General features: G+C 52.7%; 3 protein-coding genes and 1 long non-coding RNA gene across 8 annotated transcripts in view; 1 reads left to right on the forward strand and 3 right to left on the reverse strand.

Moving 5' to 3' along the window:
* Positions 1–32,286: 32,286 nt before the first annotated feature.
* Positions 32,287–40,222, reverse strand: NPM3 (nucleophosmin/nucleoplasmin 3). The gene is made up of 6 exons (XM_073354582.1): positions 40,052–40,222; positions 36,555–36,640; positions 34,919–35,038; positions 34,179–34,272; positions 33,555–33,665; positions 32,287–33,218 (listed from the first exon to the last, which is right to left on the reverse strand). Exons 1-5 carry the CDS (start codon positions 40,143–40,145, stop codon positions 33,562–33,564), a joined length of 498 nt encoding a protein of 165 aa, XP_073210683.1. The 5' UTR covers positions 40,146–40,222; the 3' UTR covers positions 32,287–33,218; positions 33,555–33,561.
* Positions 40,223–47,554: 7,332 nt separating this feature from the next.
* Positions 47,555–98,854, reverse strand: OGA (O-GlcNAcase). Of its 4 annotated transcripts, XM_073354576.1 has the most exons (17): positions 98,296–98,383; positions 96,477–96,582; positions 92,720–92,771; positions 92,280–92,377; positions 90,501–90,631; positions 89,288–89,459; positions 78,713–78,811; positions 78,271–78,555; positions 77,656–77,814; positions 75,286–75,896; positions 74,723–74,897; positions 71,027–71,112; positions 70,047–70,151; positions 67,729–67,814; positions 65,801–65,993; positions 60,376–60,535; positions 47,555–59,568 (listed from the first exon to the last, which is right to left on the reverse strand). In XM_073354576.1, exons 2-17 carry the CDS (start codon positions 96,520–96,522, stop codon positions 59,432–59,434), a joined length of 2,595 nt encoding a protein of 864 aa, XP_073210677.1. In that variant the 5' UTR covers positions 96,523–96,582; positions 98,296–98,383; the 3' UTR covers positions 47,555–59,431. The 4 variants fall into 4 exon arrangements, with proteins under 4 accessions (XP_073210677.1, XP_073210676.1, XP_073210678.1 ...); XM_073354575.1 differs by lacking the exon at positions 96,477–96,582 and having other exon boundaries at positions 98,296–98,854; XM_073354577.1 differs by lacking the exons at positions 96,477–96,582; positions 98,296–98,383 and adding an exon at positions 97,754–98,284.
* On the forward strand, positions 97,706–104,280 carry LOC140915097 (uncharacterized). The gene is made up of 2 exons (XR_012160096.1): positions 97,706–98,882; positions 99,372–104,280. It is a non-coding gene; the product is annotated as an uncharacterized lncRNA (long non-coding RNA).
* Positions 104,281–108,706: 4,426 nt separating this feature from the next.
* Positions 108,707–141,510, reverse strand: part of KCNIP2 (potassium voltage-gated channel interacting protein 2) — a 134,573-nt gene continuing 101,769 nt past the window's right edge. The window contains exons 2-8 of one of the 2 annotated variants that reach the window (XM_073354581.1): positions 121,543–121,666; positions 120,324–120,427; positions 119,344–119,414; positions 114,987–115,094; positions 114,335–114,439; positions 112,934–112,996; positions 108,707–112,361 (exon numbers count right to left, since the gene is read on the reverse strand). In XM_073354581.1, coding sequence (XP_073210682.1) covers positions 112,314–112,361; positions 112,934–112,996; positions 114,335–114,439; positions 114,987–115,094; positions 119,344–119,414; positions 120,324–120,427; positions 121,543–121,666 — 623 coding nt within the window. In that variant the 3' untranslated portion in view covers positions 108,707–112,313. The remainder of the gene's footprint in view (positions 112,362–112,933; positions 112,997–114,334; positions 114,440–114,986; positions 115,095–119,343; positions 119,415–120,323; positions 120,428–121,542; positions 121,667–141,510) is intronic. The other variant, XM_073354579.1, reaches the window with a different exon arrangement.

Here is a 141,510-nt window from a genome sequence, read left to right on the forward strand (position 1 = left end):
GAGTCCAGGAGAGCTGGCTGTATTTTAAAGAAGCCTTATTGAGAGCGCAGGAACAAACCACCCCAATGTGCAGAAAGAAGAGCAAATATGGCAGGCGACCAGCTTGGCTTAACAGTGAAATCTTCAGTGAGCTTAAACACTAAAAGGAAGCTTACAAGAAGTGGAAACTTGGACAGATGACTAGGGAGGAGTATAAAAATACTGCTCAGGCATGAAGGAGTGAAATCAGGAAGGCCAAAGCACAGTCGGAGTTGCAGCTAGCAGGGGATGTGAAGGGTAACAAGAAGGGTTTCTACAGGTATGTTAGCAACAAGAAGGAGGTCAGAGAAAGTGTGGGCCCCTTACTGAATAGGGGAGGCAACATAGTGACAGAGGATGTGGAAAAAGCTGAAGTACTCAAGGCTTTTTTTGCCTCGGTCTTCACAGACCAGGGCAGCTGCCGGACGGTTGCACTCGGCAGCACAGTATGGGGCAGAGGTGAGCAGTCCACTGTGGTGAAAGAACAGGTTAAGGACTATGTAGAAAAGCTGGACATGCACAAGTCCATGGGTCCAGATCTAATGCATCCAAGGGTGCTGAGGGAGTTGGCTGATGTGATTGCAGAGCCATTGGCCATTTTCTTTGAAAATTCATGGCGATCGGGGGAGGTCCCAGATTAATGGAAAAAGGCAAATATAGTGCCCATCTTTAAAAAAGGGAAGAAGGAGAATCTGGGAAACTTCAGACCCGTCAGCCTCACTTCAGTCCCCAGCAAAATCATGACCAACCTGATTGCCTTCTGTGATGAGATAACTGGCTCTGTGGATATGGGGAAAGCAGTGGATGTGATATATCTTGACTTTAGGAAAACTTTTGATATGGTCTCCCACAGTATTCTTGCCAGCAAGTTAAAAAAGTATGGATTGAATGAATGGACTATAAGGTAGATAGAAAGCTGGCTAGATCATTGGGTTCAACGGGTAGTGATCAATGGCTCGATGTCTCTTGGTCCTGGGGCTGGTTTTGTTCAATATCTTCATTAATGATCTGGAGGATGGCGTGGACTGCACCCTCAGCAAGTTCACCGACAACACTAAGCTAGGGGGAGAGGTAGATACACTTGAGGGTAGGGATAGGGTCCAGAGTGACCTAGACAAATTGGAGGATTGGGCCAAAAGCAATCTGATGAGGTCCAACAAGGACAAGTGCAGAGTCCTGCACTTAGGCCAGAAGAATCCCATGCACCGCTACAGGCTGGGGCCTGACTGGCTAAGTGGCCGTTCTGCGGAAAAGGACCTGGGGATGACAGTGGACGAGAAGCTGGCTATGAGTCAGCAGTGTGCCCTTGTTGCCAAGAAGGCTAATGGCATATGGGGCTGCATTAGTAGGAGCATTACCAGCAACTCGAGGGACGTGATTATTCCCCTCTATTTGGCACTGGTGAGGCCACATCTGGAGTGTTGCATCCAGTTTTGTGCCCCCCACTACAAAAAGGATGTGGACAAATTGGAGAGAGTCCAGCGGGGGGCAATGAAAATGATTAGGGGGCTGGGGCACATGATTTATAAGGAGAGGCTGAGGGAACTGGGCTTATTTAGTCCGCAGAAGAGAAGAGTGAGGGGGGATTTGATAGCAGCCTTCAACTACCAGAAGAGGGATTCCAAAGAGGATGGATCTAGGCTGTTCTCAGTGGTGGCAGATGACAGAACAAGGAGCAATGGTCTCAAGTTGCAGTGGGGGAGGTCTAGGTTGAATATTAGGAAACACTATTTCACTAGGAGAGTGGTGAAGCACTGGAATGGGTTACCTAGTGAGATGGTGGAATCTCCATCCTTAGAGGTTTTTAAGGGTCGGCTTGACAAAGCCCTGACTGGGATGATTTAATTGGGGTTGGTCCTGCTTTGAGCAGGGGGTTGGAGTAGATGACCTCCTGAGGTCCCTTCCAACCCTAATCTTCTATGATTCTATGTGCCGGGGGGAGGGAGAATGCGGGAAGGGAACTAGTGAGGGTGGTGTGCTCATGGGGGACTGACAGACGTGCACACGTGTGACGTGCAAGAACCGTGCATGCATTACACCGATCCTCACCAATAAAATGCTGATCCCCTCCCATGGAGGCAGTGTGGTCTAGTGCTGGGAACTGGGGCCTAGGAAGGCCTGGGTTCTAATCCCAGTCCTGCAGCTGACTTGCTGTGTGGCCTACAGGTAGGCTGCTTCCTCTCTCTATGCACACCCCTCTCAGCTATGCAAAATGGGGCTGCATGGCCTCGCTGGGCTGTGAGCTGGGGTTGGAGTGCGCCAGGAAATCAAGGCGAACTGGGTGCCCAATGTGCACATGGCTCTGTGGGTTAGGCTTCAGCAGGCCAGGGCATCAGCACGGCCCCATGGGGCATCCAGAGCCAATGCCTCTGCCTGTTCCTCCCCGCAAGCTGCTAAGGGAGAGAGTCCCTTCCCCCTCCACGGCTGCCTCCCAGGAGAGAAGTGATGGGAATTCCCAAGCGTGTGTGTCACAGTGGGCCTGGCTAGGTGCTGAGAGGAGAGCAAACCTGGGGGCAGCCCCCAAGGGATGGCCACAAGGAGCCAACATGCATGGATCGCAGACTCAGGGCTCTTAGCTTGTCGGTCTGCAGGGGAAGGCGAAGAGGTTCCAGGGAGGCTGCTGTGGATCTGCCCCAGCCTGCCAAGGGTTTGGGAAACTCCGTCCCTCTGGTTGCTGCTCACGCCAGAGATAGCTGCAAATCTCAGGCCACAGGGCTGGAGCCATGTCCAGGCCCTGGGAATTGGCTTATAGTTACCATGAGCCGACTGGATGTTCCTAAATGCTGGTCAAGGCGAACCCCGGGGGTGGGGAAGGAGCCCACCCGGAGCTGTAACTCTAGCCTCGTTTGTTTGCTTCCAGCCTGAACGCCCATGTGTGTCAGGACCCCCGGCCCTGCAGCAGCTGAATGCTGACCCCAGGAGTTTGCAAAACACCAGGGTTATGCCCCTTGTGACATCCCGGCCCCCGGGACAGACAGCTCCCCCCAACCTCAGCCCAGGAATGCCAACTGCAGGGCGCCCCTCGTGGCGTTCGGGGGGAGGGGGGCAGCAAAGGAGAGCCAGTCCCTGGCGGGGGTGTTAAATGGAGGGACACAGTCACCCCATGGCGCTGAGCCCAGCCCCCCTCAGAACTGCCAAGCCTGCTCTTTGGGAAGCTGGGGGGTGGCCACACAGCACACAGACACATTCCCTCCACGCTGCCCCTTGCTGACCCGCCTGACCCTGGGTCATGAGGGGAGTCCATCCAGGGGGCAACACCCCATGCCCATCCAGCCTTGGACCTCTCCTCTATGATGCCAGGACCCCCGTCCCCTGGGTGGAGGAACCCCCCATCCCCAAACACAACTCATTTCACAAAGAAGCTCCAGCTATCCTTGGCCAACCTTCCTTGTTCCAGCCCCGTGTTGTGCAGGGTGCCATGGGCTGATCAGCAGCAGCTCCCCACCCCAGAGGTGGCTGCATGTCAGAGGTGCTTTCAGCACATCTAAGGAACTTTTATGGGCCCCACCACCGCTGTCTCTGAGTGCCTCCCAGTCTCAATGGAGGCAATCCCCACCAACCAGATGGGCACCTGGGGTATGAAATTGAACCTGCTCTTGCCAGGCTAGTGCTCCAACCACTGGACCGTCCTACCTCACGCACAGCCAGCCGGTGAAGCGGCTTGGGCCCCATCAGAGTAAAGGCCCACTGGAAAAGGAGCAATGCTATAAAGTCTGCAGGACCAAAGAAGAATCATTCAGTGCCTCTGCCTGGTTCCTGCTCAGGACGAGGAGTCCGACGTGGCGCCTAGGCCCAGCCATGCAGCAGGCAGAGCAGAACACGGGCTCCAGCCACCCCCAGGTGGGCGTGGGAGAAATACTCCCCAAACCACTCAGCTTGGGGCCCAGCTAGCGAAGGATGGCAGAGACCCCGGTGTGGGGCGGAGCGTACCTCTCCAGGGGTGTCCGGCACCTCTGTGGACTGACGGCCTCACAGCAAATTTGGGAGCAAGTTTGAATCTTAGACCATGGTTCAAACTAGACGCAAAAGCGTTGGGCTGATCGCTTTTCTTCTCCTTTATCTCCTGCTGTCTCGGACTCCTGGGTTCCAGCTGGGCTTGGCAGCAGAAACTCTGGAATCTGTGGCTCTTGGGGCAATCCAGGCTTCACCCCACCCCGCTATGTGTCAGCTTCTCTCCTTTTGTTTCCTGCTCATATTTTCAGTCGCTTTAGATCAGAACCTTGTCTTCGCTTCTCCGGAAGACATAACCTGCAGCTGCACCCACCACCCAGCTGGGTTATCGGGGCCGTGCCGACTCCCAGGGGGTGTGTCCCTCCAGCCCCCTACTGAGAAACTCACCCCCCTCCCAGCAGCTACAGCGCCTTGTAGCTGCACACTGGGGCCACCACGGACGCAGCAGGGAGAGTGCCCCCTGCTGAGCCCTGTGCCCTGGTCCCTGTAGCACAGCACCCCCGAGTGCCACCGTGGGGCATGGGGTCAGGGCTAACAGAGTGGATCTCTGTTGCATCTCACTGTTCCAGGGCACTGGAAATTCAGTCCTCTCTCAGCTCTCTGCTTTATGGGCTTCTGCTGGTTTCTCTGGCTAAACGCTTGCTTTGATGCAGCATCACGATTATTTTATAGGGCCCGTGAACATACCGAGGGCTTCAGAGGAAACACAAAGTTGGTCCCCTGGCCCAAGCAACTTGCAAACTGAACAGAGGGCTGGGCAGACAGGTGAGAATGGAGCAAACTGCAGGGAGGGGAAGGCGCCAGCTGCTAGAAAGGGACCCGACCCGTACTGCTGTTAGGCAACGCGGGTCTCTGGGCGGTTCAGAATTTTCCTTTGCTGCTCTTTTTTCCGTGGGCGACCCTGTGGGAAGGAGCATCCAAGCGAGATTGGAGCAAGGTGGGGATTGAGGCCCAGCAAGTTGATTTCAAGCGGGCAGGCCGTGCCACCAGCCACTGCCACGAAAGAGGCACAGGGATGCCTGCGGGCAGGTGAGGGGGCATTGAGGCCGCTGGTGCTGGTCAGGTGTGGGAGGGGTCACAAAAAAGGAGGCCAGAGGCTGCATGATGGCTGGCATGAGAACGAGAACAGGGAGGGAACTGGGGGGAGCCAGAGAAGAGTCTCAAACAGGGACTGATGGGTCGGGGTGATGGATTTTGGCAGCAGTGTTTCGGGGGGCAGCAGGCCAGGGATGAGGAAACCCAGATTTCAGTGGACTCCTCTGTCAGAAGCTGACATGCCCCCCTTTAAGAACACTGCCCCTGGCCAGTCGCCTCTAGACCCCCAGCTCGGAGTCAGCACATGTTTCAGCAGCTTGTCTGAAATGAGTTGGACCCGTTCTCAGCCCAGTTCCTGGTTCACGCCTCCAAGAAACCAGGATTCATTTCGGCCTCTGGTCAAGAGTCTCAGCAGAGAAGCCAAAATCTGAATGGGCCACAGAGACCAACCTCCCACCTGTCCCTTGTCAGCATGACGGGACAATGGGCGCAGAGGGACCTGGCACTGCCAGGTCGTACCCACTGTGCAGGTAGAGGGCATACATCTCTAGAGCTGCCAAGACAGCTGCACCCACCGAGACTAAATCACCTTTTGAGAGGGGGCGAGGGAGAACCAGCATGGGACCGCCCCAGAACTGCTGCAGCCTTGCGCAGACCCTCGCCTTGTCCCGAGGAGGAATACCTGGGCAATCCCAGATGGAGCGTGTCACGCAGGTGAAGGATGATGAACTGGCGGGCCAGGGAGTTGCCATCAGAAAACAAATATCATTTTAGCTTTAAAGAAGGAAAAAAAGACAAGCCTGGACGTCTGGAACAGAGACACCGAAAACCATTTTAAAAGTGCACAGGAGAAAGCAACGGCTAAAGCAAAGGCCAGGCGCCCCCACGATGACTTTAGCAGCCGCATTCCCCCGGCACGTCCCAGCTCAGCTCTTTGAAAAACCCCTCTCTTTCAAGTGACGGCCTTCTTGTTTCCCTTGTTACTAGCGCTGCGGTCAGATGCCCCCCACTCTGGAAAGGCACTTAAAGATGCAGGGATGTTTGCATTTCAATGCCAAGGAGTTCAGACGGGATCGGGATACCGAGCCCACCCTCAGCTCTTTCTCCCCCACTTTGGTGCAGGGCCAGAAGGCAGCTGTGTATTCTTTCTGTGCTTGTGTCTTCAATTAATACCAGGATCATAATCAGGGTATCTGAGGGGAGTGAGGAGGAGGTTTATGGACTAGCCCCACCGCTCCTGCTGTGAACTCCGGCTGAGACAAGAGCCCGGGACCAATGCTTTCGAGATGCTTTCAAAACTTCCTGGAGGGGAGAGGCAAGAGGCAAGCAACGGCACATTGCTTTGCATTTACCCAGCCCCTTCCGCCCAGGCCCTCAGCAGTACCTCCCATCTCAGTTTCTCCTTCAAAACTGGCCAACATCCAACTGACGAAGTCTCACCTCCGAGAAACATGGAGGAACGTGCCCTGCATGTCGTCTGGGTACTCTCGGCACCTTTGATACCATCCGGAAATAAGGAGTTGAGCTGCCCACCCTGGACCGACAGATCACCTTCCCCAAATATGGGCAGAGCAAAAACTCAGTGCTCAGATTACAAAACCCAAGGAGCTAAATGGAACCCTTCCCCAGTGAACACGGCATCACAAGGACCGTTATAAATGTAACCCAAGGCACACAAGCAGAATGGAAGGTAAGCGAACAGCAGGGACCAGATTGAGCGGCGAACATGGAGAGGCCATCGCTACACCGAGATGGAGTACAGGAGTACAGGAGCTGCAGCATCATGCATGCAGATCAAAGCAATCACTTTGCAAAAGTTGGATCACTCTGCGTAGCATAAACCGCAAAGAAATGCAAAAGCGAAACACGCCAGGCCAGGCCCAAAACCTTAGCGCTAATTTCTGAGCCAAAAGAATTAACCTGGACATAGCTGCAAAAGCCGTATACCAGGAAACTCTGAAAGTTACCCTCACTGCTAGTTGGAGAGAATACTAGATTCGGCATTGCCCACCCTTGTAGTATTTGGTGTTTTTCTTAAAGACCCAGCGCCTGGAGCCAGGTGATTTTGGGAGGCTCTCAGTTTTCATTAAAAGAAGGAAGTCGGGAAGAAAAGCACGGACCTGTGACCCACATGCAAGGTAAATCAAAGGAACCCACGGTGTACTGATTTGCTTTTAAATTTCATGTTTGGGGGCAGGGACAAGACAGACTCATGGGTTTTGGACACTTGAGACTGGTATCACTTAGAGTCCGAAGAGATGGTGGTCGGTCACTTGCCAGGGCAACAGTTATACCATCCACCCTCGGGTCACAGGTCCTAGCAAGCTTGGGGAGACACAGCGACGCCTAAACCAAGCCAAGGAAGAAACTGGCTGTTTCTCGAGAGTGCCCAGACAGCAGCTGACTGTGCTCTGTGCCCGGCCCCCAAACACACAAAGTCAAAGAAGCACCAATGAACCGAGACAGCCCCACCCAGCAGGCGCCTGGTGCATAGCGAGAGGGGATGGAAATACCATGGCAAAGAGCCCTTTAGAAAGGCATAGGCTGCCAGAGCCGTCAATGGGAAGGGTTTCTAAGGTGTCCAAGCCCAGCACGAGCTGAGGACCATGCAACCATGAGAACCAACATGGAGTGCATCCTAAGTAGAGATGGTCTCATAGCCTCCTTCGTTGCAGGTGTGGGGGGTTGATTTTTTTGGGAACGGGAGATTGCTGTTCCTTCTGTTTCCTCCCCTCCTATCTCTCCAGCTGTGAGTTGGTCATCGAGAAATCGATGATTTCAACAACAACAACGAGATTTTTTGTATTTAAATCAGATTTTTTCTATTGTTTATCAATCACAGTAAGTTATTATTTTTTAAAATAATCCTGTTTAAAAACAAAATCTGAATTTAATACAAAATATGTGAAGGTCTAAATGTCTTATAATCTCTCAATTAAAAAATAACACTGCCATGAGCCTCTACCAAAACCTCTGAGTTCAAGGCAGCTTTACTAGATAACAAAAGAATCGGGATAACAACGTCAAACTGTCTCAATATGGCACAATAGGTCCTGTGCTGTATTAAGGGCTTGATCCTCTTGGGAATGCAGGGGCTGTGTTATTGGGTGCTAGATACTGGCAAAGTCAACCTAGGCGCTGGGACCCAGCCTCTGACTCCAGGAGACACCGTCACGCATCTCATTCAGACCAGCCACTGAGCCCACGTGGGTGGTCTCATATGCCTACGTTATAGTTACTCCCTCTCTGAGCGCCGATTTGCTCAGTTCTCAAAATTATGAATATTTATGACCCCTCCCCTTCAGCAGGGAAACTGACTTACTCCAGACAAACATAAGCAAAACATTGAAGGCTGTGATGTTTAACCAAAATACTTTGTGTGTGTTTAATTAAATTCCAGTTACCATCCTAATGCAGCTTGACACAAACCATGAGCAAAAAGTTAATTATCCAGTAAATAAGCAATAGATCACTCACCATTTCCTAATGCACTAAAAATGTACAAGTAATAAGAATCTGAAAATATTAAGCTATATAAATTGCTTACATAAATATCCAGTTCTTTTCCTAGCTAAAAGATGTACCAAATCTAATGTAAAGGGTCTTTTTAGTTATAAATCAACATGTTTTAATGGTTATGTCAGCTACAAAAAAGAGAACACACCTTTCTATAGAAAATAAGGGAAGTACAAATGGAAAAGTTGATTAAAACGGATGATTTAAATTGAGGCTTTCCATTTAAATCGGTGATTTAACTCACCTTGATTTAACTCAGTCCATTCTGCTGAGATGTTTCAGAGGAACAGCCGTGTTAGTCTGTATTCGCAAAAAGAAAAGGAGTACTTGTGGCACCTTAGAGACTAACCAATTTATTTGAGCATGAGCTTTCGTGAGCTACAGCTCACTTCATCAGATGTTTACCGTGGAAACTGCAGCAGACTTCATATACACACAGAAATCATGAAACAATACCTCCTCCCACCCCACTGTCCTGCTGGTAATAGCTTATCTAAAGTGATCAACAGGTGGGCCATTTCCAGCACAAATCCAAACCTGGATTTGTGCTGGAAATGGCCCACCTGTTGATCACTTTAGATAAGCTATTACCAGCAGGACAGTGGGGTGGGAGGAGGTATTGTTTCATGATTTCTGTGTGTATATAAAGTCTGCTGCAGTTTCCACGGTAAACATCTGATGAAGTGAGCTGTAGCTCACGAAAGCTCATGCTCAAATAAATTGGTTAGTCTCTAAGGTGCCACAAGTACTCCTTTTCTTTCTGCTGAGATGTTTTCACTGTGGGGACGTGGGAGAGAGAGAACAGAGAGGGTCCCATGTCCCTTCTCCAGCTCAGCCTCTGGGCCACAGTCCAATCTGGAGGGGGCAGAGTAGCTCCCATTTAGACAGGTACCTCCCCAAACCTACTTGGAATTCCACATGGCGGAGGCCTCGCCTATCACTGGCAGGCCAGCGTGGGAACGAGCGTGAGCCGGCGTGAGGGGAACGACTGGAGTAGCCAGCGAGACACCAATGATGCCAGCTGCGGGGGGCTTGTTCAGATCAGCGCTCTGAGCCTGGCTGCCAGGCCCACTGTTCTGCAGACCTTGTGGTCAGTGACTGGGCTGGAAATCTGATGGGAACATGATCTCTTGGGTCATAGCTGGCTCACAGCTGCCGGGGGGAACCTGGGTGGGGTGCAGAGGAAAGCATGGAAAAGGTGCCAGGAGGGGAGAGGAATTGTGGGGCCAGGCCAGGCTTGCACCAAGTTTCAGAGGATGTTTTTTGGGGGAGAGGGGCTGTTGAGGGTTGTTATTTTACCCAGGCTGGTTTGCCCGCTGCCCAGGCATTCAGGGAGAATGGCATATCACACCCAGACCTCCTGCTGCAAGGGGCCAGGGAGCAGTGGCCAGTGGACTTGGAACCTGCTCAGCCAGGCGGTCCCGTCAGCTTCCAGGATCCTGGAGTCCTGAGACGAGAGCTGGGAGGAAAATCATCACCGGGAGAGTTTTCTAGGGAAAAACACAATTTTGGTCCAGCAAAACATTTAGATTTAGACACGTCGATTTCAGTTAAAATTCGACAGGAAAATTTCAACCCGATTCCAAATGGAGCTCGAATGTGGCTTCCCAGCTCCCGCAGCTCACGGTTTTGGCTCAAAGAAGTAAAAAATACATAACCAACCTTTCCTTGTGTTCTGTCTGCGTCTATTATCGTCACCGGCTGGTGGGGCTACTATGCTTTCACCATCACCAAAATGAAACATTTCAACCAAGTCGTTGCAAAGCGTCTGAATTGAAATGTTCCCGACTCAGGGCGAAAACAAATGTCCAATTCCCAGCATTTCCCACAGGCTGGAAACGCCGTTTTCTGACCAGCTTAAGACACCTTTAAAAATGCCCAGAGCAACCTTCCTCCCGCCCACCCACCAAACCCCCTCACAGGCCTCACCCCAGAGCTGCCTTCCTCCCACCTGCCAGACTCACCCCAGAGCCACCCGCTCTCCACAGGGCCCATCCTCAGCCTTCTCCTGCCTCAGTGTCCCCTCTCCTGAGAACCTGCCCTCCGCAGCCCCTCACTCTCCACAGCCCCATGCCTCAGTGCCCCCCACCCTTTCCCTCCTCACCTCCTGCCATAGCCCCCACCTTCCACAGCCCCCCACCATCCACAGCACCCCCACCTGTCCCCCTTCACCTCCTCCCATAACCCCTACCCTTCACTTCCCCACCTCCTCTCATAGCCCACCCCCTCCACAGCCCCCCCACTCTCCACAGCACCTGCCTCAGAGCCTCCCACCCCCCCCATAGCCCCTACCCTCTGCAGCCCCCCCACCTGAGCCCCCCACCCTTCACGTCACCACCCCTCCCATAGCCCCTTACCCTCCACAGCCCCCCACCTCTGAGCCCCCCACCCTTCACCTCCTCCCTCCCTCCCATAGCCCCCTATGTTCCACAGCATCCTCCCCCACTTTAAAGCCAGCCTAACCCTCCACAGCCCCCCACCCTCTGCAGCCCCCCCTCCACAGGCCCCCACCTTAGAGCCCCCCACCCTCCACAGCCCCTGCCCTCCACACACCCCCACCTCAGGGCCCAGCCTAACCCTCCACAGCCCCCTACCTTCTGCAGCCCCCCCATCTTCTGCAGCCCCCCCCAGCCCAGCCTGCCCCTCCCCCTCCCTGGCCAGGTGGCCTCAGCGGTCGGTCGTTAGCTCTGTGTAAACAAGACCTCCACCTTCAAACAGAGGGGCCCTGGGACCTGTTAGCCAGGGGGCCTCCCTGAACCGCCGCTAATGGAAACTCCAGCAGGGCTGGCTCCCCCGACGGGGAGGCGGGTGTGACGGGCACCCACTCCTCACCCCCCACCCACACCATCCCCCAGCCATACCCCCTCCAAACACTCCGCCCCTCCCTCCCCATCAGGCCGTCCTGCCCAGCCCCCCAGTACCCACCCCCCCACACACACCCCGGGCACCAGAGAGCAACGTCCTCCAGCGTCTAACAGGGACCCTAGAGAGCCCCCCAGCAGCATCCGTCCCCGCCGTGGGCAGCCCCTCTCTCTGCCCCCCCCATCCCCCGTGCACACGAAGAGCCCAGCTGTGAACCCGGAGCAGGAGGAGGACCGAGGCCAAAGCCGAGGGGGGCTGCGGCCTGGTGACCTGAGCTCCGCGGGGGGCTGCAGCCCTCTGGGGGCTGCTGTGCTTATAAATCTCCTGCCCTCACCTTGCCGTGCCAGGGGGCGAAGGGGAGCAGGGAAGAGAAACCGTAAATGAATTTCCCAGACGCCAGGGAGGAGCCCTGGGCCTGGAGCAGAGCGGAGCCGCGGAGAAGGCGAAACAGCTGGGCAGACGGGCTCCCACTGGAGTCCTTGGGCGGCTCCCCTCCCCGGGGAAAGGGCCGGCCATGGCTCCCCTGGCCAGAGAACAAGGACCGCCCGACAGCTCGCCCACGCCCCGGATAACGAGATGGCGGGGGCTGCAGCAGAGGATGGGGGGAGAGGGGAAACCAGGGAGGGATCGAGAGAAGGGGAGACCCCACCAGCCCCCTCAGCCCAGTGCCGGGCTGGGGGCCTCTCGGCCAGCCGCCCATGGGTGGGGGGAGCATGCCAGATTCGCCTCCCTCCCATGAGCTCTCAACTGTGCTGACCCAGGCCCCCCAAGCTTTGCCCATGTCATTACACAGGCTCTTAACCCCTTGGCGGCACCGGGCTTCCATGCCCCCCTGCAGCGGGAAGTGGTGCAGGCTGACCTCCATTTGCAGCAGCCTGCCGTCCCCTGCGTGCTATGCTTGCAGCCCTTCGGTTCAGCCCATCCCTCCTGAGCAGCCTCACAATGCCCGCGAGAGGCAGCCGTCCTGCACCGGGCGACCCCAGAGCCCTCCGCCCCCCAGCCACGAGCACAGGAGCCCCCGGGCTGCAGGTAAGTACCAGGCCGAGCTAGGAACACAGACGCGTGGGTAACCAGCTGCAGGTTGCTCACCGCAACCTCTTTGTTTGCGGATTGAGAAACCGAGGCATGGAGCAGCTACGGTGATGGGCTCAAGAGAGGGGCTTGGACCGGTAACGTGACAGAGAGTTGGCCCCAGGGCCTAGAACGGAACCGAGGCTCAGACCCGCAGAACCATCCTTCCTCAGCTTCCTCCCCAGCGCCAAGCACCCACCTGGGGGCACCATGGCCCAGCTCCTTCCAGCTGATCAGATTCAGCTGGGCTGGGGGCATGGGCACCTCCCCACCAGCTCCCGGCATCTGGGGCTTTGGCTTCTCAGACAGGTGGGAGGCAGAAGGGGCCTTTACAAGGGACCTGTGCTGCTCGGACGTCCTCTCCCTGTTCTCCCACCCCCAGCACCGGCTGGGGAAAGGATCACACGGGCTGCTGAGACCAGCCGGCCCCAGGCTGCTGCTCCAAGTGTTGCTGACTCCGAAGCTTTCTCTTGCCTGCTGCCTCACCTCTCGTGGAATGGGCCCTGCCGACAGGATCAGCCACTGGGGGGAGGGAGGGAGCAGTGACCAGGGCTGGGGGGGTCCAGCGATGGCCCAGGCTTCCCCTCCAAGGCCCATATGGGGATGGCTCTTTGCCCGGCCCATACTCCCCTGCAAGCCGCCAGGGGTCTCAGGGCCAGAACATCTGAGCCCATCTACACTGCAGCCCAGAGCGCTGACATGGCACGGCGAAGCAACTCACCCACGGGCACGCGGCAGAGCCAGGTCTCCTGAGTCCCAGGCCAGTGCCCGATCCGGTACAGCCACCCGACTCCCCCATTCCAATCTGCCCAAACACCTGCCCTCACCCCCCACCCACACTGCCCCACAGCACAGCGAGCACGCAGGGAGGAGCTGGGAAGCACCAAGGCGACGCAGCTAGCCAGGCAGCCCCTGCCCTTTCATCTCGCCGCACGGGGTCCCCCTTACATGGGCTGGCTCAGTACCTGGCCTCGCAGTGTCTCTCTGCTTCCGGGCCCCCCAGAGGCCATCGCACCGCCAGGATTGCTAGAAGGCCCAGTGCGGCGACAGACTCCAGCATGCATGTCCCCGGGGCGCAGCCTGGGGATTAAGCATCTTTCAAACATTGCCACGGTATAAGGTACACGGCCGCTGCTGGAAGGCAGCCACCTCTGGGGTGGCAGCATCCCCATCTGTACTCGCCCAGAATGCCAACCTCGCTGCCCTTGCCACTCTGCCCCCGTGCTGGCCCCCACTCACACATGGAAATGCCTCCCCAGGCCAGCTCGCCAGCCCCAACCCGCCCCACCCCACCTGAAGGCTTCCGCAAGGGCCCCAGACACTCACCCGCAGCAATGACGTGCCCTCTCCTCTCCGTCCGCTGCGACCGTCGCTCCCCGCGCTGTCTCTGGCGTGCGCCTCGCAGGGCTCTGGCCCAGCACTGACGGGGCCTTGAGCTCAGCACCCAGGGACTGAGGCTTTCACAGCCCCCGCTGGTCTCTGCAGCACCAGCCTCAAGACAGGCCCCGCGGCCGTGAGAAGAAAGAAAGCATCGTCCATCCATTCTAGGGGCCAGCGTGGCCCCACTGAAGGCAATGCCGGTCTTGTCCTCTCCCAACCCAGGAGCCCGGCCCCCCAGTCATCTGCAGATTGGCTTCACTGGCAGAGTTTTGGGGGTTCGGCTCAGTTACGTCTCCTGGGGCACTTGCCTTTCAAGCTTGCCTCCATAACGCTGGGCTGATCCTTTAAAGGGACGTGGGCGCCGTCCCACCTGTGCCCAGTCGTCTGCCTCCCAGGGGCCGTGGCCCGGCTTGGACCAGCGGTTGGGTTGGGTGATCAGGTGTCACGTGACTGCAGTGCAGTGGGGCGGGGAGGTTCCTATAAGAAGGAGCTGGCTTTGTCAGGGAAGGTCCAGAGCGGGCCAGGCAGAGTAACCTGGGGGGGCCTGCTGCAAGGATAAAGAGGCACCTGCAGGGAGTCCAAAGGGGGCTCAGGGCAGAGGGGCCCAAGGAAGAAGCTCTCCCTACCAGCCAGAGGGAAAAGTCTGGCTAGAGCTGCTACAGCAAGGGACACAAGCAAAATCTTCCAGAGGGACGCAGGGGCCCGGGAAGGGCACAATGGTCTGGTGAGCCTGGCGTCAAAGGCTGGGAGATTCTGGCTTTGAGTTAAACTGTTATGTCAGGCTAATGAACCAGACCCCAGAAGCACCCGCAGTGGTGGTTGGTTGGGCTGAAGGAGGAGGGGAACCAAAGGAGAAGCAGGATCCAACACAGGGCAGAAGTTCGATCCCGCTACAGCTAGAAACTTAAATAAAAGCCGAGATTCCCACCTGGCCATGTGAATCCTGGAGCTGGGGCTTTAAGAAAAGCACCGAATATCACCAGACCTGCCGTAACCTTGCAGGAGTCAGCAACCCCGGGAGCCCAGCCTGCCAGGAATAACCCTGCGAAGCGTGTTCTGTATGCCAGGGATAAAGGAGAGGGGATGCTGGCCGAGTCCCACGCTGGGGGTGAGTGAGCAGGGTTCTCAGCCAGCCACACCAGCTCCTTACCCACAGACTCACCCTTGGCTGGAAGGCAGACAAAACCCCGGCTGCACCCAAACACAGCTGATGTGTTTAATTAACAGGGGGAAATCGGTTATAAAGGTGCAGGCCACCCAACCAGAGCACAGAAGCACTATCACGTGATGCTGCATCACAGAGAGGTGGAACCTGACAACAGTGCTCGGAGCTCATGGTAGCCCCCTGCCCAGCTGCCAGGCGAGGCCGGAAGCAACTCTGCAGCCAGGAGTCAGCTGCAGAAGCTACATGCAGAATGATCTCGCGCGCGCCAAACCGGCCGGCCAGAATCCGTGGCAGCCCACAAACAGGAAAGGAAGAAAAAGGCTCAGTTCTAATCAGCAGCTCACGGGGGTTGGACAAAATAGCCCAGCCCTTGGACCTGGGCATCTCCAGCTCGCCACATTGCTGCAGGGATCCCAGTCCTTGCTGACGGGGTGGATTCCTGACAGCCAGGCTCCTGGGCCCCATGGCTAAGTGCACTCCTTCCTGCTCTCCTCCCTATTTTCCTTCCTGTCCATCAGCCTCTTTATCTGTCTCCCCGGCACGGGACACCAGGCTCTGCTTTGCTAATCACCACTGGTGGTGACAGAGCCGCAAACTTCTGTCTTTGGACACCGATAACCTCCCTGCTGCAGTTCCATGTGCTCTGGCTCAGGGAGCGATTCCCCGCCCAGGCAGCCTCCGCGGAGAAGGTGGATGGGCCGGGAGCTCTCCCTGATCGATTGGAAACACAGCAGAGGGATCAGAAAAGACAGGAGCGTAGAGCCAGAATCCCAGGGTCGGTCCTTTCTGGCATGTCAATGGAAGCGGGAAGATATGAATGCAGATGCCCCCTGCTGTACTTGTGCCAAGGATAAAACAGAGGATGATTTTCAGTCTCCAGCATTGACGAAGCAGCAGGTTTCGCTGGGATTAAATTCAGTTGCAATGGAAAGAATGCAGAGTGGCCAGGCTGGAGCCAGCCTCGTCCAAGCTTCCTAGATCTCGCTCAAGGACGCTCTCCGTTCCAGGGAAGCAAAGAACTAAGCGATTATCCCCTCCCAGAACTCAGACCAGGCACCGATAGCCTCACAGTCTCAGGCTTGTCTTTCAAGTGTGAACCTGACAAAGCAAAGGAAAGGTCAAGCCTTTGGCCAAGGACATAGGGGCAAATGCCATCGCTTCATGGATAGGGCCATGGGATCGTTACCTGGTTTCACTACCTCAGCGACAGGCATTATGGGAAACGCTAAAGGAGATGGATGTGTCGATCAAAGAGGACTTTGGGGGTCGTGCAGGAGCTGGAATGAACTACCCAGGACCCTCTTAGGAGTCACTTCTCAAGGGATTTTCCCTCCTGTGACTCAGCCCCCGCTGCTGTCCCCTCTGAACCACATGGGGTCGATTATTAACCCCCCCCCCCCCCGAGAGGGCAGCCGGATGCCCCATTGGCCTTTAAGAAAGTGTAGCAGGATGGATTGACTGCGGGAGCGTCCCTGCGTGGCTAGCCACGGCGTAGCAGCTCTGTTCCACTGTGCCCCCTGGCACCGGTCACTCCGGCCTGGTGGCGGCCCACACCATCTCGTGACTCGGCCCTCCAGCCAGGGCAGGGTTTAGTCCCATGCTCCTTTCGGGGATCTGCAGCCCCAAGTCCATATAAAACAATACCCAGCGTTCCAGTCTCTCCAGCCACTGTGCCTCGGGGTTACCCAGACGAAATCTCAGCCCCAGGATTTCTAGTCCCAGTTCAGCTCCCCGTGCCTTACTGAACCCTCGCAGGCTTGCTACGGCGAGAACCTGCGTCACCAGCTGTCTGGCTATTGCCCGGGTCCCAGCTCCAAATGGAACCTGCTTCCAGGCTTGCTGCCGGAAAAATCACCATCTCTTGTCGCCTTCACTCTTTCACTGTTCATGCTGAGGGTTTTCCCTGGCTCAAGCAGCCTGTTCCCTGGCACCCTCAGCTTCCCGGTCTTCCTTCCCAGGTCCTCCACCCTCTTTCCTCCAGGCTGCTCATGGGGGCTTAGCCTAATGCCTGCCAAGTTCCTTCTGGCTCTTGTTTCCAGGTGCCACCACCCAGGAACCTCCCATGGGAGTCTGTCCCTTCCTGCAGCTCCTCTCCGCCATCCCCCAAACTTCACCCTTCGGCTCTCCCCTTCCTGCCTCCACAGCCTCCAGCTTCCTCCTCTCTCGTTCTGGTTCCACGCTTCAGGGCCCCCTGGTGTCTCTGGGCCACCAGCCCCAGAGAGGAACCTCCTAGCTACCTCCCTGGCCTTCCTTCCCACTGCCGTGGGCTCCTTCCTTTACAAAGGCCCAGCTCTTCCTCTGCTGGGTGCGAGGCCCAGTTATGCGTGATGCAGGTGCCAGCCGTGGCCCAACGGGGCTCAGGTCCCTGTTAGCCCTGGATTAAGCCGTGTGGGGTTTATAGCCCCCATCACAGCAAGTGGAGGAGGCAGAGGGAGAAGTGCAGGCCGCAGAAGTTACTTGGGCTCACTGCAGGAAGGGGGGGGGGGTCCTCCGGCCTGCGTTCGGCAGGAGGTCAGACTAGATGGCCATTACATAGATTCATAGATTCATAGATATTTAGGTCAGAAGGGACCATTATGATCATCTAGTCTGACCTCCTGCACAATGCAGGCCACAGAACTTCACCCACCACTCCTAAAAAAGACCTCACACCTATATCTGTGCTATTGAAGTCCTCAAATTGTAGTTTGAAGACCTCAAGGAGCAGAGAATCCTCCAGCAAGTGACCCGTGCCCCATGCTACAGAGGAAGGCGAAAAACCTCCAGGGCCTTCCAATCTGCCCTGGAGGAAAATTCCTTCCCGACCCCAAATATGGCGATCAGCTAAACCCTGAGCATATGGGCAAGATTCATCAGCCAGATACTACAGAAAATTCTTTCCCGGGTAACTTGGATCTTACCCCATCTAAAAACCCATCACAGGCCATTGGGCCTATTTACCATGAATATTTAATTACCAAAACCATGTTATCCCATCATACCATCTCCTCCATAAACTTATCGAGTTTAATCTTAAAGCAAGATAGATCTTTTGCCCCCACCACTTCCCTCGGAAGGCTATTCCAAAACTTCACTCCTCTGATGGTTAGAAACCTTCGTCTAATTTCTAATCTAAATTTCCTAGTGGCCAGTTTATATCCATTTGTTCTTGTGTCCACATTGGTACTGAGTTTAAATAATTCCTCTCCCTCTCTGGTATTTATCCCTCTGATATATTTATAGAGAGCAATCATATCTCCCCTCAACCTTCTTTTAGTTAGGCTAAACAAGCCAAGCTCCCTGAGTCTCCTTTCATAAGACAAGTTTTCCATTCCTCGGATCATCCTAGTAGCCCTTCTCTGTACCTGTTACATCTGGCTATGAGAAATGCAGCTGTAACGACCCCACCCCTCGGCTCTGAGCCTGTAACCACCAACGCTAAAGCCGCAGCCTCTGCCACGTCAGCTAATGGAGCAGCTCCCTTGGCTAGCAGTTGTAGTAGACTCTTCTCCTCTCCCGTGGACCGGCCACCAGCAGGACAGAGACTCACAGTTGACTAGCAGGGACTAGGCAGCCGCAACAACCAAGTCCAGGGTCATCCAGCTGGAGTCCTGCCATCACCGGAGAGCACAAGATGCTGGCGCTCCCCTGATCGGTGGGGAGGGGCGGGTTTTGACCTTAAGGACTCAGGGCTGTCAGTCAGGTGGCTCCTTTGGCAGGTATATTCCTGGGTCCAGGCACCTGTCGGGATTGCCCCCTGCTGGCTGCTCCGGGCTTTGCGAGAGGAGCTAAAGAGAATAACCCATTGCGATAGGCCAGACTTCTCCGGAGAGCGCGGCTGGGCACTCAGCTCTTCGGAGCGTTGGGCCTCGAGGGTCAGTGCTGAGCCGGTCCACATCCCCTAAGCCTGCTGCACATGTCCAGTGCCGCCTCCCCTTGCTGCTTCCCTTAGCCGGGAAGTCAAGCCACATGCCCCTCTGCGATTTGCTTCCGAAGCAGCTAATTGAGGCTCCCAGGCTGTTCCCCATCCGACGGGGGCCACAGCTGTTCTTCCAGTCGGCAGCCCCAGCGTTCATGCAAGCACATGAGCAGGCCCGTGCCTAGCCCTGGGCGGCTGGTGCGGCTGTGTGTGTCTGGGCTGCGTACGCCCGCTCAGCTGTGTGCATGTGTGGCTGTGTGGTACGTGTGTGATTTGTGCATTGATGCCACTGTGTGTTCGTCCGTGGGGGTCTATGTACCAGTACGTTCGGGCCTCTGAGCAGGGCCCAGTGGGCGTGGTCCAGTTCCATCTCCGCTGGGAATCCCTGAAACCCATTCTCCATCTCTCGCCAGTTCACCTGTTTTCCCAGAGCTTCCTAAACAGAAGGGGGGGGGGGGGCTCTTCTGGAGACTCAGCCTAGGAACCAGAATAAGCCGTTTTACTCCCCCTCATGGAGACAACACACCACGCACAGCCCGGCCTCGTGGGGGGGCGTGTTTAACTGCGCTTTTAGCCAGGGCAGCTCGTCACCTTGGGCGTCTCGTGGCCGACAGGGCAGCGTGCCCAGGGCACGAGGCGCACCCGCAGTGGAGCCCCTTCAGGCACTAAGGACCAGAACTCTCCACGCGCCTGAGCCCTCGGGCCCATTCTGAGCACCAAACGCCAGGCCGGAGAAGGCAGCACTGTGGCCCCTGGTTCTGCTCAGCCACCGGGCCGTCTCCGCGCGTCCCCCCACTGGCTGGCATCTCTCTCCGCCCAACACCAGATTTACAGTGACGATGCCCCAAACCTGCAGGAACCCCAAGCAATGGCATCCCTTGCCCCGTCCTATCCGAGCCTGGGTCACAGGCGGGGCCTGGGGTCGGCAGCCAGGAGCCCAGGGGGTCCCGAGGGACTGGGGCTGAGCCAGGGGACCTGTCACCAGCCCCCACGTGGCACCCAATGGTTACTCCCACGGGCTGGCTGGCGGTAGCCTGCACAGAACGAGGGAAACAGCCTCAGTCCATTTCCTGGGAGAAAAACGTCCTAATGCAAATTGGCCTCTGAGCCCCTCTTGTGCCAGACAGGGTCTCTCCAGGGCAGGGGGGAAAACGTGCAGGTAGCCGGGCGAGGGGGAACCTTGGGCTGGGTCTAAACACAGAACTCCAGCCAACAGCACCGTCAGGCCAGCACACGAACCTGTCGCAAGGTTACTTAACTAGCCAGCCCCTCGGCCGGTGCCCTTTCATAATGGGACCTGGCTGCCTGACTTCACAAGTCTCCTTGGGAAATCCCAGCCTGGATCATCACAATCAAACATGGGGCGAGGGGAGCGGGGGGACCCAGTGAGACTTCAGCACGAGCACAGCACGCGGCACAGTGCCACCCACGGAGGTCCAGCAGTATCTGTATTCCGGTAGCGCCTAGCTAAGATCCGAGCCCCATTGTGCGAGGTGCTGTAAAAACACAGAAGCAGCTCCCGCCCCAAACAGCTTGCCATGTGAACAGGGAAAGGAAATACCATCACTATTCTACTGCTGGGGAAACTGAGGCAGGCAGGGGAAGGTCACGGGGCAGTGGCAGGAATAGAATTCAGACCGAGTGCTTTAACCACACGGCCAAGCTACCACGCTGCCCAGCCAACCCGTCCCACCTCACTGCTTGCTGCAGCCCCGCCCGTGCCAGAAACGGCACCTATCGGCAGAGCGCTGGAGCATACCGGGGATGTGAACGGGGTGGGCGCCGCATCAGAGCGAAATCCCTGAGGAAAGAGAGTGGCCTACAATGGAGGAACTCTCTGCCCACGCGCTGGAAGGCTCCATCCTCTGGCTACAGCGGCCAAAAGGTCGCGCTGGGGTCAGGAGGAACATCACCGATCCCCTGAGATGGCCTCAGCCCAGCCTGCCAGGCTAATGGCTTTCCAGGGGCAGCTGCGCTCACTCTGGTTTTTGCAGGTAGATGCGGCATCTCCCCCGAATCACACGCCCGCCAGGGCCTGGTTCAACCCAGCAGCAGGAGCCTGGCCCAAACCTTAGCTCTAGAGAACAGGATGCCTGCAGGCTCCCGGGTGCCAGGGTCAGAGTGCACCCTGAGGAAGGTGGTGGGTGACCGAAGTCCCCCTGGGTGCGAGGAGCACCAGCAACAGGCGATTCAGGGGAATCACTCCAGATATTTATGTTGTGCCCATCCTTGTGGTGTCTGATCCATCGCCTCCCCGCCTGGTGCCGAGAAGCCGGGATATGGCGACGTTGCCAGCACGAGTGATCTTCCTGGAGATTCTTCCCCAGCCCAGTGGAAGCAGGAGGGAGGAGAAGACGGATGCCCTGAGCTGCCCTTTGGTGGGCTGGCGGGAGAGAGGGGAAGGTCTCAGCTACGCAGATCAGAGAGCAAAGGGAATGGCAGCAGAATCGCTCCAGATAGCACCACGCAGTTGCAAACTCAGACCTCCAAGGTGGAGCACCCACTGGGAGAGAAACTAGCCTGCCCTGTCCCAGTGTGGGACGGACAGATGGACGGACGGACAGACACCCAGCCATCCTGGATCTACCCAATGTTGCCAAGCAAGCAGTGACTGCAGGAGAACCCATGGGCCGACTGACTGCACCGTAACAAGGAATGGGACCACCAAAGCCAGCCAGACACGCTATGCCACCTGGGCCTTTAATCCACTGGTTAAACTGAAAAGCTCGGCAAAACACCACGATATAGGAGCTCCTCTGCCCATCACAGGCTCCGGTTCCCAAAGGTTCCCCCACGGCTCAGCCCTCCGGGGTCTTTGCCCTGTCCAGGGATCCCCGCAGGAGCCTTCCTGCACCATGCACGTCTCTAGCTCTCCTGAGCTCTCGCAAGGCGATCGCCTGCGTCCTAGTCCCACAGCCACAGCTGGAGGCTGCTGATCAGTCATGGGGGGAGCTGGGCCCGTCACCCTGTGACCCCGCTTGGAGGAAGCCAGGAATCGGGGGGGAAACATGAAAACCCCGTGGCGTGGCAGGGGGCCGCTGGGAATCCTGAAGGCGCCTGCAATCCAAGCAGTGTGTGAGAAGGACGAACGCAGGGGACGAGCCAGAGACAAGGTGCACACAGCCTATTTCAATCGAGCCCCGGCTGGGGCCGGTTTGATTGCTGGGCCGGGTCCCCACCGGGCAGTGGCCCAGTCCAAGGTCTGACGGCCTGAAGCGAGCGGGACAGGAAGGCTCAGCAGAACGCCAGCCCTTGTACAGGACCAGAGAGGCCGATTCAGCTACTCCTGCCAGCCCTGCACATGAACCAGGCTGCCTCGGCTTGATCCAGACTATTTAAGCCATTAACTCCACGGCCCTTTTGTTGGCCTTAAAATGTAAGATGTGCCTAATCTCTTAAACCTAGACGTTCTCCATGAGCCCCAGGCTCCGCCGGCCCCCCGCCCGACAATTAAAACAATGGACTGCAGAGGCGGGCGGCAAAACCCCCGAGGAGCCAGCGAGAGCATTCTGCTTAGGCCCGTTCATCTCCACCTGGCCGTGGAACCAGACCCACGGGCACCTGGCCAAGCGAGCAGTCACGGGGCTCCAAGTGTGGCATGGACACAATCCTCCTGCAATCACAATAGGCCCGTTCCTATGACCCTGACTGCTATATTGTGTCTTTCAGCAGTGCCCAGAGAGCCCAGCCGCACTCAGAACACCAGCAGAAAATGGTTTTTGAGTGCCTGGATTTTACAAAAGCATTGGCTAGTGTCCACGGAGAAGCCCTCGGGAAGGTCCGATACGCTACAGCATTCCAGCGAAGATTGTTCCTCTGATAAACGCTTTGCCTGACGACGCTGTGGCTGCATCGGGACGGCGCGCGGAGACAGGGACTGGTTCCAGATTGCTACGGGCATACGGCAAGGTTGTATACTGTCCTCACTGCTCTTCAGCGAGGTCATCAGAGGAGAAGAGCTGCTGCTGAGGACAAGGTATTTTCTGGGCAAGAGCTAAGCTGTGAGCCTTCCATTTTGCAGATGACATGGTCCTCCTAGATACCAAGTTGGATGGAAGGAAAAGGCTCTTTAGGAGCATAAAAGCAGAAGTGGCCAAAGTGGGACTCCACATCGGCACACAGAAAACCCAGATCGTGGAGGGAGGAGAGAATGCTGTCAACACTGGCAGATGGGCACTTGATGGAGAGGCATAGGACAGAGTAGATGACTTTGTCTGTCTTGGAAGTACAATAGCTGCGAACGGCAGCTCACTGAGGAGGTGAAGGCAAGAACTGGCAAAGCCACAGTATCATTTTCCTGTTTGTCAACCAGCTGTAAGAGTGAGAAGATACAGCGAACACCCTCAAATGAGATCATACAACGCGATTGCCCTCCCAACGCGAGCGTACGCCACAGAAACGCGGCAGACGGTGGAAGGTCACACCAGGACACTGAATGGGCCCCCGGTGTAGGTTAAGAGGAATCTGGGGAATTCCTTGGCGAGCGAACGTAACCGATGTGGAAGCATTGTGCCGCACAATGCGGTGCCTAAGTCTAAGCAGGCTGGGATCTGGGCCCTCCTGTGCCAGGCGCTGCAGAAACACACAGAAAGAGACAGCCCCAGCCCCAGCCCCAAAGAGCTTCCAGTGCACGCAGACGAGAGGTGTGGGAAAGGACGGGTCATGCCCATCTTACAGGTGGGCATCTGAGGTACAGGGCAACGATAGACCATGTTGCCAAGTGCTCCACTCCCCAGGCACCGGCACATGCTGCTGTACAGACCCAGCTCAAACCGTCAGCCGCCTCTCAGCACCTTCCCCCGTCGCCCCCAGACACCTCCAGTGCAACGGGAGATCCCTGGGCAGACCCCTCCTCTGGAGTTAGCTACCAAATTGCCTCACAGCCACCACCGGGTTAGCTCTCTCCCCATCAGATTCAATCAACCTGCAGATCCCACCCTGGGCCCCAAGAGACCCAGGCACATAGCTACGGAAGGGGAAGGCGAGCTCGGTCCGCAATCTGGGGCTGGCCCCTGTCTGGGGCGGCGAGGCCCCTGGCCCGCTCCAGGAGCCGGAAGCAAGCCAGCTTTCCAGCCTGTTCTGGAGTGCCACGGACATGGGTGGGTCGTTCGTTCCGGCTCATTTCACTGCATCTGAAATATGCAGACATCCACGGTGAGAAACACCCTTTGCTCTCAGCCCGGTTTTCCCCATCCCCTCCCCACCCACCACAGGTACCAAACCCCCCTGGCCCCAGAGGAGCTCACTTGCTCTCATACAGCTCTGTTTGTTTGCCCAAGGGATCTGAAGTCAGGGGAACCTGTTCTGATACCATCAACTGCAGAGAGGAAGCAGCTAACCTGCCCTGACCCCTCTAATCCCATTCTTCCCCATTACACTCTGTGTGTGTATACAGTGAACTGATTGCAATCTGAACGATTAGCCTTTAATCCAGGGCGGGTGGGGGGATTCCCCTCTGCAGAAGGAAATGGCACCCATCAAGCCAGGTGCAGGCCAAGTAGAGCCCCAGAACGCGCTGACGGGGTGGACACAGCAATTGTGATTCCCCAGAACTCGTCATTGAAAGTCCCCGATAAACGGGGACACACACTGTGAGATGCCCTGCCCAGCAGAGTGGCCTGATGCTGCAGGGGTTGACGGGCAAAGCCCCGGAGGAGCTGGTTGAGGGAAGGAGCCAGAAGTTTGAATTCCAGTCATCTTGGGTTGGAAGAATCAGGCTAGGAAATTGAGGAGGTTTTGGCCAGAGCGAGGCCAGGCAGAGGGAGCCAGGGAAGGCGGGTGCGATGGGGAACATTCGCTGAACTGTTTTAGAGGTTGAAAGAAATGGCTGGATTCCAGTCTTGAGGCAAGCGTTCAGGTCAGTTACCTTCCGCCCCAGATCCAAGCCAGGGCCCCCGGCCGGTCCGTCCAGCCCTCATGGGACTGACTCTGGACTTTCAGCGTCAGGGCCGGTTTCAGCCCACGGGAGCGGCATTGCCTCACTTCCCGTAGGATCCCCTGTGGGCATCAAAGCAGGGCTCGCCCATGGCTCACCCGCCCACCAGGACTTCCTGCTGTCGCCCTGAAAGCTCTCCTCTGCTGGGCCACCTGCCCAAAATTCAGCAGCAGGTGCAAACTTCAGCCCCCTTGTGGTTCCGCGCACTCCCCAGCTGGCCGCCAGCCGCTGGAGGTCAGCCCTGCCCGGGGCACAGCGCGCGGCTCGTTTAGGTGTCCGTGCTTCCCCCAGCAGCTTGGAGCCTGGGCCTGGAGGTGCCACACGCCCCTTGTGAGCCCTGCTGCCACTGAGGGTCTGGGGACCCCAAAGTTGCAGTGCTCCAAGGGTCCCGCTAGCACTGGGTCTGCATCTGCCCCAGGACAAGGCGGCGTTAGCCCAAAGGGCCCGGGGACGAGTAGCCGCCCCCCACCGCCACCCCCGCATCTCTGATTCCCTGAAGCTTCCGCAGGGGCAGGCTCTGGCCATCTCTCCCATGCCTGCTTTTTTATTACTTCACCTGATTACCGCTCCTGTTAATTGGAGAGGCCAGCTCAACAGCCCCAGAGGCAGCTCCCCCCTGCACTCCCCTCCTCCCGCTTTCCAGTAGGGTCTTATTAAAAATGATCTACAGCATCTTATCTGCCTTGACCCAGGCTGCTCCTACGAGGAGCGGGGAGAAGAGCCGTGGCCGTTAATCTTGGGCCAGGAGGCCCAGCAGATAAACGAGCCCTGCTGCCTTTCAAGTGCCTCATTGCTCCGTAACTCTAGCTGGAGCCCAATTAGCTGGGGAATTTGGGAACCCGGGGATCAATCTTGCCTGCTGAAGGGAGGGTGCGGGCAAGGCCGAGAGCCGGGCGTCGTATGTCAAGGTGAAAAGGAGAGAGGCAGCGTCAGCCGGGGGCTGCTCCCCGTGGGATGGGGCCGGGGAAGAGAAGGCCTCGCCTCGCCTCCCCTCCCCTCAGGGTTTCACCTGGACATGCAGGTGTAGGTGGCTTTGTGGCAGTAGAGGTAGATTGTCCCTTCTCTGTGGGGCTCTGGCTGCTTCTGCTTCCCTCTCAGCGTGTCTGGCTGGCCCCCCGCCATTTCCACTGGTCAAACCCTCCTGCCACCCTCCAGCAGCTCCTGCTCCCTCTGGGTCAGCCGGGACCATCCAGCCGGCTGCCTGCCACTGCCCAGTTCGAAGGAGCCATCACCTGACATCTCCTCTTAGCAGCCCACCTGGCAAGGAGATCTCTGGTTCCCACCTGCTCAGCAGGAAGCTCCTCAGAATAGCCCAGCTGAGGCCCTATGTACCTCTAAGCCCTGGAGGAGCTTCCCTCCGGACCTTCCCCAGATCCCGTCCAAAGCTGCCAAGGGGCACGTCTGCTGTGGGATGTGCTGGTCCCGGTGAGGCATCCCCAGAGTCAGCCAAAGGGAATGGATCCCAATGCTCACCCAGGCCCAGGGAAACGGCCGCATCACGGTGGGGATGGAGGGAGGGGAGTTGGGGACCCCTATCAAAGTCTCTCATCAGCCCCTTCCCCAGGGAATGGGGGGTAGGATCCTGCCCAAGACAATCACAGCTCCTAGGCCTCTGCTCTCGAGACCAATCCCCTCCACAGTAAAAGTTAGCTGCGGGGTCTCCCAGCACCTCACAGCGACCCACTCCAGGGACAAGACAAAAGATTCTATGCCCCATTTCTAACACATGGACTGCCTGACATCACAATCTGCAATCCACCTGAGGAACTCCCTGCTTCAGGACACTGAGGCCACCAGCTAAGGAGAGCACCAACCAGAGTTCTTAGACACTTGTCTCGATAACGGGAGAGCACCCTCACATGCGGTGAGATATACAAAGAACCAAGCGCCTAGACCTCCTCTAAAGGTACAAGCCTCCCGCTACCTGACAGATTACAGCACAACTCCGCAGGGGCAGGTTATCCCATCAGTGTCCTTAAGGAAGTTTCTTTCACCTTCTTCTGCAGAAGGAAATCTGCAGGGCCAGATAATTTGCATCCAACAGTTTTAAAAGAGCTGGCTGAGGAGCTCGCTGGACTGTCAAAGCTAAATTTCAATCAGCCTTGGAGCACAGGGGAAGTTCCTGAAGACTGGAAAAAAGTTCGTGGTCTGCCAATTTTTAAAAAGGGTAAATGGAAGAACCTGGGTTATAAAAGGCCTGTCAGCCTGAGATCAATCCCAAACAAGATAATGGAGCAGCTGATATGGGATGCAATCAATAAAGAATTAAAGGAGGGTAATGTAATGAATGCAAATCAACATGGGTTTATGGAAAATAGATCCTGCCAAATTAACCTGATTTTCTAATGAGATTACAGGATTGATAAAGGTAATAGTGTTGATGTAATAGACTTAGACTCCTATAAGGTGTTTGACTTGGTACCACACGCCATTTTGATTAAAAAACTAAAATGATATAAAATTAACATGGCCCACATGAAATGGATTAAAAAGTGGCTAAGTGATAGGTCTCAAACTGTAATTGTAAACAGGGACTTGTCACTGAGCAGGTGTGTTTCTGGTGGGGCTCTGCAGGGATCGGTTCTTAATGTTTTTAAACATTTTTATCAATGACCTGGGAGAAAACATAAAATCATCATTGATATAGTTTGCAGATGACATAAAACTCGGGGGAGTGGTGAACAATGAAGAGGACAGGTCACTGATTCTGGGTCTCTTGGTTAACTGGATGGAAGCAAACAACATAAGTTTAAATATGGCTAAATATAACTGTGTACACCTTGGACCAAAGGAGGCTGGCCATTCTTACAGGACGGGGGACTCTATCCTGGGAGCAGGGACTCTGAAAAAGACTCGGGGGTTTGGTGGAGAATCAGCTGAACGTGAGATCCCAGGATGATGCTGTGGCCAAAAGAGCCAATGAGACCGTGGGCTGCATCAACAGGGGAAATTGCAAGAGGGAGTAAAGAGGTTATTTTATCTCTGTTTTTGTCACTTGTGCGACCGCTGCTGGGATCCTGTGTCCAGTTCTGGTGCCCACAGTTCAAGCAAGACGTTGATCAGTTGGAGAGGAGTGAGAGAAGAGCCACAAGAAGGATTAAAGGATTGGAAAACCTGCCTTCCAGCAATAGACTCAAGGAGCTCGATCTATTTAGCTGAACAAAGAGAAGGTGAAGGGGTGACTTGATCCCAGTCTGTAAGTACCTGCCTGGAGAACAAATATCTAATTATGGGCTCTTCAGTCCAGCAGAGAAAGGTCTAATGGCTGACCTGAACCATCCAGTGGCTGGAAGTTGAAGCCAGACAAATTCAGACGGGAAATAAGGGGCACATTCTGAACGGTGAGCTCAATTAACCTTGCGTCAAGGGTCGTGGTAGATTCTCCATCAACGACTGTTTTTAAATCAAGGTTGGCTGTTTTTCGAACAGATCTGCCCTAGGGATTATTTTGGGGAAGTCCTGACCCCCTGGATGACACAGATCACAGGCTAGATGAGCTCAGTGGTCCCCTCTGGCCTGGACTGTAGGAGTCCACGTGGCTATGGTGCAAGTGGTATTCAGGGGCGGTGAGTTATATCTCCCCCGGCCCCGCCTGCCGCCCCGCCCCCCACACCTCCCCCCGAGTGTCCCCCACTTGCTGCCCCTGCTCACCTCCCCCGCCCCAGAGCCTGCAGCTCCCCGCATCAACTGCTGCCGCAGGGTCCTAGTGCCCCCAATTCACTAACGGCAGGGCAGGCTGCCCTTCCCCTGCCCTTCCGCCCTAGCCCTCTCCAACGCCCCAAACCCCTCATCCCCCCGCACCCTAATCCTCTGCCCCAGCCCCGAGCCCCATCCCACACCCCAAACCTCTCATCTTCAGCCCCACAGCCCTCACCCCTGCACCCCCTCCTATCCCCAAACTTCCTCCCAGAGCCTGCACCTTCACCCCCTGCTACACCCCCACCCCAGCCCAGAGTCTGCACCCAAACTCCCTCCCAGAGCCTGCACCCTAGACCTCCGCCCCCAACCCAAACTCCCTCCCAGAGCCTTAGGCAGGTGGGGGGGCGGAGTTTGGGGGGGGAGCGGGTTCTTGGCACCACCAAAATTTCTACAAACCTGTCACCCTGGTGGTGGTGGAGAAAGAGGGGCTGGTTTCACATCTGATCTCCTGGGTGAGACACAGCGCTCAGGAGTGCAAGCCAGGCCAGTCCACTGCTGGCCAAACACAGGCCTCGAAGACCTCTCCCCTACAGCCCTGCCAGCCACATCTCACTGCTAATGAGACGCTAGCTCCCTTCAGAGCCGTGGTGCTGGGCTGGCTGGGGGCACCTGTGATTTTCTCTGAGCTCTGCCAGAAATTGCCTGTCTCGGCTGATGCCCTCGGAGCTGGCCACAAACAGCCTCCGCATTCGCCCTCTTGTCCAAGGTCAATTTCATCCCCCCTTCCCTGCTTCACTCTCCAGCCTTTAAAGCCTGCAGGAGTCCCCCAGATCAGCTCCGCTGTGGGGTGCATCTGCCACAGGGGCCAGTCCCAGATACTGGCGAGGGGTGTGAGGACACCCACCGTGGTGGAGACAACGGATGCAGAGACAGGCCCCAGCTGCAGAACACGGATGCAGGTTTCAAGTGCCCCAGAGACCACATGGGGGGGCTGGATCCCAGGGTTTGAATCGGCCCATTTGGGGGCGGGGAACCAGCTGCAAACTTTGGATGCAGACTGCGGTTTCTCTTCCAAGCACCCATACAGTTCAGGGTGCTTGGGCCCAGGGGATGGGGGTCGGGTCTCAGCTCCAACCCTGACCAACTTCCAGGTAACTTGCTGCAGACACCTCCCCCGCCACCTGAGGGGGAAGGTACAAGGGAGCGAGACAAGGAGCCCGTGGCCCCAGGCTGAGGCGAGGCCCGTGGGCCCCACCGTGGAGCAGCCTCAGTCGGGCAAGACGCCCCAGAAACAGGTGCCCCCTTCCCACGAGCTGGGACCAGCTCAGAGCCCTGGGTGGCCATGGCGCTGCCAGGCTGCCCCCTGGTGGCTACCTGCAGGAACTACAAGCCGGACTGGCCTGCACGGGACAGCGCCGCTGGGGGAGCAGATTGCCCTTTGCAGCCCCCCAGCCCGCACAGAAGGGGCAGCCCAGGGGCTGCAGAAGCCCCAGAGAACTTCGCTCCCGCTCAGGGCATGAAGGTAACCGAGGAGTCCACAAAAAGAAAAGGAGGACTTGTGGCACCGTAGAGACTAACACATTTATTTGAGCATCAGCTTTCGTGAGCCGCAGCCCACTTCATCGGGAGGAATCCACGTTACGAGCCTGGATGGGAGTCGGGTTCCACGCAGAATCCCGCCCCTGAAAACAGCCACTCACAGCCAGGTCCCTTGGTCTCCCCCCTCCCTCCGCTCTGTCTCTGTGACTTCACGGGCTCGTGCCTCAGTTTCCCCCTGTACAATGGTGATAACACCCACTTCTCTGCATTCTTCTGCCCAGCTGCAGGGTTAGAGCTAGCTGTGATTCCTGCTCTCTCTCTCACCCAAGAGACAGCAGGGTACTAGGACAGGAGTCATTGACCATGTGAGCCCAGGTTTCCTTACACACCCAGCTGAGTTAATACACTTCAGTCCTGCCTTGCAGCACCCCCTTCTTTCCAGTGCCCCCGTCCCCTGGAGCAGCCCCTGCAGCTGATCCCGTCCTGGCTGGTGCAGCAGATTTATCAGAGATCGGTTGCACGACTTCCCTAGGGGACAGCCCGTCCCACGCAACCACCCAGGAGACCTCTCGCGTCACTGCTGCAAAGATCATTCTCCTATCCCACCGCATCACCCCTCTGAGTCCCTCCAGGGCTCCCCCTTCTCTATTGCACCAACCACAAACTGCTTGTCGGGCCCCTCACCACCTTCCCCCTGCCCCCGGGTCTGTCCTCTCTTGTTCACTATCACCATGTGGTTTCCCACCTCCCACGGGCCTGTGACACCAGCCTCACTTCTCACGTTTCCAAACATGCCCCTTTGTGCTTTTGCCCCTGCTCCCCATAAACGCCCACAAAGCCACCTCGTTATCCCTCCCCTGCCTGATCAGCTGCTGGGGAGCGGAGACCACGGCCTGCCATGCTGACCAACAGCCTCTGCACTACAGCAATGCAAACCGTAACAGTGGGCTGCTGAGAGCCCCAGGCACCTGGCCCACCCCAGGGGAGGATCGGGGCACACAGAGATCGCGGCAGCCTCTTGGAAGGATCAAGTGGTTTTACTATCCCACTAGCCCTGTACCAATAGGTCAGCCCCAGCCAGAGACAGCCCCTGGCTGCTACTAGAAGCAGAGTGGGCAGCGTGGAGGATACCCGGGGATCCTGGCCTTTCTCCTGGGGGGAGGGGACGGCTGGAGCAAGTCCTAATTCCTTGCACACATCCCCTGCCACTGGGGTGTTACTGGTCCTGCCTCCCTTTGATCCAAGGGCTGTACCCCGCCGAACCCATTCCCCATGTCTGCTGAGGCACAGCATCTGCCGGCAGGGAAGGCACCATTTCTACCCCCTGCCGCTTCTCCATGTTTCCTCTTTAGGCCCAGCCAGGCCAGGGCTGGGCTCTGGAGTCTCCCTCCCTTTTGGAAACCCTGAGCAAAGTCTGTTCGGTTGTTTGAGTTTAGCCGGGAGAGGGGCCATGACTCAGGCACACAGAACGCACCAGGGGAGGCGAGGGCTCTGCGGGAGCAAAGGGGCACTTCCAGCCATCGGCCCCCAGGACGGAAAAGCAAAGGAACGTTCAACGACGGTGAAAGGCAACGTTCTAAACCGGGAAGCGGAAATTGAAGACAATTAGCCTGTGGAATTCCCTGCCACAAGATGCCATGGCTGTCAAGAGCGTAGAAGGATTCAGAGAAAGGGCAGGACGTCCCTAAGGACAAGGAGCAGCCGAATACAGCGGGAGGACAAGAGGCACAAACGCTCCTGCTTCACCGCAAAAGCCAACCACCAAGTGCGAGGGGGAGGGAAGGGTGCTCGGAAAGTAATTCCCACATTGTCCACTAGGGGGTGTCCCGCCCCTTCCTCTGCTCCAGCTGGCCCCACGGCCGTAAACCGCAGCCGGCCCCAGCACACCGCTAGGCTGGGAGCTGGGGAAAGGCAGAGGGGCAAGGCCCCCCTGCCCACACATACACCTGGAGCCAGAGGGGTTTCCCAGCAAAGCGCAGTCCGAACTCTGAACCTGCTGCTCTCCCCGGCAGAGCTTACCTCTCCGCCACGCCCGGCCGCAGGTCTTGGAGGCTGCGGGCACAGGCCATGCCTGGAGGAAGGACACGGGACCCTGCGGGGAGCCCCGGGGCCAAGCCAGGAGCAGCCTGGCGTCTCCACTGAGCGAGGACACGACAAGCAGGTGTCGGGAAAGCCAAGCATGTGGCTCTGCCAGGGCAGACCCTGCAGCAGGCGGGGGAGGGAAGGGGCGGAGCGTCACGGCGAGATAGCCAATCCCAGCCCACACCAACGGCGCAGTTGACACCCAATCGGAAACGTTTATTGCAAGGTGTAAATATCCCTTTACAGAGATGGGGTTTGGCTGGGGAACGAACCACTGTCCAGCGGGGGCAAGAGGGGACTCAAAGGCAGCCCAGACCCAGCACGACCCGGTGACACCCGGACGAGGCCCCAGCACCAGAGCCGGATCTCGGATGCCAAGGTCAAAGGTGCCATGTACACACCCTGCTCACCCGGGGTATTGCACTGGGGAAAGGAGCCCTGGATTTTGGGGGGTGGTGACGAGGTTCTCTCTAAAACTTCCATGTGTAAAGGCAGCAAATATTAAAAAAAGGGCTTAACCCTCCCCCCTCAATGAATAGAAACGGGGGGGAGAGATGCCACCGCCCCACTCAGCACCAGGCCCCCGCCAGCACCGCAGGGCCAGCGCCCCAGAACTGCAAGGCAAAACGGACCAGAATCAGCCTGTGAAACCCAGCACTCCAGCTGCTCTCTCCCAGCCCAGGCCTAACGTCCCTTGGCAGACAGCAGCCTGGCATCTCAGAGGCTGCAACAGAGCAGGGGCCCAGACGGACCAACCAAAGGGCTGGTTCGCACAGTGTACGGAAATAGGGAACAAGCCCCAGAAACTCCCTCTGCTGAGCAACAGAGCTGGGGCGCAGGGTTGGCAGAGCATCGGACACCAACGGCTTTGCAGGCTCGCCTCCAGGCGCTGGGGATCTCAGTGCCCAGAGCAGAGCACCCCCAGCACACTCAGGGCCCCATGCATCTCCCCAGTATCAGCCCTCCATGGCCCTGTGCGGGGGCAGGGCTCACCCCAGTGCATCCCCTTAATGGGAGGGAGCCCCCCAAAAACCCGACAGGAACAAACAGCGAATTGACACGTAAACCAGAGAGGTCCCAGGAGAACAGCCGTCTGGGGAGGGCTCCAGTCGGGGGCAGGGCAGCGCCTGGGGACAAAGACAGAGGTGAGACCGGCAGCTGCTGCCCCCTTCACCCCCACCACGCAGGGCCATTCAGGGCAGGGGGCTCTTGGGGCCTTGAACCAGAGCTCAGCCAGAGCTCACCCAACTGCAACCCCTCAGTGGAAGGGGCTGAAAGGTTCCCCCTCCTCACCCCCCAAATGAGCTCTTCCATCGGGTCTCTGGGAGCAGCCCAACCCCTGCCGGAAGCCGCTTCCCAGGCCAGGAACATGGGGGCCTCACAAGGCCACCCACGCTGCACAGCTCCCCCAGCAGCTAGGTGCAGGGTCCCCCCCATCCCAGCCAGGCCCCCATCCCCTGTACCTCTCAGCTACTGTCTCCTTTGCTGCTTCTTGGCTGGCATGACGGGGGCGAGCTCTTCCTCCTCCTCCTCCTCCTCACTCTCCTCTTCCTCAGACAGTGCCCTCCTGTGCACTGGGACACACAGACAGGCCCCTTCCTTGTCACGCTCTCTATGCGCTGGGCCTTTCCCACACCGGGGCACCCTCTCCCCTCCCCATTCTCCCGGCTCTGCTACCCCCGACCTCCTTGCTGCCAACAGCGGAGACGCACCCACGGGGTGGGAAGTGAGGGGCCAGGGCCAGCTGCCAATGACACCATGCAACCAGCCCAAGCCCCTGAGTGCTCAGTGGGCAGCCCAGGGGGCAGCTCTGGGGCACGGTTATGGGGCCAGCCGCTCAACTGACCCACGCGCCCAGCCAGGCGGAGCGGGAGCTGGTTGGGGCAGATAACAGCACTCGGGCATCAGACTCTCCTCTGCAGACGCAGCCCTACTCGGGCAGTGACCTCTCCGCAGGCAGCAGATTCCTCCCTCTCTCCGCCCCCCGGCCTCTCCCGAAGGAACCAGCCACCTGGACAGAGCCCCCAGTCGGCATTTCCTCCTGGGCCGCGTCCTCTTCCGCGCCCAGCACCCCCCCAGCTCCTTACTGATCTGGTGCCGCCCGGTGAGGTGCACGGGGCCGGAGCCGGATTTCAGGTGGAAGGTCACAGGTGGCTGGAGCTGGAAGTTGTCCAGGCTCAGCTGCGAAGAGACAGCAAGAAGCAGCGGAGTCAGCGGCAGGGCCTGAGCCTGGGGCTCCCCCACTGCAAGGAAGGGCTCTGGGCTGGCCCCGAACCACGTGGTGCTTCCTGCCCAGGCTCCCGCAGCGCCTGAGGGGGCAGCGCAGCCAGTCAGGGCGGGCACCCTGCAGCCACGGCATTAAGGGCGGGATGAATTTCAGTGAGCGAGGAACCACGGTGCAGGGAAAGAACACTGAAGTCAGGCAAGTTCCCACACGCACAGCCCTACCGGTGCCTCTCAATCCCAGCCGCCAGCCCCCTGCTAACCCAGCCCTGGGCTCCCCACTCCCCAGCTCGGTCCTGGGTCAAGCTCTCCTCTGATGCAGACAGGCAGCCCAGCCACCAGCTAAACCAGGGCTTGGGGCTGCAAAACCACCCTGCTGCCCCACTGGAGGGGAAGGGGATTCCCACCCGCTGCAGCAGCATTTGGGTTTATCTCCTCTGTGGGGTCATACACAAACAGCTGAGCAGGTCCGATTCTGTAAAGCAGAGGGCCACAGTGAGCACAACCAGGCATGCTGGGTAAAAGGCCAGAGAACACACCCAAGGCTTACACAAATCCCCACATCCCCAGCCCCGGCAGGGATCGCCCCAGGGGGCCCTCTTACCACGGGCTGGCACGACAGCTTCAGATTGGCCACCGGCACAGCAATCTCCTGGTTCTGACGGTTACGCCCCACAACTTCCACCACGTTGCATTCGTCCTTTGCGCCGCCCGTAAGGCAGACCTGGAAGGGACCAGAGCGAGGGGTTAATGGGGTGGCCACCTCAGGGGGAGACGGGGCATCCAACCAGGGTCTGACTGCAAAGGACGGCTTGTGCCTGAATCAACTTATCACAACCTGCAAATCAGGGTCCAGCCCCAGGATCAGACCAGTGCATGGATGGTGCAAGCAGCCACCATGACAGTGGATAGGCTTGTCTCTGGGACACCGAACCCTGCTGCACCAGGGCACGAGCCCACCACTGACTGCGTTAGCTAGGGACTTCCCTCAGCGGCAGTTATTCCCTCACAGTCCACTAAGGGCTTCGTGCACCTTCTCCTGAAGAAGCTGGTGCTGACATCTGTCGACAGACAGGACGCTGGAGCAGAGACGCTGCCAGCCTGGCAATTCCTCGGCGACGTGACTTGCCCAAGGGCGGACAGGAACATACAGGCAGAGCTCAGAACAGAACCCAGGCGCTGAGCTTGCTCTAACCACGAGCACATGCCCCAGGGGGGTTGAAACATGCCCTAGGAACGAGGGGCGCAGATAAATCAAGCAGACTGCTCCCCCCAGCTCCCTAGAGCAGAGGTGGGCAAACTACGGCCTGCGGGACCGTCCTGCCCAGCCCCTGAGCTCCCGGCCAGGGAGGCTCGCCCCCGGCCCCTCCCCTGCTGTCCCCTCTCCCCCACAGCATCAGCTCATCGCTGGCCGCCAGTCCTGCCACTCTGAGTGGCATGGTAAAGGTGCCGGGGGTGGAAGGGGGGGGTTGGATAAGGGTCAGGAACTCCAGGGGGGGCAGTCAGGGAAAGGGGAACAGGGGCGGCTGGATAGGGCGTGGGAGTCCCGGAGGGCCTGTCAGGGAGCGAGGATGTGGATAGGGTGCGGGACAGCTGGGGGGGTTGGGGCAGTGGGTCTGGGAGGGGGTGGTCAGGGGACAAGGAGCAGGGGGGTTGGATGGGTCGGGGGTTCTGGGGGGGGGAGGACAGTCAACGGGGGGGTTGGATGGGGGTGGGGTACTGGGGGGCGGTTAGGGGACAAGGAGCTGGGGGGGTTGGATGGGTCAGGGGTTCTGAGGGGGACAGTCGGGGTGGGAAGTGGCAGATAGGGGGCAGGGGCCAGGCTGTTTGGGGGGGGCACAGCCTTCCCTACCTGGCCCTCCATACAGTTTCGCACCCTGCTGTGGCCCTCAGACCAAAAAGTTTGCCCACCCCTGCCCTAGAGTGACATGGTTTCCCCGCTTGCACCGCTCTCTCCGGACCGCCGGCACTCTGCAGGATCCGGTGTAAGGGGAAGAAGATGCCGTGAGCTGCCCGTGGCGGCCCGCTCTGGCTGAGCGGCAGCCCTCCTCTGCTGTACAAGAGGCAGGGCCTGAACGTGAGCTGCGTTCGTCCCACGTCCTGCCTCCACCAGAAGCCGCGGCTGCATGCTGCCGAGCCCGAGCGGGACCCGGGCCGGGGAGAGGGAAGGACAGCACAGAAGCCAGCCAGAGAAGGTAAGCGACATGAGCCCTGTCCTCAGAGCCAGGGTTCCCTCTTACCATAGACAGGGCCAGGATGTGCTCAGAGTCGTCATCTTCATCCACCTTAAAGGTGTAGGATCTGGTGCTGCCCGTCAACTCGCAGCCTGGGGAATCCACGTGAGGAGTCAATAAAACCGAAGGAGCTGGGTACTTCCCCCTAAAGATCCATGGGGAGACACTAGGGCCGCGCTGAATCCCCAGCTCTGGCCGCCCTACATTCCCTCCTGCGGCTCTAGCTGGAGGCTGGCTGTGAGTCACCCCAGAGCCAGCTGCATTCCAGTGGTCTGAGAAGGAGCCCCAGCCCGTCGGCACAGCTGGGAAGGGTGGCACTGGGCCTCCTTTAGGCGACGAGAGCTGCCGCAATGCACTGCACCCAGTGCTCTGCGTGGCTCTGGGCCAGCAGCACCCCAGTGCCAGGCTCCTGCTCCAAATAGCTCCCAGCAGGTTCGCCATGTGGGGCACCTCCAGAGCCCCTCCCCAGCGCTTGGCTGCAATGAGATAACGGGCCAGTGGGCTGCGGGGAGCCCCCCCAGCTATCGGGGAGGGAGCGAACAACCATCGTGGGGCCGGGAGCAGCTGGAGAAAGGCACCACCCGGTACCTGAGCTCTCATAGCTAAGGGCAAGCGTACCGGCAGGGCAGCCTGGCCCCCCAGTTCCTCCATCTCAGCTGGATCCCTCCCCTGCCCCGTGGGGCCCATCACAGCGTGTCCCCAGCCAGGCCTCCCTCTATACCCCAGCCTCCACGAACCCCCAGTCCTCCCTGCCCCCAGACACTCCCCCCTTCCCCACCCTGACCTGCTGCCTTCCCTGCCCCACCCTAAATACACCACCCCCACCTAAATTGCCTGTAAGCTGTGTAGCCTATTTACGCAGTGCAGGGGCCCAGGGAACCCACCGGGGGACCGGCCAAGGCCAGAGGAGGGGGCATCCTGCCCCCGGCCCCCAGCTTGCCACAGCGACGCAGCGTGGCCCGGCCCCACGTGCAGCCCTCCCCCAGCTCGGACCCCCACACCTCTGCCCCTCATCCCCGGCCCCACCCCAGAGCCTGCACCTCCAGCTGGAGCCCTCACACCCCAACCCTCTGCCCCTGCCCTCAGCCCCCTCCCACACTGCGAACCCCTCAGCCCCACCCCCACCACATGGATTTTGTTAGGTGCAGTGAGGTGCCCCACCTCATCTCCTTATTAGCGCACATCAAATTAATTCCACACATGGGTGGGAAAAGTTTGAGGGAAAACTGCCCCAACTCCTCCCCGCCCCCCAACTCCGATTCCCTGCCTCCCCCGAAACACACAGAGACCCAGAGCTTCTCCCCCGACACCTGGGCTCCCAGCCTCAGGCCAACTCCCCACGTCTGCCCCCCCCCCCCCCGCGTGTGCGCTCCCCACCCCCCCTCCTAGCGGCCCCAGCCCCCCACGTGTGCGCTCCCCGCCCCCCTCCTAGCGGCCCCAGCCCCCCACGTGTGCGCTCCCGAGCCTCGGCTCCCCACTTGTGCGCTCCCCGACCCCCTCCCAGCGGCCCCTGCCCCCCACGTGTGCGCTCCCCGACCCCCTCCCAGCGGCCCCAGCCCCCCGCGTGTGCGCTCCCCGACCCCCTCCCAGCGGCCCCAGCCCCCCGCGTGTGCGCTCCCCCGCCCCCCCCCAGCGGCCCCTGCCCCCCGCGTGTGCGCTCCCCGCCCCCCTCCCAGCGGCCCCAGCCCCCCGCGTGTGCGCTCCCCACCCCCCTTCTAGCGGCCCCAGCCCCCCGCGTGTGCGCTCCCCGCCCCCCCCCCAGCGGCCCCAGCCCCCCCGCGTGTGCGCTCCCCGCCCCCCCCCAGCGGCCCCAGCCCCCCGCGTGTGCGCTCCCCGCCCCCCCCCAGCGGCCCCAGCCCCCCGCGTGTGCGCTCCCCGCCCCCCCCAGCGGCCCCAGCCCCCCGCGTGTGCGCTCCCCGCCCCCCCCAGCGGCCCCAGCCCCCCGCGTGTGCGCTCCCCGCCCCCCCTCCTAGCGGCCCCAGCCCCCCGCGTGTGCGCTCCCCGCCCCCCCCCAGCGGCCCCAGCCCCCCGCGTGTGCGCTCCCCACCCCCCTCCTAGCGGCCCCAGCCCCCCGCGTGTGCGCTCCCCACCCCCCCCCAGCGGCCCCAGCCCCCCACGTGTGCGCTCCCCACCCCCCTTCTAGCGGCCCCAGCCCCCCGCGTGTGCGCTCCCCACCCCCCTTCTAGCGGCCCCAGCCCCCCGCGTGTGCGCTCCCCGCCCCCCCCCCCCAGCGGCCCCAGCCCCCCCGCGTGTGCGCTCCCCGCCCCCCCCCAGCGGCCCCAGCCCCCCGCGTGTGCGCTCCCCGCCCCCCCCCAGCGGCCCCAGCCCCCCGCGTGTGCGCTCCCCGCCCCCCCCAGCGGCCCCAGCCCCCCGCGTGTGCGCTCCCCGCCCCCCTCCTAGCGGCCCCAGCCCCCCGCGTGTGCGCTCCCCGCCCCCCCCCAGCGGCCCCAGCCCCCCGCGTGTGCGCTCCCCACCCCCCTCCTAGCGGCCCCAGCCCCCCGCGTGTGCGCTCCCCACCCCCCCCAGCGGCCCCAGCCCCCCACGTGTGCGCTCCCCACCCCCCTTCTAGCGGCCCCAGCCCCCCGCGTGTGCGCTCCCCACCCCCCTTCTAGCGGCCCCAGCCCCCCGCGTGTGCGCTCCCCGCCCCCCCCCAGCGGCCCCAGCCCCCCGCGTGTGCGCTCCCCACCCCCCCCAGCGGCCCCAGCCCCCCACGTGTGCGCTCCCCACCCCCCTTCTAGCGGCCCCAGCCCCCCGCGTGTGCGCTCCCCACCCCCCTTCTAGCGGCCCCAGCCCCCCGCGTGTGCGCTCCCCGCCCCCCCCCAGCGGCCCCAGCCCCCCGCGTGTGCGCTCCCCACCCCCCCCAGCGGCCCCAGCCCCCCGCGTGTGCGCTCCCCACCCCCCCCAGCGGCCCCAGCCCCCCGCGTGTGCGCTCCCCACCCCCCTTCTAGCGGCCCCAGCCCCCCGCGTGTGCGCTCCCCACCCCCCTTCTAGCGGCCCCAGCCCCCCGCGTGTGCGCTCCCCACCCCCCTTCTAGCGGCCCCAGCCCCCCGCGTGTGCGCTCCCCGCCCCCCCCCAGCGGCCCCAGCCCCCCGCGTGTGCGCTCCCCACCCCCCTTCTAGCGGCCCCAGCCCCCCGCGTGTGCGCTCCCCACCCCCCCCAGCGGCCCCAGCCCCCCACGTGTGCGCTCCCCGCCCCCCCCCAGCGGCCCCAGCCCCCCGCGTGTGCGCTCCCCACCCCCCCCAGCGGCCCCAGCCCCCCACGTGTGCGCTCCCCGCCCCCCCCCAGCGGCCCCAGCCCCCCGCGTGTGCGCTCCCCACCCCCCCCAGCGGCCCCAGCCCCCCACGTGTGCGCTCCCCACCCCCCTTCTAGCGGCCCCAGCCCCCCGCGTGTGCGCTCCCCACCCCCCTTCTAGCGGCCCCAGCCCCCCGCGTGTGCGCTCCCCCACCCCCCTTCTAGCGGCCCCAGCCCCCCGCGTGTGCGCTCCCCAGCCCGGCCCGGCTCACCGAAGACGAAGTTGCCGAGACAGAGCCCGGCCCCGGCCCCGGCCCCGGCCCCGGCCCCGGCCGCCCGGCTCTCCGGCTCCAGGAAGGCGGCCATGGCTGCAGTGGAAGGCCGGGCTGGGGAAGGGACGGGTGCGGAAGGCGGGGCGGGGCGGATCGGCCCTGCCCAGAGCCCGAGGAGCCGCCCGCTTCCTCCCTGTGCCCTGGCCCGCCCCGCGCCGAGCCGGGGAGGCCCCCCGGTGCCGCCGCCGCCTCCTCCGGGGAGGGCGCCTGCCCGCCCCCAGCACAAAGCAGCCAGGGCGCCGTTCTCCGGGGGACCCCGAGCCAGCCAGCCGGGGGGGTCTCAGCCCTCGCCGCGCCGGCAGCCACCCACAGCTGCAGCGGGGGGCCAAACAGGGGCGAGGCAGGAGCAGCGCCAGGTCCCAGCGAGCCCAGCCCTGGGGGCGCCTCCCAAGGCCCAGCTCGCCGAGCCGGGCTCGGCAGGGACCTGGGCTGTTTCCTCCCCGTTTCGCTCGGGCCCCAGGGAAGGCGGCTGGGTTTACCGCCCGGCCACGGCACAAGACACTTATGCTAAACATCGGTCACAGGCCCCAGACCTCACGAGGGAGGCATTTTAGCTTTCGCCCCAAGCCCTTTCGCCCCATCTTCACAAACGTCCAACACGTTCAGCCTTTGGGCTGAAAGTTTCCCGCTTTGGCTCCGGCCCAGCAGGAATGTATGTGTAGCCGTTCATGGGGGACAGGCCAGATCCAACACCCAGATTGTCCAGCACATCCCACCTTACACAGCTCCGGGCCAGGTGCCTGGAGGGTCTGAGAGCCCCTCAGGAGCAAATTTGCCCCCCAGCGTCTCAACATTAGACCTCATCCTGACCTCTACTAGTTAAAGATTGGCTTAAAATGCGTACAGAGTTTCATAGGGGAGAGTGCGTTCTGTTTGATAAGACACATTCAAATGTGATTGATAGCTACAAACATAAATATCAAAATAGATGTTGCCATTCTCCATATAAATGCCCCATTTGAATGTGCTCTGTGCCTCAGAGTCCCCACCTTAAAGACTTAGGTGGTGGAATCTCCTTCCTTTGAAGTTTTTAAGGTCAGGCTTGACAAAGCTCTTGCTGGGATGATTTAGTCGGGGTTGGTCCTGCTTTGGGCAGGGGGCTGGACTAGATGACCTCCTGAGGCTCCTTCCAACAGGGATGTTCAATGATTCTGTGAATTATTCAGAGTTTGAAATTTGGCCTGGACAGAGTCTCTTTTCCTGGGGTAGGGGATCAAAGTTCAAAAGGAAGTTCTGAGGGGTTGAAAAGTCACTTTTTGAGCACGGCTGGTACAGACGCAGGAGACAGATGAGGAGAGGGAACTCACAGAACACACACATGCAGCTAAATGCAAACAAAGGAAAACAGGCTTGGCCTCAGAACAAGGGGAAAGGTCCGGAGGGAAAAGTGTGCTTCGTGCAGGTTTAAATGGGTTTTCAGTCCTTGGTGCATGGTGCGTGCAGCAGTGTTTCCGTGCAGTATGCTGTCCAACCACTCCATGGCACAGCGTGGTGCACAGTTCTAGGCAAGGGGTTGTCCCTGGTAAACAAAGCAGAGACTCAAGCTGCGGGGAAGCGTGTCACTATTTTCTTGAATAAACTCCTATTTAAGATGGACAGAGGCCATAGATCACGACACTGAAAACAGTAATAATATCTAGCTCTTACAGAGTGCTTTTCATCTGTAGATCTCAAAGCACTTTGAAGGTAAGCATCGTTATTCCCATTTTACAGGTGGGGAAATTGAGGCACCAGATGGTTAAGTGACTTGCCCACGATCACCCCAGTGGCCAACCCAAGAATAGAAGCTGGGTCTCCCAAGTGTCAGTCATAGAATCATAGAATATCAGGGTTGGAAGGGACCCCAGAAGGTCATCTAGTCCAACCCCCTGCTCGAAGCAGGACCAATTCCCAGTCCAAAACCTCTGTCTACCAGGCCATATTGTTTTCCCTTGCTTCCCTGTAGAGCTCGCACCAAGCTCCTGCCACAGCTCCCCATCACCTCTCTCTCTCTGTACAGAGTTAAAGAAACACTATAAAACCTTCTATTTATTCTGTATACTGGCTGAGCACGTCCCGTTTCAATTGCAGGTCTACTCGACAGCATAGCTTAAGACACACTATTAATATAAAAGGAGGACTTGTGGCACCTCAGAGACTAACCAATTTATTTGAGCATAAGCTTCCGTGAGCTACAGCTCACTTCGGGGATCGGTCCTGCTTTGAGCAGGGGGTTGGACTAGATGACCTCCTGAGGTCCCTTCCAACCCTGATAGTCTATGATTCTATGGCTGCTACTCTGAAACCTACGATTAATATAGTTGTACTAACAGTATGCGTGAGGCACAGAAGTATCCAGGCAGCAGCTTGCTCTGGTCAGATTCTGCATTGGGGAACTGCCTTCCTAAGATTCATTTGGATAATGTTGTCGGTACTTCCTACACTAAACCTTTCACCAGGAAGGACACAATTGAGTTGGTCTAAAAAACAGTCCTATGTACTAATCCTGGTTCTGCCACAGATTCCATGAGCAGCCTCAGATGGACCATAACATTGGTCCATGCCTAAGTTTCTCCAGGTGTAAAGCGGAGGTATAACTCACCTATTACACCAGAGTGGTGGTGAAGCTTTTCGTTTTACAAACCTGCAGCTGAGCAGCTCTATATAAGAACGTAGGACTTGCCAGACTGGAACAGACCCAAGCTCCATCTAGCCCAGTAACCAGTTTTCAATAGGGGGCAGTACCTGATATTTCAGAGAAAGGGACAGAAACCCCACAGTAGCAGATGTAAGTTAATCTGGCCCAGAACCCCATTAAAGTCTCATCTGAATGCTTGAAAGCGTGAGGTTTTCTATCCCTGCCAAAACTTCCCCCTCCTGTTAGCATTGACTGTTATAACGCTGGATACTCTTGTTATCCATATAAGCATCCCACTTCAAAGCTAAATTCTTGGCCTCAACAACGTCCAGTGGCCTTGAGTTCCAAAGTCTAAATACACATCATGTCAAAAGTATTTCCTTTTGGCAGTTGAGTTTGCCACCTTTCAATTTCCCGGAACATCCCCCAGGGTATTATTACTGATGCTGTTAAAACAGCTGCTGTGTTCTGCCACAGAAGTGGCTGGAAGGCTGGACCTCAGTGATAAATACAGTAATTACTGTATATACAGAGCCTGATCCTGGCAAAACCTGCATGCAGGACTCCAGCAGAAGTTTCCAGGAATAGGGTGGGGTTGGGTGGGAGGAGCGGGTGAAGGTTTCTATATTCAGGTCAACAGTTTGTAGCTAGTAAAGATGCTAGCCAGTAGCAAAGCCTGTAAAGGACTTTAAGACCCATCCAGGCAGTGCTCTAGGAATCCAGGGTGATGAGTATTACTCACCTGTCTCAGCTCCATAGGATGCAGGAGTCTTAACTTTACTGCCAGAGTGGATCTGCAGCCAGTTGCCAACCTAGCGCTGATCACAGGCCTTGGCTGCCTGTGGAGAGCTAGATCCATGTAAGAATGCACCCCAGGAACGTAACGGCTTTGCTGCTAGCTGGTGATTTAAAAACCAAACAGCCACACAGCGCAGTTCACCTCCTCGCTCGTGCCTCGGGGCACCCTGCTGGCTTCACAAAGGAAAAAGGTCCTTTCTAGGTGGACTCACTTGATTTAGCAGCTGTGTTGGGGCAGGAGGGGGTATCTGGTGAAACATCATATTTATAGTATTTTATTTCCTCTCAATAAAACCCAAAGAGTTATTACCCCGCTGGGACCCTAATGAGTTTTCCTGGTAACTGGCCTCTTCTGTCCGAGGTTGAAGGAGAAGAGACGGGGGAGCGGTGAGGGGAAGGAGGAAACCTCAGACTGCTGGGAATGGTGAGTGAGGGGAGTAGCCAAACAGCCACCCACAAGATGGAAGACTTTGCTGGGTCAGTCTCTTCCTGCCCTCGGTGTATGGCCAGAGCTAGAGCTTCTGGAGACTCGTATCTTTAGCTACTCCGGAGATCAATCCAGACAATGACGGCACCACGGTTTCTGCGTTGTCCTGGCTCTGTACGCCATGCTGTCCAGGCCCCAGCAGCCGCCAAACCCATCTGCCTGCTGTCTCCATCTCAGCCTAGCGGGATTGCTGTTTCACCCGTCACCATGGTAGATGAGCAGTGTAGCATGCAGATGTCTGTCAGGATGCACAGTATCAAGGATGATACTTCACTCCAGCCACCGTCCCCTAATGCCAGGTCTTTGACCCCGTGAGAAAGGAACCTGCAGGGGCAAGGCAGACCAAGGGAAGAACCAGCCAAGGCAGATGGATGATCAGAAAGCTGAGGGGTGGGAGGGGTCTCTGTTGGTTAAGGGAAGGTAGTAGGCACTGCCCCTCCATCCATGTCAGTGAAGTGAAGGGAGCTGCTGGACTTGGCTCCTCTCTGTTCCTTTAGTAAATAGGACTGGCACCTTTAGGGAGAAGGGTGGCCTTGAGTCTAAAGAAAAGGGACTGGGGAATCTGGGTTCTCCTTCTGGCTCTGTCACTTCATCGCTGTCTGAGCTAGGACAAAAGGCCGGGCCTCAGTTTCCCCACCTGTAAAACACCCTGGTCTCTCACACAGGAGCGTTATGGGGCTAACGTCACCATAGCAGGGAGAGCATGTTGCGAGCCCTGGATGGCTGGAACTGTGGCAATGCAAAGTAGTGTTCTTACTGATCACAGCAGTGCCCATAGGTAAGGGGGCCCAGCAAGACTGAGGCAGATGAGAAGACACTACCTGGTTCTTCTGGAGGCGCTGGCTGGGATAGGGTGAATCCGTGCAGCAGCAATGAGCTCACACCACATTCTGTTCGGCTATCACACTCCCGCTGGAGGAGAAAGCCGCCGTTTGTGCCATTCCAGCTGGAGTCCATTCAACGAAGACATAACTAAGAGGGATGAGGAGCCAAGCCCAGCCACAGAAAGAGGCCGTAGTTCACTGGCTGATGGTTATACCAAGGGGGTTTATGATACTTGCAAACATATTGGATTTCTAGTAGCTGCTTCCCTCTGCCATCTGGCTAATCTGGAGGGGTCATGCACAGGCGCTCTGTGGCCACGCACCCCAGTGCACTGGGGATGAAAACGCCAAGTTTTGCTTTATGATCCCTTAAAGGGACACTGTCAAGCTGTTTGGCAGCCACAAATTTTGACCTCCCCCAGCTGGGTTTTGGATTGTGGTGAGTTTACATGGTGCTTCCCCACTGCAACTCGTCTCCCTCGCCCCCATGACCCTGTCTGCTGTATATGTGGGACCTGCCAGAGCATGGGAAGTTTTCATAAGGATCCTGAGAACAGGAATCAGCACAGAACAGCACACAGGGTAGAGAGACCCTCGTAAATTTCCACAGACTGGCTGATCTCAGGAAAGGAGTAAGCAGAAGTATGCTCACACTTGCAGGCATGGAGCCCTTCACTATGTTTTTGTAGGGACACCTGGGAACGCTTTATATAACCAATCTTATGGATTATGACAACTCTTAAAGACATATAAAGTAAACATTATGCTTCTGACTTCAGATGTTTAAATTATTTAATAGCAGGATTTCTTTAAAGCACCATTCAACCATTAGGGCTACTAAAGTACCGTACAAATTGATATAAAGGTTACAGATTAAGAACTATTTGCCCATCACTGAAATTCACCCACCTCTGGACTGGTATGTGGCAGCTGTTTAACTGCATATTGCAAAATTGGAGTGTAGAACAATGCAGAAGAATCTTATACCCAAATGAAATGGCAGAGACACAGAGTACAACTAAAGTTGGAATTTGACCAGGAGAGCAACATTAATGCTGCTAATGCTTGCAAAAGCTCTGTGGGATTTTAACACTCAACCCAACCTGCATGGCATTAGGGAGCTCTGTGTAGCCACAACCACACTGCTGTGTGGTGCGATCATACAGATGAGATGCAAAACCACGGTCCTGCCAATCCCTAATATATTTACAACATTGATCAACTGACATTTCCTTCTCTGTATCATAGAACCTTGAGGAACATAGGAACAGCTAGACAGGATCAGACCAGGGGACTCGTTAGCCCAGTAGCCTGTCTCTGTCAGTGGCCAGTACCAGATGCTACAAAAGTGCAGGAAACTACTAGGGATTGGATGGTTAAGAATTTGGCTTGAGCCCTGCAGCATGGGATTTAATATCCCCTTCCAAAGTTTAACATTAACTCTGGATAATCTTTTTACCTGTATAAATATCCAATCCCTTTTAAAATCTTGCTAAGTTTTGGGTCTCAGTGACATCCTGAGTCACTGAGTTGCACCGTTTGATCACACCTGTGGTGCTGAGCCAATCAGAACTGCCCCTTGGTTTTTTTAAACCCTGCCTCATGGACTGTCTCACTCAACTCCCCTCCCCACTCATCTAGCACCACTGCAGTTTTACCAGCATCTGAGCAGGAACCTTCTTCTCTGCAGCTTGTACCACCTGCGAGAGCCTTGCTACCTTTCTTGCTTCGGTCTCTTTTTTTCTGCAGTGTGTCATTTCTCTCTGTAAAGCATTTTGAGACCCTATGCAAAATAAAGTTGTATTACATTTCCATATCAATTCACCTCTAATTTATACAAAGGCCATTCCCCAAAACCATTGCCTCGCTCTGCAAGCTTTGACTCTAATAATAAACCTCCACCAGATACATTCTTTTGACCACAAACTAAACCAGGCTTTGACCTAAGACCATATTTTTTATTTCTTTTTATTCTTGACTGTTGGCCCCCATAAACTCCAACTCCTCCGCTGCTCAGAAAGAAAGACCTGGAACATAAAGAATTATTCCCCAGGAAAGAAACTATTAATTTTTTTAGCAGACAGCACTAATAATTCAAAGCTGTGAGCCGCTGCCTGAAGAAATTTCTTTTTGGCTTTGGATATTTATTGTTCCTGGGATTGGGGAGGCACTGAACTTGGTTACTTTAGAAATAACAGATAGTTGGTGTGGGTGCGTGCACTGGGCTGAGGCCTGTCAGGCTGAGAGCACACGAAAGGAGAACCAAAGATGCATCACAAGAGATCTTGGCCAGTTTCATACAGGAAGCTCAACTACTTCTCCCAACAGGACTCTCACGCTTAAACTAAGCCAGTCACTAAGTGTATTTCAATTACTCTGAACACTGGAAAAATGGCACCCCCAGGCCCTGTAAGGTGCACACCTGGTACTGTCTCTGCAGCTAATATTCAGTGGCCTGTTGAGGTCTAGTGCAGTGATTCTCAACCTAAAAAATTTCAAATGGAGGTGGGGATTTCTTTGGAAATCTTAGACAGTCTGCGGATCCCCAGAGGTTCACAGGCTGAAAACCACTCGTCTATGGGAATGACAACCTTTTGCAGAGCCCTTAGACATAGTCTGCAGACCCCCAGGGATCCCGGGACCACAGGTTGAGAACCATTGGTCTAGTGTTTAGAGTAAGGAAAGGGGAATAAATAGGGGTTGGCCACATGAGAAAGTTGCAGTGTTTTAACTTTAGACGTGAAAAGCTGCGGGGACACTTATTTTGATTTAAGAGTGGCTTACTTCATTCCATTAAGAACTGGGGTAAGCCACTGAAACCATCTTTTGTACCAGTTTAATTATATCTATTTAATAAACAATCTAACAGAAACTACCTTCCTTTTTACACAAGCCCTTGGAGTTGTGGAAGGGATACGAAATGTCAAGCATTAGGGTATAAGCCATTATTAGCTAATGGGGGTCAGGAGAAAACTTCTACGGGCTAGTTATCTCAGAACCACCTGCTGCAGGTTTTCTTCCTCCTTTCTCTGAAGCAGCTGCCACTGGCTAGTGCTAGTGACAGGCAACTGAGTTAGAATCATAGAATATCAGGGTTGGAAGGGACCTCAGGAGGTCATCTTGTCCAACCCCCTGCTCAAAGCAGGGCCAGTCCCCAATTTTTTTTTTTTTTTGCCCCAGATCCCTAAATGGCCCCCTCAAGGATTGAACTCACAACCCTGGGTTTAGCAGGCCAATGCTCCAACCACTGAGCTATCCCTCCAGACAGACCATGGCTCTGAGCAGGTCTGGAAATTGCTAATCTGTTCATTATGTGATCCTGGAGAGGCTTGTTTTTCAAAGGTGCTAACCACCCACAACTCCAGTTGAAGTCAATTAGGAGCTGTGAGTGATCAGCACCTTTGAAAACAGGCTGTTAACCTCGCTTCCTCATATTAGCCATCTGTAGAATAGGAAGGATACGGAACTTTTTGGGTGTGTGAATGCGTATGCAGGGGGGGTTGTGAGGCATCATCACTGACAAACTCAGTTCAAACTTGTTCTCAACTGGGTTTCTCAACCCTGTAATTCCTCTCTATAACTTCCTGGTTCTTCAGATGTGGTGGTGCTGCGACACCTACCTAGTGTTTGTAGTAGGAAGAGAGCCTGAGACATAAGCTCTTGTATCAGAGGCCTGGTATGAGGCAGGACCTGCCCATAGAATCTGGCAAGAACAGGCCTGATATTGCAGAAATACACATTCTTAAAAAGTGCTAAGCACACAGTACTCACGCAAACACATCCCGATATCAAGGGTGGTACAAAACCATTCCCCAAGGTAACAGAAACACAGTGATCCTTCATACAAGATAAGGTCAGGATGACAGAATGTAACTTGTTTATATCAGGGTATAAAGATGTATCTCAGAGGGAGTGTCTTTGGCTACCCAAGGGGGCAATGGAAAGTCCCACCACTAACTGTGTCCATTGTCACAGACATATGTCTTAGTATCCTCATGGAGTCTGCCAGGTACTACTACCGTGCTTCGTCAACAATAAACCTGGCTGCGTGCCTTCGCATCTTAATGGATCGTGTGGTCATTGGGCGGTTCGTTTCAGGTCTGCTGTGCCGGCTGTCCGCGCACAGGAAGAACACACACACACGCAGCCAACTATCTAACCACAGTGTTAAGTGCGAAAGCCTGCAGAGCTCAGTGGCGTACATGTGTACAGAAATCAGAAAGACATGAAGAAAGGTTAGTAAAACTGCAATAGGGTCAAGTGGTAAACAACCCTGTTGGGATCATGAGGCAAAACAATCCTAAATTTGGGGAGTAGAAGTTAGTCTGGTCAAGTGCTCTCAGCTCACCGAACCCCACTGTGGAATCGTACACTGACCACACCAAGAAAAGGTTTGGTTTGAGAAATTCTGGCAGAACTAAATTCCAATATGCTGTCAAGTTAGCCCAGTAGCTTATGCATGGAGAGATGCAGAGTCAGCACCACAAGGACCCATAAATAAACCTGAAACCTGTCATAAATAAATGAAGTAGCAATCTACAAGATTGGTCAGAAAGTTGGCTGTCTAAAGCAGTTATTGCATCTATGCGGATTATTTTAAGATGTAGTTTAACACCTTATTTCTCAAACTCCGTTATCAGTGCTAGGACGAGAAAATTTGGCTAGACGGATTTGACAACCTCACCAGCAGGAGGAACTAAATAGCAAGTGTAAACTGTGTCTGATCATTAATATATGAAGCCTATTTAAAATATACCTTGCTACATAACAATGGCTAGAATGGGTCAGAGCAAAGGTCCATCTAGCCCAGTATCCTGCCTCCGACAGTGGCTAATGCCAGGTACTTCAGAAGGAAGGAACAGAACAGGCAACCATTGCATGATCCATCCCATTGCCCATTCACAGCTTCTGGCAGCCAGCGACTAGGGACACTCAAGGGTTGTGTCCCTGACTATCTTGGGTAATAGCCACTGATGGACCGATCGTACATGAACTAATTCTTTTTTGAACCTATACTTTTGGCCTTCACAACATCCCGACGAGTTCCACAGACTGACTGGGCGCTGGGTGAAGAAATACTTCCTTTTGTTTTAAACCTGCCTATTAATTTCATTGGGTGACTCCTAGTTCTTGTGTTATGTGAAGGGGTAAATAACACTCCCCTAGTCACTTCCTCCACACCAGCCATGATTTTATAAATCTCTGTCATATCCCCCCTTCATTGTCTCTTTTCCAAGCTGAAAAGTCCCAGTCTTTCTAATCACCCCTCATATGGAAGCTGTTCCATATCCTTAATCATTTTTGTTGCCCTTCTCTGTATTTTTTCAAAATTGTATTTATCTTTTTTGAGGGGGAGGCCAGAATTGGACACAGTATTCAAGGTGTGAGCGTACCATGGATTTCTATAGTCGCATTATATTTTCTGTCTTATTGTTTATCCCTTTCCTAATGGTTCCTAACATTGTGTTCACTTTTTTGACTGCTGCTGCACACTGAGCAGAGAACTATCCATGACAACTCCGAGATCTCTTTCTTGAGTAGGAACAGCTAATTCAGATCTCATCATTTTATATGTATAGTTGGGATTATGTTTTCCAATGTGCATTACTTTGAACTGATCAACATTGAATTTCATCCATCATTTTATTGCCCAGTCACCCTGGTTTGTGAGATCCCTTTGTAACTCTTTGCAGTCTGCATTGGACTTAACTACCTCAAGTAACTTTGTATCATCTGCAAATTTTACCACTTCACTGTTTGCCCCTTTTTTCTAGATCATTTATGAATATGTTGAACACTGGTCCCCGTACAAATCCTTGGGGGACACCACTATTTCTCTCCACTGCGAAAATTGACCATATATTCCTACCCTTTGTTTCCTGTCTTTTAACTGGTTACTGATCCAGGAGAGGACCTTCCCACTTATCTCATGACTGCTTACTTTGCTTAAGATCCTTGTTAAAAGCTTTCTGAAAGCCCAAGTACACTATATAGACTGGATCACCCTTGCCCACATGTTTGTTAACCCCCCTCGAAGAATTCTAATATATCAGCAAGGCATGATTTCCTTTTATAAAAGCCATGTTGACTTTTCCCCAACAAATCGTGTTCAGCTATGTTTGATAATTCTGTTATTTACTATAGTTTCAACCAATTTGACTGGTACTGAAGTTAGACTTAAGGGCCTGTAATTGCCAGGATCACCCCTGGATCCTGTTTCACATGTGCTATAGCAGGACATTCCACTCAGGGCAGCAGAATTTAGGCCTAGTTTGCACAGGATACATGGGATAGTCTACTTATCAAACTCAATCTTTCTTCCACAGACCCTCCAGCCCCCTAGATTCTGGGCACGCTTTATTTCTCCCCTAATATCTTTCTGGAGATGTGGCATCCAGACATGAAAGCTTAACAGTCCAGGAGCCGTCACGCCACCTATCCGCATCAAACTAAACCCCAGCATGTCATTCAGTTCTGAAGCCCTCTTCCCGATATGGACAAAACCATGATAAAGCTACATGATTGGCCACAGGGACTGAGGGAACTAGGCAGAGCCTCAACTCATATTGTTTATGCCAATATTGTGCGCTGCCAGCAAACCAAGTGCCTGCTTATACCAAGGTCCCCATGCCTCACTTGAAGACTGACAAACACAGAGCTGGAATCAGTCTGGTTCACCTGTGTATTCCTAGGGGTAAAAGAGGTATTCAAGTTATAAAAATGTGCTAGCATTTAGACTTTATTGAAGGTGTGTAGTTACTGCCTGCATTTATCTCACTTATACCAGCTATATCCCATAGTGTACAGTAATATTTAAGCATTTCTAGCATAAGCCTCTGTGACTGTATAAAGCACCAGATAGGAGAGAGATATTAGTGTAAAGTGCTGATCTTTAACAGAAGGCCTGTCTTTCCCCCAAAGGAAGGTCTATCAACACCAAACTATTGTGGAACATCAAAGAGGACACAAGACTTCGTTGATTGCTCATCCCTCAACCCCCATGAAGAAGAGACATGCAAGTGAACTCCTCCCAACAGCAGAGTTTGCTATTTGAAGCAAAAGGGGGAAGGGATAAAACCCCTAACTCAAGGAAGCTGTAGATAGTTTATTATAGGACTGGCTACCAGTGTGGTCTTTTGTGTGGGATCTGAAGTGCAATTAAGCTGGGGTAAGTGACTGGTCCTTAGGGACTGGGAGTAATCTGAATATTGCGGTGATCTTTGGTGTAAGAGATCACTTATCACAAAGGCAGCGCACCTGGGTGGTGGGGACAGATCGGAATATCTAAGGGGACTGTCTGATTCTCCATATTAGGGCTGTTATTGTGCTTGAGGAGTTCACACTTGATAATTGGTTGGTGAGATCCAAGTATAGAACTCAACCAATTGGAGGTTTGTGTTCTGTTTCCTAACAGTTGGCCCTGAGGCTGGTACCCACCCTTGAGCCACTGCCAGGACAGCTGGATAAATTCTCAAGCCCTTATATGTTTAAGGTCATATGCTGTCCAATTTGCCCCATCGTTGTAGCCTAATTGTAAAATTGGTTCCCTGGGCTTTTTCAAGCACGCTGTTCCAAGGAGGACTGCTGAGCAGAGATAGGGTCCTCCTATCCAGGAAGGGGAATAGTATTTTCAGATACAGACTGGATAATTTAGTGAGGTGGGCTTTAAACTAGTTTCAACATGGGAAGGAGACAAAAGACCACAGGCAAAAGTCCACAACATGGAGACTGGAGTGATGGGTCGGCAAGCATAGCAGGGACAGAGGAGAGATGAGAGGGAATACAGAGGGGAAATCTAACAAACATCTTAGATGACTGTACACGAATGCAAGAAGTCTGGGGAATAAACAGGAAGATTTGGAAATACTAGCGAATAATCACAATTATGTCATAATTTGATTCAGAGATTAGGATAATTTACATGACTGGAATATTGGTACAGAAGAGTACAGCTTGTTCAGGAACAACAGGCAGGGAAAAAAGGGAGGTGGTGTTGCCATGTATATAAAAATTGAATACACTGGCATGGAGCTCAAGATAGAAGTGGAGGCAGTTCAAAGACTCTCGGTAAAGATAAAAGGGTAAAAGACAATAGACCACCTAACCAGGAAGAAGTACTGTATGAGCCTTTTTTTAGACAACTAACAAAATCATCCAAAGCACAGGATTTGATGGTGATGGGAGACTTCAATTGCACAGGCATTTGTTGGGAAAATAATACAGCAAGGCACAGATTATCCAACAAGTTCTTGGAATGCATTGGAGGTAACTTTTTATTACAGAAGGTGGAGAGAGTGCCTAGAGGGGAGGCTGTTCTAGATCTAATTCTGACCAATAGGGAGGAACTGGCCTAGAATTTGAAGGTGGAAGGCAGTTTGGGAGAAAGTGATCATGAAATGGTAGAGTTCACAATTCTAAGGAACGGTAGGAAGGAAAACACAGCAGAATAAAGACAATGGACTTCAAGAAGACATCTCAAGGGAAGCAAGTCTAAGGGAAAAAGAGTTCAGGGGAGTTGGGTTAGCCGTGAACAGATGATTAACATAATGAACATCAGTATAAATGGGGTAGAATCTAAGGCTAAAACAGGGAAAGAAGAAGTTAAGCTTAGATAAGTTAAAGTCTTCAAGTGGGCAGGGCCCGAGGAAATACATCCAACCTAGAATACTTAAAGAACTGGCTGAATAAATCCACACCCTGAATTCCATGAACTCAGGGAGGACAAGAGAGATCCCAGAGGATTGGAAAAGGGCAAAAATAGTACCTATCTGCAAAAAACAGAACAAGGACATTCTAGGGAATTGTAGACCAGTCAGTTTAAATTCAGTACCTGAAAAGATAATGGAGTAAATAAACAATTTGTAAGCACTTATCACCATATTATCTTCTAGGTAACAGTCAACATGGATTTATCAAGAACAAATCTTGTCAGACCAACCTAATATGCTTCTCTGACAGGATAACAAGCCTTGTGGGGAAGCAGACGTGATATACCTTGAATAAGGGCACGTCTTCACTAGCAACGTTAAAGCGCTGCTGTGGCTTGTGTAGTCATGGCATAGGGCTAAAAGAGCTCTCCCAGCGCTATAAAAAAACCCACCGCCACGAGGGGAATAGCTCCCAGCACTGGTGTACTGTCTACACTGGCACTATACAGTGCTGAAACTTGCAGCGCTCGGGGGGTGTTTTTTCACACTCTTGCACAAGAAAGTTGCAGCGCTGTACAATGCCAGTGTAGACAAGTCCTAAGACTTCTGATACTGTCGCACATGATCTTCTCTTAATTGAATTAGGGAAACTGTCTACACAGCCTACTCTAGTGCATGCACAGCTGGTTAGAAATACCATACTCAATAGTTATCAGTGGTTCACAGTCAAGCTAGAAGGGCATACTGAGTGTGGTCCCGCAGGGATCAGTCCTGGGTCCAACTCTGTTCAATATCTTCATCAATGACTTGGATAATGGCATAGAGAGAGTACAGTTAAAGTTTGTGGACAATACCAAGTTGGGAGGGGTTTCAGTGCTTTGGAGGATGGGATTAGAATTCAAAATGATCTTGACAAACTGCAGAAATGGTCTGAAATAAATAGGATGAAATTAAAAAGGACAAATGCAAAGTATTCCACTTAGGAAGCAATAATCAATTGCACAAATACAAAATGGGAAATGAAAAAAAATTGGGGGATATAGTGTGGATCACCAACTATGACAACAATGTAATATTGTTTCAAAAAATCAAACATTCTGAGATGCATTATCAGAAGTGTTGTAAGCAAGACATGAGAAGTAGCGTTTCCACTCTACTCAGCACTGAGAAGGCCTCAACTGGAGTAGTGTGTCCAGTTCTGGGCATCGCACTTCAGGAAAGATGTGGAAAAACTGGAGAAAGTCCAAAGGAGAGCAACAAAAATGATTAAAGGTCTAGAAAACATGACCTTTCTTTCTATGAGGAAAGAAAAAAAATTGGGTTTGCTGAGGCTGAAGAGAAGACTGAGGGGGGACGTGATAACAGTCTTCAAGTACAGAAAAAGTTGTTATAGAGAGGAGAGCAATTGATTGTTCTCCTTAACCACTGTGGACAGCACAACTATTAATGAGCTTAAATTGCAGCAAGGAGGTTTAGGTTAGAGATTAGGAAAAACTTCCTAACTGTAAGGGCAGTTAAGCAAAGAACAAATTATCTCAGGAAGTTGTGGAATCTCCATCATTGGAGGTTTTTAAGAACAGGTTAGACAAACAACTGTCAAGGATGGTCTAGAACAATACTTAGTCCAGCCTCAATGCAGGGAACTGGACCAGATGACTTAGTAAGGTCCCTTCCAATCCTACATTTCTATAATAAATGCCTACCATGAGTACTTCCAACAGTAGAAGGCTGTGCTTTCATTTATGCTGGGTTAAGTCATCAATCAAGATATTTAAGGATATGGTCCCAAATTGTATCACATTTTTAAAAACATCTTTAAGTGATAACTTCCTTTTTTAGGGTAGAACACCTGATTAAATCCATATTCCACAGCACTACCGCATGGAAAGTTTAAATCAATTAGGTTGAGATAATGAAACATCACATTCCTTCCAACCTAGCTGACACACTGTGTACCTTAGTTTGAGTCCAAAGGGTCATTCCAAACCATTCATAGAATCATAGACTTTAAGGTCAGAAGAGACCATTATGATCATCTAGTCTGACCTCCTGCACAATGCAGGTCATGGAATCTCACCCACCAACTCCTGTAACAAACCCCTAACTTATGTCTGAGCTACTGAAATCCTCAAATCGTGGTTTAAAGACTTCAAGGTGCAGAGAATCCTCCAGCAAGTGACCCGTGCCCCATGCTGCAGAGGAAGGCAAAAAGCCCCCAAGGCCTCTGCCAATCTGCCCTGGGGGAAAATTCCTTCCCGAGCCCAAATATGGTGATCAGCTAAACCCTGAGCATGTTGGCAAGACTCACCAGCTAGACACCCAGGGAAGAATTCTCTGTAGTAACTCAGATCCCACCCCATCTAACATCCATCACAGGCCATTGGGCATATCTACTGCTAGTAGTCAAAGATCAATTAATTGCCAAAATTAGGCTATCCCATCATATCGTCTCCTCCATAAACTTATATCTGGCTTCAAGACAAAGCTTGATGTCATTTGTCCCCACTGCTTCCCTTAGAAGGCTGTTCCAGAACTTCACTCCTCTGATGGTTAGAGGCATCCAGAATAGAAGTTCTCCCTAACTGCTGTAGCACTGCAAATGAAAACAGCTAGAGCAAGTGTTCACATTTTAACATTCAACTACAAAAAGCCCAGTTGTTTCCTTCTGGAACAACAATGCAGCCAGGCTGACGTTATTCCAATCACAGAACTGCCCAGGAGATTTCATACCATGTACATGGAGCTCCATTACTGCACATGCCCAAAATGTTCCCACTGCAAGAACCAACTTAACTCCCAAGCCATTCAAGTGCCCTGGGTCATTGAGCAGACAAGAATTAAATGTTCTATACCTCCAATCAAAGGCATGGGATCCCACTTCAGAACTAAGCAGTAGTTACTGAGATGAGATTAAATGACACTTCCTCTCACTCTGCCACTGCTGAAACGCTCTCCAAGGAGAACTGTTTAACTCATCAACAATATCCAAGGCAAGTATGCCAGAAGGGATGTTGCTTATTTGTCCTTGGTTGCCACTACTATGTATTAAAGTGGTCTAGGGAGCACTGACTACTGCACTTCCTAGTCAGTGCAAGGCAACAATATTTTCAAAGTTCTCTGTAGGCTCGTGCATCCTCAAGGCAGTGAAGTCTGGGCTCAGGATTGCAAGCAAATGATTCCTGGATTATAAAAACTAGTTTGTGGCACTGGCTTGCTACTTGACCTTGGGCAAGTCACTTTGCAACTTCTGTTTCCTTATTGGTAAAATAGGGAGAATACTTAACTGTCTGGGTGCCGGTAAATATCTTATAAAAAGGGATGTATTAAACGTTGTTGCAATGGAACTCTGATTGGTTTTTCCCCAGACACTCAAGAGGACATCATTTTACTGAACTACTTGTGTGAGCCTGTGTAAAGGTCCTCCCAAAGCCTGAAGAAATAAAAATGCATAACTGGTGCTATTTACATTTGGATTAAAAGGATCTCACTTGTTGATTTCAAAGTGCTCTGAGGGGTAAATATCATCCAACATCACGCTCCCATGAAGAATGTTAGTGTGGTTAAATGCTCGTCTCCCTCCCCACCAAAAAGGGCAATCACATGAAAAGCAGCCAGATGAGAGTTTACCATTAGGGTGCCCAAAACACCTAGCAAGATGGAAGAGGTGTATTCCCCTTGCATCCACCCCTGACAGCTTTACAAACTAAACACATTGCTTATTTACATTCACTTCTCTATTTTTATTCTATTTCTCGCATGGTCTTCAAATACAGTTTTACAGCTCATTTTTCTGCTACAGATACTGTTGATCTAAAAACAGATTAATGAAAGTGGCATTCCAACCTTAATGAAAATTCATAACCATGAAAGATATGTCAACTTATCACTTTACAATCCTAGAGTGATGGTATTGGCCTGGACATTCCATCCATTTGTACAACTAACTTCTGTAACAATAAAATTCATAGGAAGAGATTGTGGCAACTCCTTAAAACCCAAGATATAAGGCCACAAGCATCCTATCCTGTAATGCTATGAATCCAGATCAAGTAGTAAATTGACTCTGGTATCCATTAAAAAAAGAAAAGGGAAAAAAAAACACAACCACTCTTCCACTTGATAAACCAAGGGACCAGCTACTTACTCAAAGCTGTATTAAAACTAGTGACATTCAGCTCTGATTTACATAAGATCCCATAGCGTGACCCTATACCTCTCTCTGTAAATGAAATGAACTTGTTTAAACTTAAATACTTCACTATTGAATTAAAAAATTATTCACATTCTGAAAAAGAAAATATCCTATGTGACTGCACTGGAAGGCCAAACATTAGCTTCTCCTTACAGGTTGCAGACAATACTGCAGTCTAATGCCATTTGTTACAGCTTGTAAAATTTCTTTAAAGCTACACAGATGGGAGCTTTAATAAAGACCTGAATGTCTTTTGTTCACCACCAAAACCAAGAGGGACATTTAAAAAGAAGGAAGTTAAACACAGTTGATGGTAGCAGGTGAAATCAGTAAGGTAATGTAATGTAAAGTGTATATTATTGGCCAATTACATCTCTGGAACACAGGGCTTCTACAGAAAAATCAATAACCCCCACAAATAGTGCGACTACCTCACTACCAGATCCCCTAACCATGCTGACTCCATCACATTAGTCAAATACATCAGATCTGGGTAAAAACATTAAACTCTTGGAATATCTGCAGTTACATTAATTAGGTAACCATTTAAATAATTTGTAAAAATGTGCTTATTGTGGTGTTTCTTCTACAAAAAATCTTTGATACAAACATGCAGGATTTGAAGACCCTGATTTAGTCAAACCAGTATGAACAGTCTTTGAAACAGGAGACTGATCCGAAGACCAATCCTGACCATGGACCAGTTCCTTCTCACTTCCTCCATCCACCTCTTCTTTGAGACCGCCACCAAAATTAACAGGTTCAGCAGGCCTCCCACTGAATCGCTGTTTCAGTTCCAGGAGAATGATGATAGCACCAGGCAGTGGCAGCCTTGCAACAGAACTGTCTGTCCTCTGAAGGAATGATCCTTCTGGATCAGCATCTCTTACCCAACATGGTCAGTTTCCAGCTGTGGGTATGAGGCACTGTAGAAAAAGCCAACACTGAGGACAGATTCATTCACCATTGTGGTTTTACGTTATTCAAAAGTGCCATCTTGGACCAATACCATTTCACTTTTCAGAAGAAAAAAAATTACAAAACCAGTAAACACAAAGAAGTTATTAAGCATACAGCTAGTTTATATACACTGACATTTACAAGTCTGTCATTAGTGACTTTTGCCACAGACAACTGCACATTTGTCCCTACAAAGCACAAAGCCTGAACCAATGGTCATTAGCAGTGACAACTAGTCACTGTCTTATAAACAAGCATAAAGATAGCTATAAACAGAACCGTCAATACCGGTCTTTAAATTTGCTGACTGACACAAGTAATTCTTCCCATCTCTGCAACATGAAGTACCCCAACTACACCCCTCCTTCCTCACACCCTGCGGTATGACACAGGGAAAAAGAAAATCAGATCTTAATAGTTACTCCAGATAAAGAGCACCATTCTGCTAACTGCATATATGGATGCAAAGAACTGCTACCAACCACATCACTGGGCAGGAAGGGGGGAGGGCTTTTCCCAGAGGATACAGCCCACGCAAGATTCCTTGGCACTTCACGCAAGACCAGGAAAGGACGACAACAAGGTTTCTCTTTTTCAGAACTGGGTTTTCAGCAGCACTCTCTTCATCCAGCAAGTTAACGTTTGAAATCTGTGATGGGTGGATTTTCACATAGCCCCTTCCAGCAGGTGGGCTGACTGCTGCGTTTGTGCAGTTAGACCATATGAAGATCCCCACCACCACCCACTCAGCTGTTAAGGGACTACAGTATTAGAACAGTTCATTGTCAAGGACTTCACAGGCTCCTTCCAAGGATAACAACATCCTTTGGAAATCCCTCCATTTTAGCTATTTCAAAACAACCCAGCTTGCTGTAAAATTCCAGGATTCTTTTATCATCTGGTCTCACTTCACAAAAAGCCCCACGGGAGCCTGAAGAAGAAAAAAGGGGGTAGGGTGGGAGGAGAAGAGTTATTGTAACAAAAAGACCCAAACTCTGCAAACATGGTTAGATTCTTTTCCATTTTTTTAACATTTAAAACCGATCAAATCACTGAACCAGTGCCATACCTGGTATATCTATTACCAGAAACAGAGGCTGGATTTATGGTAACATAGCTGATACCGCTCCACAAAGAGACTGTACGTTTGTCTTGCTGGCTTGTAGACTGCAGCCTATCAGTTTGTAGTCAAATTGCCTCTACAGGCCTACTTCACATGAAAACATCCCAAAGCTCAGGCTGAGAGATCAGCACCACAAAAGAGCATGTGAATAGTTCAAGAGAACTGCAAGCCTCAGGTATGCAGTGAGGCAAAAGGCCAAGTGCCTCCAGCATTCAAGAAGGAAGATCTCAGCATACTATCATACTTCGGAAATGGCTTTGCAGATTTCAGTTGGGGAAATATAAATATTTGTGTGGCTGCTGGGGACCTCAGTTAGCCAAACTGCTCCCTCAGTTCTTCCCATTTCCTAATTTGCAAAACGTTGGCTACGATAGTATCTTTTACAGAAGATAGACAGTAGCATTAGAGCTAGAATGTGAAAGCAACTTATAAACAACCTCATGTGCCAACTTTGCAGAAATCAGATCTCGCAGACCAACATGTGAACGCAAAATGCATTGGCACCACCCCCAGAACTCCCAATTTGGCTAGCACCAACGGGCTGAAGTGCTGTGGTCATTCTTAAATCACAGTACCCAGAGCAGCCCTCAACAATTCCAAGTGCAAAAAACTCACCATTAGCTTTCAGAGAGGACAGCAAGCAGGCCATCATGCTTTTGGCCACACTCGGGTCAGTCACTTTTTTGTGGATGTCTATCTTTATCAGCGACGGGAAGTTGGCAAGGAATGTCTCTGGCAATACTTCCTGCTCTTCATGGAAACTCAACATTATTTTCTAAAGAGGACAGAAAGGAACACAGTCTTTTAATCATGATCACCTTTGCTGATGTGGGCTGTTTTGTTCAGGGCTTTATGCCTCTAAGAGCATCACACATAAATCAGCAGAGACCAGGCACTTCAGATATACCTGCCTAAAGCAAAAACAAGCCTTAAGAATTTGCATTAAATTACCATTCACTGAATCTTGTAATTAGTGCTAGTTAGCCGTTTACTTTCATCCTCTTGACACAGGAAAATAAACCAGCTGTTTAAAAATAAAAGAAAGTTCTCTTTTCAGGAGTCTGAATTCCAATCAGTTAAAAATGAAACCAAGGTAGCAAAGATCTGAATTCTAGCAGTGGGTAAAATGGTCAGGCAAATACCTAAGGCTGTATTAATGTTGGAAAGACAAAAATAACAAGCACTGTACAAAATTACACTGCTCAGCTGATCTACTCCATAAAAGGAGGAGATTCCATCAGTCCTACCAGGAAGTTGGACAAGAATTTTAGAAGATGACCTCACCATTAGTGAAATTTAGGTACTGGTACAGTGACAGTAGGGAAGAGATCTACTAGTAGAGATCATCTGAAGTCCCTCGCCCTTAGGCGCACTCAGAACTTTTATTTATACCACACTGAAGTGTGGCAGTGGTGGCAAAGTAGAAATGCATCTCAGATTACATATTATGGTAACACTTAATCTACTTTAATTGTTTAGTTTAAGGTGCCACTAGTACTCCTTTTCTTTTTGCGAATACAGACTAACATGGCTGCTACTCTGAAACCTGAAATTAATCTACTTTACAAAACAAAGCCCAACAAGAATTTGTTTTCTCATACAGGGGGAACAATATCCACTTGCAAGGGGAAAAAATGTAACCAGTATTTAGAGCAACAAGTGCAGTGTAATGGGTAATCAAAAGGATTAACAGGCAAGGAGCAAAATTTGACTGTTTTGGGCCCAAGGCGCAACTTCAGGGCTTCTGTCTAGCAGTCTTTGCAAGTAGAGGAAGATACAACTGGAAGGCTGCTGATGGACAGGAAATGTGAAACAGGGAGAGTACCATCCTCTTGGAAAGGAACACTCCTTGAGGAATCTAAGAGTAGAGCACTCTCCACCCAGTGGCAGCACTGGCTGATAATTCTTACATTCTGGATGTGCAGTATCACATGGCAGTCTTGAAAAGTTCACTCACTCAAGCCTGGTGCCACTCTGCCCAGGATGCAGCTACAGGCTTAGTGCAGCAAGCCTTGCACTTCAGCTGACACACAAGCTTCTCAGATATAAGTGCTGACCCATTCACTAAAACAACCCTTCTATAGGCCCCAAGTCCTTTCCTGCAACTCTCAGAGTATGAACAAGGCAAATAACTTCCCAAAGGATTGGGATCAGAGCAGGTAAATCCTAAGGCCCCTAAGTCAACCCAGATCTTTTCTAGTTTTCAGCTGGGAAGGAAGACATCTGGAAGTGAAATTCTGACATCACCATCAAAGAGGAAGCTAGGCTATCGATGGAAAACTACTGTCCTGGAGGAACACTAGGAAACCCCCTTGGAAAAATCATTTTTCTCACTGGATCCCTTAATGTGCTGATGGGGAAAGACAGGACCTCCAGGAAGTTGAAACATCCTTAAATATTTCTTGCAGAAATGGAGAGAAGGCATTTTGGCATTCCTGGCTGAAGTTCCCTGCTTTCTACACCAACTGGGGAGACATCCCACACATCTCATTTTAAGCAAAATAGTTTTTCCTCCTGGAGTACATCATGGCAAAGGCCGCCCTATTCAATTCCTCCACCTCCTTCAGTCGTGTCCTGTCACACACCAAGAGCTTCAAAGCACCTGGGCTGGGGTGCGTCACAGGCCTCCAAACAAGCAGCTACAGGGACAGGGATGCTGGTCTTCTGGACAGGGCCAAGAAATCTGCTAACCAAATTTTTCTCAGCCAGTGTGGTATAACATGGATCAGGAGACCTAATGTGTTCAATGTTTTCCAGATCGGTAGAAGCTGAGGGAAGGTGTAAGCATCTAACAAAAATACATCCTGCACTAAAGCTTCTGTCTGATTACCTGCTGCAGTACCTGGGTTCCTTTGCGTCCACTGTCATCTAAAAGATGAGTCTTTAGAGAGCACTCCCCTGGGAGAAACCTGCTGCATGCCAGTCAATTCACTCCAATGTTGGATTTCCAGAAACACAAAGGTCCAGAAAGTTCCTGCCTATCTAAGTAAGATTTGATTCCATTGCTAGGATCTTGCTCCTGCTGCCTCAGTGGTGACTGAGATAAGCCACCAATGCCATATTGTCCATCCTGATCAGAACGTGGCAACCTCTGCACTGATCTTAATGACAGTCAGTCACCCAGCACTTAGTACTAGTACATTTATCTCCAAGACACTGCCCATGGCATAATGCCATTCTGTTGAGTATGTCCTATTCCTCAAGGCTTACATCTACTGTAATCTGCAGTCTGGGAACTTTGTGCAGAAGGGTCCAGTGGTCATGCAATCATCTCAGAGAGGACCTGACCCACAGATAATGGGGACACAGCCCAAGTCATCTTTGCTGATCCTCAGAGCAGCAATCACCAGCTGTTGCAGTTCCCAGCAGTCCTGTGCCCATGAAATCAGGTCATAACAGGACACCATGCAGTCCAGGAGGGAGAGGAGCATCCTCAAAGGAGACAGTGCAGAAGCTGAAACAAGAGGACAGGGCCTGATACCTGAAATGTAGTCAGCTTCCCCTTTCCCTGGTCACTGTATTCTAAGATCTTCCCTTGACACTTGCTCATGTGAGCTAGCTTTCCAAGTAAAGAACAACAGAAAGAAGCATCATGACTATAGTCATGGGCTGGAGTATGTCAGCAACGAAAGCCTGGGAGTAATAACAGCAGTAGGGATTGTGCAGGGTGATTTGCAAAAGTCACTGATGGATTTCAATGGAGGGGAAGTCTAAATATGTGTCCCTCAAGTCTATAGATATCTGAGTGACTCCTAAGCTACCAAAATGGCATGCAAGGTCTCCAGTCAGAATTGTTGCTACTTCACAAACTGGTTGAACCACATCAGGCTTAGAATGAACCTTTTTCTCCTTGGTCTTTTCTTTACCACAGCTAACTCAAGTATGCTTCTGAACCAGATGGTCAAGGGATAGACATTAAAAACATGTAGCAGTTAAATTAAGTGGGCAAAGATAGGACATGCCCTCTTTTTTGAATTAAAAAGGTTTAGAAGGGAGAAATGAGAACAGTTTGATGAGTGAGAGGAACAAGGACACTGTAGCAGCTCATGTTCAGAGAGAAGACCATCTATCCAATGTGCTCAGTGGGAAAAGAGTCTACCTCTCAGACTGTAGTCTGGAAGGGAAATCCCAAAATAGGCAAAGGGCAGTAAGACTGGGTGGATCTGGGTTTGTCTCCTTGTTTACAAGAGGATCCATTACCTGCATAAAGTTTGGTCTTCAGGAGGTATTTGATTTGGGAAGTGCATAACTGAAAAGGTCTTCAAGAAGGCTGAACACTTTGGATCAAACTGTCTAAGAAGCTGTGAATGGAAGAAACACTCTTCTGATGTCGGCCAACATGGAATCCAAGATATCACTAAAAAGGTGGGAATCTGTAAAGGGAAACAAACCCATTCTGTCCTGGGAAGCAGCACTTCCTTTCCCGATACTCCAAGACAGCTGCCTTTGTATGCGTCTTGGAGGGGCTTCACTGCCCTGTGAGCTGTTACAGGAAGATTAAGTGCAGCACACCATGCAATTGTGAGTGGGGTGGCCTCACCAACTGAAGAATTTGCTATCTGAAGTTGGTCCACTGGTAAAGAGAGCAAGACACCAAATTTGGTTTTAATCTTCTGGAAACGCAAAACCTGTCCTCTACTAGTGCTTTGCGCCATCTAGTTTTAAATGGATCAAATGCTCAAGGTTGAAACTTAATACATCACAACAGCAGAGATTAGAGACTCCAGAACAGTCAAGACATGAAGTCTCCACTCTGCAGGCTAGTGCATAAACTGGAGCACCACCTTCCCAGACACAGCCTACCCTCAAGAATAGGAGAGGAAATAATCAAGACAGTTTCTAATCAAACCCATTCTACAGAGTATACAGCTGTTTAGAAATGAAACTCCTCACAGCAAACAGTATTCTCTATTTTGCAGGCAAGGTCAATTGGATCGGGTGTGCAGATGGCATTTTTGTATTACAGATCTGTGTCAGAAGAGGATATGTATGTTCCCCTCCCATTTCCAGCCAGCTTTACTGAGGGAGCTTGAGCACTGGACTGTTTGTTGGTTCAGCTAGGGTATGCCAGAGACTGCACTGATCTTGGTAGTAGACTATTCCTTTACCATTCGGCAACCTTTGATACCATCCATGAAGTTCTGATGACTCAGAGGACCCTAGAGTAGACAAGAATGGTTCAAGTGATTCAATTTTCCACAGACAAATGATAGACGGTGACGTTGGTAACTGCTTATCTGCTTTGAGGGTTTTCATGTAGGGGTCTATTGACACCTCTACTATTTAACCTGAGTCTCTAGAAGCTTGGGGACATAGTGAGGTGATCTGCATGATGGTGCTATGATTATGTGGATGATAGGCATCAAGGGTGTTTCCTTGATGCTCTTCTAGTACCTCTAACCACAATAGGAAGTTACAGTAAACACACTCAATCCAAACAAGATTAAGGTAATGCTGGTAGAGGCAACAGGAAGGCTACTAGATAGCAGGGTGTTGCCTGCCTCTATTGAAGGGTTTTGTCTGCACTTCATTTAGGTTGCTTTTGGATTCCCAGGCTGGCCCTTGACTTCTGAATGTAGCTGATGATCAATGTCTTACCCGCATCTGATAAAGATACCAGATCTCTCCAGTGTGGACCTTGCTATGGTCCATCTGCATAGTTGCATTCTGACCATCTGCATAGCTGTACCACACAAGGAGCACATTATACCAGTTCTCTGAAGCATGTGCTGATTTTCTATTCCTCTCCATGAGCAGTTCAAGGTTGTGCCTAGGACCTAAGCCATGTCAAACAAGAGGACCTCCCCCACCTTACATGCTGCTGTCACAACTGATGTGCATTAACAACTCTTAGATTTGAATGTTAGAGCTGGAGGCAGGGCAGTCTCAGAGGAGGATAGGCATGGTATAAATGCTTCCACAGATCGAAGCGTGCTGTTCTAATGATGAGAAAGCGCATAAGGCAAGTGGATAACAAATACCTCTTTAAAAAACAGGATTGTAACGTTCAGCATAATTCCAGTCTCATGGGACTACTAACCTCTGCTTCAGACAGTTCTTTATCACCATTCGGCTTACTGTACTTTTCCTGCATAAAAGGGATCCAAGAAATTTTGCATTTTTTAATGAAGGGTGTTACATCAACAGTGCCCAAAGCATAGCCACATATGCCATCCTCATCTTCAAGGACAAAGCAGTAATCCAGACTGAGGGAAAGCAGGCCTCCCACTAACCTGCAGAGAGGAGAGCAGTATCTGGTGAGTTCACCACAGAAACAAAGCAACAAGTCACTTCAAACTAGGTATTGTCTTTGTAGGTTAATAGTGAGGATACTGTACACAAGGAAGGAGAGTCATTATACCAGGGTGGAAGATGAAGGCACTGATCTACTCAGTCACTTAGAACCACATTTTCCATACTGCATGTGTAATCACCACCACTTTGCACAAATTGCGAGTGCAGCTATGAAGATGTAGAAAATCAAATATGAAGTGCTCAGGCCATGAGCTCAGAAAGGGGATTAAGATCCAGCTGCCATTCCATTGTAATGGACAGGCTTCCTCCTGCCAGGGCCCCAGTGAGCCCACCCTTCCCATAGTTATGGAGCTGAGGGAACAATAATAGAACCTTCTAGTGACATGTCCTGCCAGCAGACCTACAGTCTGCAATGTAACTCTCCTTTCTTCTGATTAGTTGCAGTAAACCATCTCTTTCAACCCGTTCCAATAGTTCCTGCAGACATGTCCATGCCGCTCCCCACCATTCCTTCTTCCTTCTTTTTTATCCCATTTCTACTCATCTCTTCCTGTCCCCCACGATAGAGCTGCCCCCATTACTTCAATAAATCAAAACATTAACAAGATGGGAAGAACTCAAATAGCTCATGCTCAAGAAACTAAAAAGCTCAGTCTTCCCTTCTGCTTTCATCTCACTTGTCATTTCTTCATCTAGTATTTAGGCTGTGGTGTGGAGAGTGCATCTTATCTTCATCTGTGATGCACCTCACATTTTTATAAAATACATTTATGTACCTTAAAAAGATAGTTGATGGCTAGTAGAATGTTTTACAAGACAAACTCAGGTATTTAAACACAATATAAAACAAGACTCTGAAAGGAAGCTGAAGCAAAAAGGACAGGGGATAACTAAAACCACATTTACATCCAGGATGTTAAAGAAAACTCCCACCAGTGCTATCACTAGATCTGAACCAGTGGAAGCCCTAGTGTAGAAGGCCCACCACTTTAAAGCAGCTGCAAGTATATCGAATCATAAACTGATAAAAGGTCAATTTGCAGGAACCTTGTTTATACTTGAATTCTCACGGGTGCTACCACCAGTTCAGCTGACCCACTGCTGAGAATGTCTACACCGGGGAAATGTACAGAGACGAGTTGGAAGTAAAACCTTCAATAAAACAGGTATTTGAGCATAAATGGAGTAACAACTACTGTCTTGGAAGTCTGACTGCCATTCAATTATACTTTTCAGAAGCTGAAGTGAAAAAGGAGTGGTAGTCCACTCCGGAGTGTAGTTTTGTCTCTTCTCCCATCTTTACACTTTTCCTTTTATCCCATCTATTTTCCTTTCCATTCAATCTTATGCCCTACCACAACCTTCTAGGAGCTAGTCCATGGCATCTCTGCTTTCTCCTACAAACCACTTCTGAACACAAGCTTCTTCCAAGAGGCCCATAAACCCTAACTCAGCCCCACTTCTCTGAAAACTACAGCTGTGGAATAGAAAGAAAACAAGCGAACAAAAAACCCGTCTATTACCACTCTGCTATTTTGTGTTTGTTTCACCATTTCTTCAATTATCTATGCTTTATTTACACAGAAAACTCTTCAGTGCAGAGACCCATAAAGCACTCAGCACACTGTTGATGTTACATAAATATCAGCACACCAGAATTACAATGGCTGCAGACATACATGCAAATTTTAAAAGTAAGGATGTCCTACATACTTGTCTCCAATTAAGTCTGGCTGACTATGGAAAGGTTGATCAGCTCCATCATCATACATCTCTCTGCAAATCTTATACACCGATGCCTAAAAACAGACATAGAATGATTATTTTTCTAATTCCAAAACACCCTTTTATTTAAGATAAACACACTGATTAGCAATTTTGCCTTAGAGAGAGTTTATTAATAAGTTCTCCACTGTGAAACAAGTTTCAATATGCAGTTTGGTTGCATGGATGCATGTAAAGCATTTTTTATCTGTTAAAGACTCTTCAAGGATCTTTCTTGCAACTAGTTAAAACTCTGCCTCAAAAAACCTCACACCCACAATGCTTCTAACAGGAAAGGAATGCTGAAGATCAGGTCAACATCTGTCTCAACCATGAAGAGCATTAAACATGCTCATTAATTACTAACTGCTCTCTGGGTATATTTAACAGGCTGTAATGTTAAATAGCTACAGGGATGTTTCATATTCAACCAAAACAAGGTACTTCTGCAGGGCTGGATATGTCCTGACAGATTCCTTCATATTAAGGAGTTACTGCCCTTCAGCAGCAGAAGCAGAATTTCTCTATTTGAAAAGCTAACCTATTTATAGGATCAGACATTTTAAATGGCATATACTAGGTTTTTGTTTGAATACAAGTTGACTAAATGATGAGTCTTCACCCTTTTTCTTAATAATCAGATTCTCCCTCTCCAAAACTTGTACTCTTTGTGACAGCATGCCTTAGGTATGGCCTATGCAAAAATTTGTGTCAGTTTTACTAAAGGTATAATTTTAGGTTGGGATTTTCAAATCTGGCTAAGGGACTTAGGGGAATGAGTCTCACTGAAAGTCAACGGGGCCTGTGATCCTAAGTCACTTAGATGATTAAATTCCACCCCTAAAGATTCAATTAAACTTGTGCAAAGCCCTGTGTGTTCCTTCTTTTTTCAATTAGAACCTGGCTTCTCACTTTAGCTTGCATCAGTCAATACAAGAGTGTAAATGAAACCAATGTAAATATTTTTAAACAGATACACGTATGTCCACACAATGGTTTGCACTGGTTTAACTATACCAATTAATGACAGGTTTCAGAGTAGCAGTCGAGTTAGTCTGTATCCGTAAACTGAAAAGGAGGACTTGTGGCACCTTAGAGACTAGTAAATTTAGTTGAGCATAAGCTTTTTGATCTACAGCTCACTTCATTGGATGCATGTAGTGGAAAATACAGTGGGGAGATTTTATATACACAGAGAACATGAAACAATGGGTGTTACCATACACACTGTAACGAGAGTGATCAGGTAACATGAGCTATTACCAGCAGCACTGCTACCTGATCACTCTGGTTACAGTGTGTATGGTAACACCCATTGTTTCATGTTCTCTGTGTATATATAAAATCTCCCCACTGTATTTTCCACTGCATACATCCGATGAAGTGAGCTGCAGCTCACAAAAGCTTATGCTCAAATAAATTGGTTAGTCTCGAAGGTGCCACAAGTCCTCCTTTCTTTATACCAATTAAATCACACCTTTAGTTAAGGCAGTGTAATCGTGTTTAGACAAGGCCTTAGATTATAGGGCTGTTTGGGACATAGGGAAACACCTTTATCGGAAAGGCACTAAAGCAGTGTAAACTTACAGTATAAGACTTATTTGAGAATGACAGCCTCAAATCCCATTTAGAAGCCACTCCTTGAGGGGAAAAGAAAAAAAACAAACAAACCTGAAGCTAAGTTAAGCACTTTAAAGAAAATCCGAGTGCTTACTTTGTAAGTCTACAAACCAGGAAGAGCAGCTAACCAGCAGTGATGAGCTCCCCAAGTAATTCTGTTATGCAGAAGCTGAAATTCAGTGGCACTTCCCAGACTGACCATCAAGTGCATACTTTGGGTGTATATATATATATATATGCAGTCGCTAAAAAGATTAACTTACAGCACATTATATTACATACACTGCCAAAGAAATCCTGCAATAGCTTATCACTTAGTTTTCATTTTAGAGAAGGAGAATGGGCTAGTGGCTAGAAAAGGTGACTAGTGTCTGGATTTATGTATTGTAGACTTGGTGCTGAGAGTGACTTGTTGTGTGACTTTGGGAGAGTCATTTCACCTTTCTACCTCAGTTCCCCCCAATCTACAAACAAGGACACTTGCATCTCACAGGAAGATTAGGAGGCTTACTAGTACATGAACTGCTCTTAGAAATCGATACGTAAAAGCAGCATATTATTAACCAAGGGAATAGAGCCAGTTGGGGCAGCATAACAGCCAATGGAACCAGTGCTGAACAGTAATGTTCATTAACGTCAGAGGTTACCTCATCTTTTGGAAAGTAGGGTCTGATAGTGTAAACCTTGGAAGTTGGCGTCAACGGAGGTGGCTGAAAAAAGAGGTCATTTGCCCCATCAATAGGCAGCAAACGCTGTGAAAACAAAAGACTTAATATGAGTGTTTGAAAGGCAACAGAGACATCGCACTCTGGCATGTGCACTGCAGACTCCCAAATTAACATTTGCTACTGCAGGCACCCCAGATGGTGGGGTTGGTATGCTTTACAAATACAAAGACCTTATTATCTGAATAGGAATTATCCAATTGGTGTTTTAAAATATGCAATTGTAACAGCACATTAACGGTGTTTATGTTAAGCTCATTTCTGCTTTAACATACTTATACCAATCATATCTACACTGTCTCTGTGTAAGAACATAGCATGTCAGGAGGAAAGGTTTGGTCTGAAGAGGGTTAACTGGCCAGAGGAGACACTTTATCCCAAAAGCAATGCGCTGATTCTATTTGCTGCGCGCAGAGCACCTGTGAGGGGGAAAAAGTACAGCACTTGAAAAATCCATGAACAAATTCGAACATGGTGAACAGAGGTTTAAGAATATTCTCCAATTGAAACCTTCCAGTAAATGAGCTACAACTTTGTTTAGAGAAGAATCAAAACTTGTGTCAGTGACACTCTCTTGCTCATGGAATTCCCATTGGCAGACAAGCATGCGCGCATTGTGCAATTGCGGGCGCAGATAAAAACGCTGTGCGACCTGCAAAGAAACAATGTGAAATGTACAACTAAAGCCGCTGCGCTTCGCGGGCGCATGGGACACGCAGCATCTCCTTGAGAAATTACTGTGGAAAGGGGAGGAAAATTATTTTAAAACCAAGCTGTAAGGCTAATTGGACTTTGGACCAGAAAGCCTTCGGCAGACCAATCCTTCCAGACCTCTGTTGTGCAACAAAAGGTTTCTCATAAAACAAAGAAAATGTCATTCAGTTGTGAAGTCATATTGATACCTGGAACTCTCCTGCTAGACCACCTCTAAAGGCCCAGGGTTCTTGGTCTCCACTTAAGAACTGTGCTGAAGATTGACTACGACACCCTGTTGAGATCAGATCCAAGCGGAGAACGTTACGAGAAGGGGGATTTCCTGGGGGGGTCTAACATGTCCAAAAAGCTAACATACACTTTGTGGAAAAAGCTCTCTAACTGAGCTATAATCCAGGACTTTGGGGGAGGCGGTAATAATGTTGTACAATTTGTAAAAATTCTAAGTGCTCATGCCCTTAATGGATAAATAAAATGCAATATCTATGTTACTGTTTTCAGATAATGGGCTAACGAGCAGACAAGTAAGTATTTAAAAAGCCAATAATACACCTCATCCCACACCGGGAGGCATGAGATCTGTGCAATGATATAAGCTTCCCAGACCTGTTTTGTACATTCTTTTGCCTGTACATTTATGGCAGAAGCATCATGTCCTTAGTGAAGAGGACATTTTGGAAGCAATATGGCCTGGTTAATAGCTACTATTGCGAATTTCATCAAACAGATAATACAAGACAAATTCCATTACCACAGCCCCTTGAAAAAATTGGACCTGTCTGAAGTCACATTTTAGTATTATTTGTTTTAATCTTGTCAGAAAACTAGGGTTGGTAAAAAAATTCATGGAATGGTCTGACTCACTTAAGACAGCTGTATGGAACAGTGGCCTCATTGCAACAGACTAGAAAGGCCAACTTAGCTCAGTTCTGGACCATGTATTTACAGTGCTACTGACATGCTGAAGAGGCCAGTAAGTTAACTGCAATGAATTCACAGTTTGACTGAAATTAATAAAGAATCATTGAGCAGAACAGTTTTATTCTTGCTTTTAGCATCTTATTTCTTCCTCCTCAAGCATGTCAGTCACACTAGGCTTCCTACCAACCAACCACATGAGGCCCATTAAAACGCTCAGCTTAGAATATGTATTAAGTACTGGAAACTCTACTTTAATCAGCAAGTTTAGCATTTAAGACTGTTCCATTAGCCAAGCATTACAGCCTTTAACACCAATTAACATAGATATTTTTGAGAGAGGGCAAGATTAGGTGAATGTTTGGCGTAGGGATTACAATTACCTGCCTAGTTTTCTGATAAGATAAGCAGCGCAAAAGTTCTTTTCCTTTTGTGGACAGCAATCTACCTCCTGTTCAAGTAACAGTCTCAGATCAATACAGTCAATTATGTTGTGCTAGTCAGAGAGTCCCAAAATGTACCAAGTTTGACATACGATAGTTTAATAATAATTTTTAAACAGATTTATTTAGTATGACAAATTTAGAAAATAATCCAAATATCAGGATTTAAGTTTAGCTTGCTCCCACATCTGAATGTCTGATGTAAAAAGATACCCTTTACTACTATAAGGTTTAGTCATTAACTTGGAAGACAGTATTTGTCTCTCCTTTGAGACTACAACATAACTAGCACTTCCAATTATTACAGTAAAGAGCTGCGTGAATGAAGAGCTGTGTAAATGAAAAACATAGTTAATGCCTTAGTCGCTGCGCAAATGTGACTTCAGTTCATGCCTAGTGCACATCTAATCTATCTGAGCTGCCTCACAGACAAAACCTTTCCATTTTAACTAATTAATGACGACGCGCTGCGAACATCTGGCGCTGTCCATCCAATAGCAGTAGAAACTTGTGCTGAGGATTCTCCCATCTGTACACAGTGGGGAAGAAGACAATAGAAGGCATTAGTAATCCATAGTACTGTACAACCACACTATTTAAAGGGACTGAATGCTAGCTGGACTGGAAGGAGAGGTGAAGAAAATGAACGTTCAGTGGCCCATTGAACACACCATTGTGGGAACTAATTTGGTTCAGTGTATTTAACCTACATAAGCTATATTCACAAGCGCTGTAGAAATGTATTCCTGCTGAAGATTTTCCTCATCTACTCATTTTTTAAACTACTGTAAAATTAAAACAAACAAATAAAATAAAAAAGAATGAGGAGACTGAACTATCTCCTCTCCCAAACCACATTCCCGGGGCCTGGGAATCAGCCTGTCCAACAGTCAGAACTCTTACGAGGTCTTCTGGCTACTTGAGACAAGTTTTGGGACTGAGATTGAACAGGGCTAATATTTGCAGAAGTGACTCCTGATGTGGATTGCCTCAATTTTTGAGTGCATAACTTGAGACAGCTTAGATCCGATTTTCAAAAGGCAAAAAAAATAATTCACGACTTCAGCTACAGTCATTGGGAGCAGCAGATGCTTAGTAACTTTGATAAATCAGGCCCAAGGGGTCACAAATTGGAAACTTAAAGCAGCCAAAACTCAGATGACCGCTTTAGAAAATGTTGGCCTAGGTTTTTAAACAAATAATTGAGCTATTAAAGAAAGACTACTTTCTGTTTACATCTCAATGTAAAGTCAGAGTAACAATACTAAGCATTTTTGCATCTTACAGGTTAAGGAATCATTAAGTCAAGCTTTTCAGCTGCATGAGGATAGAGGCATGTTAACAATGCACTAAATACTACCAGTCTCTTTTCAAAGACCTTACACTTATTAATTTTTTGCTCCCTTTACATGGTAAAAGGCTGATATTTGCTCACCTCTTTTTAAAACTATTCATATCTCGAGCGATCAGTGGATATTTCAACTGCACAAAGTGCAAGTGAACTTCACCTTGCCCTAGCTGAGTTGATTTGATAACCGGTGAGGTCTTCTCTGTCTCTAAGTTATAAATTATTTAAACTTATCTACAAGTTAGTAGGATTTAAGAACAACTGAAACACTAGAACTAGACAAAGGCTGTGTAATGGTTATCCACTGTGAGGTTTGTGACAGCTACAAAAATTGTGACGTGAGACCATCAGCTTTGCGGCCTGCTGTGTATATCAAGCAAGTCCACAGCATATTCCTTACAGTTGGATTGAAACCTGAAAGTAAAATGAGGTCACTAGAAGAACCCAGGCCATGCTGGTGCTATCTGCCAACTTAGGATCCCCAAAAACATGTTTCAGCAAAAAAAAAAAAGCTGCAAACAAAAAATGTCTTTCAAGCTCTGTTTAAAAGTCTCAGATTAAATCTGGACAAAAGCTGACTTACAGAGCTCTCCAATTTCCACCCTTTGCCAAAAATCAACTATTTGGAAAATGTTAAAGCAAACCATTTTGCACCAGAATAGCCTTATATGCTAAAGCTCGCATGCGCAAGGGCTGGGAGGATCGGCTTCCTCTTGGCCAGGCCCATTGAAAGGTCACTTCTGCAATTGTTCTGTTGAAGACAGCAATAATGTTATCGAGACAGAGCAAGCAGCAGATGGCTGATGTGCGGTCACATTTCATAGTGTCATTTCCAATCACATAACAGGGTGTCAAGGGAGTTACATGGCATAGTCCAGTGTGCATTCAGTCAGAGCAAGTTAAAGGCAGCGCTTATGTTTCAGAGATGAGATTTAAGTTTCATTAGCCCAAGAAAAAACTGAAGTTTCATTTAACCGCCAGTGCCTGAACACTGTTACTCATAACACCAGTACCAATTCAAAGTAGAGTGAACAGTATTTCAGAATAGTGAGGCAGGAAAGATTTTAATGAAGATCTAATAAGACCATAAGCCACAAATAACGCATTTTGTGAAATATTTTTTCTGTGGGCTAATTAAAAACAAAAAAGTGTAAAACAGTTCCCAGTGCACCTACCTAACCACTGCACAAAAGACTTCACCATTGACATGATACTCTTGATATCCCAGACGTAGGAGTACATGTCATAAAGGATCGTCCTGTTGGCACAGTTGGAGAGGCGAGTGAACATTCCCATGACCAATCCACACATCTCCTCAAACTTGGCTGCTCGGGAGCGCCATTCTTCAATCTATTGAAGGAGACAAAAGATCCACAAGATCAAAAATACTCTTCTAGAGACTAGACTTCTCTAAACAAAAAACTGCACTATGCTGTACTTCATTTTTTTTTTTTTTAAATTGTATAGGTTCTTTTATTACAGTTCTGACCGACAACCATTGTTCAATACCCTTTCACTATCGCTGCTACAGCAGGGAAGGCCAAATTGTGCTTCTCTGGTCAAATGCCAGCAATCTTTACATGCCCCTACAGCCCCTGCACAAAGCATGCCTTTGGGCTACATGATCTACTCAGCTAGAAAGTTTCCAGGGACACAATCTCCCTGTATTACAGGAAATGTGTAATGCAGCTCAGGATTAGGATTTAAGGAAAGAAAAATAAGACATAGTCACACTCACTTTTTCAGAGTCCTTTCCTTTACAATTAACACTGACAACGCTGCTATTTGCTCTGAGCCACTGGAACTCTCTCAGCATCTGTGCACCTTTGGGCCCATGTTCATACGGAAGGTAGAACAAGTCAGCAAGTAACTGCAAATCCTCTAGAGTCACTGGTTCTACGGTGTAGAGAGGCTTCTCGTTTGGCCCAGGCACAAACTGTTCCTTATTCATTTGTTCATCAGTCTGCATAGGGGCAACGTCACTACCACAGTCTTCCTGCATAGACATCTCTGGGGACTTAGATTCAGCTATGCTCTCTTTATCAGTATCCATTGGTTTTAGCTCCTCAGACATTTTAGCTTCAGCAATATCTGTCAGTATTTGATTAACATTCTTGTCTGCGTCCTCTAGTTTTTCCACCACCATGTCCATTGGCTCCTCATCAGACTGCTTCTTTTCTTCCTCCTTGACCAGTGCTGGTGGCTCACTGCTCAGTGCTGCCCCCTGACTCATGATGGGCTCTTGGTAAACAGTAGTAACCACAGTTGTTGCATTTAGAGATGATGGTGCAACCAGAGGCACCACATCAACTACACTGGTTTTAGCACCACTGTGGGCCACTTGCCTACCTGAGAATAGAACAAACAAGTTGAAAGTCTGCAATCCCTACTAACACCAAATCAACCTTTCTAAATTCTGAATAATATCACAGAATATCAGGATTGGAAGGGACCTCAGGGGGTCATCTAGTCCAACCCCCTGCTCGAAGCAGGAACAACCCCAACTAAATCATCCCAGCCAGGGCTTTGTCAAGCCTGACCTTAAAAACCTCAAAAGAAGAAGATTCCACCACCTCCCTAGGTAACGCATTCCAGTGCTTCACCACCCTCCTAGTGAAAAAGTTTTTCCTAATATCCAACCTAAAGCTCCCCCACTGAAACTTGAGACCATTACTCCTTGTTCTGCCATCTGCTACCACTGAGAACAGTCTAGAGCCACCCTCTTTGGAACCCCCTTTCAGGTAGTTGAAAGCAGCTATCAAATCCCCCAAACTTGACACAGTACTCCAGATGAGGCCTCACCAATGCCGAACAGAGGGGAATGATCAGGTCCCTCATATACATGATCAGTTGTCAAGGTAAAACCATCATTAGTGACTCCCTTACAGTGCTGCTAAGAATATACTTTGACAAATTTATAAAGCCTGTTCAAGAGCTATACCATGACAGACATTTGAATTGGAGGATTTCCCCCTCCATGTATGACTGGTGGCACAAATGGGACGGAAGCAGCTTTCTAAATAGACTAGTTAATATTTATGCACTGATAGCACCATTTGCAACTAAGGTGAGAATAAAAACGTTATCAATTAAAGCAACATTAGTTCTCTGTCCGTATGGCCCTGTAGAACTATATTGTGTGCCCTGCCATGAGGATAGAGAACTCACTTGAAAGCAGCTGGGTAAGTGTGTACAAGCACCTTTATTCTAGTACTCTAGAGCCCAGGGTAATAGAGTCCACCCACAACGGTCCCTCAGTTTCTTCAAATCCAGGCATATGCTTTAAAATCACTGACGAGAGGAGAGAGTGCCTTCACAGCAGGTAGCACTACTGAGCCTGAGGATTTAGGCAGAGTAGGTCTTTTGAGAGGATAGGGAGAAGAGGCAGCAACTGATAGACACCTTTGCCTCATCACCACTCCCTGCCAAAGCCAGTTAGATTAAATCCTTAATAAGACTTGAACCACGGAGCTGTCCAAAGGGACAACTGAAGCGCTTTGTCCATCACACGCTGGTGTATCATGAGATCCCCCTGATTCTCTCAGAAATGACATAACTATAATGCCAAGCTCTGGTCTGGCAGGAACAATGGGCCCCACAGAGCCATGGGCTCTACCTCAGAATTTGGCTCCTACTGCAGTGAGGACTCATCCGTATTGTGCTGAGGGGACACCATTGAGCATCAGAGGAATCAATCCAACAGCTTCCACGGGACATTGTTATTGGTTTTACGTCATCTCACATCCCCTTCAAGGGAGACCCGATCTTTCTCAGACCCTCAGTATCTATGGAAGTGCACTGCATTGGGGCCAGTCAGATCGGATAGCATGACCTCTGTTGATCCTCTTTTCTACACAGAATGGCCTCTTGGAACTTCTGGCACCATAACAGATGCTTTCCTCAGCTGAGTCAGGAGCATCTTTAATAGAACCTGGTTTAACAGTTCCTGCACAAAAAAGTTTGATAATACTTCCATTTCTGCCTAATGAATCATGGAAATATTTTTGCTTTTGTAAAACCATTTCCTTTAGCCCCAAACCTAAACCATTCTACCTGTCTGACAGCATTCCTACTGTGCCCAGAGGAAAACCAAGTGAATTCAACTCACTGCTGTATTGGTGAGGTACTCCAAACTCCTGCAGCCACTCTGTTAAGGCCAGCTTCAGAGCCATTTGAGGGCTATACAGGACATCAGTTTCAATATCTTCATCACTCCCTTCATTTTCCAATTTAATCTGGATTGATACAGTACTGTCTTCAGTGTCAGCTAAAGGAAAAAGTTGAGAAAACAGCACATAAAAATATCTGGAATCTTGCATACCAATTTTTTTTTTTTTTAAAGCTCTCAATAAGAGTGCTAGACCAGGAAACCCAAGCTTTGCCAGACACAGCCTCATTTTGCAAAAACCAGAAGTGAACTGCTGCATCCAATATGTGTAAAATGGAGCAAATTGCAGCCTCCCTCAGCTTCAACATGGAAGTACAGCAACAAAGACTACAAATCCGATCCTTCTTGATCTGAGAGGAGGCCTCTTAGATCAAAAAGGAGCACAATATATATTCTGAGAGTTTGGCACCTGGAAGCAGGGATTAGAATAAGAGAATATGCCATGATTGGTCACTAAAACCACTTCTACAAGACCTATAATAAGTTGGTCCAGTTGTCTTTCCCTTGTCCCAACTCAATGGATAATCAACTGTTAAACCATACAAATCTACTTACTCATCACCACATCTTTCCTCACTCCATTCATGTTGGATTTGTACCAAGTCGCAAGTGTGTGAATAGCAACATAATTGGCTTCAAATTCACAGTTTGGATTGGTCAGGACTCCCTTCAGTCGAGGGATGAGCTCAGTCGACCGACCTTTATATGGCCCAAGAAACAGCCTCTTCTGATCATAATCATTAGCATGAATGTTATCCCAGATGACTGGAGCTCTCCTGATGATCTTAGAAACTTCTTCAATAGATTCTACTGGAATGTCTTTAGATACAACTTTAGGACCTAGAGGTACAATTGGATAATTAGAGGACTTTACGTATAGTTAAGAAGCACTCATACACAAAAACAACAAAGTAGTTTCACTGGTACAATAAAATCATTTACTAAAAGCCTGAGTTCATTTAAGACTACTAATCAACTCAAAGAGCATGATTCCTACCTGTCCACAACACCTCAATGCCAGGTAACAGCTTCTCTCCTACAGTCCGTAAGTAAGGGGATTGGGCAACGTTTGGATAGCAGAAAGTTCCACAATATTCTAGAGGGGGGAGAGGGGGAAAAAGAAAGGAAAAAAAAAAGACATCCTAGTAGTAATGACAGTCATTAGAAAGAAATGTACTGTGAAAACAGACATTACAGTCTTGGAATAATGGAGTTTTACTTGGCATTTTTACTAGCCCAATAGTACAGGTGGATATGGGATGACAGATTCATCTTCAAATTAGGCAGGACAGAGAGTAGTCTGAGATGCAGCGGGTAAGGGAATACCTTTTATTGAGCCAACTTCTGTTGATGAGAGAGACAAACTTTCAAGCTATACAGAAGTTGGACCAATAAAAGTTGTTATCTCACCCACCTTTTCTCTCTCGTATCCTGGGACCAACATGGCTACACCACCACTGCATACAATAATTTGATTGGTCATTCCCGTAAGACCCCTTAGGAAGCAATTCCTAACAGTAGTATTCACCTTCCTCTCCAACATATAAGGCAACATGAAAATAAGTACATGAACATCCAGTTAATGCACAAGATGGTATCTTGGCCACAAAAAGAGGAACACCGATCACCTCATCTCCTATGTGGCTACACACAGGGGGTACATGAATCAGAAGTCAAGTCCCTCCTGTGTCTAGTTGGGTAGGATTAGACAACTTGTAGAAACAAGAGAGACCAGGACTTCCGAATTATTGCCATCTCAGTATATTTTAGATTAGTCTCTGGATCAGTTCTAAGTGTCAAGCAATGAGGCTCTCAATTGCTCCCTTACAGGAATTATTCCACAGCCTAAAATTTAAGAAAGTTTTCCATCTTAAGCACAGAATGTGTTTATACTCCACAGTGCTCAAATCCCACTCGCCAAAATTTGAATGAGATATACTTAATGCCTCATTATGAAGAGAGAGCAATCTCTCCACAGTTAAAGACTGCAGACAGCTTCCATTATATAGCCCTATTTTTGCCCTCTTTTAATGCTGGCCTGGAAAGTGGTTTGGCCTGAAAATTCCCACATTCATTCCTAAGGCAAAGAAGGCTGTATACATCTGAATGTTTGTTAAACTGTTTTCAAAGTTACAGGTCATAAGAATTTCCCTATCTGCTACTCTGACTTATCTAATGTTGGTCTCCCTCTTGCTCAAAAACAGCTTATTGTCCCTTCAAGTTTTACACATAGGTACATTGATGGATGCCATATAAGAACAGTGTTGTAGCTGTGTTGATTCCACAAATTGGTCCAATAAAAGATATTACCTCACTCACCTTGTCTCTCTAATCTAAGAAAACAGGTACACGCATAACCAATGCGGCTACAAAGTAAACACGTGTTTTGTCAAGCAAACATAGAATGAAGCAGGGCTCCACATTAACAGTATAGTCAAAAGGCAGCATGCTTCAGCTGATAGGGTGCCGGACTGGTAATCAGCAGAAATTTGTTAGTCTCTAAGGTGCCACAAGTACTCCTTTTCTTTTTAGGCTCTATTTAGTCACTTCACCTCTGTGGTTCAGTTTCACCTCCCCTTTTTACGTTGTCTAACTCTTCAAGGCAGAAACTTTTCTTACTATGTATTTGCACAGTGCCTCCCATTCCCGATTTAATCTGGAATCTAAGCGCTGCTGTAAAAAAAAAAAAAACACACAACCACCAAAAACGCCTGCCCAACCACTGCCAGCCATGCATTGCATTTAAGAGTCTGCTGATCCATACATCCCGTTTATACAAAATTTAAATGCTTCATTTATCTGTACAACAGAGAAAGATGTAAAGACCCTACAAAAGTCAAAAAAATAAACCAAATCAGCTAAGGTGTAGGTTAACTACATTGTCATTCAGTTATCAACCTTTACAAAAATTCAAGATCTTAAAATCAAGGACAGCCAAACCAAGATTTACACTATGATGGTGAAGATTATGGTAAAATATGTATGTGGCCTTCCAGCTGAGACTAGTCAATGTGACTGTATATTTGTTTTTCAAAAGGGTTCTGCTGTGCTTGTATTTGAGATTCTAATTTTAAAAGCATTCACTTTGTGTCAGTGAAGGCTGTTGAGTTGTGAAGAAATATGCATCTTTCTATTTTACTTATCTGTAACTGGAGTTCTTCAAGGTGATCTCTGTACATTCATTTCATTGAATCACAGAATCATAGAATATCAGAGTTGGAAGGGACCTCAGGAGGTCATCTAGTTCAAACCCCTGCTCAAAGCAGGACCAATCCCCAATTAAATCATCCCAGCCAGGGCTCTGTCACACGTGACCTTAAAAACTTCGAAGGAAGGAGATTCCACCACCTCCCTAGGTAACGCATTCCAGTGTTTCACCACCCTCCTAGTGAAAAAGTTTTTCCTAATATCCAACCTAAAGCTCCCCCACTGAAACTTGAGACCATTACTCCTTGTTTTGTCATCTGCTACCACTGAGAACAGTCTAGAGCCATCCTCTTTGGAACCCCCTTTCAGGTAGTTGAAAGCAGCTATCAAATCCCCCCTCATTCTTCTCTTCCGTAGACTAAACATCCCCAGTTCCCTCAGCCTCTCCTCATAACTCATGTGTTCCAGTCCCCTAATCATTTTTGTTGCCCTCCGCTGGACTCTTTCCAATATTTCCACATCCTTCTTGTAGTGTGGGGCCCAAAACTGGACACTACTCCAGATGAGGCCTCACCAGTGTTGAATAGAGGGGAACGATCACGTCCCTCGATCTGCTGGCAATGCCCCTACATATACATCCCAAAATGCCATTGGCCTTCTTGGCAACAAGGGCACACTGTTGACTCATAGCCAGCTTCTCGTCCACTGTAACCCCTAGGTCCTTTTCTGCAGAATTGGGATGTGCCAACAGCACTGCACGGAATAGCAGAGCCTTCTAGAGGCAGTGCCCACAGAGTGCTCTTGCACCCCCTACCCGGCCCTCACAACGCCAAATGTTTGGAGTCCGGCTCTATAAAACAAGGGGAAAGGGCATATTGACCACCTCAATTTCTCCTATCACACCCTCAGGTACCATGCTGAAATTAGGACTGAGGAAGAGGGACCACCAATTTCTTTGTCTTCAGTTCTAATATACTAGAAACCAAAAGTCTGTGCCAGGATATTAAAACTCGTACATTTCAAATCCAGAAGGGACCACCAAAAATGGTCCATTCCAATGAACCTGGGTCCAAGGCCCTAGATCATCTGCTACTGTAGCTGGAATAATCGAGGCAGTCAGTGGGCCATGTCCCTCTTTTATAGCTCTGCCTTATGAACATTAGGAGTTGTGAGGGAAAGGACAGAACCACAAGAGTGCTTCAACAGGCACTGCCATTAGAAAGTCTTATCAGTCCAAGCCACCCTGTCAATACATCCTAAAAGTGAAGATGCCACACGAAGAAAAATGTGTTTGTTCATTGAACAGTTTAAGATTGGTGATGTTTATGTTTAAGCTTGGGGTTTTGTAAGTGATGCAATAGGTAGCTACAATGTTGGAACAAAATCCTTGTTTCAAAAACCAGCCAAGGTTGCTGTTTTGGGAATTTATTCTGAAATATTTAATATTACTCATCTCCTCTTGAAGTGCCCTGCAACACCACTGAAGGATGCTATATAAATGGAATTTTTAAAATTCCTTTAATAAAGTTTCAAAGACAATCAAAAAGAAATCCTACAAAAAGTGAAAACATGGAGAAAATTGCTAAGGAGGAGTATAAAAGAACAGTGCAAGCATGTAGGGACTAGGAAACACTAGGCACAAAATGAGTCACACCAAGCAAGAAACATAAAAAGCAGTAAGAGAAGGTTCTTTAAATACATCAGGAGAAAGAAAAAGATGAAGGAAAGTGTACGTCCCTCTACTTAGAGACGAAGGAGAGCTAATAATTGATGTCATCAAGGCTGAGGTGTTTAATGCCTATTATGCTTCAGCCTTCACTAAACAGATAAGTATCTGGTCACAATTTAACACAATTAATATTAACAATGGGTAAGAACACAAACCCCAAATAGGGAAAGAACAGATTAAAGAAATTTAGATATGTTAGATATATTCAAGTCAGTAGGGCCTGATAAAATTACCCTTGGGATACTTAAGACCTGAAGCAATCTTGGCACCGTTAGCAATTATCTTTGAAAACTTATGGAGGATAAGTGAAGTCTCAGAAGACTGGAGAAGGGCAAACATTGTCCCCTTTTTCAGCTTTAGCCTAACTTAGATACCTGGAATGACACAAATAAATTATTAAACAATCAATTTGTAAGCACCTAGTGGATAAAAGGGTTATAAAGAATAACCAGCATGGATTTCTCAAAAACAAATCATGCCAAACCAACCTAATTTCCTTCTCGGACAGGGTTACTGCCCTAGTGGGTAGGGTGAAAACCAGTAGACATGATATATCTTGATTTTAGTAAGGCATTTGATACAGTCCTACGTAAACAACAGCCTCATAAACAAACTAGGGAAATGTGGACTAGATGAAATGACTATAAGGTGGGGGCACACCAACTTGAAAGACTATACTTGCGGTCAAACCGGGAGGGCATATCTAGTGGGTTCTTGCAGGGTCAGACCTGGATCCCATATTATTCAATATTTCCATTAAATGACTTGAATAATGGGGTGCAGAATTATAAAATTTCCAGACGACACCAAAGGAGGAGTTGGAGGAGTTGCTAGCACTTTGGAGGATAGGATTAGAATTCAAAATGACCACAACTAATTAAAAATTGTTTTGAATTCAACAAGATGAAATTCAATAAAAACAAGTGCAAAGAGCTTCACTTAAGAAAATAAAATAAAATGCACAACTACAAAATGGAGGAATTACCGGCTAGGTGGCAGTACTGCTGAAACGGAACTGCGGGGGGGGGGGGGGGGGGGGTCCTAGTGGATCACAAACTAAGTATAAGTCAACAATGTGATGCAGTGGCAAAAAAGGCTAATATTCTGAGGTGTATTAATAGGAGTGTGATATGGAAGACACGGGGAGTAGCTATCCCACCCTACTCAGCACTGGTGAGGTTTCAGCTGGAATACTGCTGGCCAAAATTGGACACAAACTTTAGGAAAGATGTGGACAAACTGGAGAGAGTTCAGAGGAGAGCAACAAAAACGATAAAGGGTTTAGAAAACCTGACCTATGAGCAAAGGTTAAAAAACTGAGCATGTTTAGTCTTGAGAAAAGAAAACTGAAGAGGGGGACCTGATAACAGTCTTCAACTATGTTAAGGGCTGTTACAAAGAGGATAGGGATCCATTCTTCTCCATGTCCACTGAAAGTAGGACAAGAAGTAAGGAGCTTAATCTGCAGCAAGGGAGATTCAGGCTAGATATTAGGAAAACTTTGTAACTAGAAGGGTAGTTAAGCTGTGGAACAGGCTTCTAAGGAAGGTTGTGGAAACCCCATCACTGGAGATTTTTATGAACAAATTGGACAAAGCTGTCATAGATGGTCTAGGTTTATTTGGTTCGGTGTCAACTAGAATTGATGACCTCTATAGGTGCCTTCCGGCCCTTCCTTTCTATGATAGTATGGAAAGCCCAATGGCAAACAGATAATTGGTTTAGTTTTACATACCCTGGGAGAATAACTGTAAAACAGAGCCACACCATTAAGTGAAAATTTTTTAGAAATATGAAATTTGATGGGGAGCCAGTAGAGGAGGTTTAAAATGGATGTTGTGTTCAAACTAGTTATGTTTAAGAGTACATAGACTGCTGCCATAAATAAATGCTATATTCTGGATAAACTGCGAATAGTCAAGTCTAAACCTGAAAATGTTTAGTCTTTTAGTGTCAAATGGCTATTCTAAAGAAGGCAGTTTGCAGTTTAAGTACAGACAAGCAGCATAATCTAAAATATTTATATCTTATAAACACACACACATAGGGGAACTTCAACTACTGATGAAATGGGACAACGGGACAAAGTTTAGAGGAACAATTTCTCAACTTAGTCATTGCTTACTGGAACTGCTAATTCTAGATACACACAAGGAAAGGCTATTCTAGAATATCTACAGGTTTCAGAGTAACAGCCGTGTTAGTCTGTATTCGCAAAAAGAAAAGGAGTACTTGTGGCATCTTAGAGACTAACCAATTTATTTGAGCATGAGCTTTCGTGAGCTACAGCTCACTTCATCGGATGCGTACCGTGGAAACTGCAGCAGACTTTATATATACACAGAGAATATGAAACAGTACCTCCTCCCACCCCACTGTCCTGCTGGTAATAGCTTATCTAAAGTGATCATCAGGTTGGGCCATTTCCAGCACAAATCCAGGTTTTCTCACCCTCCACCCCCCCACACAAATTCACTCTCCTGCTGGTGATAGCCCATCCAAAGTGACAACTCTTTACACAATGTGCATGATAATCAAGTTGGGCTATTTCCTGCACAAATCCAGGTTTTCTCACATCCCCCCCACCCCCATACACACACAAACTCACTCTCCTGCTGGTAATAGCTCATCCAAACTGACCACTCTCCAAGTTTAAATCCAAGTTAAACCAGAACATCTTGGGGGGGGGGGGGGGGGGTAGGAAAAAACAAGAGGAAATAGGCTAATAAATAATATCTAATTATATTACATCCTTCCTGTGCCACTGTTGGCGCACAAGGCAGACACTACTCTCTTCCATTCCTCTCTGTCATTTGCTGCTGCTTCCATCTGCTCCATGGTGGAGAGGTCAGCTGCTCTGCCCTCCCTACTAAGGGTTTTTAAAGTTTCTCTTGGGCACTTATTTCCTCTCACCAGTAGGTTTCCACTTGATTACTTCATGTGGGAGTCTGAGTGTTGGCATCTGTAACACATGCCCCAATTATGTCCTGCGCTTTTTCCTGATTCTAGTGGAGCTGCTGCTTGGTGATTTCTCAGATCTGTGAGGAACTGAATCTTTCCATCTAATGCCCCAGGATCTTTCCTATACACTTTATTTTCAAAGACATCTAGTCTAGTTTTCTGTCCAGTGTTTTGGCAGGTCTCTAGCTCTTGCAGTCTTATGCTAGCACTGAGATTACATTTTAGTTGAAAATTCGCAGTTTTGTTCTGGTGCTCTTTGATTTCCAAACATTGTTTAGTTTACTGAATTATGTGGATGCCTTTTCTATCCTCGATGTTACTTCCCTCTTGAGATCTCTGGCTAGCATATGGTGCTACCAAGGTAGATGAACTGCTCCATTTTTCTTGATGCTTTAGCCTTCTAATGTGATGTTGCTCCTTGATGTCTGGCTTCCAAGGATGTTTTTGCATAACTGATTTTGAGCCCAGCTTGGCCTGTTGGTTTTGCTAGGTTATCTGTCTTTGCAGCTTTCTAGGGATGTCACTCAGTTGCAAAATATGGGCAAAGTCTAGATCTTCTAGGAATTTGCTATCTACCAATACTATACCAGGGGTTTGTATTGCTAATACACCTCCTCATTATCCATTCTATGGCAATACTAAACAGCAGCGCATTTTCATCTCTGTTTCACACCAATGTCCACTGTGAACCACTCATCTGGATGTTCACCATTAAAGAGCACTTCACATCTCTATACATGGCCTTAATGATGTTGACAACTCTAGGTGGGATTCCATAGGCCTGAATATTCCATAACTTATGACTGACTTTCAAAAGGCAGTTGACAGCCTGCACAATGAAACTGACAAGGAGAGCAAGCCATTCTATACATTCTTCTAAGATGGTTCTTAGTGTGAATATCTGACCTACACAGGATCCCTTGGGCCTGAATCCAGATTGTTGTTCTCTAAGCTTGCATCCACTGCCTCTTTTGTCCTGAGTGGTATCGCATTTCCGAAGACTTACATTCTGTGTTGTAGGAAACTGTTCTCCAGTTGTTACTGTCAGTGAGATCACTCTTCTTGGGTGTTCTGACAAAGATTCCATGTTTCCACTTGTCAGAAAGGGTCTCTTTTTTCAGACTTCATTAAACAGTTCTGGAAGTTTCATTAGGATGGTGGTATCAAGTGCTTTTAGCATTGTTGCTGCAATTTGATCATCTCCCACTACTCTGTTATTTTTCCAGTTTCCTGACTGCAGCCTGTACTTTTGTCATCTCTATTGGATTGATGTTAACGGCAAGCTGATCAGATTCACACGTTTCATATATCTGGTGCTGAGGTAGGGCTGCATCTGTTGAATCCTTCTTTGAAATGCTCCGGCCCTCTATTTTTCCGCTCTGCCTCAGTTGTAAACATTTTTCCACCTTCTTTGCTTTTTATTGATACATTTTCTATTTTGAGTTTTCCACACACAATTTTAGACATTTGGTAAACAGCTGTATGGTTTCCTATAAAGTCTTCAACATCTCTCCATTTATCTTTCCTTGTGTTGCTTTTCACTGCTTTCCTTTCCTCAGTGTCTCTTTGCTTACCAAGTCTTGTTCTGTCTATGTTAATAGACAACTGTCTGCTGCAGCTTGACTCACACTGTCTAAGTGCTGCCCACTTTTCTTTAAGTCCAATCTATGTCTTACCTTCCTCTGCTTTGGCAGCACCTCAAACTTGTTCCATAGTTCAAGATGCAATTTCTCACAGTACTCTTGTTTTCAGTGTTAAAGTTGAACTTTCTCAGTTTTAATTTCAGTTAGCAATGCAAAGACTGGTTTTTGCTGACATCTGCTGCTTGATATGTCCTAGCATCTTGGACAGAGGACCTGAATCCTGAGCTGATGTAGAAGTGGTAGATCTGGGTCTTTTGTTTGTTTTGTCAACATGGAATTTGCCAGATTCTTTTTGGGTATCTTTGTGAAGAAATAGAGTATTGTGATAATTTGGCCTACCAATTTAACCTGTGAGTTTAACTGTAAAGAGTGAGTGAAAGTTTATAAAAGGTTACAATAATCTGTAGAAACAAATGTTAATGGGAAAGAGGTATGAAACGGACACAGAAAGACTGAATTAGTCCACACAAAGCAGCCTACTGATTTAACACAGTCTTGAGTTCTGATCATGCTTGGTAAACAAGAAAAGCATGAAACCAGAAATCAGTGAACCAAAACTGGTGTGTCAAAAACTAGGCTTAATTGATGGACAAAATAATGAAAGGACATGAAATTCCACCCATCACTCCCTTTTGGGGTCCTTACAGACTTTGGGGGGGTAGGGAAGGGGGAAAAACTGACTTCTAAAGTGAGCTTTCACCCCCACCATCTCCTTCCTAATCCCAAGAGAGCCAGAGACCCAGATAACACTCCCACCTCCACCAGATCCAGCTAAATCCCAAATAAGTGGGATGTGAAATTTTCCTACCACTCTCATTTTTCCATCTGTCTAAGGAGAGTCTGACTAAGCCAGCCAAAACTGTGTATTTTGCAACAATGCCATAAATCTGTGACCAGAAAGAGGCAACTAAAAGCAATGTCCTAAACAGCCTGATGCTTGTATAAGTTTGTCAGGTCTCAGAGCAGCTGATAAGACTGTGGTGTACCTGTTTATTCAGCAGTGATGTTACAAATGAAAAGTCAACACCAGAAACAGAAGTTACATTTTTCCTTTGCTACTCTTCTTTTCCCTTTTGCGTGTTTGTCTTTTGTCTTCTACGAAATGGGACTGGATTTTAAGCACAGCAACTACAGCTCCAGCCCATCTTAACTAACTTCTCTTTTCACCAAAAAGGCCAGTTATTACCAATTGAGTTGTAAGAGTTAACATTAATATCTCTTCCAAAATTAAAGCCTCATGCTTCAGGGCTCCAGCCAGTCTCTACCAGGAATTAGGTGATTTCTTCCACCTTTTCCTCAAACACCGGGTGCTGGCCACAGACAGAGACACAATGCTGGACTAAGGGTCTGATCCAGTCTTGCAATTCCTATGTAAATAAGGGAATCTGAATTCAGAGTCAGTATATCCGGAGACAGGCTTCAGGAAGTTTTAGCAGAAGAAATTGCCAGACTCTGATCATAGGCTCATCATGTGCTTAGAATCCACAATGCATGTTTTATTTGGATTTGTTACAATCTTTAACTGAAAACTGTGGTTGCAGCTAGACCGAGGATCCTAACTTGACAGTTCCCTGTAAGCATGGAGGTAGATTACAGGTACAACCACCGTAAGTGAAAATGTAGACTGCATTCCCCAAAAATAACACCAGACAAGTGACATGTCAATGAAGGAGTGGTCTCCAACATTTACAGGAGACACAAAACTCAGAATGCAAGTACCATTGTACCTGCAAAAGACAGTGATTATGCAACTGAGCCAAAGCAATAATTTACAGCCCAATATAAAAAATACCATGCTGACAGTGTCAAGTCAAATGCTGATGCAAGATACAAAACAGCTAAAAATGAAGTAGTTGGATTTCTCATGTTTACACCCTTCAAATAGACTTATATCCCCCCCTTAGTCATTATATGCCCCAAACCACACACATTTAGTTTCCTTACTCTTTCCTTAAATGTCGGTTCTTCCAGATTGCCCCAAGACGTTTAGTCACTGCTTTATGGAAAGCCTTCTTTTGACTTGGGTGCAGTAAAATAGAAGGCTCATTAATTTCAAAGCTATCACCAAGTAAAATTAGTCCTAATGTTTTACCTGTAGGACAGAATAGGAATGTGTCTGGTTCTCCTAAATACTGATATATTTCATTAGTAATGGAGACCTGGGCATGAGCAAAGGAGCTAAAGACTTCTTTATCTGCTGCACACATGTTGTGATCAATATCATCAAACAGCAGTGCAAAGGATCTGCAGCCAAACTGGGAAACCTAGAGCAGAAGGGGGGGAGAAGTGAAGAGAACCATTTAGAAAATTAACAAAACAAAAAGCTAATTAGCCTTTAACAGGATCAGCCAACGTTCCCCCCATCCCCGCCTAAAATAGCCCATGAAATGATAAGTAGAGTCAATTTCTGTTTGAGGAATCACTGTTTTTCAGTTTGTAATTTGTAATCTAAAAATACACTTGAACTTCCCAAGTGTATGTCAACATTTAAATCAAATCCACAGTACCCTGCATAAAGTGCACAGCATCGCAAGATGAGTGATGAATGTTGGAGTGCTTCCATTTCCACAGTGTCCTTTGCAAATTCAAAACTCTTTCTAATAAAGGAAGGAAGAGGCACGCTTTGGCAGTTATCTCCAATTAATGCATGACTCTGACCCCACCACTATGTTTTTCTCCAGGATACCACTGGAGACTGTCAGTCTGTTCCAATTTCCCAATCCAAGGCTTATCTCATAGGAGAAGCAGACAACTAGGAAAGATCAAATTCAGCAACAGCCCTTGGGTGAAGTGGAGCAGAACAGCTCAGGAACATAGAAGGAATGTGCACGTTAGGTCTTTCCCCTACTGAAATTTTTCTGGGAGGAGTACCCTCCTTCCCCTTGGAAATGAGCCTTAGTTTAAGGGTCCTAAAATCATTTTAAAAACAAAACTCTCAACAACAGTTAGTAAGAATTGCTATTTCAGATCAGGTCACTAGTCCTCCATCTAGGCCAGCATTCTACCTCTAAGGAAGTTCCCACAGTGCACTGGCCAATTGTACAAAATCTAAACTGGGTGAAAAAAGTCCTTCCTGACCCTTGCAGTAGTTTCAATCCCAAAGCCTGACTGTTCATTTTATGAGAAACTCTGAATATTAGCAGCCATAGCATTATACAGACATTGGCACTTACATTCAATACTTAAAAAGCAAAATTGGTCAAAAAATGCAACCAAGTACATAGCAGACACATGAGTTAGAGTTATTTTGGAAGTTCCAAACATTCTTAAAAATCACATGGGCTGAGAGTTTCAACTAGACCTACCTGGTCCAGCTTGCGTTTCAATGTGGACACTTCTTTTGGATTTGAGAAAGTGATATCCAGTCCAGGCGAGATGGCATAGATGAATTCTATCTCATATTCTTGGGCAGCCGAGATTAGAGTCATGAGTTGCTCTAAGAGTTAAATCCAGGTATTTCAGAAGGGTTTATCAATAAGAAAGCTAAGATACCTCCTCATAAATATTAAGAAATACATTATAAAAAGTAAATTACTCCATTGCTAGAAGCCAAGAAAGGGTTTTCAGGTAGCTTTAACAAATATTTTGAATGTTCTAAGATTACTGATGCAGCAGTAGGTACTAAACTGTATTGCAAATTGGGTAGAGAAATGACATTAAAGGGATGGTGACAAATACTTGTCTTGTGGTTTAAGCTTTATTTCACATTTATCACTATTTTTAAAAACCTTTTAAAAGAATGAGAATATGCCAGTTTGATTCTGTTGTTGTTTGGCAAACATGGGTGCATTTTAAGTGTTTTATATGGAATCAAACCGAAAAGCTCTGAAGCTGTTACTCATTTCCATATGGGTCAAAAATATTAAAGAAGTGATCCAATTTTTTCAAATAGGATTTGTTCATTTGAACTCTGATGCTTTCAACTGCAATATTTGCATACTGCTGAGGTACAGGATACATCTATAGTGGCTTTTTAAAACCTATGAATAGAAGTTACTCTTAAAAAAAAATTTCATTCTCCAAGCGGAAAGAAACAGAAGTAAAAAAATATAATTTTTTTGGAATCCGTACCTGTTACCAATAACATTGTAAGTTAAGAAAATTTTATAAATATAATTGTAATCTGCCAACATCCCTTTAACTTTATTCCTAAAACCATTCAAAGTAGCCCCTACAAGATTTAATTCTGATGTGGTTATCTCTCTCCTTAACCCAAAGGAGAGACTCCTACAAATACCCTGTTAGCCAACAAGCCTCTGTGCTCGGACAGAATAGCTCTTTTCCACTGGTGCCAAGAGCACCTTAAAACTGAGTAAGGGCCATCTCCTCTTCTCAATGAAATCAGTGGCAAGACTCCTAGGTGCAGGCCCTATGACTGTACAATTTTACTTATTTTCAGATTGTTAGGGCTGGCAACACTTGGGGCAGTATTGGACAAGAACAGCGTAGTTATGCAACTAGATAACTTCTGCTGCTGGGAAAGCAGGGAAGAGAAAGAAGAATAACCACTTATTGTGAAAGCCACCAGCTACTAAATAAATCCCAAGTATCAAACTTCTGGTTTTTACCTTAAAGTTCTGATTAAGCCAGAAGCTGAAGTTCCGAACATGGCTCCCCTCACTAGTGTGTGTGCACTTGATCAACCAGACACATGAGCAAGCTGATCTGCTCAAACATAGCTTTTAAAAAGGAAATATTTTCCCCTTCCTTACAATAAGGTCCAGATGACCAATACAGATAAGGAAAAAATTCAAAATGAACCCCTCTCACTGCCAGAAGAGGGAAAGTTGAAGGACAGTAAATCCCACAATAAAACTAAAGCTAGGTCTTAAAAAAGGGAGTTTTAGAGGTGAAATGCAAAGCTAAAATTAAAGTGAAGGAAAACCCAACTTTATGATACAAGCCCCCATTAAGTAGGTTTGCAAGGGGCATTCAGTATATAAACCTTGACCTAATGCTTTTCTGCGTTGCCATTCACATTTAAAACTGGATACAATTATTAAACATACAAGCACATGTACCAGTGACTGTGATTCATTCAGCAACTACTTATAGAAAATACAGAGGGGAATAAAGGCAATTACCAGCTTCCTCCACAGAATACATTTCTCGCCAGAACATCCTGTGCTTGTAGTCATCTTTTGGAGCATACAAGTAGGTATTCAGTCCCCATTTCTGAAGCCTATAATGGGGGGTGGGGGGGGAAGCCTACATTAGTATTCTACAAGTGCAACCAACCTGCATTTTATAGGATCTCATTCTCAAATTTATCCATTTGTCTCTGAGAATATTTACCACTATACTATACATTATTAACTCACTGTGGTATTGCAAAAGTTTGAGACTAGACAAACCCAGAACACCCTGAGCAAGATAAGAAGGGAAATATACCCAGCTAGAATACAGATAATACGTAAAATGCTGCCCTAAGTCAGGCCTGAGTATGCTTAATATTCTACTAAGTGGAAGATGATAGTTTTACAGTCCTGGAGCACATTGCAAACCAAGGGGAAATGTGACTTGCCTTCTAAAAAGTTCCTTCCTCTGCTCCATAACCCATGGTCTTCCATAAAATCCTGTGGGAAACAAGATTAAAATTATCCAGTTATACACCAGACTGGATCAGTTTCATGAAACAAAGATTACACTATAACCCACTTTTCTTCTCCTCCTCCCATAAAATGTTTCTATTACATTCAGTTAAAAAAACCTAGCAATCAGGAAAAAATAATCAAAATTGCATAAAACCATAACATACTAAAAAATCATAAGGGAAATGTAGTACCCTAAAAAGATCTATATTTTCAATGTAATTACACCCTACATAATTTATGATCCACGCTGATAATTTTAGCCACTGAAGCAATTAATTTTCAGAATCCAAGCCGAAGTTCTCAGCAGATGCCCTTCACAAGTCAGGTCTGCACTACTACACAAGTAGCCCGAACAGTAATAACCCAATTATGCCATCATTCTAGAAGTTTGATGAACAGTTAACTTTAATAGTGGAATAACGAACAGTTCTGAAAATAAATTACCAGTGCAAGAGTGTTTCTTGACACAGACAGGTTACACTACCTAAATCTACACTTATGCTCAAATATACGGGAGGTGGGGTTTCGGCAAATAGAGGGTCAGAATCAAATGGATAGGTAAGATTTGTTCCCTTTTCTATTTTAAAAAGGCTCTTGATAGTGCCAGCATTAGCTAGGAAATGCTGGCATCTTATTACATGAGGCCCAAGGATATAAAGTTTCAGCTTGTGAAAAATAGAGAGGAGCCTAAACAGAAGGTTTTTAGATAGTTCATATTCCAAGAATATTTCAATGGAAATCCAGAAGTTTGATCTGCCTCAGACTTCATATCTAATAATTTCCTCCCAATCTACCATCTATGAATGACACTTCATCAAAAAACAACGATCTCGACTAGCCTATCATTAGTCAAGCAATTTCACTTAGTCTTATGTGCCAACAGATCCACACCTTCAATCACAAGTGGACACTCTTCGTATTAGAAAGTCTCAGTTTGGCAGTCTGAGGGAGAGACGCAAGACTAAACAGTGAAATGTAATAAGCGTTCATTTTCATCCAGCATAACTGCTCTGCTTGATGAATGATGCAACTGGCATGGCAAAGCAAAAGCATGTAGAAGCCCTTACATCACTAGCATGAAGTTAAACAGTCCTATTTCCAGATCTGATCACCCACTATCACTATTTTTGCACTTTCATTTTAAACAAAGACTAGACAGGCTTCGTTCATTAGACTAATGTTTGACTTTTTAAAACAAGGTACAATTTGAGAGTGTCCTATGTTAAAAAATTGACTCGTTACCTGTTAAAAGTGAACCCTGTGATTTTAAGTTTGAGGAGCTCTAAATAAGCTCAACTTTTAAAGGTTATTATTAACAGAGAGATTTTTAGTTACTTAGTGCCACAAAGTGGTGAAGTTAGGTGCTGCTGCTCCCATCTTGTTGAAATTGTGAATTGACAAATGGAGGACAAAAAGAAAAGGAGTACCTGTGGCACCTTAGAGACTAACCAATTTATTTGAGCATGAGCTTTCGAGAGCTACAGCTCACTGGAGGACAGTGAAACAGCAGAGCAAATAAAGAGGAGCGGTGGTGTGCACAGAACAAACAAGGTAACAGACAAATTCTTCTCATTTACAGAAATGTAATAGGTTTCAGAGTAACAGCCGTGTTAGTCTGTATTCGCAAAAAGAAAAGGAGGACTTGTGGCACCTTAGAGACTAACCAATTTATTAGAGCATAAGCTTTCGTGAGCTACAGCTCACTTCTTCAGATGCATATCGTGGAAACTGCAGCAGGCTTTATATATACACAGAGAATATGAAACAATACCTATTCCCACCCCACTGTCCTGCTGGTAATAGCTTATCTAAAGTGATTTCCAGCACAAATCCAGGTTTTCTCACCCTCCACCCCCCCACACAAATTCACTCTCCTGCTGGTGATAGCCCATCCAAAGTGATAACTCTTTACACAATGTGCATGACAATTAAGCTGGGCTATTTCCTGCATAAATCCAGGTTCTCACATCCCCCCCACCCCCATACACACACAAACTCACTCTCCTGCTGGTAATAGCTCATCCAAACTGACCACTCTTCAAGTTAAAATCCAAGTTAAACCAGAACATCTGCGGGGGGGGTAGGAAAAAACAAGAGGAAACTGTTTCCTCTTGTTTTTTCCTACCCCCCCCCCCAGATGTTCTGGTTTAACTTGGATTTTAACTTGAAGAGTGGTCAGTTTGGATGAGCTATTACCAGCAGGAGAGTGAGTTTGTGTGTGTATGGGGGTGGGGGGGATGTGAGAACCTGGATTTATGCAGGAAATAGCCCAGCTTAATTGTCATGCACATTGTGTAAAGAGTTATCACTTTGGATGGGCTATCACCAGCAGGAGAGTGAATTTGTGTGGGGGGGTGGAGGGTGAGAAAACCTGGATTTGTGCTGGAAATCACTTTAGATAAGCTATTACCAGCAGGACAGTGGGGTGGGAATAGGTATTGTTTCATATTCTCTGTGTATATATAAAGCCTGCTGCAGTTTCCACGATATGCATCTGAAGAAGTGAGCTGTAGCTCACGAAAGCTTATGCTCTAATAAATTGGTTAGTCTCTAAGGTGCCACAAGTCCTCCTTTTCTTTTTGAGAAATGTAATAGAGTTGCATTGTCACTGGCAGGCAAATTTGGTCCTAAATTAGGAAAATAAATAGATTTACCTAATCACAAAGGGACCTAATTAATGGTGTGCCGAGTCAATACTTGGCACTTCTATGAGACGTATGTAGAGTAGTCTGAACATCGGAACACAATCATGTAGTAACCTGAAGTGAAATCAAGATGCCAACTTAAAAAAAAAAAAAAAAAGCAGTGAAAGATAATGGGTCGGGTTAAAGTATAAACAATGAAGAGTACATTTAGATTAAAATATATTAATCTAAAGTGCAAGTAGTGTTTTAAGATATTTTAACCTGACAGTACTCTGATTTAAAGGGATGCTAAGACATGGCAGCTGAGGACAATGTTAACATCCTTCTGATCTTGGTCTGTCTTTCCCATCTCTCTTTGTGGGTGTCCAGGAGAGAGATTAAAACATAGGCAGAACAGAGTTTTAATTCCCATCCTCCCACACATACCCTCATTCCTTGTCACTAAGGGTCTTAATCTGGTTGCTGTACTTGACCATCAGATCCGGGAAAACTTGAGACCCTGACAATTCTTCCTGTCACAATGTGTCCACTTCAGGCCTTTCCTCCCTATCTGCAGCAAAAGCTTTTGTCCAGGCCCTCAGTATCTAAGTTACCAATTTCTTCATCTCTGGCCTTGACCAATGCCATTGTGGCCTACTTTGCTGCTGCCAACAACAGTTCCAGACTCATCCCTTTGATCATGTTACATCCCCCTCTGCAACCTTCGCTGTATCTATCTCTCTGATATGTTACTGAGACTCCGATTCCCACTGATTGCCTATATACTTAGATTGAAAGCTCTTCAGAGCAGAGACCTTCTTTTTGCTATATATCTGTACAGTACTTAGCACAGGTCTAGGGACCTAGGGTCTAGTTGGTACCACTATATAAACAAAATGGTCTTGTGGGAAGGTGAGAGAATGGAAAGAGGGAGAGACTTGGAGAAGAGTAATTTGATAGAAAGCCTTTCACCTCTAGGTCTCGGATTCAAAGCAAATCAGCCAGAAGTGATCAGAAGCTTATCACCATCTGACAGCTATCTGGTATCTTATGTGAAACATACTCATCTTAGTACAGGAAGTAATATAAAAGGCCTTCGCTGCTGCCATCTGTGCTTCTCTGCTGTTCCCTGGCTTCAACTGCCAGTGCTATCAATCTGGCACCTTTCACTACAAGGTAAAAATCTACTTCAGTAATGAACATTTTTGGGTAGACGTGAACATTCCCAGGCTAGCTGTACTTAAGAACTAATAAGTGCCAAAAAGCATGACAGATATTAGCAATGACAATACCACCAAACGACACATTTTTAAAAAGTGATAAAAAAAAGATATACCAGAATTGGAAAAGGTTCAGAAAAGGGCAAAAAATTATTAGGGATATGGAACAGCTGCCATATGAGGAGAAATGAACAACACTAGGACTTTTCAGCTTGGAAAAGAAAGACTGGGGGGGTATGATAGAGATCTATAAAATCATGACTGGTGTGGAGAAAGTAGATAAGGAAGTGTTATTTATGCCTTCTCATAACACAAGAACTAGGGGCCACCAAATTAAAGGTTTAAAACAAACAAAAGGAAGTATTTTTTCACACAACGCACATTCAACCTGTGGAACACCTTGCCAGAGGATGTTGTGAAGACCAAGACTATAACAAGGTTCAAAAAAGAACGAGATAAATTCATGGAGAATAGGTCCATCAATGGCTATGAGCCAGGATAGGCAGGGATGGTGTCCCTAGCCTCTGTTTGCCAGAAACTGGGAATGAGTGACAGGGGATGGATCACTTGATGATTCCCTGTTCATTCCCTCTGTGGCACCTGGCACCTGTGTTCATTCCCTGTGTTCATTCCCTCTGTGGCACTGTCGGAAGACAGGATATGGGCTAGATGGACATTTGGTCTGACCCAGACTGGCCATCCTTATGTTATGTTAATATTGACTGCAGCCAAAGGGTGTTTTTCCTTTAGACATGAACAAAAGCAATGCAAATGCTAATTTTGATAAACAATCCATTTCACTCCCCACTGAATCTGCTAATTGTTTTGTTGTCCAACTGAAAAAGTTCTCTACAAATCTAAAACTTACCAGTCTAGTTATAACAATTCAAACAATTCCAAGCCAACAATTATGTCCAGAATAAACTTTATCTTTTCAGATTACAAGCATCCAGCTACATCACTGTCAAAAAAGCCTCAAGCCTACTTTATTTTACAGCTGTCACCATAATAAAATCTGCACAAGACCTCAGTGCAACAAATATGCCAAGAGAAACAAGCAGATTATTCCATGCTGCAATTAAAATAACAAGCGACAGCACAATACAAAATAGGGACTTACTTCGTACTACTGTGAGACCAGATGCCCGTGGAATCACCTATTTCTTACGCAGGAGAAGCCTGAACTTCTAACATGCAGGCAGGGAGCACAGCTCGGGTTTCTGCGCCGCAGGACGGCCCTGCAGGCTGGGTCTCCGCCCCCGCATAGACGAGCTAGCCAGGAAGGCCAGACTGCGCCTGCACTACCCGCCCATTGATCTACCAGCCTGGAGCGCGCCATAGGGGGTGGGGCCGGCTGTGCCCCCGCCAGGTACCCCAGGGTGGGGAGAATCTGCAGCGTGGGGCCGGACGTGCCCCCCCCCCGCCCCGAGGTACCCCAGGGTGGGGCCGGACGTGCCCCGCAGTCAACCCCGACCGAGGGCCGCGCGCAAGCAGTAAGCAGGAGACGGAAGACGAAGCCGACCGCGAAGGAGGCGACCGGTCTCCAGGGCAGAGGGAGCGGCCCGGGGCGGGGCAGAGAGGAGCCCCCGCGTGGGGGGAGGGGCGGGAGCGAGACCCGCCACGGACCCCCGTTGCCTTGGTTACCGGCACCCCCCCCCTTACCTTCCACGACGCCGCAGAGGAAGCGCCGGGCCCCGGCCACCGTCTCGGTCTCCGTGTCCGTCTCCTCCCCGCTCAGGCTCGGGCCCGGGCCCGCGGAGGCCCCCGCCGCTTCCAGCGGAGCCACCGGCAGCCCGGCCGGGTTGGGGCTGCCCTGTGGCTCCCGCTCCTCCAGCGCCGCCTGCCCCTCCTTCTGCACCATGCCGCCGCCGCCCGCCAGGGACCCCCGCCCGCGCCGGGCCTGGCCCAGCCCTTTGTCTCCGGCCGCCCCGGGCGCCCCGGCCGCCGCTTCCTGTTTGTGGGGCCCTGCGCCTGCGCGGGGAACCGGCCCCAACCGGTCCGCGCCGCCCCGCCCGGAGCCGCCCCGCCCGCTCGGGAAGAAAAGGCGCCGCCGCCCCGGGGATCTCGCCTCCGGTCCGACAGCAGCCTGGCGCCCCCGAGCCGGCACCGCGGGACCCGCAGGGCTTCCGGGCGGACAACGGACTGAGGAGACGGTGTTACCTCAGGGGGAACACAGGGATTCGGCCACCTAGCGCGCATGCGTACGGCGTGAGGACCGGAGAGGGGGCGCCACTACGCATGCCCATCAGGTCAGAGGGGGAGGGGGGAAAGGAAGCGGTGGCTCACTACGCGTGCGCAGAGACGATAGCGCGCTAGTGCGCATATCTCGGAGGCCACAGGGGGAGGGGAGAGGCGGCAGAGTGTTAATGCGCAAGCGTCGAGAGGGAAAGGGCGCCTGCGCAGTGAACTCGCGGCGGTCGGTGTGTTTACTCTGCCGACGCGCACGCGCTGCCCGCCTGGGGTAGCCCATGGCGGCTTCGCGAGAGGCCCGCTGCCGGACGGAGGGGGTATCTCAGTGCGCATGTGCAGGGGGAGGAAAGGCACCGCCTCCCCCAAGGCTTGACCCACTTTCCGTAGCCGCCTGGCCCCGCCCCCCCGTGGCCTGACAGCCTGGCGCTGCGCGTGGTCTGCCGCCCTGCCAAGCTAAGCAGGGCCGGGCTGGGTCAGCCCTGGGATGGGAGACCGCGGCCTGGCACCCTCCTAACCCACGGCCCTCCTCGCTTTACCCCGCATGGCAGTTTACGCAGGGGGAGAAGAGCCCAGAGCAAAGGCTCCGGCCAGGCTGATCAGCGGGAACAGCCTGCACAAGGACCCCACCCAGCAAGATCCGCCTCCAGCAGAAGTTACGGGCCTCGCCTGCGGCGGGAAGTGGGTTCTGGCCCCTGAAGAGGCTAGGATGGGAAACCCTCCGGCTACGTCTACACGGGGCGCCTTACAGTATGCAGCGGAGCGGCCCTTTGTCCGTCGGGGAGAGCACGCCTGGCGACAAAATAAAACCACAGATGCCAGCACCGTTTGTTGGTCCGGGGTGGGTTTTTTCCATGCCTCCCCCGGCCGACAAAAGTTTTACCGGCCAACGTGCAGCGTAGAGGTAGCCGAAGAGCGAGAGAGACTAGCGGAGAAGTTACACACAGACCGGTGATGTTTGCATGGCAAGCAATGAGAGTCTCTGAGAAGGGGGAGCCCTGTAAGAACGCGAAGGCACTGTATGAATGACTCCTGTTGCCCCGTGCGCTGTCGCTGGGATTGAAAGCGCAGCATCCGTGGATTGAGAGGAATGTAAATGAGAACTAACAAGGGCCTTGGACATTAGGAGCCAGATTCTGCTCTGAGTGTCTATGCAAAGTCAATGTGACAAAGGCAGGAGTTATTCCGAACTTTCATTGCTGTAACTGAACTGTAGGATTGGCACATTTTGCTTCCCTCTTTAGGAATGAGAAGTACAAAGTCCTAAGGGACTCTTGTCTCTTGGGGGAAAGTGAGGTCACAGAGAAAATGAGTGACACAACTCAATTTTGGTCCCACAAGCCTGGTCTACACTACAGAAATTTACCATTCAAACCTCCTAGAACCCTGGCCGTGGTGGATTCTTCATCACGGACCATTTTAAAATCAAGATTGGATGTTTTTCTACAAGATCTGCTCTAGAAATTATTTTGGGGCAGTTCTCTGGCCTGTGCTATACAGGAGGTCAGACTAGATGATCACCGTTGTCCCTTCTCGCCTTGGAATCGATGAATCTTGGAAGAACGCTTATTGACAGAAAAGTGCTTGAGCTGCTTTTACAGTCAGGGATAGGCTTGATTTACGCAAGTCTGAGGACCAGTTCACTCTGAATGGTTTCCGAGCCACTGCAGACATGGACCAATTAAATGGTTCAGCTAATCCTCCTGCTACTGTCCCACAGTGCGTTGTTGGTCCTTCACAGTCTCCCAGAATCCACTGCTTCTCTTATCTGTCGGATAGGTATGCAGCCCGAAGCCATTGCCACTGAAACAGTTTAGAATGGCGTCTTGTGCATTCAGGGCAATCCTGCACTGGTTCTTCAACCAGATCAGCATGCCTGGTTGTTGAATTCATTGAACTGTGCTTAAGGCAGTCCTGTCCAGTTACAAGTAGTTCAGCTCTCCTATAGACAGTGCACCAGCAAAGAGAGAATTAAGTCCAAGCCCGAGGAAGCAGCAAAGATCCACTCATCTAAGAGAGAACATCCCCAGTTACTTTTAAAATACTCTTTGAACAAGCTGCTCTTAAAAGAAGTTGCCAACTCCTCTCTGTGCATGGCTTAAAACACAACATTGGGTTCACGGACTATCCCATAGGGCAGATACATTGTCCTGAGCCCCTAGGTACTCCTTAATTTGGGGTGTAAGAGATCATGAACAGACAACTTTGTAAAGGAATATTAGTTATTTGTATGACAGCACCTGGGGCCCCATTGTGTACACACACCGAGCAAGAGAATCACTATAATGAAGAGCTCACGGTCTAAATAGACAGGACAGGCAAAGAGTGAGAGGGGAAACTGAAGCACAGCCGGGGAGTGACTTCCCCAAGTTACAGTTGTCTATATTTTACCTATACTTTATGAATTTATGACATGGAGGCCATAGGTCAAATCCACTGTACTTCTAGGGGAAATTAATTTTCCTGAAGCAGCTGTAAACACCCAGGCTAGCCTGAAACGTTCTCAAGCTATGGTCTGCAGAATAAAATATGCAGAATAAAAGCAACGGGATTAGGGAGTCTCCTCTCCTGAGAAGATTGCTGTCATGAAATGCAAGAGTCTGACAACTCAGAATCCAATGCCAACTCTCCATCAAGTGTGTCCAGATTACACCGATAACTTGTCTTTAGACAGTTGATTCATGCCGGCCAGGCCGGGATGACCTCTCCACCACTAGTAGCTAGCAGCTGGGGTCCTTGGAGGATCTATTTTTGGACCATTGCCATTTGTCTTGTAGGCTGATGGCTTTGGTGCTTATCATTTTTCTGCAGCCAGCAGTCCATCTTGTTTGCTGGTGGTGACTCCCCATTAGATAATAATTCACCCTACTGCCCCACCCCCACTTGCCTGGCACACCAGTTTTCACTCGTACCAGGAGCCCTTTGAAATGGCACATCAAGTGCCTACCTTCACTTATGGCACTGGGTCCGATACACCATATGTAGGGGCAGTGCAGGCCAGGGCATTAATCGAGTACATTGCTTGGTATAAATCCCCGGGGGTGGTTTGTGGGGACACTCCCCATTGACAGCATTTGATGCAAGTGATTCAGAAATGAACCTAGCCATCAAGCTTCCTTCAGGGTGGAGAACCCTTCATTAGAGGGGCAGAAAGGTCCAGTGGTTAGTGTGTGTGTGAGTGAGAAGGCAGGACATATAACAAGAGAGACTCAGACACAGAGGCAGCAAGAAAACCAAACAGTAGCTTGCAAGCATGCCGTGATGCCCGGGAGAAGCCTAGAAAGAGGTTCTGGGTTGGGCGTGCTGGCTGAAAAGAAGCTGGGGCCTTTAAGCTAAGCAGCTATTCCTTTCGCCTTCAGTTCTGTTTGGGGAAGCAGGTCTTTGTACATTTCTTGTAACTAAACAAGACTGCACCAAAGAAAATACCAGCCTTCAACTTGGAGCAGCCGCTTGGTTCGAAAGGGACACCACCACCACCAGTATAAGAGAAAGGCAGATCACACCAGCTCCTCAGCAGACATGCTCACGTTTCCATTTGTCATAGATATAGGTAACCTTGCTGACGAAAAATAAGGACACCCCACTCCTTTCTCAAAGACCGAAAGCTCAAATCAGGCCCCAAATCCTGGGTCGTTTGAGGGTCTGGATGGGTCATTTCCATGCAGCACGTGCTTCCAGACAGGAATGCCACCAAAACTACAAAGTCTCTTCTGGAAGCTCTGACCAAGCCGGAACCAGGACGTGCCAGGACTCAGACAAGAAAGCCCACCCTCACCTGATTTCCAGCCAAAGAGGTTGGGACAGTAGCCAAAAATCTGGGTGTTTTTGGGGTTCCAGCCCATTTTGTCCATCCATTTATTTTTCTTTGATGTTTGTAGAAGATGGTGCAGGCCCCTTGTCCATGCTGGTCTGTGCTAACACATGGAAGGGAAGAGTAATCATGTGACTGCCAGGGCGTGTGCCCCCCAAGGAGAGGTTGTCAGAGCGGGATAAGGGTCTTTGTATTTCAGGCTTCTGTCACTTCCTTGTGGCAGTTAAGGGAACTAAGGGGTCCTGGAGTCTCTGACATGGGTAGTGGCTCAAACCTGCCCTTTCCTTTTCTCCTTTGACAGTTATAATTACAATGCCCTGTTTCTGGACACAGAGATCTATGTATAGACACAGAGAGAGACCTACACCCAGACATGCACAGAGAGACCTCTGGACGGACACGCACCTGTAGACAAGTGCAGGTTCACTGTAGCCACAGGTTCATCAATACCCTTGTGGGGAGAACTGAAAACGGAGTAACCGCACTGCCGCATTGTTTCCTGGCTCCCATGCATTCTAGGCAGCTGTAATTCCTACCCTTGGGGCTGGAAAACGCCTTCTGCTGATCAATAGCATGCTCAGGCTTTGGTTGCAGCCCCCTGTGCAGCAATTTCAAGCTGACCTCCAAGCCATGCAGTAGTTTGATTGTCACCCCCCACTGCTGGCAGAATGGAAGCTGACATACAACTGTGAACCCGTGTTAACCTCACTCTCTCCTGCACGCCTACAAGCTGCAGCTGGGGAATTTTATCTCAGGCACAGCGTAGTGGCACGGGACACATACAGCAACATCAATTCTTTCTCAGCAGGCAACTCTGTGCCGACATGGATGCACCCTGGCATCATTAATTATACAGTAATGCTACTGAGGTTTAATTGTATTTAAACTCACCAGCTCCACAGGAACTTGGCTGGCCAGCCACCTTCCCCCTTCATCATCTAGGAAGCAGACTCTCAGCCCTCTCCAGAGACCCTCTCAAACGGGTCTTTTGCGGCATGCAGGGCTTAATTTGTGCCAGGACTTGCCAGGGCTGAGCCCCGGCACCTCTGCGGTTGGCGCATCAGTTATGAAACTAAAAAAACTGCTTGAGCTCCAGCACATCTTTCATTATAAATTAGGCACTGGCGCCATGGCCAGAAGTCAGACCAAGGGGGTAACCGGGGAACAATTTTCAGAGTGCTGGAGCCCTCAGAGAGCACCTTGCTAGCCACCCCAGGTCAAGCACCCTTGCTGACCACAGCTGTGGCAGCATGGCCTGGGGAGAGAGCAGCCTTCTTCACCCTCTTATTTCATGCAGAGAACCAGCTGCCGGTTTGATTGCTGCTGATCTCCGCTCATGCAATAGTGTCAGCTTCAGGAATTATTATTAGTGGTGGGGTAGCATCCAGAGGTCCCAGCTGAGATCAGGACCCCATTGTGGCAGATGCTGTGCAGATGCAGAGACAGTCCCTGTCCCAGACTTCTCCCAGCCTAGCCAGGATGGACAATGCGTGGGAGGGGAAACAGAAGAAATGATTTGCCCAGAAGCTCAGTGGCAGTGCAAGGACTAGCAGCTCCTGACTTCCAGGCCGATGCCTGTTCCATTAGACCCCATTGCTTCTCATTCTCAGTCGGGTGTTACTCTCTTTGTAAAGCTCCATGCGCATCTTCGCCGTGTAATTCTTTCTTATTTCTCTAGAGGTAGGTTGTCAAGCGGCTCAGTACTGCCCTGGGTCAGGGCGGCTGCTCAGCTGGTGAGCGGGGGCCTGCAAGTAGCCGGGGAAAGTCCGCATGGGGGAGAGGAAAAAAATCGTCTCACAGAGCAGAAAAGGCCCCAGCTGGGGCTCCAGGCCCTGCCTACCCAAACTCACCTCCCTTCTCCCTTCCTGGCCTTTCTCAGAGCCCTTCTCCCAACACCTGTGTCAGGGCAGGCTGCTCTGAGCGTAACTCCTTGTCCACCGGGGTCAGGCCGCAGCGTGCTACAGAAGGGGAGATAGATGGGCCGTTAAGATGAATGCAGCGCTTTGCGGTCTGCCATCTCCTGTGGCAGGGCACAGGGCATCTCCTGGGAGGACCCAAGGAGCTAAGAGGGCCCTGTGGTTTTGGGGTGCTGAGGCGGTGTTTTAGCACCCCTCTGCCACAAGAGGGCACTCTGAGCCAGCCCATGGCAGGCCCGGCTCTAGGTTCCATCAGCCAAGCCGGGCAGGGTGTGAAGGGCCTGGCCTGGCCCCGTTCACAGCCAGACCACCCCAACAGAGGTGGATGGAGCTGCCCAGGGAGCGAGAGCTGGGCCCCCCCTAAACCAGCCTTGCCAGGCCGCTCCCAGCACCCCATGTGCCAGGACTCCACGGCCCCAGCCGCACTCACAGGGCAGTCACCCCCTCCGTCCCTGCGCCCACAGCCCAGCTGGAGCTCGAGGGGGCAGGGGAGAGAGGAGCGGAAAGCCCCAACCCACCCCCATCTAACCCACCTCCATGCTGCTGGGACCGCTCCCCAGTCCCCTGGCCTGTGCTCCCCAGGTGCTGCTAACCCCTCTTCTCCCCCACAGATGTGCATCCTGCATGTTACCTTCCCCTTCACACCAGCTCCCGGCTGGACCTGACCCGTCTGCCCCCTCCTGATGTCTGCGCCTTTGGAAAAACCAGAGACCAGATCCCTCTCCCCCCCGCCAAAAAAAATCCGTCCTCGTGGGGGGTGGTCACAATCCCAGGATGTGAGTGGGGGGTCAGGGTGCTGAGAGGCTGCCCTCGCCTTGCTGACAGGACTAGCAAGGCCCAGCCCTCAGCCCAGCCCTCAGCCAGCGATCTGATGAGCAGGAACGCTTGTTTGCCTGTATGCGTCTGCACAGGTTCTGGGACTAGGGGTGTGGAGGGCTGCAGCACCCCCTGACTTGAAGTGGTTTCCTTTATATCCAGGGTTTAGAGCTTGCTTCAATAACTCTCAGCACCCCCACTATAAAAATTGTTCCAGCCCCCCAGTGCACCTGGGACATGAGGAACATGGGCCAGAGATGGGGACGGGCCCTCCTGGGTCATGGACCCCAGTCCCTGCTGTTGCAGCAACCCCATCGGATCATAGAATCATAGAATCATAGAATATCAGGGTTGGAAGGGACCCCAGAAGGTCATCTAGTCCAACCCCCTGCTCAAAGCAGGACCAATTCCCAGTTAAATCATCCCAGCCAGGGCTTTGTCAAGCCTGACCTTAAAAACCTCTAAGGAAGGAGATTCTACCACCTCCCTAGGTAACGCATTCCAGTGTTTCACCACCCTCTTAGTGAAAAAGTTTTTCCTAATATCCAATCTAAACCTCCCCCACTGCAACTTGAGACCATTACTCCTCGTTCTGTCATCTGCTACCATTGAGAACAGTCTAGAGCCATCCTCTTTGGAACCCCCTTTCAGGTAGTTGAAAGCAGCTATCAAATCCCCCCTCATTCTTCTCTTCTGCAGGCTAAACAATCCCAGCTCCCTCAGCCTCTCCTTATAACTCATGTGTTCCAGTCCCCTAATCATTTTTGTTGCCCTTCGCTGGACTCTCTCCAATTTATCCACATCCTTCTTGAAGTGTGGGGCCCAAAACTGGACACAGTACTCCAGATGAGGCCTCACCAATGTCGAATAGAGGGGAATGATCACGTCCCTCGATCTGCTCGCTATGCCCCTACTTATACATCCCAAAATGCCATTGGCCTTCTTGGCAACAAGGGCACACTGCTGACTCATATCCAGCTTCTCGTCCACTGTCACCCCTAGGTCCTTTTCTGCAGAACTGCTGCCTAGCCATTCGGTCCCTAGTCTGTAGCGGTGCATTGGGTTCTTCCGTCCTAAGTGCAGGACCCTGCACTTATCCTTATTGAACCTCATCAGATTCCTTTTGGCCCAATCTTCCAATTGGTCTAGGTCCTTCTGTATCCTATCCCTCCCCTCCAGCGTATCTACCACTCCTCCCAGTTTAGTATCATCCGCAAATTTGCTGAGAGTGCAATCCACACCATCCTCCAGATCATTTATGAAGATATTGAATAAAACCGGCCCCAGGACCGACCCCTGGGGCACTCCACTTGATACCGGCTGCCAACTAGACATGGAGCCATTGATCACTACCCGTTGAGCCCGACAATTTAGCCAGCTTTCTACCCACCTTATGGTGCATTCATCCAGCCCATACTTCCTTAACTTGCTGACAAGAATACTATGGGAGACCGTGTCAAAAGCTTTGCTAAAGTCAAGAAACAATACATCCACTGCTTTCCCTTCATCCACAGAACCAGTAATCTCATCATAAAAGGCGATTAGATTAGTCAGGCATGACCTTCCCTTGGTGAATCCATGCTGGATTCATCCCCTTCCTAGACTTCACAAGCTCCGTCTAAAGCTAGTCAGGGTGTTTGCCCCACTGCTCCAGACCCTCACCCCTCCAGGGGTTAGAAACGTGCTGCTCCTCTCCAGCCTGAATTGCTCGCAACCAGTTTATCCCCATTGGTTGTTGGGCCAACACTGCCCCTTAGCGTCACCAGCTGCTCCCCGCTGACGTATTTAGAATGCACAAGCGGGGCCCGCTCAGCCATTCGGAACAGGCCAAACTCTGCTCTGGCCCAGCTGCACAGGGCGCTGGCCATGGCAGTCCCCGCGCTGTTGCCATCCCTGCGGGGGCTCAGCTCACGCTCACATCGCTGCCGCGGTGCAAGGACGAGCCCGTCCAAGCCGCCAGCCACGTGCATGGCTGGTTAGCTCCTCCTGCCGTGCCAGATGCTGTTTTCAGCACTCGAGCTGAACGGGTGGGGGCATGTGGCCTTGAGCTGGGCATGACGACGCCACCTGGCTGCAGAGATGTGCCCTTGGCCGCCGCGTGTAAGCGTGGCACTGCATGGCCCGGCTCTGCACCTGGGCCAGGTAGAATTCAGCTTTCTGGAACCTGGGGGCCTAGAACTGTACACATGGAACAGCTGCGATCTTAGAGCCAGCATCTCCGCCAGTCTGCCCTCCTGCATATCACAGGCCAGAGCCCCACACCTGGGCTTTCCAGCGGATGAGACCCAGCTTAGAGCAGGAATTCTTGGTTGTAACCCGTCCTGCCTGAGCCAGGATCTTCCAGCGGGTGTGCGGTAAGCGCTGGTGTTGGGCGGGTGCCCCCAGGCGTTGAACCTCCCGCCAGCTCAAAACCTGACACTAAGGCCACCCTCTCCCCTTCCGAAACCTTACCGTGCAGAGTAAACGAAAGAGCTTAAGAAGAGGGCAGGGGGTCAAAGAGGGCCCAGGACTGTGGGGTTGCTGCCCTCCCCCCCCAGGCCCAGTCCTGCCTCTCCCTGAGCTCTGGGCCCCCTGCAAGCAGTGTCCCGCACCCCCCCAGAGGCCATCCCTCCTTCCCTGGCGGGTCGCTTCAGGCCTAGCACCATGATGCCAGTGGTGGTGACGGTCACCTGGGGTGGGCAAGTCCTTCCCCGCTCTAGTGACGGCAGCTCCCAGCGCTGTGCCTCCATCCGCCACCACTCAGGCACATTTGGCCTGGCCACCCTTCCCCCATTTTGGGGGGCCCTGGCTAAATTGTCCCTTTGGTCCTCCCCCAGACCGCCCCGTGGCCACCCCCAGGAGTGGATCAGGGACCTTCAGGAGGGAACGCCCGAGCTGCTGCAGGTGGCGTGGCAGCACCAAGGCTCCTGGGCCGGGGCTGGGGCTGGGACGGACTCGCTGCTGCTGTGTAGGTTACACTGGCTCCCTGTGTGTGGGTGAGTCTAGGGCCCTTCTAATGCCCCCAGCCGGGCAGCACCATCGCACCGTGGGCACCTGCAGCATCTCCCCCGTGAAACCCCCGCACGTGCCCGCGCGTGCCCGACACCGCCAGCAATGCACATGGGCACCCACCCTGCAGCGCCCCGGCAGTCCCGGTGCTGGAGAGGGGTCTTCGAAGGCAGGAGCACTAGCCAGGGGTGATGTGCTGAGCCCTCACCCCCAGAGCAGGCCCCCCCAACCAGCCCCTGCCCCGCCAGGCTCCAGCCAGGACCTCCCCCCTCCAGCTAGCACCCTGTGGCTGGGCCCCTTGCCCCCACCCGCCGCCCCACAGATGCCCAGACACAGATGCCCAGGCACAGCAGGGTGGTGCATAGCGACTGTGGTTGGATTTTATTGTATTTTTGATCATTGTTATTATACAAAATATACAGAGTTGAAAATGCAAAGCGGCTAGTGGGGCCCAGTGCCTGGTGAGGGGCACACGCCATGCGGCCAGGGGCGGGGCAGGGCACTGGTGCTGAATGCTGTTGCCGGTGCAGGAGAGGAGCAAGAGGACAGCCAAAATGACAATGCTCCCCCCCAAACCCAGAGTGACCCCAGCCCCACCAGGTGGAAGGGGGCGGGGCTGTCTGGATGAGAGTGAGGCTCAGCCCCACCCACAAAGGGGCCCTCGCTCAGCCTAGAGGTGTGGGAACAAGTGGGGGGCAGTGAGGAACAAACCACGCCAGGGGTGCCGGGGCTCTGGGGTGGAGCTGCCAGCGAGGGGTGGGGGTGAGAGCTGGGCCCTGGGGCAGGGCCAGGTGGATGGAACGAAGGAAGGAGCATTAAAAACCTGTCCTGACAGCGAGATCTCTGGGGCGGGAGGACGAGGGAGCATTGCAGGCCATCGTCCGGGAGCCGGACCCCGCTGGGGAATGGCTCATGGGGCACGGGAGGGCGCCCCGGCTCCCCAGCCTGCAGAAAGCCCTAGAGGGGGCACAGGGGGAACAGTCCTGCCCCGGGACCAGAGCATGCGGCGTTTGAGGGCCAGCGACCTGTGGTGGGGCAGGGGCTGGCGCCAGCCTCCTGCTTTGTCCCCATCTAGGGACAGGGCCCCATGCAAAGGGCAGCTCCAGCTCCGGCTCGGATCGTTTCCTGGGGATTCAGATCCAGGCCCTTTGCTAATCAGCACCCCACAAGCCCCCCTGCCTCCCCGCTTGGCCGCTGCTGAGTTGGCACCAGCCCAGCCCTCGGCTGCCGCTCCCTGACAAAGAGGCTGCAGCTTGGGCAGCCGGGCGCTGGGTGGGTTTCTGCCCCAGTGCACCACCTGACCTCTAGCGGCACAGGGCTCGGTGCCCCCCTTCCCATACCCAGCAGAGAGCAGGACAGGCGGTTCCCACCCACCTGGCAGTGCCGAGAGCCACGCAGGCTTGGCAGGGAATAATCAACCCTATTAGCCCACAAAGCCAGTGGGGATGGCTGGCCAGAGATGTCTGCTGCCCTGGGCTCAGTCAGACCTGTCTTTCCCAGCTGATGGGCCCTGGACATGGAGCTGCTTCCCTGGGGAAATTCCCCAGGCTGCCTCTGGCTCTGCCTTGTTGCGCACACCCTCAGCCCTGACAGCAGCGCTCATCCCAAGGCCTGCCAGGCTAGGAGCACGTTGAACCCGCCTCCCTGCCCAGATGAACAGCTCCACTCAGCTATCAGGAACGGGGAGCAGGCCCCACCTCACAGGACCTGGCCTGAGGGACAGGGGGGCAGATCCGGGGAAGTGCCTTGGTGCAGCATGCAGTTGACTTGTGGAACTTGCTGCTGCAGGAGATTGTAATGGCAGCTGGCTCAGCACAGCTCCAACAAGGCCATCACTGTGAACAGGAACCACGTCTGCAGAGAGAATTACAGGGGCCGTGGCGTCTCAGACCCAGGGCTGGCGCTAATCTGCAGCCGGGGTCCGGAGGAACCTGCCCATGTGCAGGGCAGGAGATGGGGCCACATCTTCCTTTGAAGCCCCAGGCACTGGCCACTGCTGGTGATAAAATACCCACGGGGATGGCTGCGCTGCCCCTCGGGGGGCGCTAGGGAGTGACACCCGCCTGTCATCAGAGGGACCCCAGGGACCAGTCTGCCAGCCTGTCCCCGGCAGCACTGGCTGGGCCGTGATGCCTAGGAATGGCATGCGCTGGCCGCGCACAAGCCCCGTGGCTCTCTGCCTCCCAGCCTGTCCTGCCCCATGTCAGCCCGAGGCAGACGGACGGCTGGCTGCCGAGCTATTCCCCCTCAACCGATCGTCTGTCCAGCTCACGGCGTCGTCTCACTTCTGGGCTCCTCTGGGACTCTGTGCAGCCCACCCCCCGGCTCCCGTCACCCGCCCGCGTCGGTCTGAGCACAGGGGCCGCCAGCAGCTGCCTGAGCGACACCCTCTGGGCTCCTAGCCCCTCCTCCATCTGGGGTGCCGCTGGCGGTAGCAGCCTTGGCCCCACTTTGCTCAGGGCTGGGGGGGGTGAGATCTCAGCAGCTGGGCGGGGGAGTCCCCAGAGCCACGGGCTCTCCAGGGAGCATTGCCCACTGGCCCGGCCGCGTGCTGCCCGCTGCGACTGACCGGCGTGACGTGGCAGCGGGGAGCAGCAGGCAGGAAAGACGCAGGTTGTGCCCTGGGGCCAGCAGAGAGCAGGGCGCCGGGAGCAAGAGAGCGCACAGAGCTGAAGAGCCGCCCAGAGAGGCTGCCGTCAGCCCCAGACTGGACTCTCTGCTTCTCCAATACACCCCCCCACCCCACCAGTGGCACCCCAGGGCCAGGCCCCTTGCGTTAGGTCATTTCAGGGAAACGTTTTGCTCGGGCACCAAGTGCCAGCTGGATTCCTGGCGCCTGACGCCCCCTCTGCCCTCAGCAGTCCTGGAGAGGTTCCCCCGCAGCTCATCCGTGCTTGGTGCCCGCCATGCTAACCAGCCCCCCAGCCAAGCCCTCTGCTGGGAGCCGGGGGCCCCCCCACGGTGCAGGCACCCCGAGCGGCTGGGCCGTGGCGCGAGACCGGCGCCTCCTGGCTCGGCCCCGGCAGTCACTGCCCCAGTGCTCCCGACGGGACGGGGGCCTCGTGGTGAAAGGCTTCCCGGCCCGTTCCCCAGCCACTCACCGCCCCAGCCTCTCCCTCCGCCCCTGGGCTCTAGGGGTCACCTCATTCCCCTGTCGCTAGCTAAGCCCAGCCAAGGTCCTGCTCCCTACAGCTAATGCAGGTGACTAACCCGTGAGCGCTCAGGGACGCGCCCAGCCTGCCTGCCTCCTCCAGGGCATCCGGGCACTGCTCCTCTGCCCACCCTGACGGGGGGAAGGTGGAAACAGCAGAGGGCATCTCCCTGACCCGGCGCCAGGGGAGGGGTGATGGCCCCCGTGATGAACGGCGACGGGGACCGGCCCGGGTTTGACGAAAGCATCTGGAACTGGTGGGTGCGGGATGCACTCCGCCCCCTGCTGGCAATGGCTGGAGCTGCAGAGGAACCCGTGCGGCAGGCCCTCAGGTGCAATACTCCAGATCGGGTTCCAGGTGGGGTCCTGGAGCTGGGGCCAGAGACGAGGGAAGGGAGCCAGCTCTGAATCCTCGAGGGCGGGGGACACTGTGAACCGGGCTGCGCAGTGGATACCTAGCAGGAGGGGGTGGGTGTTATCCGGAGCCAGGCAGCTCCGATTCCGAGCTATGGGCGTAGGAGGGTCCGTTTGGGCCCAAGTGCCCCGGGAGAGCGCTTGCCTTCTGCCAGGCGGTGCCCACGCTCTGCCCCCAGGAGCGGCTCAGGATGCCCACGTCCCCATGGCAGGCAGAGCCGCAGCTAGCCCCAGGGCAAGGCCAGGTCCCTTCCTCGCAGGTGCCACCACCACGTCTCCCAGAGCCAAAATCCTTCCCCTGCAGCGTTCAGGGAGGCTGCGCAGCCAGGACGGGAGGGTCTCAGAGGAAGAGACGAGAGAGAAGCAGGAGCTTGGCCCGGTGGCGGGTCCAGCAGGGCTAGATCACGTTGTCGAAGAGCTGCATGGATCTCATGATGTTCTCGTCCTGCAGGGGCGGAGGAGGAGATGCGTCCGCTGGCCAGGCTCTCCCCACAACCGCACCCTAAACTGGAACCCGTGCTCAGTGGGTCTGCTGGGGCCTCGACTCCGACAGCAAAACCTGTGTCTAGGGTCCAGTGCCCCCCAGGCAGAGGGTCCCCGCTCACCGGGCTGTCCTGGCACCACCCAGAGCGCCAAGCTGGCATGCCACGGCGAAGGCCCAGGCTCACGGGCAAAGCGCTAGGAGCCTTTAACGGCTGAGAAGAGAGGGCCCCCCAGGCTGTAGGTCTCATTGGAAAGGTGACGTCTTGCCCCACACCCACTGGCACTATGCCAGGCTACTGGCTCTTAGGGGAGTGCACCCAGCCCCGCCCCACTTCCCACACAGTCCTGGGGACCCTCAGAGGTCTCTCCTCCAAGCACGGGTCCTGCCCAGCCTCGCTTAGCTTCTCAGCTCTGGGAGGAGCAGCTGGGCAGCAGTGCCCAGGGGACTCAGGGCAGGGGCGGGGCGTGGCAGGGTGAGGAGCCACGTGGGCGAGCGGGAGAAGGGCCTGGCCCAGGAACAAGCTGCAACTTTACCTTCTGACACGACTCGATGAACTCCTCGATTGTGACCACCCCGTCCTTATTCCGGTCCATCTTCTGCAAAGACACAGCGTCACGGAGCCGGCAGCGGGTCCAGAGACAGGCGGAGAGGCTGCATGTGCCCAACAGGGGACAGCCCCCCACTCTGATCCCTGCCGGGGGAGAGCGCCCCCCCACTCTGATCCCCACTGGGGGGACAGCATCCTCCACTCTGATCCCCGCCCAAGGGGGGACAGCACCCCCACTCTGATCCCCGCCCAAGGGGGGACAGCACCCCCACTCTGATCCCTGCCAGGGGAGAGCGCCCCCCCACTCTGATCCCCGCTTGGGGGACAGCATCCTCCACTCTGATCCCCGCCCAAAGGGGGACAGCACCCCCACTCTTATCCCTGTCATGGGGCTAGCGCCCCCCACTCTGATCCCTGCCGGGGGAGAGCGCCCCCCCACTCTGATCCCCGCTGGGGGACAGCACCCCCACTCTTATCCCTGTCATGGGGCTAGCGCCCCACACTCTGATCCCCACCTGAGGGGGACAGGGGCCACTCTGATCACCGCCAGGGGGACAGCACCCCCCCCTCTGATCCCTACCCGAAGTGGACAGCGCCCCCCACTGTGATCCTCACCTGAGGAGGAACAACAGCCCCCACTCTGATCCTTGTCATGGGGACAGCGCCCCCCACTCTGATCCCTGCTGGGAGGACAGCGCACCCCATTCTGATCCCCACCCAAGGGAGACACCCCCCCCGACTCTGATCCCTGCCAGGAGGACAGCATCACTCACTCGGATCCACAGGGGATCCCTCCTGTGTGGGCTGCATTTGGACAAGGAGGAGGCAACATCCCCAGCAGCCCGAGCAGCATCTGCCCAGGATGGGGCTCTCCGTGGGTCTGAGAGAGCCCAGGGTGCCCCCCAGATCTAAACCCCAAAACCCCATCCTGGGCAGATCCAGGTGAGCACAGGGTTAATCACGGGGGTGGGGCAGGTCTGTGGGTAACAAAGCCCAGGGATACGCCAGGATCCTCAAATGAGAAGGGAGCTCAAAGCTCCCGCTTCAGGGCAGCAGTCCGTGGAAGGAGGGGTTTGGGTGGGGAGCCTGCCAGGGGGCAGCTCACCCCACAGGGAAGAGCCCGGCACCTCCCGCAGAGTGGAGACAGGATGCTGGGCTGGATGGAGCCTGGGTCTGACCTGGGCCTATGATCCCCTGGAGCTTTCCCGCTTTGGGGGGGCATGGACAGGGGAGGGGTACATCCTGGGGCTTCCCCTCCACATCTCTCTATGCTGCTCTGAGCAATCTCTCCTTTGCCCTCCCGTCCCCAGCCCCCTGGGCCCTGCCCGTGGTCACTGACTCCTCTCCCTGCTCCCAGAGGGACCCCCGGGCCAGCTCCACGTCTCACCTGGAAAAAGTTCTCCACGTGCTCCTGGGGGGCCTCCTCCCGCATGGCCGGGTACGTGTATTTGCCCATCATGTCGTAGATGGACTTCATGATGTCCAGCATTTCCTGGAGGGAGGGGCCCAGAACCGAATAATTATTAGCAGTCGCCCCACGAAGAGGCCCCCATGCCTTTCTGCGGGAGGCACCTGGGCCCTCCCACCTCTCCCATCAGCAGGGGACACTCTGGGCAGCTTCTGGTGCCAGCCAAGGGAGACAGAGACACCTGCACTGGAAGGGGGTCAATCAAGTGACATGGCAGGATTGCAACCCTCTCCCCCTGCCAGGGAGAGACACGAGGAGCTGGGGGGCCCAGGCTGGGAACTGATTATTGCCCCCCACAACTCTGCAGATGCCACTCAATCCCAACCCGCAGCCCCCTGCTATCCCAGCTTGGGTTCCCCCCACAGCTCTCTGGATGCCCCTCAATCCCGACCCGCAGCTCCCTGTTATCCCAGCCCTGGGCTCCTGCTACCTCTGCTGAAGCCCTTCAGTCCTGCCCCTCTCCCCCCCCCCCCCCCCCACAGCCCTAGATCTCCTGAGATGAAGTGGCCCAGCAGTGTCAGTGTTTCCCAGTGTGTCCCCCGCCCCCGGTTCCCATCTCTCCCACACACACCTCTTTGGTGATGCAGCCGTCTTTGTTCAGGTCATAGAGGTTGAAAGCCCAGCTGAGCCGGTCATCTATGGTGCCTCGGAGAATCACGGACAAACCAGCCACAAAGTCCTGTGGAGGAATCAGGGGTTACAAGGACAGTTGCTCTTGCAAGACCCTAGGCCATCAGGGTACAGAGCATAAGAAGGGCCAGACAGGCTCAGACCAGCAGCCCACCTAGCCCAGTGTCCTGTCTTGGACAGCGGCCAATGTCAGATAGGGAGTGAACAGAACAGGGCATTTTCAGGTGATCCATCTGTGACCCTGAGAACACCCCAATGCCAGCTGGCACGCTGAGGTCATGATATGTACCCAAAAGGTGGTAACGTAGCACTGAAAAACTAACGCTGATCATTAATGTTCTTGTGTGATGTATGTACGGTGACCCCACCAAGGACTTCCTATCTCTGCTCTGCAAATATGTTCTCGAGATGTTCCTGGCGTGCAGCGCCTACACCACTCCTGCTGGGATTCTCTTTTCCAATCGCATCACTTTGCACTTCTCAACACGGAATTTCAGCTGCCCTTTTGTCACCCAGTCTCCCAGGTTTGTGAGATCCCCTGGTAACTCTTTGCAGTCTGCTTTGGACTTAAATACCATGAGTAATTTTGCATAGTCTGCAAATTTTGCCACCTCGCTGTTTACCCCTTTTCCCAGATCATTTATGAATATGCTGAATAGGACTGGGCCCAGGACAGACCCCTGGGGGACACCACTATTTACCTCTCTCCAGTCTGAAAACTGACCCTTTGATCTCATTAAACTGGGTGACTGGGCAACAAAATGACAGATGAAATGCAAAGCAATGCCCATTGGAAAACACGATCCCAACTGTACATATACAATGATCGGGGTCTAAATTAGCTGTTCCCACTCAGGAAAGATCTTGCAGTCATTGTGGGTAGTTCTCTAAAAACATCCACTCAATGTGCAGCGGCCATCAAAAAAGTGACCAGAATGCTGGGAATCGTTAGGGAGGGGATAGATAATCAGGCAGAGACTATCATATTGCCTCAAGAGCAGGGGTCGGCAGCCTTTCAGAAGTGGTGGGCCAAGTCTTCATGTATTCGCTGTAATTTAAGGTTTTGCCTGCCAGTCATACATTTTCAGGTTTTTTAGAAGGTCTCTCTCTAGAAGTCTGTATATTACGTAACTAAACTATTGTCGTATGTAAAGTAAACGAGGTTTTCAAAATGTTTAAGAAGCTTCATTTAAAATTAAATTAAAATGCAGATCTTACGCCGCCGGCCCGCTCAGCCCGCTGCCAGCCTGGGCTTCCGTTCACCCTGAGCGGGGCCGGCAGCCAGGACCCCCGACCAGCAGCGGGCTGGGCGGGACCCCAGACCGGCACCCCAGACCGGCAGCGGGCTGAGCGGGGCCGGCGGCCGGGACCCCAGACCGGCAGCGGGCTGAGCGGAGCCGGCGGCCGGGACCCCAGACCGGCAGCGGGCTGAGCGGGGCCGGCGGCCGGGACCCCAGACCGGCAGCGGGCTGAGCGGGGCCGGCGGCCGGGACCCCAGACCGGCAGCGGGCTGAGCGGGGCCGGCGGCCGGGACCCCAGACCGGCAGCGGGCTGAGCGGGGCCGGCGGCCGGGACCCCAGACCGGCAGCGGGCTGAGCGGGGCCGGCGGCCGGGACCCCAGACCGGCAGCGGGCTGGGCGGGGCCGGCGGCCGGGACCCCAGACCGGCAGTGGGCTGGGCGGGGCCGGCGGCCGGGACCCCAGACCGGCAGTGGGCTGAGCGGGGCCGGCGGCTGGGACCCCAGACCGGCAGTGGGCTGAGCAGCTCAGCCCGCTGCCAGTCTGGGGTTCCAACCTCTGGCTCCTGCCAGCCAGGGTCCCGGCTGCCGGCACCGCTTAGCCCACTGCCGGTCTGGGATCCCGGCTCTGTCCACATAGAGCAGGTACCTACCTTGTTCTAGCCATTCTCTTCCTCTCTCTGCACTGAACTGAGGGTGGGAGTGCACTGAGCACCGGGCTGGGGGTGAAGGAGCAGGCTGGGGGTTGGGGTGCAGGGTCTAGCCAGGAGCTAGAATGAGGGAGGGGGCTCAGGGTTGTGGCAGGAGGTGTGGGTGTGGAGTGTTTACCGGGGCAGCTCCCATTTGGTGCGAGAGGTGCAGATGGGAATGTCTGTGGGATGGGGGGGTGCAGGAGCTCCCGTTTAGTGTGTGTGTGTGGGGGGGGGATGTGGGGGGTGCAAGAGCCAGGGCATGGAGTGGGGGGGGCTGGGTATGCGTGGGGGATGCAGAAGTCAGGGCATGGGGCTGAGGGTGTGTGTGGGGGGTGCTGGAGTCAGGGCTGGGGTTGTGGGGGGGGTGCAGGGGTGAGGGCAGAGGACTGGGTGTGTGTGAGGAGGGTTCAGGGGTCAGGGCAGAGGGCTCGGGGTGTGTGAGGGGCGTGCAGAGGTGAGGGCAGTGGACTGGGTGTGTGAGGGGGGTGCAGGGGTCAGGGCACAGGGGTGGAGGGGTGAGGGGGGTGCAGGGATCAGGGCAGAACACTGGGGGTATGGCTGGGGTCATGGGGGTGCTCCCAGCCTCCTGCCCTGAGCGGCTCATGGCAGGGGGCTGGAGGGGATATGCCGATTCCACCGCCTTCCCCAAGGTCCCCGGTGCAGAGAGCGTGCTGCGGCTCCGCTTTTCCCTCTCCCCCTCCGCTGATCGGCCGCAGGGAGGGAGCGGAGGAGGGGCAGGAACCCCGCAAGCTGGGGGAAGAGGCGGGGGGGAGATCGCCTGCCCTGCAAGAAGAGAGCAGGGGGCGGGGGGCGGAGAAGAGCGGGCCAGGCTGGGCTGGATTTTTAATGGCTCGCTGCTGCCTGCCAGGGTCCGGCCACACCTTGAATCCTGCCTGCAGATCTGATCACCCCATCTCAAAAATGGTATACTGGAACTGGAAAAGGTTCAGAGAAGGGCAACAAGAATGATGAGGGGGATGGATCGGCTGCCGTATGAGGAGAGATTAATAAGACTGGCAATGTTCAGCTTGGAAAAGAGACGACTAAGGGGGGATATGACAGAGGTCTATACAATCATGACTGGTGTGGAGAAAGTGAATGGGGAAGTGTTATTTACCCCTTCTCATAACACATGAACCAGGAATCTCCCAATGAAATTAATAGGCAGCAGGTTTAACCAAAGGAAGTATTTCTTCCCACAAGGCACAGTCAACCTGTGGAACTCCTTGCCAGGGGATGCTGTGAATGACAAAAGTATAACTGTGTTCAGAAAAGAACTAGATCAGTTTCTGTAGGACAGATCCAGCAATGGCTATTAGCCAGGATGGGCAGGGACGCAACCCCATGATCTGGGTGTCCCTAACCTCCGTCTGCCAGAAGCTGGGAGGGAACGACAGGGGATGGATCACTCGCTAATTGCCCTGTTCTGTTCATTCCCTCTGAAGAACCGGGCACTGGCCAGTCGGAAGACAGGACACTGGACTCGATGGATCATTGTTCTGACCCGATCGGGCCTTTCTTCCGTTTGTTCTGATGATCAGCACAAACGGGCAGTGAAACCACGGAGCTTCAGTCCCAGCCGCGTTGCTCGTGTCTCCCTCATGGCTGCTAACAGAGATTGCACCTTCCGGGAGAGCACAACCTGCGTATCTCCAAGGGTGCAGTCCCCCCCACGAGAGGGTCAGGGCGAGGTCTAGGGATCTCACTGCCTGATGGACTGATCCTCTTCCTGGTGGAAAACACGGCTCGTTATTGATCACCCCATGGGCCCCAGGCGTCTCTGAGTCATGGGGTCCCCAGGGGCCTCTGACAGGCAAACCCCGGAACCCCGTCCCTGAGCTCCCAGCACGGCTCGGCATTACTCATCGTCGCCCCGCCTGAGCTTGGACTGTCATCTGGGTCATGCAGGATTGCCTGGGCTTGACACCACAACAACCAGGCTGCCAACAGAGAAGCCCAGGAGAGCCACAGGATGTGGCTGGGTCTGGCAGCCCCGAGGACAGAGCTGCATTCCCCAGCACGGCCACCACCAAGAGGAGTCGAGTGGGAAAAAAATCACGAGATCAGCTTAAAATTCTGGGGTTCTGGTTCTTTGCCTTCTGATGTCCACGGGCCTTTAAGGGTCCAATTTGCAGGCTTTTCTCCCCACCAGGAGGGCTAGGAACTTGCTGTTTTAAAGACAGACACTGAGATTCTCACGTCATCACCTTCCTCCAGGAGCTGGGCTTTAACACCAACTAGTGCGAGATTCGCAATCACTAGCGAGAGTTGATGACACTCGTTCCGCCCGAGTCCTGACAGCACCAGACTCAAAGGCTCTAGCCCCAGCCCCCAGGTCCCGGCCCAACCAGGTAGGTGCGGAGGCTCACCTCAAAGCTGATAGAGCCGTCACGGTCGGTGTCGAATGCATTGAAGAGGAAAGTGGCATACGTGCCAGAATCTGCGGGAGAGAGTCAAACAGGGACAAGACTTACTGACTTCAACCCACTGTACGAATGACTAGATATTAAGCAAGGAACAGAGCCAGCTTTCGGATGTCGACCTGGGGAACTCACTGCCACAGGAATCCAGACAGCCTCAGTGCTGCACCTGGCTAATTTGGTTGTAATCATTCTAAGCTACATTAAGGGTGATCCACTCTCATGCTCCGGGGCATCAGCTGATGGCGGCAGGGTCATGAAGGAGTCTCCGCCCCTCCCAGACCCCCAGCATGGAACAACATGGCGGATTTCTTTTCACCCTCCTCTGAAGCATCAGGCAGTGGGCTGGAGAGAGACACGGCGCCAGCCCAGGGAGACCCATGGCCTGAGCATGTGCGCGATCGCATTCCCTTGTAGAGTGCACCATGGACACAAGGAGGGTGCAGGTGGGGTCAGTGCACAGCGACTGCCTTAGGGAGAGCGCTGCAGCTGCAGAAGTTGGCTCCAGGGATGCTGGAGAGTACATGCCTGAGCTGCTCGAAGACGCTCTGACCTCTGAGCCCCCGCGGCTCATGTGAGCAAGCCCCCGCCCCAGCCCTCCCCCCCTCCCGCCGGCCTGACCCCCGCAAAACCAGAGCTCCTCTTTGAGAACGGGGGGCAGGAGCCATTGCGAATGGAAGTGCAACTGCGCCTGGCTTGGCTATTTGCATGGGCAGGTGCCTGATTTACACAGGCAATCACGGCAATTGCACGCGCAAACTAGATGCACATTTTGCTTACACGAAGGCAGCCTGCCATTCCTGGCCCTCTGGCCCCGAGTGTGGTGGTGTGGGCAGCCACCTCTGGGGTGACCCCCTCCCATGGGGACTGACCCGCCCTGAGCTCCGTTTTGCACCCCTGTAGGAGCCGGAATTGAGAGGGGAGCTCACCTCCCTGCGGGAAGAACTGGGAGTAGATCTGTTTGAAGTTCTCTTCGTTAACGAGGCCAGTCGGGCATTCCTGCCAAAGGAAAATCACAAACAAGATCACCCCCCTCCAAACAGCCAGGGCTGGAATGGTCTGAGCACAGGACTGGGAGCCAGGCTTGCCTGAGCTCTCCTTGGGAATCTATCCCTCCGGCCCCTTGGGCAGAACATGTCACTGCTCTGTGCCTCAGTTTCCCCATAGACTCCTGCCTTCCCCCTCTGGTTGTGCTCAGGACAGCACGTCTCGAGGGGGGGGACAGGCCCCATGGGGTTCTGGGCCCCACTGTGCGGACACAGCAGAAGTCACAGTCCCTGTCCCAAAGGGCTCCCAGGCTAACTCCACCCTGAGTACCGACTCCGCAGCTCCCATTGGCCGGGAACCACAGACAATGGGAGCTGCAGGGGTGGTGCCTGCAGGCAGGGGCAGTGCGCAGAGCCGCCTGGCCGCCCCGAGCTTAGGAGCCGCAAGGACATGTTGCCGCTTCTGGGAGCCGCCTGAGGTAAGCGCCACCCAGCCAGAGCCCGCACCCCATCCCACACCCCCTCCTGCACCCCAACCCCCAGCCTCCACCCACATCCAAACTCCCCTCCCCAGAGCCCGCAACCCCCGCACTCCAACCCCCTGCCCTGAGCCCCCTCCCGCACCCAAACTCCCTCCCAGAGCCCACACCCCAACCCCCTGCCTAGGGTTGCCAACGCTCCCGGTTTCCCTGGGAGTCTCCTGGAATGGGGCTCTATCTCCCAGAGGCTACTGGCACCAATCCGGGAGATCTGAGCCTGCTAAGAGTCCAGCGGGGCCAAGGCAGGCTCCCTGCCTGCCCTGGCCTCGCGCTGCTCCAGGAAGCCGCCAGCACGTCTCTGCGACCCTGAGGGCGGGGGGGCTGGGGGCCTCCGCGTGCTGCCCCTGCCTGCAAGCACCGGCCCCGCAGTTCCCATTGGCTGGCTGCCCCCTCCCCCTCTCCCTCGGAGGGAGTGAGTGAGCGATGGGGCGGGGGGGGGATGGAGTGAGCGGGGGCACAGCCTAGGAAAAGGGGCGGGGCAGGGGCGGGGCAGGGCAATGGTGTTTGGGTTTGTGCAATTAGACAGTTGGCAACCCTAGGCCGGGAGGGGGGCGCTCGGGACAGAGGCAGGTGCCCCCCCTCCCCCCCCCCACGCCAGCCCTGCACCTGGCCCAGGGACTCACGTTCTTGAAGCCCGGTACAGGACCTGCAGCTCCTTGCGGCTGAACTTGGTCTGTTCCTGCAGCTGTTCCAGCCCCTCGGGGCGATGGCAGACGGTGGAGAGCTCGAACTCGTCCTCCACGCTGTCTGCAAGGGGGAGAGCGGCTCAGAGCCTCGGGGCCGGCTGCCCCTGTCCGAAGCCCGCCCCCACGGCGCCAGCTACCCCCGCCCGAGCCCCCACGGCGCCAGCTACCCCCGCCCGAGCCCCCACGGCGCCGGCTGCCCCTGTCTGAGCCCCCAAGGCACCGGCTGCCGCGTCCTGAGCCCCCTCGGGGCCTGCTGCCCTGCCCAAGCCCCCCCCCACGGCGCCGGCTGCCCCCTCCCGAGCCCCCCCACACCAGCTGCTCCCACCTGAGCCCTCCCCCACAGCGCCAGCTACCCCCCGACCGAGCCCCCTTGGGGCCAGCTGCCCCCTCCTGAAACCTCCCCCACGGCACCGGCTGCCCCCTCCCGAGCCCCCTCGGGGGCAGTTGCCCCCGCCCAAGTCCTCCCCCACAGCGCCGGATACCCCCTCCCAAGCCCCCTCGGGGCTGGCTGCCCCCTCCCGAGCTCCACAGCGCCGGCTGCCCCCTCCTGAGCCCCCTCGGGGCCAGCTGCCCCCTGCCAAGCCCCCTCGGGGCCGGCTGCCCCTTACCAAGCCCCCACGGCGCCAGCTGCCCCCGCCCTCCCCCTCCCCCTTGGGGCTACCCCCTACCAAGCCCCCATGGCGCCCTACCCCCAGCCTCCCCTTCCTGCCCTTCACCCAATCCTCCCCCTCAGCCTCCCCTTCCTGCCCCTCACCCCTAATCCTCCCTTCCAGCCTCCCCTTCCTGCCCCTCACCCCTAATCCTCCCTCCCAGCTGCCACTTCCTGCCCCTCACCCCCTAATCCTCCCTCCCAGCCTCCCCTTCCTGCCCCCTCACCCTCCAATTCTCTCCCCAACCTCCCCTTCCTGCCCTCTCACCCCCTAATCAAGTTGCAGGGGGGGAGGTTTAGGTTGGATATTAGGAAAAAACTTTTTCACTAAGAGGGTGGTGAAACACTGGAATGCGTTACCTAGGGAGGTGGTAGAATCTCCTTCCTTAGAGGTTTTTAAGGTCAGGCTTGACAAAGCCCTGGCTGGGATGATTTAACTGGGAATTGGTCCTGCTTCGAGCAGGGGGTTGGACTAGATGACCTTCTGGGGTCCCTTCCAACCCTAATCTTCTATGATTCCATGATTCTAATCCTCTCCCCAACCTTCCCTTCCTGCCCCTCACCCCCTAATCCTCCCCCCAGCCTCCCCTTCCTGCCCCTCACCCCCTAATCCTCCCCCCAGCCTCCCCTTCCTGCCCCCTCACCCCAATCCTCCCCCCAGCCTCCCCTTCCTGCCCCTCACCCCCTAATCCTCCCCCCAGCCTCCCCTTCCTGCCCCCTCACCCCAATCCTCCTCCCAGCCTCCCCTTCCTGCCCTCTCACCCCCTAATCCTCCCCCAGCCTCCCCTTTCTGCCCCCTCACCCCAATCCTCCTCCCAGCCTCCCCTTCCTGCCCCTCACCCCCTAATCCTCCCCCCAGCCTCCCCTTCCTGCCCCCTCACCCCAATCCTCCCCCCAGCCTCCCCTTCCTGCCCCTCACCCCCTAATCCTCCCCCCAGCCTCCCCTTCCTGCCCCCTCACCCCAATCCTCCTCCCAGCCTCCCCTTCCTGCCCTCTCACCCCCTAATCCTCCCCCAGCCTCCCCTTTCTGCCCCCTCACCCCAATCCTCCTCCCAGCCTCCCCTTCCTGCCCCTCACCCCCTAATCCTCCCCCCAGCCTGCCCTTCCTGCCCCCTCACCCCAATCCTTCCCCACAGCCTCCACTTCCTGCCCCTCACCCCTAATCCTTCCCCCAGCCTCCCCTTCCTGCCCCTTCACCCCAATCCTCTCCCCAGCCTCCCCTTCCTGCCCCTCACCCTCTAATCCTCCCCACCAGCCTCCACTTCCTGCCCCCTCAACCCCCGACCCACGCAGTCCCACCCCAATACTTCCAGGGAGGCTCCTTCCAAAGGAATCAGGCTCCCTCACCACATCGGCCAGCACCCTGTGCTGAGTCAGAGAGCCACCCTGCCGGGGCAGGAGAGAGGATGGGTGGGGCCCCTGCCAGGCTCCCCTAGGCTCTGCTACCCCAAATCCTCCAGGGATCCTGTGTAGCCTCAGCCCTGCATTCGCCCCCACCCTCCCGTCCCAGGGCTGTGGGAGTCGCTCAGTCGCTGGGTCTCTCCGGTCCTCTGAGTGTCGCCCTGCCCTGCCCCAGCAAGTGGTGGAGAGGTTCTGCCCGACTGGCACCCAACTCCCCGCTGCTCTTCCCCCACCCTCCGCCACCCAGCATGGGGCAACCTGCACCCTGCTGCAGGGACAGCGGGCACGGGCCCCGAGGCCAGGCCTGAGCCGATTCACAGGCAGGGCTGGTCACCGACGCCATAAGGCACGGCCCTCCGAGGCGCCCGGGGCTGGATGTCCCAGGACACCCACCCTTCGCATGCCGGCTCCTCCCCATTGCCTGGAGGTTGGTTTAAGTGGCGAGACGCCGCTAAGGGAGCCGGCCCCATGCGACTGCCTGTGCTGGAAGCACTCGCTGAGTTCCGCCCCCGCCCCCTGCTTTCCCTTGGGGGTCCCTCCGACCACTGAACATCAGCCACGGGGCTCGACCCCATCCATTTCCACCATCCGCATGACCAGCTGGCCGGGCGCTTACTGAGATGGGGAGCGGGGACTCAAAGCACGCCCCCGGGACTCTGGAGATGGGGGTCTGGTGCCCAGGGCAGGTCTGCCTGTCCGCTCCCCCTCTGTGCGGTGCGCTCCCCTTCTGTAGGCACAGAGGCGCAAAGAGTCCCGCGGAGGGCAGGCGCTGACAGAGGGGCACGCCAGCGTTTGGTCCCTCCTGACCCTGTCCGCTGGAGGGTGGATTGCAGATTTGAATGTCGATGCCCAGTTTGGATGGCACCGAGGAGAGCCCCTCTGCGACTGGCACGGCCCTCTGCACGCTAGTGCCCGGCTGGTCCCACCACGCACAGGACCAGCAGTTATGCCAGCCACCTGGGGCTCTGGATGGGCAGCAGCCTGCTGGGCTGTTGTGATGGAAAGGGTCTGTCAGGCCAGCGCTTGATGGCGCCTCCCCTGGGGCACCAGGACAGCAGGCTGGAACCAGCCCGGCTCAGAGCATGGCCTGGACCCTGCTCCCAGCAGATCTGGAAAGTCACTTGCTGGGCAGCGTCACTCCGCTGGTTTCAGCAGATTCCCTCCTGCAGGACACCCGGCTGGGCCTGCAGAACACGCTGCCCCCGGGGACCGGGGAGCCCGGCAGCTCGGCTCAGGCTGGGTGTGGACAGGGTGGCGGGAGCAAGACTCGAACACAAATCCGGCCGGTAGCGCAGAGAATGGGCCGGGCCCGGTGGGCTTGACCCAGGAGCGACACCACTGAGACCGGTGGCACATGACCAGCCGGGAGGATGGACAGGTCGAGAAGGAGGCAAGACCTACACGCTCCCACCCCGCCCGGTTCCCTTGGGCTACTGCAGGTTTCCTGGGGCTTTGGCCAGTGCGGCCGGTAACCCCCCAAGTTTGCACCCTGGCGCTGAGCATGCCTCCGGGTGCCCAGCTGCCTGCAAGATGCTGCTACCCTCGGCCCACGCTGCCTGAGCCTATACATCACCCTCACCCCGTACCCCCCAGTCCGTCCCCTGGGCCTGGGGCAGAATCGCCCGTGCCATATCCCCGCCTCCCGGCTGCATGAAGGGGCGATGGTGCCTCTTGTCCCGGGGAGAGCGTCCCCCCCGGGGCCACACACACGCAAAGGGAAGAAGCGGCACTTGCTTTCGCTGACTGAGGGGATGGATTGGGGCCCGCAGCAGGGCAGCAGTTTGAGGAGTCGCTGCTTCAGGGCTTTTTTGGTTTGGCCGGGCGGGTTGCCTAGAAAAAACAAGAGTCACCAAGCAGAAGAGTTAACAAAGCAGCAGCCCGTCCCCTGCCCCACCCCCAGCGACGAGCCAGAGGTAAGACCCAGCCATGCCAGACACGGGCGCTGCGGGCAGGGAGAGACGCATACAGCCTGAGAGGGCAGCAGGGCCCAGCTCTGCCCCTGGCTCCCCGCGAGCCCTGTGGGAATAGGAACAAACCCTTCGCCTGCCCACAGCCCCACCCATATTCAGCCAGGCCAGCTTTAGCTTGGAGGGTGGGGAACCACTGGGTCACTATTGGGCTGCAGGGCCTGAGGGATTTTGAGGTGCCCACAGGCAGATCTCCCTAGCACAGGTGCTCCCCCTTTCCTGCTGCCAGAAGGAGGGGGTCCCGGCTTTGCTGCTGGGGAGAGGAGAGGCTGTTCCCGCTCTGGAGAGGGTGATAGGCTGGCTGGAATTTTCAGGCTTGCTTTGGACCCAGAGAGGCTGTTGGCATCCAAGGTCAACCCTGTTTGTGCATTGGTCACCGGGGGAGTTGGCGAGTTACGCAGGAGCGGGGAGCGTCTGTGCGGGGTCTCGGGTTGGGCCATTCGGAGACGTAGCGCATGGACCATGATTGCCCACAGGTCAGCGGGGAGATGCCACTGGCCAGGAGCTAAGGGGAGGGGGCCGAACCTCTGGCTTTTTCTTTTTTTTTGCAGGGAGGGAATTAGCCATCGGCACAGCCTCACTGAGGGAGGGAGGGAGGGAATGGCCATCGCTGGGGGTCCTTAGGGCGAGATGGGCTGGGACTGAAGTAGCTGGGAGCACCCCCTACAGCCAGCTCTTGCCCCGCTCCCTACAGCACCCCCTACTGGGAGAGGCTGGGGCTGGAGTAGCCAGGAGCTCCCCCACAGCCAGCGCTCCTGCTCCGCTCCCCACGTATGAATTATAGGGGGGGCCAAACTGGTGACATTCCCCAGGGACACTCCCGTAACTCCCTGTGGGCAACAAACATCTGAGCACACCACAGAATCTCCTGGGTCAACCAACAGCTCCAAGCCACTGGTCTAAGAGCCAGGTGTGACGAAGTGGGACTGTTCTTAATGTTTCCTCTGAATACTGTGGGGGTGCCTCAGTTTCCCGTATGCAGTTCTTAAGTATCTAGGGGGTGGGGTAAGGGTGTACGATCATTGCAGAGCCCTAGAGGGCAGGTGTGTGCAGGGGTCTGGACACAGACAATGGCCGACACCCTGTTTCCTGGCCACTGATGGCCTGGGCCCTTCCCCCCTGCCAGGTGAGAGCTAAAGGGTTGGAGAACAAAGGAATCAGGTGACCTCCTGGCCCGGGAAAGGGACAAAGCCCAGAGGAGGGGGGGCTGGAGGGAGTTTCAGTTTGGGGCTGGCTGGGACATGGAGTGAAGGGCAGACGGGGTTGTCTGGCTCACTGCCCCCCAAAATGGACCCAGCTGAGGGGTCCGGTTCTCTGCACCTACAAGCTCTGTGTTAGACCATGTTCCTGTCGTCTAATAAACCTCTGTTTTCCTGGCTGGCTGAGAGTCCCGTCTGACTGCGGAGTTGGTGTGCAGGACCCTCTGGCTGCCCCAGGACCCCGCCTGGGCGGACTTGCTGTGGGAAACGCACGGAGGGGCAGAGGATGCTGAATGCTCCGAGGTCAGACCCAGGAAGGTGGAAGCCGTGTGAGCTGTGTGTCCTGCAGACAGGCTGCTCCCAGAAAGGAGACTTCCCCAGAGTCCTGCCTGGCTTCATGGGGAGCAGTTCCAGAGCATCGCCCAGGGACTCCGTGACAACTGAACATTAAGAACAGTCCCACTTCGTCACACCAGGGAGGGGAGCAGGAGAGGGGCTCTGCCCCCAGGAGGGGGCCCTGGCCCCACTGAAATCAACCTCCATCAAGGACACTGGGGTTAGGACTTCACACCCTGACGGCAGCTTGGCCCATGGGTGGGATTAGACCCCTAATGCCAGGGCTTCTGGGTCACAAGCAATTGCCAGCTGTGGGTTCAGGAGAGGACCTCTCCCAGGGCACGTGGCAGGGGTTTGGGGCTTGCCCCAGGATCCCCAGGAAGGTGCGGGAGCTGCAGGGGCTGGTTAGGGACGGCTAAGATCCCAGGGGATCAGTACACTGAGGAACTGACCGTGTCCGAGACAGGAGTCTGTGATTTTCAGACTAGCAGCCACTGATGGCCCAGGGCACACCCCGTGATGAGGCTGTGGGGAGAGAGGCGCTGGCCAGGGAGGGGGAAGCTGCTGTGAGTGGGGCTGGGTTTGTTCCTTTCCCCACACACAACGCTTGTTTGAAAATGACTAAAACACAAAACAGAGCCGCACAAATTAAACTGCAACATGCAACTCGCACAGCATGGCGGGCAGGGGGATGGATGAGTGGGCAGGCAGGTGGACGGATGGGTGGATGGGTGGACGGGCAGGCGGGTGGGCGGGGGGATGGATGAGTGGGCAGGCGGATGGGTGGACAGGCAGACTGGCGGGCAGATGGGTGGACGGGCAGGCAGGCGGGCGGGATCAGACCCGCAGGGCCCTGGTCTGAGACAGCCAGAAGGAGCCGGGGGTAAGGCTGTCACTGCTCCGTGGGGCTTTGACAAGGCAGCATGACAGCATCAGACCCCCACAAGAACCCCCGGGCTTCGGATATGGAAACTGCCCCTGCCCCCGACTGAGCTGGGCCAGACACGGCTCATTCCTCACTCCCGGGGACTCCAGAGGGGGACTCTGGGTTCTGGGCTGGGACGTAAGCAAAGAGCTGCACCATCACACGCAGCTCTGCTGGGGCCCCTCACTCCTGACCCACAGCCCCCTGCTAGCCCAGCCTGGGCTCCCCGACCCAGCTCTGCCGGGGCCCCTCACTCCTGACCCACAGCCCCCTGCTAGCCCAGCCTGGGCTCCCCGACCCAGCTCTGCCGGGGCCCCTCACTCCTGACTCGCAGCCCCCTGCTAGCCCAGCCTGGGCTCCCCCCTCCCCGTGCTCTGCCGGGGCCCCTCACTCCCGACCCGCAGCCCCCTGCTAGCCCAGCCTGGGCTCCCCGACCCAGCTCTGCCGGGGCCCCTCACTCCTGACTCGCAGCCCCCTGCTAGCTCAGCCCTGGGCTCCCCCCTCCCCGTGCTCTGCCGGGGCCCCTCACTCCTGACCCACAGCCCCCTGCTAGCCCAGCCTGGGCTCCCCGACCCAGCTCTGCCGGGGCCCCTCACTCCTGACCCACAGCCCCCTGCTAGCCCAGCCTGGGCTCCCCGACCCAGCTCTGCCGGGGCCCCTCACTCCTGACTCGCAGCCCCCTGCTAGCCCAGCCTGGGCTCCCCCCTCCCCGTGCTCTGCCAGGGCCCCTCACTCCTGACTCGCAGCCCCCTGCTAGCCCAGCCTGGGCTCCCCCTCCCCGTGCTCTGCCGGGGCCCCTCACTCCCGACCCGCAGCCCCCTGCTAGCCCAGCCTGGGCTCCCCGACCCAGCTCTGCCGGGGCCCCTCACTCCTGACTCGCAGCCCCCTGCTAGCCCAGCCCTGGGCTCCCCCCTCCCCGTGCTCTGCCGGGGCCCCTCACTCCTGACCCACAGCCCCCTGCTAGCCCAGCCCTGGGCTCCCCCCTCCCCGTGCTCTGCCGGGGCCCCTCACTCCCGACCCGCAGCCCCCTGCTAGCCCAGCCTGGGCTCCCCCCTCCCCGTGCTCTGCCGGGGCCCCTCACTCCCAACCCGCAGCCCACTGCTAGCCCAGCCTGGGCTCCCCGACCCAGCTCTGCCGGGGCCCCTCACTCCCAACCCGCAGCCCACTGCTAGCCCAGCCTGGGCTCACCGACCCAGCTCTGCCGGGGCCCCTCACTCCCGACCCGCAGCCCACTGCTAGCCCAGCCTGGGCTCCCCGACCCAGCTCTGCCGGGGCCCCTCACTCCCGACCCGCAGCCCACTGCTAGCCCAGCCTGGGCTCCTCCCTCCCCGTGCTCTGCCAGGGCCCCTCACTCCTGACCCTCAGCCCCCTGCTAGCCCAGCCCTGGGCTCCCCGACCCAGCTTTGCCGGGGCCCCTCACTCCCGACCCGCAGCCCACTGCTAGCCCAGCCTGGGCTCCCCGACCCAGCTCTGCCGGGGCCCCTCACTCCTGACCCGCAGCCCACTGCTAGCCCAGCCTGGGCTCCCCGACCCAGCTCTGCCGGGGCCCCTCACTCCCGACCCGCAGCCCACTGCTAGCCCAGCCTGGGCTCCCCCCTCCCCGTGCTCTGCCAGGGCCCCTCACTCCTGACCCGCAGCCCCCTGCTAGCCCAGCCCTGGGCTCCCCGACCCAGCTCTGCCGGGGCCCCTCACTCCCGACCCGCAGCCCCCTCTTGAGCAGGGCTGCTCTAATTCCCAGCCCGTCCTCTTGGCCCTGTCAGTAGTAAGGGCCTGTTCTGACTTCAACAGCCGACTCTGCCTTGGACCTCTGCCCTACACCCCCCCCCCCGCCAGGGCAGTGCCCCCCAGCACTGCCACAGCCCCCTCAAGGGTTCCAGACACCATCCTACTTGCTCCTTCCTCTGCTGAATGCTGACATGGCAGGGAAGGAGGTTCAACATGTCTCCGGCCCCCCATGCAGCTCCCTGCACTGAGCTGTCCCTGCTGCAGGTGCAGGCTGGGCGGGGGTGCCTGGCTTTGTAGGGAGGCTCTCAGGAGCTCTTTGCCAGGCCCCTGGGGGGTGCCAGGCAGCAGGGACTCCCCAGCACAGCAACCCCCATCTGCCCTCCTTGCTTAGAGTCTGGGCTTTCATCAGTCCCCCTGCCCCAAATTAAATCCCTTGGACTGGGCCCTTGCCCCTTCAGCTGGCATGCCCAGGTCTGCCCACCCACACCCTCCCTGTCCCTGGGGCCCCTTCGGGTTGTCTCAGGCCAGGAGTCTCAGAGCGCAGCAGCCTCCCTGGACGACACGGACAAGAGGGGTCAGAGCAGCACCAGGACACGGCCCCCCGAGGAAAGGAACAGCTGCGGGGGGGCGGGACTGATGCTGACGGGTGCAGGGTCTCTTTGGGGCTCCCTACGCACAGCGCTGCCCCGCTCTGCCCCACAAGGCTGGGGTGTTAGATACCCCCCATCTACATGAGAATTAAATATTTCCAGCACCAGCCCAGTGGGGTGGAGTAGGAGGAGAGCGGAGAGGTTTTACCGACAGCCCTTCTCCTCCCTGTGCACACGGGACTCATGTTCCCCGGTTAACCCTCGACCTCTGCTGAAATGCCCCTAGCTGCGGCTGGCGGGGGTATTGGGCTCTGGGTGGGAACTGGGATCAGCAGGTCATCACAGAGCACTGAGCGGTCCTGAGTCACTACACTGAGCCATTTCAGCGTGAGCTAGATTCGAACCAGTGTCCTACCGGTCTGGGCCCATTGCTGCTCCTCAGCCACCGGCACGTCCCCAGCACGGCAGCTGTTTGGGTGGAAGTGGCTCAGCGTTTGGGTGCAGGCAGGGTCCCCAGGCTCCAGAGGCAGGGACTGTCTGGACACTGCTGCAGTCGGGGTGACAGGACTCAGGGATCCCCGAACTCTAGTATTGCTGAGATCCGGGGGTGGGGGGAGGTAGGGCAACCCCTGAAATTCAAGCTCTGCCCTGACAAGTCCACGTGGCCACGGGAACGTGGGGTTCTGGGTTTGTGGCTCAGTTTTATATTATTTTTTGGGGAAACTGCAAACAACCAATTTTCATTTCATTAAAAAAAATTTTTTTCTTGAATTTTCTGATTTCTCAATGAACCGGTTCCAAAGGATTCAAACACAACTGAACCCAGACCGGGTCACCTGGGGAGTTTCCCACTTTCTCTCCTCCACCCCTGTTTGCTAGTGGAAGAAAAGAGGGGTGGGGAGAAGAAAGCACCCCAAAGCTGATTTTGATTCTAAATGATTTTCTTCTGTTTACAATTTCAGACAAAAAAAAGGGGAAATTTCACACAATACAAATGTTGGGTGGGAAAGTTTTATTTTATGCATAAAGTCACTTTTCATTAAAAAAACCCCTAACCTAAAAAAAGACCCTCTGACAAAAATAACTGCTAGCCAGCCCCAGTCAATTTCTTCCACCCAGTCTCTCAATCTCCAGGTTAAATTACCAGCCCTGCAAAGGCCCCTGAGATCTGAAACACAAGCTGGGTCTTTCCTGGCTTGTGCACGGTGATTCTAAAACTGGCGCGATCCGACCTGAAGAGAAGCCAGCTCACCTTCCTGGTGCTGTCTCTGTGCTTGGCCTGACTATTCGTTCGTTTGTCTGTCTGTCTGGCAGGGGGCAGATCTGATGAGTAATAAGATGCTGTCTTGACAGAGCTGCTTTTTGGGGGCTTTAACGTGCAGTGGGAAAGGGACACTGCGGCTTGAAAGTGAAATTCACCAGAGGGTCAGCACAAGTCCTAAAAGGCGTGGGCATCACACTAATGCCTAGGCTGTGTACTAGGCACAGCGGCAAATTTCACCCTTCAAGCATCACTGGGCTAGTTCTGGGCCCTGCCCTCAGCCGTTCTTGAGCCGGGCTGTGGGAATTCACCGCAGCCCAGGGATAAAAGGCGACCCAAGCAATGCAACGCAGAATGATTGTGCATCGCACCCCGGGGCAGGACATCCAGGAAGGGAGGGCTGGGGGGAGGGAGGGAGAGACAGAGGAACCATCACACACAGAGAAAGATGCAACAGAGAAGAAACTCTGGTTGAACTCACAAAGGCAGCAGGTAAATGCACGTGCAGCAGGTCAAGTCGGGTGCAAGTTACACTTTAGTTTGTAAAAATAAAGAAGAAGAAACAAAACACACGGACATTTCTTAAGGATGGAAATCGAACAGGGGCAAGTTCCAGGGGTCCGCGAGGGGGGCAGGGGGGGCTAATGTCAGCACATGCAGCCTAACCATGGAGGGAGGGCAGTTGTTTGGGTTGGTTTGGGGTTGGTTTGTTTTTTGCTGTCCTGGCTTTTGCTCTCCCGCCTCTGTGGGAAACTGGGCTGGAAAGGCTCATTGGGGGTTAGCTCCTGGTTGTGTCTTTTCTCTCTACACAACACTGAGACCACGAGGAAACCACAGGGGCCCAGCTGGGTTCCAGATACCCCGTGTCTTAACTATACACCAACATCCGCAGGCCAGCTAGGGCCCTGTTCTCTTCTGCGGCAGACGCCGGAAGCCCATGGGGGACTCTCTCCGACGATCCAAAGGGATCCTACTCGCCCACCACGCCTCGCTCGCACACTGGGTCAGCAGCCTGTTCTTTACTGAGCCAACATCACACCCCACACACGTGGCTCCCTACCCCCCTCGCCACGACCCAGTCAACCTACCAGCCAACCTGCCCCAGACGTGCAAACAGAGACGGCTCAGGGAGTATTTCAGCAGCCGCTGGGAAGCCCATATGGTGCCCTACAGCTCAGGGGTTTTGCAAAAGGAACAGACACACGAGCACACAACCCTGCACCCTGCCCGACGCCCCGAGTGAAGCGGAACCTCCCAGCGCGCTGTTCAGAAGGACTCCAACTCCAGGATCGGAAAATCAATCCCAGGGCACGTGGGGAACAAAGCAGAGACGCCTAGATCTGCAGAGCGGGCCACTGTGCCTGGCTGGATCCGGTCAGCACCCTGTCCCGCATAACCCGCCGTGTGCTCCAGGACCAGCTGGGGTAGCTGTTGGCTGTGGTGAGTGGTTGCTTCCTGGTGGCCTGCTGTTGATCTCTGCCAGTAACTGGATCTGGTGGGATCTCTTAGGGCTGTAGCAGTGGAAGGGGTTACTGCAGGTCCTGTAACAAGCAGCTTTCCAGAGCCAGTGCTCAGTGATCTGAGTGAGCTGAACTCCAGCTGGGATCCGGGTGGATTTCGGACTGTGCTTTCAGTAGGAACAGATTGCAGGATACTGGGCTGACGATTGTAGCCCTGGCTACTCTCCGCCTGCTGGAGCAGCATCTCTGCGAGTGGCACAGCGTGATCCTGGCACCTGCCTGGGCGGGACCTGGCCTGATCAGCGAGAGCCCAGGGTGACGCAGCAGGGAGTGGGGCGGATTGACCTGGGGATGTCGCAGGGAGTTTTACTGGGACTGTCTGCATTGAGGATGGGATAGCAGGGGGGGTTTCACTGGAGGGAGGATACCTGAGCCTGTCACCTGAGCCAGGAGGGGGGTTGGGGCCTGATGGCACCTTTCCCGGGAAACTGGACAAAGGCTGGAGTAGGAGCCAGGGGGAGGCTGGGGGAGACTGCTGGAGAGGGTTTGATTATTGGAAGTGGACTGGGGGAAAGGGAGGGAGCCCCAGGGCTGGGGTCTAAGCTCTCTGCCTCCCAGATGGACCGGACTGAGGGGGTCCTGTTGTCTGTACCTACAAGCTCTGGTTTGGACTGTGTTCCTGTCGTCTAATAAACCTTCCGTTTTTGCTGGCTGGCTGAGAGTCGCAGTGAATCGCAGGAAGAGGGGTGCAGGGCTCTGACTCCCCCACACTCTGTGACACCCACCACAGGAGTTCGTTCTCCTTATCGGGCTGGAAAGGGAGCAGGTCCTGGCTGAGATCCCATTATTACGAGGTAATCCCCATTCCCATTGCAGCGCTGCTCGGGGCCGTCCCCACGCCTGCTCCTGAGTTGGCTGCACCCCCAGGATCAGCCGCTCCACACCTAACCGAGTGCCAGGACAGCTGGACCGGCGCTAAGTGACCTGGCTGGTGCCCCAGGGCCCTCCCCGGAGGGACAGCCTGCAAAGCCACTAGGTACATCACAGCCTGGCCTGCGTGCAGCAGCTGCCCAGCACTGGGCCGCATGCATGTGAGGAACCAGCTCGCAACAGGGAACTCAGCCCTCCAAAGGGACCCTACGCAAACAACAGGGACCCTACGCAAACAAACCAGAGGCCCAGACCAACCCTATGACCGCAAGCCAGCGTGCAGGGACCAGGCGCGTACACCAGCAAACCCACACGCCCTGCACTGGCCCCCCCACAATACCAAGCCAGTGCCCAGGGCCCCCTTCCCCGCTCCAAAAGACCCTACAACAAACACAGCACTGGGCTGAAAGGTGTGCGATGCCTCCGCCCTGGAACGGCGGGAACCCCAGCTCCCAGCCGCCTCCTGGGACAACGGAACCAGCCCCGCTCCCGCCCGCTGGCACAAGGGTCCAGGCTCCAAGGCTTGTGCTCTTGGAGGTCCTGGGCAGGATCCAGGCACTTTGCCAGCCCGGCTCCCCAGTGCCCACCCCGGCAGGCGGCCTCGAGCGGGCGGCTGCCCAGCATGTCCCCTGCAGCCCGACCCGGTCCCCAGGGCAATGCAGGTCCGACACTGCTGCTCGGGGGTGTGCCCCGGCTGACCCCCGCCTGGCTGGCCACGTGCAGTACAGGGGGCTGGATGGAGCCAGCCAGGCAGCAGGGGGCCATGCTAGCCACAAGGCAGCTTTGAGCGCTTCACCCCCTCACTAGCCTGAAAATCCTCCCCCTCCCAGATGGGAATAGCCCCCGCAGCAACACATGGGACTATGGGGCTGGGGAGGCGGGGGAGAGAGTCTCATGGAGCTGGCCCCCAAAGGTTAATGTCCTGACGTCCTGCCTTGCTTTAGTGGGTGACTCTGCCAGGGCTTCCCAGGTGGGGCAGGGGGTGCCACGGGACCTGAACAACCCACCCTAGCCGGCTGCATCCCAGACAGGGGCTGTAGGAAGCAGGACCACAGCTGCCCGGGGGCTGGCTCCGTCCTGGCACCCGGGAGATAAGCCCAGGCCTGAAGGGGGCAGGTTGCAACCCTGGAGCAGCGAGCCCCCCGTGCATAAAGGGGAGGCAGAGGGGAGGAGGGAGACAGGTGGGGAAGCAGAGGAGGGGGAGAGCCACCCCCAGGAGCAGGGATTCTGCAGCCCATGTGCTCCGGAGAAGCTGCCCCCTCCTCATGCCCTCCGGGCTGGAGATAATTGGGCACACAAAATAACCCCCTCCCTGGCCCCTCCCTGCCCAGCGGACTCAGCCTCAGCCCAAACCTGCTGCCAGGGCCAGGGCCTGCTGTGGTGACTCCAGACCTGCAGCCCCCGGGAGGAATCCGAGCCTCGCTGCTTCCCCGGCAGCCAACGGTGAAAACGGCCATTGGCTTTGATGGGCTCAGATCTGGCACCCCTGAGCCCCCAGAACTCGATGGCTAGTGCCCTGCGAGATCCACATCATTGTCACCCCAGTGCCGCTCTGTGCCATCACAAACTGGGGCCCGTTGCACCCACGAAGCCGGCTGCCCCCAGGCACTCAGTGCGTCCTGCACCGCACCGACCCCGCTGCCCTCCCGACCTGGCTTCCCCGCGCTCAGGGCCGCGTTCGACTGCATGGCCCCTGAGCAGCTTGGGCACGAAGCAGGGGGCTGCAGCTCCCCCCCGCCCCGGGCTCTGACTCCAGTGAGCAGTGTCACGGAGTGTGGGGGAGTCCGGGCCCTGCACCCCTCTTCCTGGGATTCACCGTGACTCTCAGCCAGCCAGTAAAGCGGAAAGTTTATTGGACAATAGGAACACAGTCCGAAACAGAGCTTGTGTGTACAACCGGGACCCCTCAGTCAAGTCCTTCTGGGGGGGCAGGGAGCTCAGACCCCAGCCCTGGGGTTCCCTGTGTTCCTCCACCCAGCCCGAAACTGAAACCAACCCCCCACAGCCGGCTCTCTCCTGCAGCCTTTGTCCAGTTTCCCGGGCCAAGGTGTCACCTGGCCCCACCCCCTTCCTGGCTCAGGTGACAGGCTCATCCCCTGCTCTCCCATCCCCAGGCCCAGAAGAACTGGACGACATTCCCCGGTCAATCCACCCCGTTCCCTACTGCGTCACAAGCGGCTCCCCCTCGTGCCCCCGGCTGCTCCTCTCTGGGCCAAGGGTGGGACGTTGCAGGTGTCAAATCCAGCTGCTACTTTTATACTATACTTTTGTGTGTGTGTGTCCCCGGGGAAAAGGGTGTGTGTGTGAGAAAGCCTGGATTTGTGCTGGAAATGGCCCACCTTGATTACCATGCACATTGTCGGGAGAGTGGTCACTTCGGATGAGCTATTACCAGCAGGAGAGTGAGTTTGTGTGTGTATAGGGGTCGGGGTGTGTGTGTGTGAGAAAATCTGGATTTGTGCTGGAAATGGCCCACCTTGATTATCATGCACATTGTAGGGAGAGTGGTCACTTCGGATGGGCTATTACCAGCAGGAGAGTGAATTTGTGTGTGTGTTTTTTGGAGGGGAGTGAGAGAACCTGGATTTGTGCAGGAAATGGCCCACCTTGATTATCATACACATTGTGAAGAGAGTTGTCACTTTGGATGGGCTATCACCAGCAGGAGAGTGAGTTTGTGGGGGGGGGAGGGGGGGGAGGGTGAGAGAACCTGGATTTGTGCTAGAAATGGCCCAACTTGATGATCACTTTAGATAAGCTATTACCAGCAGGACAGTGGGGTGGGAGGGGGTATTGTTTCACGTTCTCTGTGTGTATATAAAGTCTGCTGCAGTTTCCACGATATGCATCCGATGAAGTGAGCTGTAGCTCACGAAAGCTCATGCTCAAATAAATTGGTTAGTCGCTAAGGTGCCACAAGTCCTCCTTTTCTTTCTGCGAATACAGACTAACACGGCTGTTACTCTGAAACCTTTTATACTACTGATGCCCAACCTCCCCCCCCACATCCCCTTACCCTCCACCCCCACCTTCTCCCCTCTCAGACCCACCATCCCCGGCTCATCCATCACCATCCTCAGGTCAGCTCTCCCAGGTGCTTCCCCGGTCTGCAGAGCTGGGGCACAGGGGCTCCGGGTGCGTTTCCAGAGCAGAGGACCCAAGCTGAAACAGAGCCAGGCCAGTGCAGCCATCAAGGAGCGGTCAAGGGCACTGGACAGCCTCAGTGTGGTCTGGAGAAGATGTGGAAATTGACCTGCTAAGGTGATGGGAGAGGGAGGATTATGGGGGGGACCTTTCCGGCTCCCAGCTGCTCCAGCATCACCGCTCCAGACGGTGCAAATAATTCTCCTGTGCTGTAAAATACCCTTGTTAGTTAGCGGTGACAGAACGAGCCATAGCTGGGGTTAAATGACCTGCAGCGGGGAACACCTGGGTTACAGATTCGGGGGGAAAACGATACAGGACCCCTCAGGACTGGAGTGAGCTGCCGAGGAAGGCCAGGGAGCTATGCAGGGCTAGGCCAGGCTCCCCTTTAGTAGGGACAATGAAATCAGTCGTGCCCCACGCCTGGCGCTTTGCACGGGACAATTTGGTGAAAAAGACACGAATTTGCAAAATGTTTTGGATGGGCCTGAATCTGCTGTTTTGGTCTGAAAAGTTTTGCCCAGCTCTACGCAGAGCTTGCGGGTCAGGGTGGATTCGCCCTGGGGCTCCAGAGATGCGGAGGAGGTCATCCACCTGCTCAGGCCACCTTGTTCAGCACCCTCGCGGCCCAAAGTCCTTTGCAAATCACAGCTAAGTACCCTGGGAACTCCTCCCCCAGCAAGCAGCCTCCGAGAAAGAAGCACAGAGGTTTTTCCTGCTATCTGACGTTGCATGTTGCCTCAATTAAAAACAGCTTAGTTCCTTTCAGTGCACATAATTCCCCCAAGGTCACGGCAGGACGCGTAGCGTGGAGCGAGCCAGGAAGCCGCTTGCTCAAAGGCATGTGTGAGCAGCTCAAGTCAGACCCGTCGCACCCGGCGCTGGTGGCTGCAGGGAGCTATGCGGATCAGAGAGCACTTAGGACACGGAAGCAGGGGGGATGCACTTTAGGATCATGTGCCAGCCCTCTAGAACTGGAGAAATCCCACTGGATTCCCAGGGAGAAAATAAAACATCCCTCCAGCTGCTTTCCATGCTAATGGAGGGCAGGGAGGTTCGCGCTTTGTAACTTACAATGCTGGACACAAACCAAAGCTTCCTGCAATAAGGAAGCCGCTTGTTCCTGGAAAGCCATCCTTGCTGGCTCCCGAGAGAGAATTTACTCTGGGGGGTTCTCACAACATAATTTTGGTGGCCTCAGAGTGCGGCCACCAACGCTTGCTGGTGGCCGCTCTGGGAATTTTTCCTAAAATACTTAATTAACTTTAGGAAAAACAAACAAATATGCACCTAGACATGTCCAGATCAGTGTCATTGATTTATGTCGGTTATTTTTTGCAGACTCAATAATCAAAATAACGTACAGTTGTCGCTATTGTTTACTGGACCTAGACAGACTAGAAACACAAATAAGGTGCTTTGCACGTTCTTGTCTTTTTTTGTTGTTTCTTTGGGTTTTTGGTTGCTGGTTTGTTTTTGTTTTTTAGACTTGCTAGCTAGTAAGTCTGCTGCTGTGAAAACTGATATTTCTGTTTGTTAATTTTGCTTTTCACAGCAGACTTACTCAGCCCTGGCAAGCCAGGGGACAAATTAAGCCCTGAATGGAGAGGTGGGTAGGGAGGCAGCAGGGGCCAGGGGCAATAGAGGGCTGGGGGAGGCACCAGGGGCCAGAGGCGATGGGGGAGGGTGGTGATCCCAGGGCCGGAGCCCGAAACCCCATGGCTGGAGCCTGCCACCAAACATCCCAGGGCTGAAGCTGGAAGCCCAAGCCCCACTGTTCCTGGGAAAATGGGGAACTCACATGGGCTGCCTGCTCCTCTGGTGTTTGTGGCTCCAGAGGGGGGCAGAGCCCAACTCCTACTGGTGCTCCCAGGGAAGGGCCACAAGAAAAAACCCTGATGGTCGCATGCGCCCACAGCGGGTGCATTTGAGAAACATTTCGGCTGGGCTATCTAACTATACTAATATCACCATTCAGCCTGCAAGAGTCAAAAGCCATACAAAGGAATTATGGAGCCCACTGCTGAAATGCAGCCACCTCTGGGGTGGCACACGACAACTACTTAACAGCACACAGCAACACTGCGCAACCACAGAGGCTAGGAGGTGAAGATTTATTTTTAAATTCAGTTGAAACTGACCTGTATGTTTACACCCCCAGTTGGATTTGGATCGGGCCTTGGATTGGGTTGGAGAGGGCACTGAATGCCACAGGGATTTTAATGTCCATCAGTGAGCAGAATCTTGATTTCATGCTGCTTCTGGACTAATGCACCTCTGAGCCCGCCATACGTCTGATGCCTCACTGGGGTTTCAGTATCGGACCCAGAGCCGAGTGCCACCTCCCAAATCCCCTACCCCGCTCCCGGCAGCTACGCGTGTTCTAACGGGGGAGACATCCCATTTTGCCCGCTGACAGCCTCCTGCTTCCCGCGGAGAGCCAAGTGGCTCGCAGCCCGAGGCTGGACACCTGCAGCCCGGCGCTCGCTTCCAGCTGACATACTGCAGAGCAGAGAGAAGGGCACAAATTGCAATGGGGATTCCGGTTTGTTACTGAGACCTCAGCTCACAATTCTTGGTCCCCTCTGTGTTCAATACAAGCCCCCAAGCCTCGTGTTATGCACAAAACCCAGCAAGCAACAGGTGGCTTGGTCTCTTCTGACACTTCTCCCCTTACAGGAATTGCTAGTGGGGCCCAGTAGCCCTCCGACAGGAGCGCGCTAGTGGGCAAGGATTCAATACCAGGGGGAGGAAGCCTGGCCGACTGGGTAGGGCACTTCCTGTTCTGTCTCAGACTCCCTGAGTGACCTTGGGGACGTCACTAAGCCGCATGGTGCCTCATGTTCCCCATCAGTAAAATGGGGATCTGTAGTCCCCTGTTCCACGGGCGTTGGTAACATAAATATGTTAAAGATTGCGAGGCGTTTACCTTCAGATCCTGCAGTGCTGGGGGCCAGCTCTCTACCAAAGACAGGCAGACAATGTCCTGACGTGCATGGAACGGCTGCCATATGAGGAGAGATTAATAACACTGGGACTTTTCAGCTTGGAAAAGAGAGACTAAGGGAGGATATGATTGAGGTGATTGGGGGGAGGGATAGCTCAGTGGTTTGAGCATTGGCCTGCTAAAGCCAGGGTTGTGAGTTCAAACCTTGAGGGGGCCATTTGGGATCTGGGGCAAAAACTGGGGATTGGTCCTGCTTTGAGCAGGGGGTTGGACTAGATGACCTCCTGAGGTCCCTTCCAACCCTGATATTCTGTGATTCTGTGAGGTCTATAAAATCATGACTGGTGTGGAGAAAGTAAATCAGGAAGTTATTTACTCCTTCTCATAACACAAGAACTAGGGGCCACTCAATGAAATTAATAAGCAGCAGGTTTAAAACAAACAAAAGGAAATATTTTTTCCACACCGCACACAGTCAACCTGTGGAACTCCTTGCCAGAGGATGTTGTGAAGGCCAAGACTATAACTGGGTTCAAAAAAGAACTAGATACATTCATGGAGGATAGGCTCATCAATGGCTATTAGCCAGGATGGACAGGGGTGGTATCCTTACCCTCTATTTGCCAGAAGCTGGGAATGGGCAACAGGGGATGGATCCCTTGATGATTCCCTGTTCTGTTCATTCCCTCTGGGGCACCTGGCACTGGTCACTGTTGGCAGACAGGATACTGGGCTCGATGGACCTTTGGTCTGACCCAGTCTGGCCGTTCTTATGTTCTTATGCATTGAAACTGCGTTGACTTGACTGACTCACTAACTCCATCCTCCTCGGCAGAAGGGTGCTGGCAAAGGGAGAGGAGTGGAGATACATCTAATTCCAAATATAACTTCCCATGGCAGTTCCACCTCATCAGGTCTCTTACAGACCCAGCTCCGTCTTCATCATTCCAGATTCAAAACAGGACCCCAGGGAAAGCATGCAAGACAAGACGTAGCCTAGATGCATCGTCAGGAGAAATAATCCTGAGCCTGGAGCGAGCAGCCCTGGGTGAGTCCGTCTGTAGCTATTGTCATTGGGGTTGGCGGGGGATCCTCTGGGACAGCCAGTCTGTAGCTGGAGGGTGGGATCCTAGCTCCCCAGAGCACCCCTTTGAACCACTCAGTGCTGAAAAGAACAAAGAGCCTAGCAGAAGTCCTGGCTCTCTGGGTTGCTGGCAGCCAGCTCACCTCGCGGTTAGGGCAGATGGCCAAGCCGGGATCTCGGTCACGATTCAGTGTCAGACTCTCTCTCTTCACCCCAGCTGTGAAGTTGGGGTAACGCTCGAGTGCCTCCCGGGGGGCTGGGAGGCCGGGGCCAAGGGCACAGGGCAG

Source organism: Lepidochelys kempii, chromosome 7 (genome assembly GCF_965140265.1).
Source record: "Lepidochelys kempii isolate rLepKem1 chromosome 7, rLepKem1.hap2, whole genome shotgun sequence".
Classification (NCBI taxonomy): Eukaryota; Metazoa; Chordata; order Testudines; family Cheloniidae; genus Lepidochelys; species Lepidochelys kempii.

Excerpts from the sequence above, each read along its gene's own strand:
- NPM3 (XM_073354582.1), bottom strand. The coding sequence starts at position 40,145 with ATGGCCGCCTTCCTGGAGCCGGAGAGCCGGGCGGCCGGGGCCGGGGCC. Across the intron at positions 36,641-40,051 it reads TCTCGGCAACTTCGTCTTCG|GCTGCGAGTTGACGGGCAGC; the intron begins GTGAGCCGGGCC and ends TGGATTCCCCAG. Across the intron at positions 34,273-34,918 it reads AGCTGTCGTGCCAGCCCGTG|CTGAGCCTGGACAACTTCCA; the intron begins GTAAGAGGGCCC and ends GTCTCTTCGCAG.
- OGA (XM_073354575.1), bottom strand. The coding sequence starts at position 98,494 with ATGGTGCAGAAGGAGGGGCAGGCGGCGCTGGAGGAGCGGGAGCCACAG. Across the intron at positions 92,772-98,295 it reads CCTCTGCGGCGTCGTGGAAG|GATTTTATGGAAGACCATGG; the intron begins GTAAGGGGGGGG and ends TGTTTCCCACAG. Across the intron at positions 75,897-77,655 it reads AGTACCTCACCAATACAGCA|GTAGGCAAGTGGCCCACAGT; the intron begins GTGAGTTGAATT and ends TTCTATTCTCAG.